This window comes from Argentina silus (assembly GCF_951799395.1).
Source record: "Argentina silus genome assembly, chromosome: 21".
NCBI lineage: Eukaryota > Metazoa > Chordata > Actinopteri > Argentiniformes > Argentinidae > Argentina > Argentina silus.
The window spans coordinates 4483423-4627601 of record NC_139675.1 but is presented as its reverse complement, the minus strand read 5'-3'; the positions used below and the strand labels follow the sequence as shown (position 1 = coordinate 4627601).

Sequence of the window (144179 nt, the reverse complement as noted above, 5' to 3'; positions counted from 1 at the left end):
ATTTTGTTTTGTGTGTGTACTGAACTACAGAATTACGACCAGAATGTATGGGTCCGGATAAGACATGGCCCGGGAAGTCAACCAAACTAAACATTTGTCAGTTTTCAGGTTTCAATTTTTATTTACATTATAGTTGTTTAGGTGCATGGCGACAGGAAACAATTAAACAAAACGGGGCACTCCCGTTTTTACTTGCGGAATCTGGTTTATTGCCTACTGACATTATGAATGAAGACACCGAGAGACAGCCTAAACAGTTTATCAATCCGATTCGTAAGCTCTTTTACCAATTGGGATGGCTACGTTTTTTTTTTTAATTATTTATTAGACGGCATTCAAATTCGGTTAGCCAACACATTATAAACGTTTTCGTTTTCGAAATTATGGTCAGACACACCTTCATCAATTTCCGATTTCCATCCGTTGGCTAATAAAACATGAAATAACATTTTTGGTAGATGGCATATCCCATATGAGCAAGGGTGTTATGCGAGATATTACGGCCCTATGGGCGTAAAGCCATAGCTTGTTTGAAGCATAATCCGTTCACGTTTGAAATCAGATTCAGTTCACTTAACATCATTTTGAAACGAACAATATTCACGGAGCAAATTAAGTCTAGACATAACAAACATTGAAAAGTCCTGTCATTTTCCTGACTGACTTCAGGCACAGGCCTCTAACACAATGATAGACAGTGATTGTCCTTTTTTTCAGACTTCGAAATGAGCAGATACACAGGCAATACAAACTCAGTATTCTCAACCTAATGAACCATTCAGATTTTACTATCACAAAAAAAAAAAAAAAAGAAGAAAGACTATATGACCATATTTCCAATAACCTTTAAAGAGGCATATGGGTTTTGGCCCTGAGTTGGAAGTGCGGTTTCGGTTTTTAGAACATCACCAACTTTGACATCTGCTTGACATTTGGACCTGAGGATGCATCGCGTGAGAGTAACACCAATAAAGACGCCAATCAACGTTTTAAAACTTGGGCAGAAATCATTATGGTGGTTCCATACCAAAATAATGAAAGGAGATGCATGCGGTGCCATTTCCCCTCTTTTCAACTGTGATGTCATGGATAGTATTGCAAAAATACCAGCTGTGTTTCTGATTATGGTAATGACTCCAGCATGATAACGTTTAGACCGTGATGGTCACTTCACCACAGTAAGACCAGTGGAAGTGTGGCGTCACCATATAGGCTAGCCCGGAAAAGTTTAAACATTTCCGAAATCCAACGTTTTTCTTACCCCTTGTCCTCTTTATCCTCGCCTACCACTATAGGCCCGGGTCTACTCATAGGGATGATCATAACGTGATGCTCTTACTAAACGTGCAGGCTACTAGCTGTTTTCGTATAGTTTCACTAGTCTATAGAAGATTGTTTTGATTTTTTTAAAATTATTATTATTATTATTTTTTAATACATAATACGTTTGACAACATCTACAGAGCTACATTCTGATTCTGGACATTTCACGTGATCCAATGAACACAAAAATGTTTAGCCTACCTAAATGTGTGACTGCGTTTAATAGGGCTATTTCAAACGGTATTGGGTTGTAGGCTACTTTAAACTGTTGTTTAATTTTGTCAGACATGATTCCACACAATTGTATCGTTATAAGCCTGTTATAATAAAATGCAAAATATACAAACATGATTATTACTAGCACATTATTATTATGATATTGATGATGATGATGATGATTATTATTATTATTATTATTATTATTATTATTCGTAGTTGTAAATAAAATCATCACTTTGATCGAGTTGATTTCTACCTGGAACACAGATTTCCTCCGCTTTCATCAGAAGTATGCGCCGGCGACAGCGAGGCAGCCTCGCTCTCCATAGGTTGTTTTGACAAACTGCAGAATTTGGAGAACGTAAGGACGTCATCAATCATGCCAAATTAAAGCCAACCTCGATGTCAACCACCCCGAACAAAATTATGTTACCTGTATAAACAATTTCAACTGATGGAAGGCCTGATTACTCATTAGCAACGGGGACAAAGGCAAAATAGCCAAAATAATGGACGGATAGATATGTACGTCAGATAACTGATTTGATCTGAATTTGTTACGGATAACCGTTTATTGTAATGATCAATAGGTGTGCTCTAATTCAGTGTTTTATAGCCTGGATATATTGAAATGCTGGTTATGTAGGATGGATGTAAAACATAATAAAGTCCGCTATGTGCGTCTTTACTATTATCTGTCCAATAAAACGTTTGCAAACATAGACAGTGAAACTGCACCTTTAAACTGCACAGGGTGTTTTCATCCGTTGCCGAAATTAACCAAACCGTTGAGATATGCACGGGTCATTCGCGTTGCAAATTATTTACTGAAGTCGATGTTTAGGCTACGCAAACGATGATTGTTTCAGCCTGCCTTATCAGAAACACACATGTGATTTGAAATGAAGGGTGAAATGAGATGGATGGTTGACCTTGTAGCACCGCATTCAAAGTAGAGTCAGATATTCCTATTGCACTTGATGAAATGGTGCATTTCATCCCAATTGGAATGATGCTTAACAGGGTGAATGTAATTGTGTGCAGGCATAATTGCAAAGGAATAATTTTGTTATGTAAAAACTAGCTTGGAGACTAACTTTATTAACTCACATACATGTGATAGTTTATGTTCTACAGTACCACCTTGACCTACACTGACAGAGTCTGCTACAGTGTGTGTATGTGTGTGTGTGTGTGTGTGTGTGTGCGCATTAGTTATGCCCTTGCGGTGCTAGAAAGGGTCGTAGCATGCGGGCTTGCATCACCCCTCCCGGACCTGTTAGTTCCTCCTCCCTCCCAAGCGCTCCGAGGGTCCTGCATCTCTCCGCTGAGTGCCCCTCTGATGCGCTCCCTTTTCATTTACAGCACATAAAACACACACTGCTACGGGTCAGAGGTCATGTTGTGATTTACTCCTGTCTTTCTCCTGACCGACCTACTCAAACTCTTGACTCATATAATATATATATATATATATACACACACACACGCACGCACGCACACACACACACACACACACACACTGAACACATTATTAGGAACACTATACTAATACTGGGTAGGGCCTCCCTTTGCTCTCAAAACAGCCTCAATTCTTCGTGCCATTGATTCCACAAGATGTTGGAAACATTCCTTTGAGATTCTGGTCCATGATGACATGATTGCATCACGCAATTCCTGCAGATTTTTCAGGTGCACTTTCAAGCTGTGAATCTCCCGTTCTACCACATCCCAAAGGTGTTCTATTGGATTCAGATCCGGTGACTGGGAAGGCCACTGAAGAACACTGAACTCATTGTCATGTTCATGAAATCAGTTTGAGACGACTTTTGCTTTGTGACATGGTGCATTATGATGCTGGAAGTAGAAGATGGGTAAATTGTGGTCATGAAGTGACCCTAACCCACCCTCCAAGACTTTGTAGTACATTTTTGGGGCTGTGTTTGCGAGGTTCAGGCTATAAACTATCTTTTTTTTAATAACAGGCTAAGATGTCACAATGACAACTGTTACCTGGCATGCCGGATATCATGTAAATCTTTCAATGTGAATTACCTCCAGTGTTTCAGACTGACAATATACGGGGAAATCCGTGAAGGTGCATTTGATAAATACAAAATACACCAGACATTTGGTGTTTGAAATACAGAATTTGGCCACACTTGACAATAATATGAGGAGTGGTAATTCAACAGTTTGGCGCATTAAGAGACTAGTGGAACAACACAACTCGCCACCTCAACAACGAGGAAAGTGTTTTCTCAAGAGTTTTATTTGTATACAATCTAGACATGATTTATTCCAGTGTTGTCATTTAGCAACCCTTGTGGGATGTAAAGGTTTGGTTTTTGCTAGTCTGTTTAAACGAAATCCTCCATGAAATCCTCTATATCACGGCTCCTATGCAAAAAAAAATGCAATACAGAAAACAAATGGAATTGAACAAACTCAGTAAATGTCAATTGCTGTTAAACTAAACTTCATTACCATTCCATAAATATTACAATAATTCTCACAATCATTTTAAATTCGTTATGGTAGTGAATCATGTCAGTGAGCAAAGACTCTGTTCTTTGCATGCAGTTTAGGTGCTCATTGTTTTCTGGTAACAAACATCATAGAAGTGCAAAAAGAGTCTACGTAATGAGGAAAAAACGGCTGTTAAAATACTTCAAAATAAAATTATATATGCTTATAAATCTCTATACTTAAATATATACATGATGTGCAAATAAAACAAACCAGGGTTTAATCAATTGTATGCAAACATTTCCAATGTTAGTTTTTCTTTATGTCTGTTTTTGTCATTTCAACCTATTGGCACTGTATGCAAAAACAAGACGATTAAAGACAGCGTACAGCCAAGTCGACGGAGAGAGACTTTCAAACAGTCCTCCAGATATGTCGGAGCTGAAATAGTGTGTTACTGAGGGGTTAAAAGAGACATGAGTCAGGACAGAAAAGCCTCCCCAGGTTAAAGTGCTTGCTTGGTATGCTGCATTCGAGTGCTCCTCTGAAATAGGAAACTCAGATTTCAGACATGGAACATTTCGGAGACATGGAGAGTTTCCCACTTGGAAGGATGACAGAATCACCCAATGAGGAGCGCTACGCAACATTATATGCAAAATGCGTGGTGGGAAGTTCAGAGTTCCCGGAGAGCACTCGAACGCACCATTAATCATCATGATCTCATAGTTGCGTTCTAACGGTCAAAGAAACAGGGGGAATATACAGTAAAAGGACAGTGGAGAGATTAGTGGCTTGCACACAGTGGCTAGTTGTTGTGGCAAACAGAATGAAGCCACTATAGACAAGGGGGGGGGGGGGGGAGAGATTGCAGTCAAAAGATAGATATCAACGTTAGACTGAAATATGATAGAGGTATTTGCCCAATATACCAAACACGGACGTACAAAAAACCAAAATCTAGTCCACAGGGTAGGGAAGAACAACATTCATATCTGTGGTGCCACTTCGATGCTCATATCAGTGCCTTTTTTTTTAAGGGGTAAAAAGTTGATAAACACAGTGAGAATAATGGAAATTAAATTCACAAACACAAACCTTCATTATCCAACTAAACTTTGGCCAAGGTGAAACTCACACTGGACAACGTCTGTCCCTGACTTTGATCATCTTTTTTTCCTTCAACAATTTTGTGCTGTATTATTAATAATGGAGATGCACGAGAGCTGTATATTTCGAAAGGAAAATTATTTGTCTAAATGTTGAACTAATGTCGGTTGTGCCTTCGGAATGCTTACTGATTCCAATTTCATCCATCCATGACACAAAGTCAGGGACATAGTCACAGTGGCGTTTGCGTCAGCCCATGTCATCATTGTTAGATTGTTCTCTTCTCCCCTCTTTAAAGTACTTCAAACAGAAAACAAACCCAAAACAACAACATTCATTTAAAAAAGCAAACCCGAATATTAATGCAAAACTCAAAAGTGAAGTAATTCACAGAACCTCCAAAAAGTGATAAGGTGAACCACAACTGATAACTGTCGCTGTGTAATACTCAGCTCTAGCTGATTTCATAGCCTATGTCGGACTTCTTCGATAGCATACGTTAGCTACACTTCTGCGTGGTTAAGCTGGTTGTCGTGGTTATGTCGTATGCTACTGGTGTGGATATACGCTAGCCTGTCTCGGGCCGCGCCCTGACGTGACTTCCTTCGGGGCGGGCCCGATCTCTACTCCTCAGCGCTACGACGGCTCGAGAGCCTCTCTCCCCTGCTACAGAAGCACCATCGCTGGCGGAGCCCCTGGTTAGAACGACCTGCGACACTTTTTGCCCCAAAAGTCTGTGTAAAATCCGTGTCAGTGCAGTCACTGGTACGTTTATTGCCCAGCCGCTCCCGTCTTGCATCGTGACCCCCCGCCGTGACCCCACGAGGCCGCTGGCTAAGCCGCCACGTGGCCGATGAGATAGATGTTGTCGTAGAGGTGGCCCACAAAGTCCTCGCTGATGTTGGCGGCGGCTCGGCGCGTGTTGCGTATGAACTCGCGCTTGGACATCTTGTTCTTGACGTGCGGGCTGGTCAGGTCGATGGAGAGGAGGATGAGGGAGTAACACAGCACATACACCGCATCTGGGGAGGGAGGAGGAGAGAGAGAGAGAGAGAGAGAGAGATGGAGAGCATGTTTAGCTTTATTTTAGCCTGTCCCTTTTTTTCTGGTTTGTCTTACGATGTCCGATTTGAAGGAGCTTAATGTATTTTCAATCATCCAGTGAAATCAATCAGAGCCAGAGAAAGAGAGAGAGAAAGAAAAAGGGAAAGAGAGAATGAGAGAGACAATTGGGACAGTAAGCTGTGTGGTTATTAGCCCTACAATACACTGGGGAGCGATAGCTTCAGAAAGAGAGAGACCGAGGAAAGGAAGAGAGGAGAGGAGAGGAGAGGAAGGAACAGAGGGTAAGATCAAGAGAGGGACCACAGGGGTCGAGAGTGACACAACAACAGCTAGAGGAAGTAGAGAGACTTGGAAGTGCATCTGCAACATTTTCACCCATCCTGAAGTGTGAATAACAGCCCCCCGAGACCAGAGGGAAGAGTTTGTCTCATTGGGAAACGTCTCTCTCCTCGTCTCACACATCGAGTGCATCAGCCCTGGCCCTGGTTCAGACTGAGAGAGTTCACACCCCGTAGAGAGCACATCTCCAACGCGGCGGCCAAGTTTAACCCCAAAAGTTTATAATAAATCAGCCTCTCTCCTTCAGGACCTCAGACGACGGACCGGCCAAGACCGGGCCAGATGTTGTTACGACGCCGCGCTCCGATTGGCTGGGGCATCGCCCTCCTCTCCTAACACTTTAAGCCCGTGGGGATTATTGGGGCTTTAGGGGCCAATGGCAGTGTTAGTACAGGGATTTCTCACACATTTGATTCTGCAACAAGGACAACTCGGTCAAGTGCGCTAGTTGGGCCGGCGGCAGGGCCTAGCGGAGATTACAGCTAGGCTGGCTAGCCCTGGTTTGGAAACAAATCAACAGACTCCAACCTTAAACAAATCAACAGACTCCAACCTTAAGCCAGTAGGATTTGTTTAGCATGGACGGAGAGCTGGGAGTCATTCAAGTGTGTCAGTAGCTGGCAGGTGGTTTCTATCCGACTCTGACAACAGGCCCAACAGACAGTCATACAATGGCTCGTCGACTCGGTTCATTTAAGGCTTGCTACCCGCAGTTTATAGAGCTACAGCGGTAGCTACCAATTCACCTACTTGTCCTGTCTGAGTTCAATCAGTCTGCAATCCCTGTTATTCCCATGGATTAACTCCATTAGGACTACAACTCCCTCCACTCATCCCTATTATTCCCATGGATTAACTCCATTAGGACTACAACTCCCTCCACTCATCCCGATTATTCCCATGGCTTAACTTCATTAGGACTACAACTCCCTCCACTCATGAGGTTTACTCAACTGAACTCCCAGCAAAACTTCGGCATCCACCTGAGTAATCTAAACAACCACAGAACTACAATTCCCTGCCCTCACCTGGGTTACCGATACACCCTGTAAAACTACCAACTTCCACTCAGCCAAGTTACCTGATCACCCCACATGAACCACAACTCCCAGCACTCAACGAGTCTCCCGGCAGAACTACAACTCCTCTTCTCATTTGACACACCTGAACACCCCAAAAGAACTACAACCCCCATCACTGACCTGGGCTGAGGCCCACCTCTCGGACCAGGGCGGGGTTGCAGGCGCAGAAGCGGTGGGAGAACTTGGTGATGAGGGTCTCCAGGTACTCGCCCCTCTCCTCAGGGGCATGGATGTGTCTGAAGAAGTCTCTCAGAGCGTTGGGAAGGAACTGGTTACTGAAATTGTGCAGGGTGACCAGCTCGTCCAACACGTCTCTCCTATGAAAAACACGCAGCAAACAACAGAAGCATGAATCTTCATCATCACAGAACCTCCTGTCATCATGGTCATCATCATGGTCACCACACTGTCATCATGGTCATCATCATTTGCACTGTGGTCTTCGTCATCATCATTATTACAACCATAATCATCGTAATCATTATTTGTTGGTCAGGGAAGTTAGAAACGTCATAAAATATTGTCCAATTCACTTTTTTCGTTAAACTAGTAAATCATTTGGATTCAGTGAGAGCTCCGGAGGACCGTACCTCTCGTCAAGGTAGACCCGCAACATCTTCCAGTTGAGCCTCCGTGTGTAGAAGATAAACTTGGCCAGCTCTACAGAGTGGTCGACCAGTATGCCTTTAGACATGAAGTAACTGATACCCTGTTAGCAGAGAGGGAACAGATAGAGAGGATTAGAGATGGAGGGAGAGGGAGAGGGAGAGAAGCCAGACCAGACACAGCTCCATCTCAGCCTAGCCCACAGCAGGCCTATCACATGTCTTCTAAGTGGCCAGGCAAAGTGCTGTTAATCCACCTAATGATACGAACCCAAAATGTCCCCTGATTCAGATCTATAGAACCAGGCTTTGACCTGACCTCTATGGCTGTGATGTCACTCTCAATCTATGTGGGAAGAGTAATGTGTGTGCTTTACCTCCTGTGAGTTAGAGTTGAACGTCAGGCTGCCTTCATCCAGCTGCATGTAGAGTCTCCTATAGGAGAACCCAAGGGGAAGCCTCCTATTGTAGATGGAACAGTGACCCCAAGTGGACTTACACAACCTAGGGCAGGAGAGAGAGAGGGAGAGAGAGAGAGAGAGAGAGAAAGAGAGAACTTCTAAAATATTTTAACTGGTAAAAAAATATTGTACATGTACATTGATAGTGTCTACATTGCTATTGTAGTTACAACTTTTACAACTTTTTGGAGCTTGCCTTATTAAAAAAAAATAAACTCAACTTTTAGAGACAATTAAAGAGTGAACCGAGTTATTTGTTTGAAAAAAACAATCTGCGTTTCACACAGCCTGGAACTATACCCTCTCCTGTCACCCCTACAACAGGAACAGCCCTAATTCCTGCCGTGGGTACTGTCTTCACCCCTCTCATGCCCTTGCTCACCCCTGCCACAGGTACTCATCGTGGCCCAGGTCCTGCCACACACAGGAGGCCAGGCAGAGGTCGGTGGCGTTCAGATACGACAGGATGGTGATGCTCAACTCGGGGGGCAGCATCTCCAGGTCGATGAAGCGCTGCCCATCCTTGCCCCCCCTGCGAGTCCGCAGCAGCTGGTAGATGTCGGCGCCCGGGCCCTGGCAGTGCTGGCCGCGGCGTGGGTGGGGGGGCAGGGGGTCGTCGGGGGACCCCATCCTCCGAGTGCCTAGACCACCACCGCCACCGTCCACATCGACACCATCGTCCCTGGAGAGGTAGTCACCATACTCTTCCTCCAGCTGCTGGCTCCTGGCCACCCGCCACAGAGCCTGACCCATCTGCAGATCTGAAGCCACACAGCAACACCAGACACAGTCAGTACACAGTCAACGCAGCATAAGCACAGCATACACACTGCGTACACACAGCATACACACAGCTCAGCACAGCACAGTCCACAACACATTTAGATATGCCAGTTTACTGTAGGCTAACACAGGAAGCAGGCTACACAGTTAACCTCACAGAGGAAATAAAAACTTTGCAGAAAAATACATCAAACAGTTGTTCAAGGCTGAGTGGTCAGGTTCTAAGTCCTGTTGTGAATGGGGAATTTCCAGCTCATCAGAATTGAACAGTAGTAACCAGACCATACATATGGGGCTACACAGTGTAGCTTTTTCCAATAAAAGGGCTAATTTCTATGTATCCTATTACAATGTGCTCCTCAAGCCATTCCCTGTTTACAAAACAATGCACAAAACAGACGTAGGTAAATCTCATTGAACTACCTTACTACTACATAAGTTTTTCTCAGCAACTGGATTAGGTCTGGCTACTTCCTGGTATTTAGTCAGTTGCATGACGGCAGCTGATGGGTATCTCTCTCGGAGTTAGGCTAGCCTCCTGAGTCATTGAATCAGGCTGTTTTTCACAAAACCATTACAGAAATTAGGATACCTCTGCCCTTTTGTACCGCCTCATCTTAGACACGCTAATAAAAACCAAAACAACTCAGTAATAGTGGCCTACGGGCAGGTAGACCTATGAGTCAGTCGTTGATCTGGTTGTTGTTGTCGTTCTTATTGTTGTTCTGCACAGTAGAACATTTAGAAATGGTCATGCATTAATCCTGACATCTCAATGACCGTGTAATCCCTTGCCCATGAATGGCAGCAACTTCTCAGATCCATTTATAGCGGTCTAAACCTTTACCTCATCAGACACAGCACAATCAAGGCTTAACCATTTAGCCCGGTTAAGGCCCGCTACTACCATGCTATGCTGACATGCTGTTCTCCATGTAAAAAAACAAAAAACAAACACTTAACAAACGAACAAACAGATTGCTGTGGTATTATTTGCCCAGGCAGTAGCCTTAATCCGCTAAGTGATACATGCATTAAACTCTCTGACTCCCCGGTGAGTCTGCTTCAGCGAATGAGTTGGGGGAGGGCTATTTTATAACACACCACTCTCTCTCTCTCTCTGTCTGTCTGTCTCTCTCTCTGACAGAATAATATAAGGACTCTAATCTACTGAACGTCTTGGAGAGGGCTCTCTCTCTCTCACCACTCTCTCTCTCTCTCTCCCTCCCTCTCTCTGACAGACTAATATGTAAGGACTCTAATCTACTGAACTCCCTTGTGTCCCTTGGGCATCGTCCCAATGTCACAGTCCCTGTCCCCCACAATCTTAATTCCAACCCACTTAACCACACGCAGGAATTCCTCACATGCTCTCAATAGCGTTTGCATGTGATATTAGCATGCTCGTCTCGACATCGCTGCGATGCTGTCACACTTGTTCTTCCACATTTCCTGACCGTGGAATTAAAGACTCTCAGCCCCGGTAGCAGGCTGGGAGATGCTTTTGAGGAGCACCTTTAAAAAGTTGTTTACTGTCAATATTTAGCCTGGATCAGGCTACTGTCGGTTATGTTCTTAAGAAGGTCTACGCTAGGCCACCTCTTGCTAAACTGTTTGCATGACTGGGCTTTAAGTGGCTTATTTATGTGAAATTGAGAACTGACTGGAGGTTTTAAACACAGATGTATAAATTGGGTTAGATGTTGAGTTATCGGATTCCTATGCAGTAATCTAGTGATAAGCAAAGCGTGTGAGAGTAGACTTACATACTGTGCTTTCCATTTCCAATAGGTGTTCATTTGTTTGTAATGGCTAAACAGTTGGAGCATACCCAAGTGAATACCCAAGAATAAGAGTGAAGTACAACAGTATTCTTTTCAAAGTGGCTACCAGAAATTAGGCTCATAGTGTGAACAGAATGTTGATTCATAGTAGGCCTAGCCCATGACAAATTGAGGATGAGGTCCTGTTCAAATTGTAGTACACAGGCCTACCATTTGAGATTGCTGTTAGTGTTTTACTGAATGTTCTTCCAATGTGCAGTCACGCAGACTGTGCTGAGTTCAGGCTGTTTCAGAAGAGTCTGTTTACAGTCAATTAACTGAAACAGCATGACAGATTCAGAGAGATCCTTGGGATTAGTTGGCCTGCCACTGACTAGCATGTGCCTCCCCTTCAAAAAAAAGTGCTTGCAGGAGCATTTGATTAGACATAAAAGTAAATAACAAATCAATGCAAACATCAAGATAGGGAGATGTGGACATGGGCTATGCATGTTGCATACAACAATGTATTGGTAAACAAAGAGGAATAATATTCTCTCTATAAACGAGGAGTTCTGAGTTATGCAATCAACTGTGAATATTTGGTTAATTTGATAAGCTGTCATATGATCCATGTCATGCTGTGCAAACGCACTCATTGCACTGCTGTAAACATCAAAATTGAAGTTCTGTGTGTCTGCTTGAAAATTATTTCACTTGATCAAGCTCGATTGACCTAAAGTTCTCGCCTTTCTTCAATATAATTGGTTTAACCCAGACTTCGACTATTCAAGCAGACCACCCATTGGTGAAAGCTGTTGTCATTCACAAACTATTGTTTGCTTGGTTTCGACCGATGCCCTGAACCAGCGCCACCTACCTGACTTTTATGAAATAATTCTACCGCCGCCGCGACGTACACTGTGTTCAGATCGTAAACAACTTCGCTGGGAATAGTTTTGGCTCTTCTATCGGTGACCAGATGCTCTCATCTCCGTCAATTGCAGGCCGAAAGCCTCTCGTTTCAACGCTGTTGAGGAGAAAAACTGCACACAATGCCAGAACAGCCCTAATCTCCCCCTATCGCTCAACGCAGGGCTTCCTCAACCCCGCCTGTCGCCCTCCTCCCTCTCTCTCTCCCTCTCTCTCTCACTGTTGTCCACTTTGACGTTTCTCATGTTATTGGTGGAAATGACGTGCATACATTTGAGTAAATGCGTGTGAATAATATCAATGGTACTTTCTACGAACCGCTCTAACGTTAGTTGAATGGTCTTTCTAGCTGATATTTCTCAGAATCGGAACCGTAATCACCGTTCAAATTAAGCAATTGACACGACCGTAAGTGTGACTTACCACCCTGTTTTTTGTTGCACTGGGTTCGGTGAAGGTGAAGCACTTTAGTCAAATCATTTAGTCAATATTTACGAATGATAGCGCATAGTATTTCGGGCCAATTCAAATTAAAGCAGGGCAGATGACACTTTCCCTGACAAATCTGAATTTAGCTAGCTATAGAAATTGTTTAAACAAGTTAAAGTGTAAGGTTAGAAAACGATGCGCTATGTAACGAATGTGCTGATATAAATCAACACAGTGTTTCCCCTTTATTTATGCCATGGTAACCAATCGCAGGCTCGCGGCAAATGAAGTTGTTTCAGCGGGCGACACAAACTGCAGAAATGTCCAGATAGGACTATACATCCTGAAAGGTATGACATTATTCATATATTGAATGGTTCAACTGCTGCTTGAGTGTGTGACTCAATGCAGGTTTGAGATCTTGTCTTGATAACCTAGCTTAGACCGTCATTTGTTTGAATCTCTCTTGCTAGCGCAATGATGTCGACTGGCGACTTGAAAGGATGTCTTCGCAAGCTTGATGCTCAACTCCGGGCGTTGAAGTACCCGAGGGAGGTCGACTACAACGGGTATGTGCCGTGTGTAGTGCGATGCCAAACTAAACACGTCAGTGTCAACTGAGCTGGAAGATGTGCCACAGCAGCAGTGCATTGTTGTAAATGCAGTTGGAGGGAACGGAGATTCATGGCATGTTGTGGTTCAGTAGATGGCCACACGGTGGCACTATATTCAGGCTCCTGCTTTACTTGCAATACAGTCTTCCCCTACTGTACCTTACCCTAACTGTATCTGCCCTCCTAACCTTATGGTTATGCCTAACCCCGACTCTTAATTAGGGTAAATGTCTCATGCATTTGCTGGTAACCTCAAAAGTAATTTGAGAACAGTTCCCCCCATATTCATTCACTCTGATAGGCTCTCTGAACAAGCCATGACAACATACCGTGTTGTCACCAGATATGTTGAGTCCAATCTTTAAGTTTTCAAATAAATCAGTGTCTGTGAGCAAGGTGGGCTGAGCAGATGGTAACAGTTTCTTTGCTTTGACTACTCCAAGTCCGAGCCTCCTTTCCGATGATGTCACGGTTCTTCTCTTTATCCAGGTGTTTGGGTCACCGGTTTCCATGGCATTGTAACAAGGTGCAGGCAGTCTAGCCATGCTATTTCAGTTCATAGTCACATATATTGCAAGTGTGAAAAAGTGTCGAACTTGTGATGAAATCGAAATGGCGGTTGATCAAAAGATTTAGGCATAGGCTTCATCATTGTCCAATAATCACACCATATTAGGGAACATCCATTCATTGCTGTTTTTGTCACATTCATTTTTAGTCTTCATTCATATAAATTGTGCATTTTATAGCATATCCCTGCATAATTTGCTTTAATAGGAATACAACATTTCACAAAATATGCCCTTACATGCTTAGGCTAGTTTTTTTTTGTTTGTTTTCTTTACAAAATGTAATATTCCTTTTTGATCTGTCCCTGCCTTGCTTGGAGTATAGTGAAACAGAATGTCACTCATCTAGTTAGTAAATAAACAGGCCTACCGGTATGTGGTAACAATTATGATGACATTTGTAGTTATAATTTGACCTTTGATCAAAGTCATGTTGGCAAATCCGAGTCCTGACACTAAACCAGGAGCTTACTTAGTCTGGTTAAAACTAATCTCCCAACTTCTTATTATAGACTCTACTCATCAGTCATTGTTTAGGATGTGTGCGCTACATAGACAAAACTTACTTTGTAGGCTAACTCAAGAAACAAAGCACTTTGGCTTTTAGACTTAGGCTAAACATCTGTATTCATCTAAACATCCAATTGGGCTGTAGCCATACTTCATGGTCTGTTTTCTTTTTGAAGTCCCGGCTGCGGAGGGTCGTCCCTAACTCTGCCTGAGCATAACTGTTTTGTAAACAGGCTTTACATTAACCAGCCGTGTGCCCCCCCTCTGTGAAAGGACCCAATTTGCGGATCAGATGAGCAGAGATGCTTTTTGAAGTCAGATGCGTCAAACACGACATGCTCGCGAGGGAAATGAGACTCACTTGGCTCCAAGACTGTAGTTATAGTGATGAAAGACTTCATCAGTTGGACTTAGGCCTAATTACAAGACCCAGCAGGTCGAGGCACAGCAGTTGGCTTCTCTTTCTCTATCCAGTGATGGATTTGATTACTTACTTAGGCCTCGAGTGTAGATCAAACTACAGGCAGTTTTTTTGAAAACTAAAGTATACTGTAAATAGTTTAGTTTGTATTTGTTTTTTAACCTTCCAAGTTGAGTATTAGGAGTGAGGAGGAGACTTCTATGAGTTTTTTTGTGACAAAATGCTAACAGTTAGCGGGTGGTGACAGAGGCAAGATAAATAGAACTAAAGTGTGGATTGAAGTCTGTCCGTAGACTGCTTTCAGGGCAAGGAAACACATTTCAATTTGTAATTTGGGCAAACTATCCCTTTAAGTCTCTAGGTTAGTCTCTTGGAGCTGAATGTTTTAGCAAGTGAGATCTTATGGCTGTTGGTAATGTCTGTTTTAAACCCTTAATGACAGTCATCTCTGGTCTTGGCCCTACTAAGCGTTTAAGAAACTCACCTCTGTGCTCTTTCCCCCAGCGTGGCCAGAGGAGACCCTGCAGCCTTCCTACCTGTGGTGAGCTTTGCCTTCATCTCCTACTCAGCACACCTGGCAGAACACCTGATGGGGTTCGGAGTGGAACTGACTGGGAAGAACGATCTACGTTTCATCGACAGCATTTATAAGGTAAACCACACTGGCACTCGTATAACATATGCCATTTAGCTGACGCTTTCATCCAAAGCGACTTACATTGCAACGAGTGCATACATTTCAGTATATATGGTCCCAGCAGGAATCAAACCCACAACCTAAGTGTTGCTAGCGCCATGCTCTACCAACTGAGCCAGAGAGGAACACGTACATATAATATGTACATATGCTTGGGATTAAGTAATGGCGCATAATGGCGAACATTTCAAACTTCTTACACTCATTTCAACCCAAATTGTATATATACAGTGCCCTGCATAAGTAATGGGACAGTGAAGCATTTTTTTCCCTTTGCTATGAGGTTTAAGTAGAGATTTTTTATTTTATTTAATGGTATTTGTGTACATATTGGTTTCACCATTCAGAAATTACACCACTGTGTATGCATAGTGCCCCTATTTCAGGGTACCCAAAAGTAATGGGACAGATCTATCAAATGTCCAAAATAAGCACTCATGTTTTAGTATTTGGTCGACAATCCTTTGCATGCAATAACTGCCTGAAGTCTGCGACCGATTGACCCCACCAGACACTGGGTGTCTTCTCTGGTGATGCTCTGCCAGGCCCGTACTGCAGCCATCTTCAGTTGTTGTTTGTTTTGAGGTATTTTTGCCTAAATTCTTATCAGGAAATGAAATGCATGTTCAATTGGATTGAAATCTAAAGGTTGACTTGGCCAGTCAAAGCCTTTCCACTTTTTGGCCCTGAAAAACTCCCTAGGTGCTATGGCAGTATGTTTTGGGTCATTGTCTTACTGTATGATGAAGCACCATCCAATGAGTTTGGAGGCATTTGCTTGAGCTTGAGCAGACATGATGTTTCTGTACACTTCAGAATACATTCTGCTGCTACCATTCTAGTGGCAGCTGTACGTTCCTCTTGCAAAGGCCTTTTTCCAGACCTCTGCAGGCTTTTTAGGTACGTTTTAGCAAACTCTAACCTGACCATCCTTTTTGAGGATAACTTGTGATTTGTGCCTTGCAGTGAAGCATCTGTAGTTTGGCTGGTGATGTGTTCTGTGGATTGTAGTCTCTGACACATTGAGGACTACCTCCTGGAGAGTGTTCCTGGTCTGTGGGGTTGGGGGTTTTCATAATTATGGTGAGCATTCTCATCCACTGTGAATGTCTTCTTTGGCCTACCAGCCTGTTTGTGATTTCTGAGCTCACCAGTGCTTTTTTTTCTTTTTAATGATGTTTCAAACTGTTGACAGTCACATCAGTTCATTGGAACGATGGAGGGAGGGAGGGATTAAGTCACTTCAGTTCCTTCCTGAAACGACTGAGGGAGGGAGGGAGGGGGAGAGAGAGAGAGGGATAGAAATGTCATCACAACCAGTAAAACTCCTCTTGAAAGAGACCAGCAGGATGTCCCCACACAGATTAAGGTTAGGTCACATGTGGGAATACTTTTTCTTGTGTTGCTCAAATAACCAAAAAAAATAATCTCAGTGAATCACAGAAACATGCCATTTATTCTTACTCACAGGTTATGGAATACTGGGAATTGTCTTGATATATGATATACTGGCAGTTGGGGCATTTCCCTTTGCTGTATTACAACTCACAGGTGCTCAGGTCAGGATGAAGGTAAAGATATTCTCAAGCAGTCAGGGAATATAATGACTTGTTCAAATGTAGCATGAATGGCGTGGCATTTCTGTCTCTTTGTTCAGTCTGTGTTAACCTGACTATAAAAACCAGAAGGTCATGTGGGGCCGTAGTATACAGATCTGTATTGCAGCTAAACACACACACACACAGACACAGACACACACACACAGACAGACACACAGACACACACACACACTTTTCTCTCTCCGGTGTGTTTCTGGCAACCATTCTTCTCCGTCCTTGAGCAATTACTCTCTCCTAAGGCTCGCACATGCCGCAGCGTACAGAAGAGAAACTCCTTCATGTCTTTCCAACTTCTCGTCTCGTCTCGTCTTGGCTTGGCTTGTCTCACGGTCCCCTCGTCATCTCCCGCTGTGAGACCAGCTGATCTGCAGAGACCCTCGTCCCGTGCGATGGAGCCCGATTGGCTGGAGCCCAAAAGGCTGATGCTCATTGGTTGAATATGGGAGACGGCGTGTCACAGGGGGAGCTTGCGGAGAGGAGACAAGCCATTTGCTCGGCGTTAAAGACAGTGTAACAGGAAGGCACTCATTTAGCTGTCCTGTCGTACCGCCTGGCCTGCCATCTTTCCCTTGAGTGATGTCACTGCCCATAGTTTGGAGTTGTCAGCGGATTGTTTTGATTATGTTTTGACCCCATTTTTTTTTCTTTTTTTTAAATTATGATTATTCTTACTGTTTCCACTCTTGTCTATTGAGAAAAGTACCTTGCCCCTGGATAAATTGGGAGCAGGAAAAAATATGGATTTGATGTCCATCCAAAGGGATGTTTTTAAATATCCCGGTAAAGGTTTTGTGAAAACTGTTGTGTTTTTGCTTATGTTGTGTGTGGGTTTAGATGGGGAAAGTAGGGACCATTGTACTTCATTGATTTTATAGAAGAGGAAACCTGCTCACTCAATGAAAGCATATACAACAATTGCTGCCTGCTGAATCCTCATAAGTAATCCATAGAAAATTAAAATGGACAGGATTTTTTTGTCTGATTAGTTAATACACGATAGGCATTTCCCTTTGTTGTATTGCAACTTGCAGGTCCTCAGGTCAGGATGAAGGTAAAGGTATTCTCAAGCAGCCAGGGAATGTAATGACTTGTTCAAATCTGCAAATGCATGTCCAATTGTTAGTAAGTGAACAGAACTTCAACCTGTTCTTTGCAGTGTTGCTGTCCATTTGTGTTTCCACGTTAACAGAAGAGCTGCAATGATTCATGTGATGCCTTCAGGTTCTGAGGGATCTCTTCCACTACAAGCCTTGCCTGACCAAGCAGCAATTCCTCCAGTTTGGCTTCGCTGAGAGAAAGATCTGCGTCCTCTGTGACATCATCGGCTTCGCCCTCCAAAAACACAAAGAACTCAACAAAGGCTGCAAGGTATGCCGGTTCCCCATAAACACAGTGTGATAATCTAAACAAACATGTTCTCTAGCTGCTTTGATGAGCCTAGATTGAATGGTGTTTAAACATCAAAGTATATCTCTTTCACAACGAGGGCAGACAAAATAGTAGACCAACTGTGTTTGATGTGTGCTTGATGTTGCTTGGCTTACTACTTTGACACAGGTTCACAGTATTGATTGATTGATAGATTTTTATTTGAGAGTAACACAAAATGCACACAGAGTACATGTCCCAGAGGAGAACACAAGGAAGTGTAAAACACTTGTTTCCGCTGTGGTCCTTGTTGGAATACATGCACAACAGATGCAAAATAAATACAAATAAAAACATCCTGTCAAAATAAAAACATCTTCTAAAAATAAAAACATCCTACAAAACAGCCCAACGTCCAACATCACACCAAAATAAATTAAAAAACAAACACTATTATACTGCAATCAACCTGCCTTATCTGTGTGTTGCAGCCAAAAACAAGACTTTTGAAATAGGGGGACAATGTATAAAAAGTGTTGTCATTTCTAAATGGTTAAACCAATATGTACCCAAATACCCTCAAATAAAAGCTGATAATCTGTACTTGATCCTCATAGATTCCAAATCCAAGCTTTTGGAGTATAGAGACAAAAAAATAAGAAATGCTTCACTGTCCCAATAATTACTCAGGGGGGGGCACTGTATGTGTTGCAGCCAAAAACAAGACCTCGTGTCCAGGCTTTACGTTCAGACTCTAGAAGTGAGGCTCTTCCACTCCAGTGTGACACAGTGAAGCCTGGAGACACGACCGTAAGTCCCTTTGGATATTGATACGATGTTAATATTGAAAATGCATATTGACAGATGTAAAACCTGTTTAATGTAAATCTGTTCAGAACTGCATTGACCTTGTCACAGAGGTCTCAGCAGATTCTTTGCATGGCTTTAGGAGCGTTTGACCTTGCTCTAATGTGAATCAGATATGACAGTCTATATATGACCCTGTACCCAGTTGTCGCTAAGCAGGCCTCTGGTGGAGAGACACATTGGGGGCACCCCCCCAGTCTCCTGGAGCACTCTCTCAGATGAACTAGAGTTACAGGAGGAGGAGGAGGAAGAGGAGGAAGGCTCAGGTTTGGAGGAGGTCCAGGCAATAGCACCCTCTGTCCGTCAGAATGTGAGAACCAACATGCAACACACATATACACACACACACACACACACACACACACACACACACAAACGCTCACTTGAGTGTATTTGACCCTCCAGGACCCGGTGGTAGAGGCGAGGCTGGTAGCGTTGGAGGCCCAGCTACGGCAGTGCCAGGCTGGGCTAGGGCGGCTCTCTGCCCTGGAGGACAGGCTGCAGCTCCTGGAGAAGGCCTCTGCAGGGACCATCACCATCGACCGGACCCAGTGGGAGAACCTGGAGAGCCGAGTGCTACTGCTGGAGACCAAACTGGCTCTGTCCACTACACAGGTGTGTGTGTGTGTGTGTGTGTGTGTGTGTGTGTGTGTGTGTGTGTGTGTGTGTGTGTGTGTGTGTGTGTGTGTGTGTGTGTGTGTGTAGGTGTGTGTAGGTGTGCGTGTGCGTGTGTGTGTGCGCGTGGCGCTGTCCACAGCACAGGTAGGAATCTCTCCACACATCATCTGTGTCTGGTCTGGAGCAGCTTAAGAGAAAGGACTGGACCTTGCCCAAAGAGAAGTAGAAGCAGGTGTGGAGGCGATGATGTCAGTGCATTCCAGGATTAAAAGCGTGTCTTTGTTTGATGGGACATCATCTCCGTTCAAGTATAGTTTGTCAAGGTCTCTCTTTTGTCTTTAGAAACATTCAACACTGGCCAACGGAGAAGAAAGGCATGATAGGACAGATGACATGACAGATAATTCAGTAACAGGTTAGTAATCTTCTACAGTGAAAACGGTGGGTTCAAACTATTTCTAGTATGTTCGTTTCAGCGTTGAGAGTATTGATGTGTTATATTGATAGAACACATGATATAAACTATTAGAGCAAGGGTTTCCAAATGTTTTTGTTTCACAACCTCAAATTGGATATCAATAATATCTTGTGACCTCAACAACTTGATTGTGGGCTAAGCCAACACATAATTAGAGTGTAAATATTAGTGTATTCTATCACCTAAAAGATAATTGGTTGGATATGAACCGCCAAAACACTGCAATATAGGCTCCAGGCGCAACACACAGACAATGTTTATCTTCATACAAAATGAAAATGTTGGTTTTATCAAATCATAGAGGGTAGTATCATTTTCTCACGGGACCCCAATTTGGGAACTGTTGTATTAAAGTAACTGAAACACGAAAAGATTCAATGAGATGTTTATTTTCCTAATTTCCTCCCTTGTGATGTTGCCACAGTAACAGAGTGGGGACCCAGCCCTTCAGAAAATCTCCACGGTAACTCTAGTACTGGATGTGACCACCCTGAGTCCTCCAGCACCACTGCCAGCTATCCCATTAACCCCTGCGTGGTAACTGGATCCCCAGAGGTGAGGGGCATATTTCCATAGCTTAGAAATAGCCTCCTCTCCTTTCCTCTCCCCTCCTCTTCTCTCCCCTCCTTTCTTCACCTCTCCCTTTCTTCTCCTCTCCTCTGCCCTCCTTTCCTCTTGATTAATATACACTCACCGGCCACTTTAGTAGGTACACCTTGCTAGTACTGGGTTGGACCCCCTTTTGTAGCCCATCTGCTTCAAGGTTCGACGTGTTGTGTGTTCAGAGATGGTCTTCTGCATACCTTGGTTGTAACGAGTGGTTATTTGAGTTACTGTTGCCTTTCTATCATCTCGAACCAGTCTGGCCATTCTCCTCTGACCTCTGGCATCAACAAGGCATTTTCGCCCAGAGAACTGCCGCTCACTGGATATTTTCTCTTTTTCAGACCATTCTCTGTAAACCCTAGAGATGGTTGTGCGTGAAAATCCCAGTAGATCAGCAGTTTCTGAAGTACTCAGACCAGCCCGTCTGGCACCAACAACCATGCTATGTTCAAAGTCTCTTAAATTACCTTTCTTCCCCATTCTGATGCTCGGTTTGAACTTCAACAGGTCGTCTTGACCATGTTTACATGCCTAAATGCATTGAGTTGCTGCCATGTGATTGGCTGATTAGATATTTGCGTTACCGAGCATTTGAAAAGGTGTACCTAATAAAGTGGCCGGTGAGTGTATATGTTTAATTTAATAATTGGTGATAAATTGTATCCAGTCAGTGCTGTCACCCAGCTGGTAGATGTGAGACAAGAAATGGAATCCATTTCATTCTAATGTCAGCATATTGTGTTTGTGTTACAAGACATTTCTTGTTACCTTTTTTCTTGATAGGAAAATCTAAAAGAGAGGTTGGAGAAGATAGCCAACATGTAAGTGGATGAACCACAATCTGTTGTTGTAATCTATTTACTGAGGCTTACTGCAACATTCCCAGTTTCAGAAATAACACGCACAGGATTTGTTTTCATTCTGGCGTCCTTCTTCTGTTATTGTTTTAGGATGAAAGACACATCCAGTCTTCTGAGAAGTATGGAACCCTCTATGTAAATTCACCCTGTTTTTATTCTGATTACTGGTTTAGTAAGTGAGTGACAAATAAAGATATTATCAGTACTTATTGACTGGCATGACATTTTTAACATGGTTGTTGTAGAATACGAAGCTACATTTGGAGACGCCTCAGTCTACAGTAAATTGCTGCTGTAACTTCCTGCTCGCTATGTGAAGTGAGGTTATGACCAACAGAGGGCGCTGTAGCACTAAATAAAGCTGTTGCAGCTCCATTTCATTTATGCTACATTGTCGCTGCCTAGTGGTCATTGTTGGTACTGGTATTCAGATAATCAAACTGCCCTTTCATGAAGGCATAAGAGAATAGTAAAAGAATGTAACCAATTTATGGTTGTGTGTACGTGCGTGCGCACGTCTGTGTGTGTGTGGGTGGGTGGGTGGGTAGGGGGGAGTTGGTGTGCACCTGCATGTGTGTGGCCTCATTAAGAAGTTCAAAACCCTGTAATGCCAACGGTGTGTACGACTATCCTCACGGAGCTAACATTGTTTGGAATTGGAGAGAGAGAGCAGTCAGAGTTGTTTGGCACTAAGCCACGTCTGTCTTCTTCTGACTGTATATCTGCTTCAGTAAACATTGGGTTCAAGTTAGTGTGTGTTAGTGTGTGACCCTCCATGCCAACTGTCCAAAGAGCAGTCGGGGAGATCTGGGCTGCTTGTCACAGTGCTAATAACCTTCCCATCGACACAGGTTTACGGTTGTAACTTCAGGGGCGAAGTCCCAGTAACCAGTGCAGTCAATAATATACATGACTGTGGCAAGTGTTATATCATCTGTTACCAATCCGTAGGCTTTACCGTAGCTTCAGGGGCTACGGTGGTGCGTTCACGAGCAGGAGACCCAGGTTCAAACCCAGTGAGGTTACACTCTCCCGTACTGTTGTTTTGTGTGTACTTGGAGGCGCGCTGCGAACTGGAAGGTGTCGGGGCAAATATCCATGCTGAATTATCATTCATAAAGGCTTCACTGCCCCCTGCCCGAGACAGCGAGTTGGAACAGAGCAAGCCTAACCCTCAGACCTTCTTCTCCGAGGAGGTGAACCGGGTCTTGTAGAAACGTGTCCAGATGTAGGCATTAGGATTCCAGAACACTGTTGTTGACTGGCAGTGTTACTGGAGGGCAATCGGAGAGATCAGGGCCAGAAACATGAGTAGCAGTAGGTCAGAGGTGATGTGGGTTGGAGGAGGTGTGTGTGTGTGTGTGTGTGTTTCGTGTGTGTGTTTCGTGTGTTTCTTGTTTGTTTGTGTGTGTGTGTGCGCACGCGTGCGTGTGTGTGTTTTGTGTTTGTGTGCCTCTGCATTCGGTCTGTGAGTATGTGTAAGTGTGTGTGGGTGTGTTTTGATGTGTGCGTGTTTGGATGTATATGTGTCTGACCTCGAAGTGGATTCCCGTAAGGACACCTCAGCAGGGAGTATACAGCCGGCGCAGGGGTTTCGTTATCGACACACAAAGTGGGCAGAACAGAACACATTCCTCCACGAGGCACAACAAAGAGTTCTCATTCCTTGTTAACAACCCCACATACATATAGCCCCGTACACACACACACACACACACACACACACACACACACACACACACACACACACACACAGCCCTCCCTGCCTAGCCTCATCAACTCCAAATGCAACATGAACCACTAGCAAACCCCCTCTCACTCGCATTAACCACAAACACACACACACACACAAACTCCCACCCACCTTGTCTGTGAAACTTGAGGTCGGTCAGACGTGGGCTTTGCAGATGTGGCTAAGCCGTGCAATATCCTTAATCGCTTCTTCCTTGCCGGTGTGTTTGCTCAAGATTGCACCCTGAACCGTTGCTTATTTGAACCGTCTTGTGTCTGCAGTGCAACTCCAGGAACAGAGGACACAATGAGAGCCGGTGTCGTTGTGATTGGAGTTGTGTGAACTGAACTCCTGCTTGAACCAACACATCTCTCCATGGTACTGTTTGGTTTCAGAGGGAGCAGCGTTACGTTTCAGTCTGAAGTAATTATCGTTAGCCACGGGGCTTTTGATGGGGGAGTGTCTTCGGCGCCGTGACTAACATACACTTTCACTAATGTCGATATTTATTCAATGAAGGGAAGAGCTCAAGGGTTAATGCATCTTCCATTGATTCAATCCCTTTTTTTTTTTTTTGTCAGTAATCGATTCTCTTCCACTAAGTAAAACTCAATCTTTCCGGTCGTTAAGTGGAATTTGCTTAGTTTGGCTCTCATAAGATCAACGACTCTTGCTTTTATGAACTTGACTAGTCTGTGAATTGGTTTGCTCTAACCTAAAGGAATTGCCAACTGCGTTTCACATAGTAACTTGTCATGCTCAGTTATTCAGTATTCCACAATGCTTAACAAATATTTACAATGTGAATTGTAAGTGTTGGAGGGGTTTCCAAATACAATTCTGGAATTGTGTAATCTTGCTACAACACATTTACTGTTAAGACCAACACCATATGCCACAAGTACATGTTTCAGCAGCTAATGCCATCCTTCCAATCTGTCTTTTTCTTTTGCCCTTTTTAACTCAAACCTCCTTCAGCTTCCCTCCATCAGAGCCTCCACTCGCTCTGCCCTAATAGAGCCAGGGTTATGATTCATGATGCAATTATGTGTCGCAAGACAGCTTGAGGCAGGGGATGTAAACTGGGAGATGGCTGGCTGTAATGATGAGAGAGAGAGAAAACTATGGGGGGAGAGCGAGAGAGAGAGAGATGGGGAAAGGGACAGAGAGACAGTGAGATTTTGTGTGAGAGAAATAGAAGGAGGCAAAGCAAGACAGGTAGAAAAGGAAAGGAGGAGGAGAAGGAGTTAATGTGTGATTAGCCTTGATTAGACACACGGCTCTGTCATTCCTCTACCTCCATCAATCACAGCAGCGTGGAGAAAACAGACAGAACGAGAGAAAGAAAGAGAGGGAATGAGGGATAATGTAAGAGAGAGCTGTGCTTGGCACATTCCGCTAGGCCCCTGTGTGTGTGTGTGTGTGTGTGTGTGTGTGTGTGTGTGTGTGTGTGTTAAACCCTGCCCCAGCCCAGTCGATATTAAAGTTCATTTTCACCCCTAATTAGCCGGACCTCAAGCGTGCCGATGAACTCTTTACCTTCCTGATTGGTTAGCCCCAGACATGACAGACACTGCCGATGCCTAAACCGCACCAGGCTAATTGAGCCGCGCTAGACTAATTGGTGTAATCAGTCATTTTAACGACCCCGGGTGAAGTTGACGGCAGTGTGTGGGACCAAGCCTAATGGTGGTAGTTTTGGTGAACCACGCCACCATGATGAGTAACCTTCCCTGACACTTGAAGACTTATGTTAGCACACTAAGCTAAAGCCTTGGCTAACTCTGCCGTGGCGCCTGCAGAGGACCCCCGCTCCAACCAAGTCTATCACACGGGCAGGATCAAATTAACTTCACAGCTGGACGGTTATCAGTACTATTAGAGGGATATGGTCCTTGAAATGGCACTCTGGCACATGCATGCGATGGTGCAGTTACTGTTGAAACCCCCATGAATTTCAACAGTAACCGTTATTATTTATGTCCGTGCTTTGGAGTTAAAGTGACTTTGATAGTTTTATCATCGAGGAAAACACGGTCATTGTTGCTTTGATTCACATTAAGATTTCATTATGTTGCCTAACATTCGTCTCCCAGCTGCATGCCGGAATTACCTTCGCCACCAGAGATGTTTTTCTAACACTCCAATTTAACTCGAGTCTATTTTGCCTCATTGTTTTGTTCCGAAAAGAATTTCCTCCTCTCTCTTGATTGCAAATCTACTCATTCCCCCACCCCTCTCAAAGCCAAGTTGTTATCTTTGGAAGGGGGCCAGAACCTCACCGCTTGCCAATCAAAACAGTTTTCAGGAGCCAATGGGAAGTCCTACAATAACATCTTATCATTGGTGGAGAGTACAGAGAGCGAGCTCTGGAGGCCACTCGGACACGGCGTTGAAAAATAAACACTCGGGCCTCGCACAGTGACTCTGATGAGGTGCTGACGAGGTCGCCGCCCGAACGGCAGACGCTGCTAATGACAGCAGTCACTGCAGAGCAGTCGAACCCGCACGGGTGAATAAGAGGCCCAATCACTTTGTTAATACTTTTCACTGAGGTAGTACTATCTGTGGGCTCAAAAGACTGTATAGAAGTCAATATGTGTATGATAACCTTGATACCTTTCTGAATAATACTGGGGGCCAGAGAGAGTGAGAGAGAGAGTGAGAGAGAGAGTGTGTGGGGTCCATCACATTTGGATTTTACAATGAGATACAGTGCAGTAGTGTATGACTAATTATCAAAACGTTAAACCCCACAACCTCTGATTTTGTCAACAGATTTGTGAGATACGCAGGACCTGCTGGACATGATAACCGGATACTTAGGAGCATTAAGTGAGCAAGTCCCCCATTGTCGAAAAAAAAACATTGCTTTTCTCACTGACTGCACAGAAACTATAAAGGGTCAGTGTTGTGTTCAAGCTTGCTACTTGGATAAAGGGTGTTTAGAGAAGAAATAACACAAGCCAACAGTATCAGGCCAAACAAGAGTTAGCCGAGTTTCTAGGACACTGAACCAACGTAATCCCTCTGTTTACATTGAAGATAACTCCACTCGCACAACTGTGGAGTTGGCAGGGAAGGAGACATTGTGCTGTTACTTTCCCACCATAGTGTGTAAAGAATATATGAAGTAACCCTTGTTCTTATCTTACATTGGGACCACCCCCGTCTAGAAACAATAACTGTTTTCACCGGTCAGTAACCACTGCAGAGGACATGCTTAGGTCATTCTAATGTTTCTATAAACATCTTGTTCAAATGGTTCCCCAAAAAAAACATTTGGGGGGGGGGAATTAATAGCTTGAAAGAAACTCTTTAATAAGAGAAAAATAGTGAATCTTTATTTTCGTTCTAAGAACTGTTCCATATTAATTTCTGAAGCAAAGTGTAGTGAAGCTTTAGATGTTAAGCATCTAGGGAAAGGACAAAAATAAACAAACATCTTTATGATAAACCTTTTTTTTTCCCTTTTTAAAAAAAAATCTTAGCCACTCCATACCATCATCCTTTGTATCCTACATTGAAACACAAAAGGAAATAAATCAGTGTCTGCTTTCTAAACTATGTTTATAAGATGTAAAAGATTTGATTCATCTGAATAGGGCTTAAGCAGTACGATTTGCTGACTTCCGACAAGGTCATTTGTGAGTGTAATTAATATCAGGTGTGTGTTTACTGCTCTCCATTTGGAGAAGGCTTATCCAGATTAATCTGGTCGACTGCATGCCGGAAATGGTGGCTGTAACTGTGGGATTGTAGATTTAAACACAGTGGCCGCAACCATGGGTATGTTGTCCAATTGTTTTGCTTTTGATGTTGTCTCTGCAGCTCTCAATGTTAAAGATAGAAAGAGAGGTGGGGGATGGGTGAAAGACTTGTGGCTCTGCGGTCAGACTGTTGCAATTCCCATTTGAAGTTAGAAATGTATGTGATGTTGAATAAGTAGATTGTTCAGAAGATCAAATGCCAAAACAAAGAGACTGGCAGGTGCTCTCAGAACTCAACTGCAACATGAATTCGAATCCTGTGACCAAGTTTTTACTATTGGTTATGATAACCAAGTGAGTTTGAAATGATGTTTAGATATAATGTACGAATAGGTGATGACAGAGCTCCTGAGGGTTAACGTGCCCCAGCGAGTGCAGGTCATCTACTAGAGCCCCCACTCTACCCCTCCCTTGAACCGGTGACCTCTTACAGATGAGGGAGAGTTCTTGGCTTAGCCACCACCGCCGCTTCCACATTCCTCATGCTTCTTTTTGCGTCATTGACATCAAGGTTTACCGAAGCATGTTCAAAAGCAAGTTCCGAGCCCAAGTTCCCTCCCTTTCTCTTTCGTCCCCTGACTACATGAGATTGTCTCACCGGTGTTTTTGTAGTGCTCTGACAGGTCTTTGACTGACAGGAGGTCTTTGACAGAATGTTCAGTCCGGCTAAATGTTGTGTGAGAAGCTGTGTGTAGAATTCACAAGAAAGCAGAAGCAAATGGTTCTTCTCTGCGACCCGCCTACGTATGCTTTTTCTTCACTTTACAGAAGTTCATCCCTCATGTCACTTTCGTGGAAAGAAGGTTTTGCCGGAGAGAGATATTATTAACTCTAGAGGAATGCATGCAGCAGATGGGAATCATCTTGAGGGCTGTCATTTCCATTTAAATTTGTGACATTTAGCAGATGCTTTTATCCAAAGCGACTTACAATAAGTACATTTGGCGAAAGTAAGTGAATCATCTATACCTCAGTCATCATAAGAGAAAACAAATCTATGCTAGGACCAGGGGCCATTGGCAGTCACAAAGCTAGAGGAAGGAAGGAAGGATTCCTTCCTTTTTACAGTAGAGGAACTGTACAGGGGGGTAGTGGGAGGTGAAGAGGTATTTAGGTCCTCTCGTGCCGTCACATTTCACACTAAGTATGCGCATATGCCTTCTTTTGATGATCCTTTGTGGCTCAGTTTTGGTCCCCTTTGGCTCAGTTATGGTCCTCTGTGGCTCAGTTGGTAGAGGATGGCGGTAACAACGCTTAGGTTGTGGGTTTGATTTCTTGCTCACTTTCTACAGCATATATACTGAAATGTATGCACTCACTGCAATGTGAGTCGCTTTGGATAAAGGCGTCAGCTAAATGGCTTATATTATTACATTATTTCAAAAAAAGCCACATGCACGGAGGCACTGAGATTCATAAACGACGTGTACGTCACGCACATGCAAGTTTTAAATTATGAATCAGACCCGTCTTAAATATATGCGCACGTGAACAAGCTTCACTGCTCCACCCGTTTAACCAAAAATGTAATATTTAGTTAAAGTTAGTTTCAACGGGACCTTGTAGACTTCACACACAAGTGTTAACCACATGACCACTGAGGTGTCAGCCATCTTCCCAAAAATGTGAGACCATGAACTCACTTTTTTTTTTAACCCTCTGAGTTCCCCAGCAGTGTTTGACCCCACTGCCACGCCTCTCCAGCCAATCACTCAGCCCCAACAATGGCCTTTGAAGAAGTTGTTGCCTTCACCAAACAAGTCATAGCAAGAAAGAATTGTTTTTATTTTGTTTGATTGGGTTTTAGATTTGAGTTTACATGAGTTGCCTTTTTATCTGTGGTTTTGGCTACAGGGATTTAGCCTGGGAGTTACATAAAAACCCTTGGCTGCTACCTGCTGTTTCACTCAAATGTGTTGTGAGATGATTGTACACAGTTTTACACAGTAGTGATGCATTGTCTCTGCTCTCTTGCAACGGTTGCTAGTCATGGTTCATACAACCTCCACTCACAGTCTAGGATTCAACTCCATATTCCAAAAGTCAGAACATAACTTGGTAGAAAAGGTTTTTGACTCTCCACCACTCACAATGTCTGGTGTAACTACATGTGCAGTAGTGAGTTGCTCTGGGGTTAGATTCCTGCTTTGTCTATAAGGTTGTGAAGAGTGACAAAGTCTGAGCCTCCGAATGTAAGGATTGTAGGTGGTAATCTGGGCACAGTCCTGGGGTCAGTTTTCTGAAAGCTTTGTAGCAAATGCAATACTTCATCAGGCCTACTCTCTCCTAGATCAGCGAAATTGTCAACTGTTTTAAGAACAGATGTAGCTGCTCCACAGTTATAGTTTTTCTTGATTGCTTGAGCACATTTCTTGAAACTGTATTAAACTTTTGAAAACAGTTAACACGTACCGCTTAATACAGTAGTTAACACATTTGCCAAAACACCACAACTTGTCACAAAAGCTAGTCTGTGCATCAAAACAGGGTTAGGGTTATCCTTTGTCATTGAATGAAAAGTTCAATCTACCATTCATTTCATAATGACACACTAAATAGAAACGATGACCATCAATATTCATCGCCGGTTGGACAATTGTCATTTGAAAACAAATGTGAAAAACAGTAAGAATTTCACTCAGCAGAAAAACGTTGTAGTTTATGGTAGTACTGCGCCTGTGACAGAGAATATGATTGCTTACTATAAATCTAAATCAAGTTCATCTCAAATATTCTGAATCAAGTAGGTAGGTAGTTACAACAACAAAAATGGTATTACTGTAGAACACAGTGCCAAACCATTTACAGCAATCTATTTTCTCCTGTATACTAGGTCACATATTACTGATAACCGATTTCAGACTGATTGTTAGTGGAACAATGAGATTACATGTATGAAGTAGAGATTAACTATAATGGGAGAAATAGCTATATGCTGTAATGGAAATAATTCTGTTTTGTTTGTCAACACTTACTCAATAGATTTTGTGTGAAAGCAATGAGAAATCACTAACTGTTTAGTTGAAAATTATGCGCTCATGTATGTTATTGCTGTGTGTATGTGACCTTCAGTTTCATGCAAATAGTTGAAGAAATAACCTTCTGCAAGGTTAAGTATTGCATGTTCCTGAGTAGCAGAGTTGGTGGCATTGGAAACATGCATTTTTTGGGAGCAGCTTGGCGCAATGGTACGGAACATGTTTTTCCCTCCAACCTGAACTGAAATAAAGACAAATCAGTGTTATAACTGTCTACTTGTAATTCTTATGGACTTTGTTTCACCATGTACTGGTCATTGCTACAACACCAGTGGATTTGAACCCTCTACCTTTTCTCTCTGATTATATCATCAACTTAGATGAAGTTAGTTGTTTAGCAATCAGATACGGTTGGATTTCAACCAGTGACCTTGTAGACTTGACATGCCCCATGAGCAGAAGGTACCTGGTTCAAATATTCATGCTTCTAAATGTCATGAAGAGATGTGTGTTTATTGTGAGCAGAAGGTAGCTGGTTAAAATTGCAGTCGTCATGTGACTGACCTTGTTTTTTTTTTTTTTTAAACCTGTCTGCAGATGAAGATGTCAAAATTACGAAGAGATGTGTGTTTATTGTGAGTGGCCCGGTGGTGCAATGGTAAAGGACATGCAATGGTAAAGGACATGCCCTGTAAGCAGAACGTTGCTGGTTCGAACCCAGCTGAGGCCATGGTTTGCTTTGGAAGGCAGGTACTTTGAGTCAAATTTCTCCTTAAATCCCTGTAAGTTATTTAAAAGGTTTTCGTCTGTTCTCTGTAACTGCTGGTGCAATGGTACCAGCAGTTGTCCTGTAAGTCCTTTACCAGAATGTTCCTGTAGTGGCAAAAGGTGACTTTTTTTTTTATTTTTTTTTTAAATTCCCTAAGTAATTTTCCAAAATTTCTTGTCTTTTCTCCATAACCGCTGCTGTACACTGTTCTGGGAGGGCGGGGGGGGTGACCCCTTAAATCACCCCCCACTTTTGTCCGAGCCTTGTCCGCCGATGGTTTCTGACACAGCGCTGGTCCGAGCCTTGTCCGCACCTGTTCCGAGTCTTGTCCGCACCTTCTGAAGTTCTGACCCTGCACCGATGTTCCGGTGAGCACGGCTCCTCTACCTTGCGATAGCAGCCACAGGGTCTTGCACATGTTCCAGAGCTGTGAGCAGGTCTTGAACCTGTAACCTCCTGATCTTGGAGGAGCGGTATTAACCGCTGAGCCACAACTCTTTCACACTTTACACACTTCGTTTGTTATATTTGACTTGAAGCTTTGAGAAAACACATTCAAAAGCAAACCTGGCTGTAGAGCCGTGAGCGGGTCTTGAACCTACAACCCCCTGATCTTAGGGCAAGGTGCTAACCGCTGAGCCATGACTCCTTCACACTTGACACACTTCATTTCTTATATTTGACTTGAAGGTTTGAGGAAACATATTCAAAAGCAAGTTCCAAACCAAGTCTTGAACCAGTGATGTCTTAAAGATGAGGCACAGTTATTTGCACAGAGCCGCCACCACCACAATTCTCTTGCATCCCTCTTAATCTTTGACATTGTTTGCAGACACATGTGCAAAAGCAATATAGTCATACTCCAGAACAGGTTTGAACCCTCAACCTTGTGTCAACAAGTTAAAGATCTTACTGAAGAGCCACAGCTACTTCATGTTGCTCATGCTTCAATTTATGTTTCAGATATTGAGAATTGATTCATAAGAGGAGGTCTGGTTCATGCTTTAGATTTAAAATACAGCTGTTGAGGTTAGGCTTTATGGGGAATAAATGTTAAACATCTCTATCTATAGGATGACATTCCTGTAGATTACTTCCTTCTACCTGGTCAGCGTTGTCTGAACTCAACCAATGGATTTTATGTGTTTGACAATCAAGAAAACAGATGTGTAAGTCATAATGAAACTATTCATTATCAGGTGTTTGCTTTCCTCCATTGCTCCCGACCTATCCAGATGAATCACATCTACTGCAACAATCACCGGGATAGAAACAGTTATCAGATCAAGCTATAACATTGAGTCTATGGGAAAGCCTCCAGTAGCTTACCGGAACATCGGTGCAGGGTCTGACTAGCGGTGTGTCACCACCATCAGAAGGTGTGGACAAGGCTCAGACCAGCGCTGTGGGGTGACTGTCACCAAGCTGCTCACAACAAATGCACATTTCCAATGCCACCGACTCTGCTACTCAGGAACATGCAATACTCACCCTTGCAGAAGCAAGACAGGAAGTTGCAGTTTTTCTCAATTTCTTCAACTATTTGGATGAAACTGAAGGTCACATATGCACAGCAATAATAGCACAAAAGTAAACAGCTAAACAGTCATTTCCCATTCAAGTTAACCACCTACAGTATATAAGACACAAATCTATTGAGTAAGTGTTGTCAACAAAGCTACTCTACTCCATACATGTAAACTCTCATTGTTCAACAGTTCAACTAACAATCAGTCTGAAATCACAAATGAAATAGCTCATAATAATAAAAGTAGTATAACATGTGGCCTGGCATATGGGAGAGAAGAGATAACTGTAAATGGGTTTTTTTGCCACTTTTTGTGTTCTACAGTAATGCCATTTTTGTTGTTGTAACTACCTGCTTGATCCTGAATATTTGAGATGAACTTGATTTATATTTATATTCATAGTTAACAATCATTTTGTCTGTAACAGGCAGTACTACCATAAACTATATCGTACAAAGTGATGCTGCTGAGTTGTTTTTGTTTTCAAATTAAAAGTTGTCCAACCTGCAATGAACATTGATGGTTAGAGTTACTATTTAGTGTGTCATTATGAAATGAATGGTGGATTGAACTTTTTATTAGATGGCAAAGGATACTGTTTTGATGTACTGATTAGCTTTTGTGACGTGTTCCAAATTGTAAGAGTTGTAGTGCATTTTGCAAAAGAAATGTGGTGTTTTGGTAAACATGTTAACAATTAAGGGGTGTGTGTTAACAGTTTTCAAAAGATGAATATTGTTTCAAGAAATGTGCTCAAGCGATTGAGGAAAACGATTAAAAGAGTTGACAATTAACAACTTTGCTGATCTAGGGGACAGTGGCCTGACATTTGGCAAAGCTTTCAGAAAACTGACCCCAGGACTGTACCCAGATTCAAACCTACAATCCTTACATTCAGAGGCACAGACTTTGTCACTCAACAGCACATAAACACCCTTCACAACCTTATACACACACCTTATCTTTAGTGGACATTGAGTGGTTGAGAGCCAAAAACCTTTTCTACCAAGTTATGTTCTGACTTTTGGTATACAGAGTTGAATCCTCGACTGTGAGTGGAGGTTGTTTGAACCGTGACTAGCAACCGCTGCGAGAGCAGAGGCAATGCATCACTTCTGTGTAAAACTCCACATACAACTACACTGTGTAAAATTATATCTCACAACATATTTGAGTGGAACAGCATGGAAGGAGGGTCAGAGGCAGGCAGCATTCAAGGGTTTGTATATAACTCCCAGGCCAAATCTCTGTAGCCAAAAAGACAGGTAAAAAGGGAGGCAAGTCATGTAAACTCAAATCTAAAACAAAATCAAACAAAACTAAAACAGTTCTTTCTTACTGTAACTTGTTTGGTGAAGGCAACAACTTCTTCCAAGGCATTGTAGGGGCTGACTGATTGATTGGCAATGAAATTCAGCTGGGCTCTAACAGGGGCTGGCTGGAGGGGCGTGGCAGTGGGGGTGGGTTGTAAGGGGGAGGGGAGGGGGTGTCATAATTCAAACACTCCTGGGGAGCTCAGAGGCTTATGACAGTGAGGTCATGTTCTCATATTTTTGGGAAGATGTCTGACACCTCAGTGGTCGTGTGGTTAAGGTCCCTGGTTGGTTGCTAAACACAACTAACTTTAACTAAAATAAAAAGACATTTTCTACTTACTAACAATCTTTTGTGGCATAATTGAACTGCTGTGGGATCTCAATTAAACACAGTTAAAACACAGAGCATGTGTGGTACACTACAAATCCCAAATAAAAAAAGTTTCGGTAACTTTATAATATGTCAAGAAAGTATATTGCTAAAACAGTGGGCAAACATACGACTCAAACAAACTCTGGAATATTTCAAAGGGTTAATGTGTGTGTGTCAGCAAAGTGCAGGCCAGTAAAATTATGTATTACTGAGTATATTAAGCTTTGAATATGGGAGAGAAAAAATACAGACGCCATAAAGGTTTATTAGGCATCGGCTCAGAGTCAAACTGAAGATTTATTGTCTTTGTTATTTCATATCAAGGTAAAAAGTATTTATGTTTCCAGTACAGTCACCACATGGCATTGTGTTCAGAAATCTGTCCTGATAATTTGAGAACAAACATTTTGCAAAATGTTTGTTCTCAAAAGATCAGGCACATTGCCACAGTGGTTAACGTACAGTGGAAACAAAGACATTTGACCTTGATATGAAATAATAAAGACAACAAAAGTGGCAAACTAAGTGTCAGTGGAGGCAGGTGGAGGTTGAAATCAGAGGACGGGCTCATTGTAATGCATGGAATGGACAGTAGGGTACAGTATTGCTTTTATCTATCCAATCCTCTTAAGTTTTTCATGTTTCATGAGTTGTGGTTCTCTGCAGATAACTGTGCGTGTGTGCTTCTGAGTGTACGTGTGTGTGTGTGTCTGAGTATCTGTGTGTGTGTGTGTGCAAGGCAGTGTGAGTGTCGTATGCTCTGTCTCCTGCTTCCAACTCCATCACTGTGAGGCAGAGTGCTGAGTCAGATTTCTCCACACTTCTTTAATATGTGTGCCATTTATCTGACGTTTTCATCCAAAGCGACTTACATTTCAGTATATATGGTCCCGGCAGGAATCAAACCCACAACCTAAGCGTTGTTAGCGCCATGCTCTACCAACGGAGCCACGGAGGACTCTTTCTTCTGAAGTATGCACTTATATGATTGGTCCAACCATGGGCTCTTACACCAATCCATTCCCACCTAAATACAGGTGAGGAAGTGCATACTTCAGGAGAAGGGTGGAGAAATGGGACGAATCAGTAAGTATAAGTAAATGTATCTCAACTCATCTGAGGCAATACTTTTGAGAAAAATAAATACATTCAACCAATAATTGAACCGTTGAACAACAAGTGCAAAAACCCCTTCAAGATACGCACCTGATACTGTATATGCACACCCTTTCACATGGAAACATGGAGCCAGAGTATTTCAAACCAACCTACAAAAGGGAACATTCTTTGAGCACCTTTGGATGGCTACGTTTGGTCTAGCAGGTTGTGAAATTCAGTTTGACTCTGAGCCAATGTCTAATGACATTTGTTCAAGGTGTGGTGTGTGTGACACGGCAAATAGCAAAAGGACACAGAAACCATATGAGGAAATGTCTTTCTATGAAACAAATCAGTGTCAATGACCCACACCGTACATGAAATACCTTACTTACTTGCACACTTTATCTCAACCAGACCCTGGTTACATAAAGCATCATCATCTTGTTCAAAGACGTCAAAGCCAGTTTCACATTCAAAATACACAACCAAACGCATCATCATTACATCACCAGTGTTTTCAGGAAAGGCTCAGCCAGTCCAAGGGATGACAGATGTGTGAACACAGCTGAGGTGTTGCTAATGATATGGTAGCAGCCATAAAGCTCACACCCAGGTTCTAGCTACTAGCTACTCTATCATTAGACCCGGCTTTGTACGCCCTGTCTTCTTCAAGGTGAAAATCAGTCAACAAAAGCTCCATTCCACTACAGTACCAGCTGAAACAGCAGTTATGTAACTAGGACGAAACTGGGAGGTTCTTATCGAGGGGGGTAATACACGGTATGGATTAGCGTGTCACACCCCCTTGTATGGTTTCCACACGTCAGTGGAGTGTTCCAGTCATCGGTGATCCTGTGTTGCAATGTTGTGTCAAACCACAGACATTTGACGTGGCTGTATACCATGGTGTAAAAATGCGGTTTCAGTAGACAAGTGGAGGGAAGAACCGGCTTCCCTTCAGTTCTCCTGTGTTGAAAGACGTCAAACTTGAATCGGAGCGGTTCTGCGTGATACGTGTGGTTGTAATGCATTGCCACTTATCATAAGCATGAATTACGTCATTATATTGTCTTGGAAATGATAACCATTTCCTCAATAATTATGCTAATTTGAAAAAAACTTCACCGTCACACAGGCAGAGACACTGTTCCGTTACTGTACGTCAATTAATAAGACACATGGATCAAAACAATGGTCTCATACAGCAGTACAAGTCATTAAGAAGCTGTAATGCATTTACCAGAGGTTTTTCAATCAGGCAGTTTGGGTGGTTTCACTTCCAGTAAGGCCTGAGGCGTGCCCTAAGTGCTCCATCTACTGTATGTCCATAGAACCTCCGGGAGGGCAGCCAGCCTGTCAACACAGACAGCAGATAATAGCAGAAGGGGGGGGTGGTGTGTGTGTGTGTGTGTGTGATCCAGATGTGCATTCCAGTCACACATACCTTCCAGGAAAACAAACAGCTCAGGGGAAAAAAACGTGTGTGTGTGTGTATGTTATAGTTTTATGTCTCACAGTTTCTCCATCCAAGCCTGTTCTACAGCATGGCGGACACTCCCCATGGCAACGTACTACAGCTGTCTGTGTCTCTGCAGCTCTTCATATAAGGTGCTGCTCATTTCAGTGAGGAGCTAACATACCTACAGTTCACAGTTGTGGAAAACAACGGAAAAAGGAGAGGAATTGGCCTTGATGTCATACTGCGTTTATTGCCTGACAAACTACATACAAACAATATTTCACACCTTCTACATTAATGAAGTAGAACGTAATTAAATCAGTAAAGTAATTAAATCATAAATAACTAATTTGGTTGGAATGTAAGTACAATTAAGTAAGTTACATAGACCTAGACTAGACATGTTGATGGCCTTGTCATTCAGATTATAATTCATTCATTCAGTACTGAGGTGTGTTACATACCTTTCTGTGGACTCTGGGAGCTCATGATAAATCTCAATAAATATGAGGAAAATAATATGCATGTTCATATAAAAAAAAAAAGAAAAAAGATTTATTCTAAAAACCCACACAATTATACACTGTACATACGTTATAATAAGTGACTTAATAACAGATTAGGCATCAAATCAACAACATTAGTTATCTGTACCTGTAGGAATTGGTCTCACTCAAACTAGTCAAATCAAACAGAGGATTTTACGAGGAGGATCCCCCACCCCCCACAAAATAACACCTTCCCGTCTCATGTACCCATATATTACTGGAATGTGTGTGTGTGTGTATTCCCTGTTTATTTCCCCTGAAGAACTGATTCTTTTGAGAGCCATCAAAAGGAGAGCCTACTGTACTTCCTGAGCGACTCCGCATCCTAACCTCTTTTTCTGTTCCGATGACCGGATGACAGAATTCTGACAGTATTCCCATAGAATTCCGACAGTGTTCCGGTGTTGCGCTCAGGCGGACAGGGGCTCGTAGGTGTGGAAGTGGATGCCTTTAGAGCAGGTGATCTTCATCACGGCCCCGTTGAGGCTGGTGTCGGTGATCATCCGCAGCATTCCCTCCGCGATCAGAGACGGCCTGGAGATACAGGAGAGAGGAGAGTAGGCATGAGACACGTCCTTTTTTTTTTTTTTTTACATTAGATTACATTTTTGACATTTAGCAGACGCTTTTAAAAGAGTAGATATGAGACCTGTTCTCATAATCATTAATAATAATAAAAACACTCCCACCTTCTGGGGCTTCTGCTTGCAAGAGCCATGCAGTTATACCTCCATCCGACTGCTAAACTATCCGATATTTTACCTTCACATTTCTGACATTTAGCAGACGCTTTTATCCGAAGTGAGTACATCTGTCTAAAGTAAGTGAATCGTCTGTCCGTCAGTCACCATAAGCAACAATCTATGCTAGGACCAGGTGCCATTGGCAGTCACAATGCTAGAAGGAAGGAAGGAAGGATTACTGTTATCAACTTGTTAACCCCAACACACCATCCCCCACTTGGGCCCAGTGAGATGAGCTAGCACACGGTGCACCTGGCATACACACACACACAATTCTCAAGTGCTCTATAAACAGAGTTCTAGTCCGAGGTCCAATCAGACGTTCCAGCGGTTAAAATCTGCCAACACACACACACACACAGACAGACAAACACACACACACACACACACACACACACACACAGACACACAGCATCCAAGGTCCTTTCTCTGGTATCTTTAACCTTGTACAGTTCTGTAGTGATGGTGTGGATGGGGAGTTTAAAAAGCAGAGTCTGATTAGGGAGGCTTTGCTACAGCGTCTATCAGGTACTCGACGTCCTGTCCTCGACTATGACGATACAATGTACATGCATGCGGCAGCCTCAGTCCCTCAAACCGCTAGGCTCAGCTCATCACTCTGCTCTGCTGTCCATTTCTAGTATATTTGGGAATCATTCACTTCGAAGGCCTCATCAATGGACTTTGTTTGTAGATAAAGCAGTTCCCATTTGACCTCACATGACTGCTTTCATGGCGACCCAGTGGTGATCAGACACGCTCCCGGAGCTCGCTACTCTGTCGCCCCACGGGTGTCCAGAGAATTAGGGAAAACCGCTTACAGCCGGGAGCTGTGCTCCTCAAACTTGGAACGATGTTCAGGGTGGACACTGAGGTTGGAACGCTGGGTCCCACACACACTTGGTCGTTTTAAAGTCCTTGGTTAAGAACCAGCTCACTGAGGCTCACTCTTTGATGAGTTATTGCGTGTGTTTTGTGTTTTACTGTGTTGTACATTCAAAGCGCTGTTTTGCAATCAAGCAACAAGGCACAAGAGGCCGTGCTTTATCCTGAACTAAGTCACAGCTGAAGGGCGTTGTTCGGCCCTAACAGAGGTCCCTGCGGTCAGAAATATAGTTCTCGCGATGACCACTGTTGTCAAGGTAACGCGGTAAACAAATCTAATCGTAATACAAGTGTTTGTACAGGATGTTACAATGCAATGTATGGTTAAACAGGTAACATGTGTCATAGCTGTTACTTCATCAGGAAATAAAGAACGGCTTCAAACGCCTCTGTGTGAATCATAATCCTTGTTTTGATCAAACCTTTGTATAATTGGATGTATATGTGGACAGGGAGGCACCTGTCAGAGAGACTTGGCCTCAGTGTGTTTTTCCTGGATAAATAAAGATAAGAAACTATTTGTAAAGTGGGGCAGAGGATCAAGATAACCAAAAAAAAAAAAGGACACAGGTTGAAGATTTCCACTCACTGAAGCACCCCGAACTTGTGCATGCTCCTCTTGAAGTCGTCCTTGAACTTGACGAACTTGCCCATGTTGTCCTCGTGCTCCACCGAGCGCAGGAGGGGCGTGTCCACAAAGGCGGGGCACAGAACGTTGATCCTCACGCCGTAGTCGCCCTGCTCGGCTGCATCCTGGGGAGGAGAGAGACAGACCAGACGTGTCCGGACACGGTCAAGAGTTATCGCCCAGGGGCGTGAGAGAGAGAGCTGTTCTAACACTGCAACTCCAGGGGTGTGTGTGTGTGTGTGTGTGTGTGTGTCTGACTGAGAGAACACTGTTCTAACACTACAGCAGGTGATAGTGTGCATAGCTTAACCACCGGGGGCCAGGAATGTGAAGAGACGCGCGTGTGTGTGTGTGTGTGTGTGTGTGTGTGTGTGTGTGTGTATCTGCTCACCGCCATAGCTCTGGAGAATCCAATAACCCCATGTTTCGTGGCTGTATACACTGGCTGATGGGGGGAATGAAGGAAAGCTGAAAAAGGCAAAAAGAAGAAATAAACATCAAACACACTAATCATGATTCATGAACAAAGCCCATATGGTCTAGATTTAGGATCAGGTGCTTCTCATCGACAGTGCTTATCAACAATGAAATCTCTCCAACTGAATCAATACCACATGAGCTGTTGCCTGTCCCAAGGCACTGTAGTTGTGTTTATTATTATTATTTATTTATTTATTATTATTCGCCACCGCCCACTAACTCGAAAACTTTATTAAAAGGATACATTGCCTTTTTTTCCACTAAAATAACAAAATGTTGTACTCAAACTTAAAATTCCTTCAATTTGTAACAGAGATTACAATTCTTATACTGTTTGCTTCACTGAACACACACACACACACACACCTCGTATGGCTACAGATTGGGAGGCTGTAACTTATTCTCTACGCTTCCGTCATGGAAAAAGGCAGAATCCTCCAAAAAGGCGGATTCCTCCCTGCGCTTAATTGAAACATAAGAAAGCTGCTGGCTGGCTGTCCAGGCTGTTTAAACCAGCCTCTCCACAACCATAAAAGTGAAGGAGAACTTCCTCCGAAACAATGGTCTCTCAACTTTACGATGCAATCCCACTTTCTTTTTACGACCACATAAAAACCTCATGTGGATCAATTGTTTGTTTTCCCTCTTTAAAAGGGATACAGACAGCAGGGGCGTGGGGTTAAGACAAACCTGCTGTACTGTAGAGGACGCAATTCGTAGCAGGTAGCAGACCTGACTCGGCCGAGCCATCTAATACAGTGCATGCTCAGAGTTAAAGACATAAACAAAACATCAGGCCCACTGACATTAAGATGAGGGATGGGTTTGGAGGAATGTTACCACTCTCAAATGAAAAGACAGAACTCTGGATGCAAGACCGAGAATGGGACATCAATGAGAGTTTTAAACATATTTTACATTTTTAGATTTTCTTTTTAGACATTCCTGTTGTTTGTAAACAGCCTTATATGTGTGTGTTATGTGGTAAGACAACTGCAGTAACCTCATGAGGCATCTACAGTATTAGTAACATTTTCAAGAATGAATGAGCATATATCATAAATGCATATATCCCCAAAAAATGGCTTCACAAATTACAGATGGTGTCTTTAAGAGCAACTGAAGAGTTGCAGCGTTTGCACAAGTGACTTCAACCTTCATTACAATTTCAACTAAAAAGAGGAACTTACAATAAGTCACGAACAGGAACGGGAACCATAAGCTGTAACCTATGGTATGTCACAAGGTAGCACATACCGTCATATACAACAGTAAAGAGCATCCATCCATTTTTAGGCTACTTCCCCCTTCAGCCAAACCAGCCATTCATAAGAGGAAACCGCCTCAAGCTGAGTGCTGATGGACACTTAGTGACATAGCACACTAATGCGCATACCATGTCATCGCAAGGTTCCCGGTTCGACCCTTGACACGTCTTGCACGTCATCCCTCCTCTCTCACCCTCTGCTGTCTCTATCCCAAATAAAGCAGAAATGTTCGAAAAAACATGTGTTTAAACTGAGTGCTGACACCATAACTCACCGACGCCACAGCTGAACTGTGAGTTTGACGGCTCCTTATGATGACATCATAAAGGTCATGACTGCAGTGAACCGGAGGCAAAGAACATGCAGAAGTCTGAACTGAACCCAATGTAGCTTAGACCGTGTCCTTGGGTGACCGTAAAAAGAGCTTTAAGAATGTACTGTCTGAGCGACGGTGTATATTTCAATCCGAAATTTCACCTGGCATTAGTCCAAAAAAAAAAACAGATGTTATTTTTGGTCTAATGGTAGCGTAGGCGTTTTGGGTTGCACAGTGGGAGACCCAGGTTCGATCCCCACAGGTTACATATCATCATCATCATTGAACTACAGGTACAGTAGTAGTCTCTGCAGATGGCATGACGGTTTGCATTCCTGGGGAGGGAAAGACAGTTATAGCTTTTGAAGAAGGGCCTTGTATTTAGACGTCTCCTTCCTACTGTAGTCTAGTAGACTATTACTACCGCAACTGACTTGTTTCTGTTGTTTACTTGTTTTTGTTGTTTAAGACTACTTCCTTTTGCCCCGAGCCTTCTGTGCTCTCAGCAGTGATTTACTGTAGTATAATTGCTGAGTGCTAGATTACCTCGAGTGTTTTAACTGGTGCATAACAAATAAAGTCTGGTGTGATGAATGATCCAAGTCTATAATTACACCTTCACAGCTTCTTGTGAGTTCTGGAATCACAATGAACATCAACAAAAACAACATCGAGCATCCGATGATTAATATTCCACACAAAGACAACCTGTACATACTGTGTGTGTATGCATGTGTGCTTATGAGGGCATGTACGAGATGAAGAGAGGGAGTGATTGTGAGTGTGTGTCTGTGTGTGTGATTGTGAGTGTGTGTGTGTGTGTGATTGTGAGTGAGTGTGTGTGTGTGTGCGTGCATGCGTGTCTCCAACCAGTGTCAATTTTAAGCCCGTCTCCTTTTTGCACACACTCATGAAGAGGGAACCAAAACACTGAGGTTCACTGTTCAACCAACCACGGCACTCTGCAAATCAGCCATCGCATAACAATGGAGGGAGGCACGTCTCTCTCATATCTCTGGTATCTCGTTAGCTACCCCGTCAGGTCTGTCCACCAACATTCTCAGGAAAGTGGATTACGCCACGAGGCAGAACAGGGCTGTCCAAACAGTGCCAGTTTACATGGAGGCTCGAGGCAGCTGCCATTCAAAGTGCTGGCAGCTTTTTTTTTAAGGTTGTAAACGGATCAAGCATCGTCTTGCCAACGGTAAAGAAAACAAACTGATGTCATGTCGCCCCGCTCGGTTTGGCTGTGGTTTTCTTTTTGTTCCTCCTATCTCTGTCTGCCTATCTCACGTTATGTGTCGCCATCGTGAGACGGCAATATCGTTCAGCATGTCTGTAAGTGTCTTGTTCTGCACGTCTGGGGAATGTCTTGTTTGAAGAAGCTATTTTCAGTCTTGTCTGAATGCAAAAGAAAACAAGTGTGACGCAATAGAATGTTATACTTCTGCACAGTAATATCTACCCAAATGTATTATGAATGTAGTTTATGCAATATTTGTACAACCTTTAGTCGGGGGGGGGGGGGGCATCTGAATAACAATTGGAATCTGAAACAGGTCACTTACAGTCAATGAGTACCAGAAAATAAGATCAGGAGAGAGAGAGATAGAGAGAGAGAACTCTCAACCTCTCCATGCAGATCTTAGAGATAAGAAAGGACAAAAGGAGAGGAAGAAAGACAAAGAGGGAGAAATATGAGCTGCAAGTGAGAGAGGCTGAAGATAAAAACAGCTGAGCGGGAGGGAGAGAGAGAGAGAGAGAGAGAGAGAGAGATTAACCTTTCCCCCCAGATGTTACTCAAACAAGAGTTCAGGCTGAGTTTCAAAACTCCAGGATCCAAAAACCTACATGGAAGGCTTCCAGCGCTTCGTTCAGCGAGTCAGAGGATCAGGGCCAGTGTACCAAACAACCTAATCTATGATCTACCACTGTCACAAACAAATATTACATAAAAAAAACTATTAATAATAACAGAGAGGTTGTCTGTGAATAGGTCTCTGAGCCAACAATATCATATGTCATACCCAAACTTGGCCAAGAGACACGACAATACAGACTGGTTAAAATTGTGTTTTCTTCTGATTTATGGCCCGTGGGAAATGTCTCGGCTCTCGTACAAGTTTGTGCAACAGTAATCAAGGTGACAGTTCTTCCTTTGCAGATGTTCTTTGAGGTAACATGGAGTAAACTGTGCTATTGTTTTCCATGCAAGCTTTTAAAAAGGCGGATGAGGGGGGGGGGGTTTATATTCAGTAGATAACGTAAATAAAATGTGTCCCAACAATGTCTCTTAAAATGTGAAATATTTAGAGAGAGAGAGCAAAAAAATAGGTACTGTACATACTGGCACCAAATAAGTGAAGTCACAATAATACAGTCTGTTTGAAAACTGTACCACCTAAGTCAAACACAAGCAGTAGTCCCAGCCTCTGTTGACATTTCCCCACATAGCTGAGATCCCTAACAGTACCATCATTTTCCTGAAGATCTTCAGAGACTACAATCTCTGTAGTCATGCAATGCAAAATCCATGGCAACAAGCACTAAATGTTCTCTGCTGTAATCACGAATGTCTCAAAACCAGTTTATTGATAATCTTTTGTCATCTGTAGTTGGTGGAGTACACTAGCATGTCCACATGCAGAGCAGAGGAACAGCTGAAGTACAGTATACTTTCACAAAAATAAAAGTATTAAAGAACCTTTGAGGAACCCCTGTTGGTGCTACTGTAGTGCAACTGTACTGTTGCACTACAATTGTTTATTGGGCCGGAAATGTCACCATGTGACTGTCTTCAACCACTGTCTGAGCCCAGTACACGGTCTCCCCATGCATACAGTATTGTGTTAGTTCACTGTGCACAAGTGTAGACAGATTTATATTAATATCAGTTTCCACATGAAGGTTTGGCAGAGACTTTTGGCTATATTTTGTTAATAGCAAAACATACCTAATATTGATAATCTGACTCCAATGTAATTACCACTATGTGCAAAGAATTGTTGAGTTTGTGCTGAATTAGTGCAAGAAAGGTCAAATAGAATGAATCAAATAAGGCTTTAATAATACTGTATACTTATATAACTATTACATAAGCGAATACTTAGAGAGAAAGATAGAGAGATGACCACTGGTCATTCAAACCAATGCTACTCACAACAGGACACAGGAAAGGAGAAAGAGCTTTTCCCTGACCTCTGCTTTTTTTTTTAAAAACACAGTAACCACAGTATTTAAAATTAGGAGCCGTTGATAAGGAGACCCAACCACAATTGATCTTACCACATCCAAACTGACGACATCACAGCTTTAACACCTCAAGACATTCCACAGAGCTCACAGCCATTTTCCTTCCGGGGGATGGTAAACTAAGGAGATTGGGGGCAGAATTTAAATTCTCCCCACGATACAAGAACCCTGGGTTCAACAGAAGGGGAAGCTTATATGAAAACAGACTTTGGGACACTTCACTGACTCACACAGCCAGTAGCAGCTGCTACAGTGTAGTACAGCATCAAAACCTCAAGTCTCCCAAATCCAACTGAGCTCTCATCAAATTGAACCCTCCCATGTCAGTTGAATGCTTTTACACAGGGGATCAAGATGAGTCAGCCAACCGCAGACACAGCCACTTGGACTTAAGTAATACAATACACCAGGGGAGGCTGGTGGAGGTTGTAATGCATGGAATGGAATTAGGAATGGTGTCATGGAATGGAATGGGGAATGGTGTCATGGAATGGTATCAAACGTTCCATGCATTATGATCAGCCCATTCTTACACCCAAGGAGAAAGATTGAAACGGAGAAGTTGTTGTTCATTTGGAGACTATACAAACCCTACTATGCAAACAACTGACTCACAGTGAAGACTTGCCTTGTTTGCTGTGAAAACACGTAATTCTAACCTGACAAGTGTTAATGTTCGCTTGACATTCCAGGATAGCAGCATTGGATTACATCCAAGTTGTTGTTTTCAGTTGTCTGAACACTTGCATAAGGCAGGTTTTTTCACAACTCATCCCTTTACAGTGGCACAAGTCCACTCCTGCTAAACACAGAATCTTAGGACCGTCACAAATGCATTCACTAAACTAGAGCTTTCATGGTAGCCAGAGAGTAAGTCCAATGTATATACACACACTGAACACTTTATTAGGAACACTATACTAATACTGGGTAGGGCCTCCCTTTGCTCTCAAAACAGCCGCAATTCAACGACTTTTGCTTTGTGACATGGTGTGTTATCATGCTGGAAGTAGTCATTAGAAGATGGGTAAATTGTGGCCAGGAAGGGATGCACATGGTCAGCAACAATACTCAAATAGGCTGTGGCATTCAAGCGATGATTGATTGGTATTAACGGGCCCAAAGTGTGCCAAGAAAACATTCCCCACACCATTACACCACCATGAGGTGGTGTACAGCTGTTCCTAATAAAGAGCGAGTGTAATTTCATATGAACCATCAAACTGCAACGCACTTAAAATGGGAGTTGGCGCTTCTCAGGAGCTGGCCGTACAGTGTCAGTGTTTTCGTATGTTTGAGAGGGTTTTAATGCATCTACTGTACATGAGGCTCACATGACGCAGGCTTACCTGCCATAGACGAGACGTTGATGATCACCCCTCCCTCCTTTCCATACTCTTTACTCATATGGTCCAGGGCCAAGTAGGTCCCCTTGATGACGGAGGTCTGTGGCAAGAGAGGGCTCTTTTGTTACAACACTCACAGTAGAACATCACGTACCATACAGCCAGTTAAACTTTGGATGTTATTCTCCATATCTGCGAGGTTAAGTTCAGATGAATCATTGTCACAAGTTAATGTGTGCCGCAAGTCCAGGCCATCCTGACTAATTTGTGTCCTTAATGGATTGTTTGGCCTTTTCTAGAATGTTAGAAGTAGTCAAGACTGTGATCAAATTATATTGGGCATGCATCTACATGTTAAAAAAAACAAAAAACATTGAAATGCTAAAATGTTACTAACAATATTTTCCACAAATGGAACTCTGTTCACCCCCAATTCGACCACTAATGACACATTGTTCTACAAACACTCTTTCACAGATTATATATATATATATTTTTTTTACCAGATTAACTTCAATGGTCTTCTCCCAGTCTTTCTCATTGTTGATCCCTGCATTGTTGATAACAATATCCAATTTCCCAAACTGCTCCACCGTGCTTTGGAAAGCATCTAAAACAGCAGAGGGAATGACACATTAAAGTTGATTCAATAGATTACAGTATATATCTAGCCTGCAACAAGAACAGGTCATCCTTGTTTATCTAAACAAACAAGTACTGGTTGTATATACCACAAAACCGTTGTGGTGGGCGTCATCACCTGTGATTCAGCTGTAAACATTCCACAAGGAAACCTTCAATTAAAACCCCCTGACACCGAGGTAGGAGCAACACGTTCAACGAGGTTGTAGAAGGTTACATTGATAAATCAGCAACTGACACACGTTCAGTCTTTCATCGTTAATGACGTGGGTTGAATGGACTCTCACAAGCGCAAACATTTGGTACGTCCAAGAACATTCCGAAGTCGTTACCTGCGGCATTTTGGAAATCATGTCAAAAGTAACTAATTCATTTTCAAACAATGAAACCCTGTTCCAGAGGTAATGTATCTTGAAATTCAGTGTGAGCGGAAATAATAGGGATCTGTAGACGGTTAATTTCCTGAGAATAAGTTTAGTCTACAACACCAGGGAAGTCGTGCAGTGTTGATAATAACAAAGTCACAATCACAAACAACTTTTTTTTATGTGAACTTATTACCTTGAAGTTTGCCTCTGTCAGTAACGTCACACTGTATGAAAATGCAGTTGCCATCTCCAAATTCTTCACTTAAAACTTTCTTGCAGTCCTCCCCAACAGCTTGATTCAAATCAACAAGTGCAACCTGAAGATGAAAATACGGAACATAAACAATGTGTTAGTCTTTGCTAGTTACAAAAATCATGTCCAAATATGAGCGCTTCTAGACTGGCGATCCATCTGACAGCGCAAACATTGGAGAGGATTGCAAGCGCAATGCGCAAAGTAACGACAACTTTATCGATACGCATTTGTGATAACTGTACACATGCACACTAACCTTCGCTTCGTTCTTCAGAAGGGATTCCGCTACGGCTCTACCGATCCCTTGCGCTCCACCGGTAACTAAAGCCACTTTTCCGCGTAGAGTCATCCTTGAATGCTCCCATCTACGACTCAACGTGCTTTACAATATGCTGGCTATTATATCAGTGAGCTAATCAGAAAGGGGGCGTGTGGTGTAACACTAAATAAACTCTGCGTAATTACTGCGTCTCGTCTTTCATTTGTCATACCTGACCTCCTACTAAGAAACTCTCTTGACGGCATGCAAGTGTGGCTTTGCAGTTTTCATATTCTGGTCTATTCCGTGTGTTGTTGATTTAATGCAATGCAATTGCTCAATCAAGCGCAACAGTCTTGAGTGGAATTAGTACAATAACACATTGCAGTCTTGTAAATACTGCAAATCGAAGATTTGGAGCACACAACGCCTGTAGATGAGCATATATAGTCTGCCAAGGGAACTGGAACTTTATGGCACAGGTGGTAGTGCACTCGCCCTGCAAGCACAAGCACTGCACCCTCAATGTCAACAGCGATAACAATGACTAAATAAAAACACAGTGCGCAAAATCATCATTTAAAAATGTAAGCGTTTTTTTTTTTAATCTTCTTTCCCCAAGAGGAGCTTTATTTGATTTATGAAAAGTATATACAGATGTACACGGCAGAAAGCATGTGTGTTCGCACCTCACCTCTTATTTTAAACAGCAGCATAACACTTCAACTTACAGGTCAAACACAAGTTCCAAAAATAAATACATCGATATTGACTTCAGTTCATGCAAAACATTTAATAACGTCATTTGTTTTTGTACAAAATAAATCATTTAAATACACTTGCAATAGAAATGTAAATTAAACTGGTTTTCATCCTTCACATTGTGTATAATCGTGTCAAATACTAATATGAAGAAGTGGTATTCAAATCTCTAGTACTATGAAAGCTTTTTTCACTTTAAGGAATGTGTGAGTATAGATATGTTTTACCAAAGCTTATGGCACAGCATCTCATCAGTAGTTTTCAAAGAGTGTAAAATTAAAAAATTAAAAAAAAAAAACCTTACCGAATATTATTATTATCGTTGAAAAACCACAGTCTTTAAGGAGAACCCTTCGATCAGTGAAGAAAGTCATATAGAAAAGGGAAATATTAGTTATATTGTACGTTTCATTGATATGCATAAATATGTTTTGTTTGTGCCCACACCAAGTCATAGTTGAAAGAAAAAAAAAGTAGGTTAATACTCACACGGACGTTTTGGGAGAAGTTATAGAGAGGAGAAAGTGTTGCTGAAGGAGAAACATCGTATCTGTATGCCATCGGGGTTGATAATACATGATGTACAGAAATCATTGGAAATATGTCCGGTGATAAACTATATGAACTTCTCAAGCAGGCTGTTGAAATAGGTCTGGAGCAGGATATTGATGGGAATAGCTTTCTGTCGTCACAACACTCCAAATCAAACCATCTATTTAAACCAATAAATTCATCTAATATCTATTATCTGGTCTATATCTTTATCTTGTTTATGTTATGTAATATCGTGTATAATCTCTCTCTCTCTCTCTATATATATATATATATATCTTTCCAAAAAATCGTAGAATCAATAGACCAGATCATTTCTCATCATCTGTTTAAACATAGCTTCATGTTTTCGCCATAATACAATCTTTACTAAATTCTTAATTTCTGTACATGCACCTAACCTCCCAACTAAATGACAATGTGAAATCCCTTGTGAAATCCCTCATGGCGATATGCTACATATCAAACCTATCCCTTTTGGTATTCTATTTTCCCTTTGTATTCTACTTTTTCTATTGTTCTCTATTTTCCCTTGTGTTCATTCACTTCCTAGTGCTGTACCTCCCGGCCTGACACTGTCAGCATGAGTCTGCGGGGGACTTGGCATAGATGATAGTTTCCAGCTGAGCTATTCATATCTGGCCCTGGTTTCAATTTATTCTAATTGCCGAACAGGGCAGAGTACAAACTTCATCATCACTGTGGAAATACCAAAATAATGAATCAGGGGAAAACATGTATTGTGTGTGTGTACGCATGTGTGTGCGTGTGTGTGCATGTGCGCATGCGTGCATGTGCATATGTGTGTGTGTGTAGTTAAGGAACCTTCCTGCTACTAGTGAGGTTCAAATGTGTCCAATGTCGTGTACCAGAGCATTATAAACATAGTGTATACAACCAGAGTCTGGGGGGAAATTCTACACAGGACGTCAGTGTACTGGAGGTTTTGTAACAACAAAGCAACAGGTGCTTTTCTACCAGTGGTGTATGGGAACACTACAGAGAACATTGGCAGTTAAGCTGTAAGACACAAGAGAGAGAGAATGTGTGCGTGCGTGTGTGTGTGTGTGTGTGTGTGTGTGTGTGTGCGTGTGCATGTGTGAAGTCTACCTCCATTTTTCACTGCACGTTTTCGTGGGGGGGAGGAAGCGAACTCGTCCGTACGTCAAAACTAGTCTCCATCCAGTTGCATAGTGAGCGTGGTGGCGTTGACTCCCGTGTGGTGGCCATGCGATGCGGTCTTACAACACGGCTGTTCACAGTACAGTTCGTCGCTGCACCACTGTCCATCCCCACCAGTGTTAAGTCTTCTCAATACTATGAATCTGACGTGTTTCTTGACAGGATTGTTTATGGACCGACATTGTAGTTGAACAAGCGAGCAGTTCCATAGTTGAAGAGGGGAAGAGGGGGGGGGGGGGTTACCTCTGCATCTGTGGACTGTTCTGTCCTGTTTTGTCCTCTGTCCTGTCCGTGTCCTTGCGCTCCCCTCATCCCCTCATCATCTCCTCCTCCTCCTCCTCCTCCTCCTCCTCTTCCTCCTCCTCCTCAGGGCTTGTGGACGTCCTCGTGTCTGAGGATCTTGTACAGGACCCAGTAGAAGATGTTGAAGAAGAGGAACGCCAGCGGGAAGCCGGCCCGCGACACCGTGTCGATCTTCTTGGCGCGGTCGATGAACAGCTTCCTCATCTCCTCGTGGGACTTGTTGGCCGAGCCGTTTCCTCCTCCCTTTCCTGCCGCAGCGGCGGGTGCCTGGGCAGCAGGTCCCGAGGCGCCCGGTGTGATCGTGGCGTTGTTGGCGTTCTTGGGCACGGCGCCGTCTTTGCTGCCCGTGGCGGTGAAGCTGAGACGGCCCTCTCTCACGTTGTCCTCCTACGGACGGGAAACGGTGAAGGAGAAGGAGTTAGGGTGTCAAAGGTCATATACACACACTCCCCACCCGAATGCCTTTATGCGTTCCAGGGAGGACATCACGACCTGGGTTTCATGACAACACCCACATGGCCTAAGCTTTGGCTGGCAGAGTTATGGTCAGGGGATAACTAATGGAGTCTGTGAATCTGTAAAACTGTTTTATTAACGGTGCTGTACACATCTTTTTCTGATTGATTGACTTCGATCAATATTACAGGGCTATGGATTGTGCTTGAGGGTCGAAGCTGCTCCTATGATAATGATCATTCAACTTCATCTAACAAGGGAAGATGCCAACAGCTGCTTTTCTTTTTGCCGTGTAACATTATCCTCAAATCACCTCACGTCAAACAACCACACACAGTCTCTCCAGCGTCAGCAGCAAGGACTGGATCTGTCGTCAGCCTGTTTAACCAGCAGTCTGTGAGGTAAGTCTAAGCTTGAACGGGGGGACAGAACCCTACTTCTCATCACCTCATCATTATCTGTTCCATCAGCATGTCTGTTGTTTTTATGGATATGACTCTGCTGGAAAACCAATTTCTCCCTCGGGGAGAATGAAGCTTCCTACTCAACGAAGATCCACACCCACCCACACAGAAAGACACAGATAGACAGACAGACAGACACACAAAATACTGCAGCCTCCCATTAATCTTTCTTCAATTCAGCAAATTACTTCTACTATGATGCAGTGTATATGCTTTATTAGACTTCATTTTACCTCTCCTCTGTCAAGCGGCTTCCTGGATTTTTTTGTCCTTCCTCTCTTTCTTACTGTCTGTCGTCTGTCTGCCTGTCTGTCTCTTTGTCCTTCTCTCTCTTATTATCTTTCTCCTTCACTCGTTTGGCTCTCTCTCTTTCTCTCTCTCTCTCATTCTCTTGCTCCCTCTCTCTTCCTTTCTTTCCCTGTCTCATTCTCTCTCTCCCTCATATCCCTTAGGGATGCTCAAATGCTTTTAACTTGGTGGGAAAAAAATTAATCTGTGTGGAACCGGGGCAGTCATGGGCCAAACCAAATGTCCTCCAAATGCTCCAACTGAACACGTCTGTTCATTCTTACGGCCTTTGACCTTTTCAGGCTGTCACCACTGTAGTTAGCCCCTGGCCTTTTCCCTTAAATGTCACGACTATGACAATATCCACTAAAACCTGGAAATTCTCTTTAAAAAGCCATCAACATGATGAATGAAGTGCCATTTCACCCGGCCAAAAGCACAAACAAAGGCTAATGCAGCAAGACTAACGTTTGGTTGAAATGCCCAATGATTTGATTTGAATTTCAATACATGGTTAAAAAATAAATAAACGCAGTCAAAATTGACAATAAACGATACATTGACTTCTCTGGAAATACATTTAAAATATTTTTTTTTGTTGCATTTGGAAAAGGAAAGAAAAATATACATCCACACCACCAGAAATGAGTAAGGATGAAACAGAATGGAAATAGTTCTGTCAAGACGCAAATCATTATGGCAATGAATAAAAGATGAGGACAAATGGATTGTCATTACTGAAACAAGGTAAGGCCCACAGTCAAGTAATTATTAAAACATGAAGGTGGAATTAAATGCACTAATTGAAATGTTATCATCTTACATTATTAATTACTGTATATTCATATACTGTATTTTTACATACAGTATAGTGTATTATCGTCAGGTTTGGTGGTCAGGAGAGAGAGACTGAACACAATATAGAGCTGATCCAAACTATACTATGGACTCATATTGTCTTTTCACATTAACCAGGACTCGTATTGTCTTTTCACATTAACCACAGTTTAACTGTGCTCGGGTCAGCTCAATAGTGTGAAAAGGGTATGGACAGACAGACTCATGGACTCATAAGGGTATGGACTCATATGCGTGTCTCTCGTTGTGAAACTGTCTGTTTTTTTTCCTCTATACTATGACAACATGCACAAGGGGAAAGGATGCAGAACTAGGTCACAATCTAGCACGCTCACACTCACAGTCTCTCACGCACGCACGCACACACACATCTCTACTAGTGTAGATATGGAGAGTGTATTAGCTGGCCTCTGGTGGTCTTTACCCTGTGTGTGGAACTGTAGATGTGGCCCATTGATCCGTACACGGGCTCTGTGCTTCTCATACCATTAACACGCCGTAAGGATTCGCCCAGCGCAACGGGATCAACAGAGCCTTCAGCGCTCTTTCATCAGAGCAGGAGCATGCAAACAAAAGGAAAGAAAAGAAAAGAAAGAAAGTAAAAGAATAAGCTAGTGGTTCTCAACCTTTTTTTTTTTTTTTTTTTTTTTTTGGGGGGGGGGGGGGGTGTTACTGCATGAACCCCCCCGCCCAATCACATTTTGCTCTGCTCAAAGTAACCCCCCCCTCATGTTTATTTTTTTCCAAAAGTATTCCTATGTTCTTATGTGAGTCTTCCTAAGTTCCCCCGGGTGGATAGGTCGGGTACCCCCAGGGGTACACAGAACCCCTGATTGAGAACCACTGAAAACAATGGTTGACAACTGTGCATCACTGGGCCACATTCAATTGAGAATGAGAATTGGGTAGAAAACATTGGGTAGAAAACATTCAACATTAGAACGAGGACACATGTACATGCCATGAGAAACAGACCAATGGCGTTAGCTCAAGTTAGCTAGCATGATGCTAACGTACACCACATGGATGGACTCAACCATCACAAGGAGAAGAGTTGTAAGCACTGCTTACTGCAGTGTTCATCTCCTTCCTGAACCTTTCACTGACCCTCCTCTGTTTTTCAGCGTGTTCTCTCATTCCCTCTCTATTTCCCGCCTTACTTTGATTGTTCTGGCCCGAGCCTCACAGTGGAAACCCAATGGACTCCTACCCCCCCGGACAGAGAGGGGGCAGCGATGCGGATATGTCCACATGCAATATTAATGACAGGAAGCCTAGGAGGGAATACTCTACAGGCACGGCTGTAGTGCTCAATGACCTTCATGGTACTTATCTGTGAAGTAAACATGTCGTGCTCAGCCAAAAAGACAGAAAGAGAGCCACACACTCTTCCTCCGATGCTAATTATATATATTGGACCAAATTGCTCCGATGCAAATGATTTATTCATGTGTGAGGAAGATTTTGCGGTGGTTTTTCTTTCTTTTAAGTTTCACCCACCAGCCTGCACCTCACCAAGCAATGGTGTGAGTTTCCTTGTTTTTTGGAGCACTGGAGCCTACGAGCCCCCGTTATGCTCGTCAGGTGGGTGTAGTGACAGAACGTGAACACCAGGTGGCATAATTGCATCTCCTGGGGGAAATTATGGGGCTTGTTTTGCCTCAGTTTGTTTGTCAGGGTCACAAAAGCCTGAATTTGGATTTTATATTTTTATTCTACCACCTCTGATTGGTCTGTCTGACTCCAAACATGCTAATGATTGGAATAAACTCAACTTTATTTAATACTTCAGAAGAACAATGCCACACATGTTCTCTATGCTCAGTTGATGGTGAATGGACAGATGGTTAAGGATAATGGCGTAGCTGTATCTGCTATCTGCCTTCATTAGGGTAAGTGTACCTATTAAGCCCACCAAAATCTAAGTTTAGACCTTTCTAACATATACTGCCCTAATTTTCGTAACAAAAAGTGGAGATAAAATGAACGATTAATCTCTCCGAACAACGGAGGGAGATGAAAGGAAAACATTCAAAACGGTTAGTTAATTTGATATAAGCAAACAATTGACGCTAACTGTGCAAAACCTGAACTACAGTTTGCATGAATTCAACAAATGAAAAAGCAGACGAAGCCTTTTAATCCTGGACGAGACTGCACGCCTGACATGGTTGCCTTCTGTGGTGTTCATGGGTCATTTCCCAACATTGTCATTGGCAAACTGCACTAATGTGAAGTTAAACCTGCCTCGGGCTGGGTCTAGTTTGAGACTTTACTTAGATCTAGAGTACAACATTTTAGCCGGAACCCGACGGGCCTGATTTTCTGAAAATTGGCTTCAGTTGCAGAAACATGCAGATGTTTATACACAGTTGGCCTCAAGGTTTGTTTATTTCAAATTATCTAACCATTTTTAAAGTTTTCTTTTAAAACCATCTCCTTCCATTGTTCGGCCTAGGAGCTTAAATTAAATCAGGACGTTTGAGAGATCGTCCCATTGAGTCATGTGACAGGTTGTTTCAGTGCTGTCCAGAAAAAGAATTGCAATTTGTGTTCCGTCCCATGTTTTTGAATAACCTCACACAGACCATCTGATTAATCCTTAATTATTTTAGTCAGGGACTCCATAGTCCAGCACTAAGTAATCAGAAGTTAAGCGTTTAAATTAAACTCTTGGAGTATAGAGCCAAAAGAAGAAAAAATGCTTCACTGTCCCAATAATTACGGAGGGAACTGTACCGCTCAGAGGAGTCAAGGCCATGGACAGGGCCAGATTGAGAGACCATGTGTAATTGGTGTTTTTAGTCTGAATCTTTCCGAAAGTCCAAAAGGTGAAAAACCCAATTAATTACTAAATCAAGGCCACTAATCCGCTCCTGCATCCTTCAAAGTCAGATTTCAGCCAGACATTCCCCGAGCACAGCTGTCCCCAAGAAACAGGCTGCCTCTTCATTAGGCTCTGTCTGAATGGCCTTCGATTGACAACTGAAGCCTTGCAACGAAAAACCAAATAATACTTCATGTACCATTTTTCCTTTTTTAGAAGATTCCTGATAAAAAAAAAAAAAAAAAAAAAAAATGTTTATTGCATCACTCAGAGTTCTAAAAAGACATGGAGTTGCACAGTACGTTGTGTATTTATAGTCTATAAACATCTGAATTGTTAATGATTCATCCTGACTACACTAGAACATTAAATATGGTCTTCATTGCAAGGATTCAGTTATTCCTCACTGTTCAGTTTCTGTGGGCTTTTTATTGCTGTTTATTACATAATCATTCTCCCCCCCCCCATGTAATAAAGTCCGAAAGTAACATTGTTATACCGGTCGATAATGTCTGCAGTTATTACGGTTGCATGTATGTATTTGCTCATGGTCATGTTTTTTTTCCAGAATCTAGAATGCTCTAGAATGTTCCGTACCTTAACCTTCTTTTTTGGCCGGCGGAATCTCAACAGTTCCTTGTGTTGCCTGGAGACGAAGTTGACGGCTGCATACTCGAGCAGGGCGGAGAAGACGAAGAGCAGACACACAGCCATCCAGATGTCTATGGCCTTCACGTAGGACACCTGAAGAACAGCGGCACAGAGAGGTAGAGAGTTATCTATGCATCATGTACATGGTCTCCCCATAGAGACCCATCAACCCAGATGTCTATGGCCTTCACGTAGGACACCTGGAGAACACCGGCACAGAGAGGTAGAGAGTTATCTATGCATCATGTACATGGTCTCCCCATAGAGACCCATCAACCCAGATGTCTATGGCCTTCACGTAGGACACCTGGAGAACACCGGCACAGAGAGGTAGAGAGTTATCTATGCATCATGTACATGGTCTCCCCATAGAGACCCATCAACCCAGGTGTCTATGGTTCAGCCCAAGGTCCAAAATGAGGACACATTCAATATGAGGAAAAAGAGTTTATGTTTTTAATTTTCCCAAGAACATTACCATGTATTCATGTATGGACCAGATCTGACGTAAACATTTATTCTTGCTGAATCCTTGATGAAGTTATGTAACGGAACATTGGATGTGTAATTCTTTAATGCATGCTGTACAAGCCACTAAGCCGGGCTCAGGAGTCAACATGAAAGAGCCACTGTCTTGGTCTTTCACTTGGCTGAATCCATCACCCCATCAGTGTGGGGACACACACACACACAAACAAAGGTACACATGAATGCACATATGGATGCAAACACACACTCAAGATCTACAACCCCCCCCCCCCCAAACCCACCCACATACAGTATGTGTCATTAACGATTTACAGGCCATGGAAGGACACAACCTGCTCTCCTTCATTTCCACTCCTGCTGCTTCTCTCTCTCTCACCTTGGGAAGGGAGGTCCTGGACCCCGAGCTCTGGGTGGTCATGGTGAGCACGGTGGTGATGCCCAGGGCCACTCTGGCGGGTGCGGCGTCCATGTTGATCCAGAAGGAGACCCAGGAGAGGATGACGATGAGGAGGCTGGGGATGTACATCTGGATCAGGTAGTAGCCCATCTGCCGCTCCAGGTGGAAACGCACCTCGATGCAGGTGAACTTCCCTGGATGGGGGAGAGGGGGGTCCGGGGGGGTCGGAAGAGGTGAGTATGCGTGCCGGTATTTTCTTTTGTTTGGCTTTTGCGTGTGTGTGATTGTGCACTCGATTGTTCCGTGCTACAGGAAGAGGTGAATCCCTGGATATGTACAGAGTGTTTCGTGTTATTATGTGATTAGGTGTTGCCGCGGCTTTGGACCTGTGTAAACACACTGTTGCCAAACAAGTAAGCTGGCACGCAGGCCAAACACACACACACACACACACACACACGCACACACCCACATGCACGTATGCACACACACACACACACACACACACACATGCGCACACCCACACACATACACACTCACAGGTACACACACATGCACGCAGGCCACACACACACACACACACACACAGTGTAAACACTGATACCACACAAGTTAGCATGTAAGCATGCACACAAGTAAGCACACACGCACACATATTTTTACATTTCACATTTATGGCATTTAGCAGGTGCCTTTATCCAAAGCGACTTACAACAAATACATTTGACTAAGTAAGTGAATCATCTATCCATCAGTCATCATAAGAAAAAGTAATCTATGCTTGGACCAGGAGCCATAGGCAGTCACAATGCTAGAAGAAGGAAAAATTACTTTAATTTTTTATTTTTTATTTTTTTTTTTCACACTACACACACACACACACAAAGACACACAGGGAGAACACTTCATAGTGAGGCATAGCTGCTCTCTCTGTGGTCTCCATCCATGCAGTCAGTCAGTGACCCCAGGTAAAAACATCAGTCACACTCAGCCTTTGATGGTCGAATCTCACCAGATCTCTCACACACACGCGCACACACACACACACACACACACACACCAGGATACAATGTAATGGTAGTAGTCACTCCGCCGAGGGCATGCTACAGTGGCTTATCCATACATGACAACCAATGTACTCAAACAAACATGTCTGCACTTAGTGCACTGAACCTTAAGTATAAAGTATGCTCCTATGTACTACCATGACTTATGCAGTATACTGTACTGTACACCCAGTACATTGTAATAAATGTCAAGCCAATACTCAAACATAGAGGCGCAATCATCATGTCACAATGAACAAACTCAATACATTTGAGTTCACCTGAAGGGTCGTCCAGACTGGATTGATCACGCTACAGACTGTACACATGTCTTTTTGATACTGAGCACTTGTGTTGAAAGAGAGAAGAAAGTGGAAGCTATTGAGCAAGACCAAACAAAGAACTGCAAAATCTAGAGGAAGTCTTCCCCCGCTGTGAGTGTGTTTGCTGCGAGACACAAAGTGACACTGATACGCTCTTTCAACAAAGTCCACCTTCTCCCTTTGAAAGCCGGGCACGAAAAAACACAGAGAGATGAAAGAGAAAGGAGGTCTGGAAACGGAGGGATGGAAAAGAGAGACAGAGGTGGCCGGAGGTGTGTGAGGTTGTCACGGCGGCTGTGTGTGTGTGTGTGTGTGTGTGTGTGTGTGTGTGTGTGTATCCCTCCGTTCAAGTCCTCAGAGCTTTCAAAACAAATTTGAACAGTGGCGATCTGTCCTGAAAGACAGGGTCGCTGCTCCCCGACTCGCTGGCCCCTCTGAGACGAGAGCTGAGGAAGAATCCACCACCGCAAACACAGAGACACAGATGCACTCACCTCACACACACACTCACAGATACACACACTCACCTCATACACACTCACAGATACACAAACACACACTCACCTCACACGCACAGATACACAAACACACACTCACCTCACACACACATTCACAGATACACACACATAGCCACAGATACACAAACACACACTTACCACACACACACACAGCCACAGACACACACACACAAACACTCACAGATACACACATGCACACTTTCCTGGGATTTGCAGGATGACTGAGCTGTCAGTATAAAAGCAGTGACCTGATGGATAGTTCCAGCTTCCCTAGAGACTAACCCAGGAGGGGGGAGGGGGAGGGGGGAGGGGGAGACCTAGGGGTGTGTGTCCTCGCCAGACTCACATTCGTATCCGTTTATTAGGACTTGATTCTCGTATCTGGATGATGCTCATGATCAGACAACCGGGAGAGGGATTTAAATGCTTAACATAGCATAGGGCTGTGCATTTCAAAGACTGTGTGTGCATGCATTATTGTGTGTGTGTGTGTGTGTGTGTGTGTGTGTGTGTGTGTGTGTGTGCGTGTGCGTGTGTGTGTGCATGCCTGCGTGCACATGTGTGCATGCATGCATGCTAGGTGTGTGTGTGTGGACCCTGACAGCACCTTGCACTCAGAGGGTATTACCTATAATGAGCTGTCAGTGGTGGCCCAGGGCGGACCATAGGGGAAGGCATTATGCCCGGGCTGCCTGGTAATACACACTATTTTAAGCAGCGTGGAGAAAAACAGATCTGATTGTATGTAGAGCGGATACACACTTCCCCTCATCTTTATTCAATTTCACATATTGTCCCTGGTCCTCATCCCAATCCATGGATGAGTGCAACTTTACCATCTGATGGGGGAGGGGGGGGGGGGGGGGAATTGCCTATGAAAGCTACCCAACTGATATCCATATTTTATAGATCCTATAAAAAACAAAGTGTTTTCTCTCAAAAGGTTCCTCTCGCTTGAGGAACAAGGGTGAGATTTCCTCGTCCATCTGTGATTCCAGGACTAACAGCCCAGGGGGCCATGGCCCAGAATACACCTCTCCAGCCCCATGAGTCACAGCTCTAACCCTGACACCACATGACATCTGCCCTCCAGCAAGTCAACCGCTGAATCTCCAACTCTCATTTCTCTCCCCTCCCTCTCTCCCTCTCGCCCGACACTTCCCCCTTCAACTCAGTACAATTATACTTATTCATCCCATCAGTGGCAATACAGAGATACAGGTCGTCTCGGCAGCATCGAATACCTCCCTCCCTCCCTTTGTCATCTCTCAAGCACACCTATCGTTTGCTTGAGTCTGTGTGGAGAGCCACACTTTTTGGACTAGTCCATTGGTTTCATTGTGCCAGGCACACTCAATCAAGCACAGATAAGTGCTGAATCCAGGTCTGCTTTTCAAGACAATAACGTTGTGGCCCACCGACATTGATCAGGGTTAACAGAGGTGTGTGACCAAGCTAAGGACCACTGATCTACATAAGGACTTGATAGGTGAAAGTGAAGTGGAGATCTATCCAGTATGTTTGTCTGTCAGTGGAAACATAAAAGGCCTGTATGTAAAACATTTCAATCACAAGATGGCTGGAATATTCCACTGTTCATCAGTAACCACTGTGGAGGTTGTCCACTCCTTGCATGTCATATTGTGTGTGTGTGTGGGGTGTGTGTGTGTATGTGTGTGTATGTCTGTGGGTGTGTGTGTGTGTGGGGTGTGTGTGTGTGTATGTCTGTGGGTGTGTGTGTGTGTGTGGGGGGGGTGTGTGTGTGTGTGTGGGGTGTGTGTGTGTGTTGGTGTGTGGTGTGTGTGTGTTGGTGTGTGGTGTGTGTGTTGGTATGTGTGTGTGTGTTTGGGGGGGGTGTTTGTGTACAGGCCAGAAAAGATGAAGTCACTGCAGCGTTAGCAAAGAACCATCATCTCCAATCACTCCCAGGTTTCTGTGATGGAAGAGAGGCACACACATACACACACAGACACAGACACACACACAGACACACGCACACACAGACACACACACAAACACGTACACACACGTGCACACACACACGTGCACACACACAGACACAGAGTGCAACAGGCCAGGAGGGGTAGACAGCAGCTTGGCATCGCAGCCCTTCCTCTACGTGGGAGGAAACGCCCCCATACTGTAGAGCAGCCATCCATTCACAAACAGCCCCCATTGCCTGTGTGTGTGTGTATCTGCCCTGCTGCCCAGACAAACACAAACTGGGAAGTGTTGCCAAGACAGGGTGAACTGGGATCCTGATTGGCTGGATCTGCTGCCCACGTCTCAGGTCGATGCCCCTGCGACCCCAGCATGGAGACCCCAGGGCCAGTGGGTTTGATTGACGGTACTGACATGGGAACCCAGGAACATCCTAGAGGACCGAAGGCCAAATCACATTAGTGTGTGAGCGGGTGTGTGCGTGTGTGCATATGTGTGTGTGTGCGCTGCATACAACCCCATCATATCATCCCCTAGCTCCTGATTGACAGCTCGTCCCTATAACACAATGACCAACAGGGAAAAGAGGGAGTGGGGTGGTGGGGGGGGGAGCGCTTAACATTGATTTATTGATCCCCTCTAGGTAAGTAAGCTATGGGGCTGCATGGACACTAAGTGGATCTCAACTCAAGCAGAAATGACTGACCCCTGGAGGGGGTCTGACAACAGATGGATGGAGAGGATACAGTCATGTATAGCGATGCCACGGATGTCTGGATTCTACCATGGGAATGTTCCTCATCAAGGGAAGGACCTTGACCCAGCCCATCACTGACCCAGCCCATCACTGACGCAGCTAATCAAGGTTTTGAAGGTCAGTTGATGAGTTCAATCAGGTGTGATACTGTAGAACAGTGGTTCCCAAACTTTTAACAGTCATGTACCCCCTGTCGGTTATTTTGAAGCCTAATTGATATTCTATGAACATTATCCCTTACATATTAGACATTGTGATAATATTATTCTGTTGGATAGGGTGCATGCATTTATTTTTGGTACTGAGACTGCAGTCGGCTATTCAACAGGACTGTTTGGGAAGGTAAATCACAGATTTATTTTGCGTACCCCCTAGATCGATCCGCGTACTTTGACAATAGTGGCTGTAGAACTAAACAAAAACCTGGAACCCCTGAGGCTCTCCAGGACCAGGATTGAGCATTACTGATAAAGATTGCGGATGTTAGACCAGTGGCTTTTTTTCTTAAAATATGGAACATATGCTCGAGTTGATGATTGTAGATATGGTTTTTATTCCTAATGATGGTACACTCCTGGCATTTCAGAAAGTAGGTCAATCAAAATCATAGCAGTCATATCCCATATTAAAGGGGGTTGTTTGTTTCGTATTTTCCCAGCAATTGTATCCTATCAGGGATAAAAACACTGTGGTCATTGTGGTGCAATTCAAGGTCTATCTAAAGCCCTCAGCTTTGTAGAAACAACCATTTCTGGCTCTGTTGAATTAGACTGACACATTTCAACAGGAGATTATCATCCTGCTGTCCCTGCTGCCTCAGTGTTAAACTGAGGGTGTGTGTGTGTGTGTCTCTGTGAGAAAGAGAGAGAGAGGAAGAGAGGAAAGAAAGATATTGTGACTAAATTTACCTGACCCTCAAAAACCTATTGTAATGGGGAATCCCGTCAGATATCACTCCATTAGTTGGAGCCAGTGCCAGAGCAATCTCATCACTAACATCTACTGTACTCTAAAAGGATTAAGATAGAGAGGGAGGGAGGGAAGGAGGGAGGGAGAGAGAGAGAGAGAGAGAGGGAGAGAGAATGGCAGTTGCTACAATATATGATTCTAAGACAGATATATAGGTCATTCACAACCATAACCAACACACTATACAGCTTCCGAGCACTCCCACAGTCCAGAGGCAAAGGCAACAACAACAACTATAAATAAATAAAGACAAAACAAACACTCAGGGATTTGTGACGTGCCCTCACAGCTTGTCATCCCAGTGTGACCTGCTTCCACTCTCCTGAAACCCAGCCTCCATCACCGTGAAAGATGATGGCATTATTGCCGTAGGTTGCATTATCATGTACTATGGTTTAATCCTCATTTCATGATGCGTTTGCGGCCGTCCCCAAAACACGCACGCACACACAGATGTGAAAACACACGCACACACACACACGCACACACACACACACGCACACGTCCTCTATATCTATATGTCCTCTTTACTTCCCTATTAGGCACTCCAGTTGTTTTTTACCCAGAGTGCAGTGGGAGCTCCAGGCCTATCTTCCAGATAGGACCAGCTGGGCGGTTTGTTTCGGAAAGAACATATAGTACAAGAATGACACAAGCAGTGAGCTTAGTTTACTGTATCAGCATACACTGCTGTGTGTGTGTGTGTGTGTGTGTGTGTGTCTAAGCACCCAGAACACACATACGATTACAAAATCCAGGTGTTCAAAGTTGAGAGTATTTTAGTTAGAAGTGCTCATTGGACTAAAACTGTGCAATCTCATCTATAAACATGTAAACACAGGTGTGTGTGTTTTATTTGTGTGTGTGTGTGTATTGTGTGTGTGTGTGTGTGTGTGTTTGCATTCCTGGGTGTGTGTGTGTGTGTGCCTGAGTGTGTGTGGATGTGTGTTTCTGCAGTGCACACAGACCACGACTCTCTATGAACAGACACACAGACAGGGCATCAATGGGGGGGGGGGGGGGGGCAGTGAGAGACATGTTATCATCAATGACTGCACAGACAGATGGACAGGGAACACACAGTACGTGCAGAGCTGTGTCCGAAGAGCAATTGCGGAGAATGACATCTGTCTAAACAGTTCCACAAAACATCGGATCGATTTAAACATGATCACATTCGTGGAAAATTCAAATATGTACTATGCATGACCCTCCAAGAGATAATGCCATATATATGTACCATATGTTCTTCTCCTGAACGAGACGTATCCTTTCCTTATTCAGACCCAGAGAAGCAAGGCTGCCCAGGCTTCTCCTTTTCCTACTGGCTCATGTGGCCACTGCATCGACTGGTAGAATCAATAGGTCTTTTGCAAGTGGGAATTGATTCAATTATAGGAAGACATTTTGGGAGATGGTCCACTCAAGGCTGTGTTGGACAGCCTGTACCCTCCAAGGGGTCGACCGCTGCGCCCCCCCCCCCCCCCCGAGCACTGCTCTCCAAAGGACCTCACGTCAATCAAGGACTCCATCAACATGGCTGTCTGTTACGGACCAGTACCTCTCCTTCTCTCCCTCTCTCTCTATCCACACATAAGACTGCCAGTTTCTAAATATAGAAGTGGAGCCAGGGAAAGAAGGCCTATTCTAGTCCTCCATTCATAAACACATGGTTCCAGAAAAGAACAGGCATATTGAGGAGGATACAATTATTGTCTCCAGATTACGAGACCAAAAATATTGTTAGAGTAATAAGTCTTTGGAATAAGGGACAGTAAATAATTAAGGGTTACAAAGAAACTGAAATCTGGGTCTTAGCAACCATATTTGGAAGGAGGTTTAGTCTAGGGACTGGAAGTGTACCAGTTTGCCACGGTTGCTCGAAGAAGAAGAAGAAGAAACAGCTAAAATACATGCCCTAGCAAAGGCATCTAGCACAAACAGATTTTAGCGCTATGGATTTCAGGATGAGCAAAGTCTAGTTTGTCAACCCTTCCAAACTTAGTTACATTTTTCAAAGAAAAAAAGAACTAAACTCCATTCTGCATTTTATTTCCCACACGACCGAGAGAGAGCTTTATTAAATTGGAATCTGTTGAACTTTGTGAGCTGAAGCAGCACTTATTGATATGTTTCGAGCTCCCTGTTGACATGGGAACCGCGGGAAGCCGTGCGCAGAGGAAGGTGATGCCTGCGCTGGGTACATAATTGAGCAAGAGAAAGGAGAGAGAACACGCTTTTATCATTTATCAAATGATCAGGTCTCTCTCTCTCACAACCCACCCACCCCCCCCACGCACTTAATTTATTTTCTCTGTTTCATTCAAGCAAACATAACCCTGATTAGCTCAGAGTCACGATGCGGACATGACAGCTCATGTAAAATGGAGGGCCGTCCGGCTACATTATTCAACACGCCCTCACACTTCCACCTTCACAGCACTTCGCCGGCTTGCATTAGGTCAAAAGCCCCATAATGGCCACACTTCTCCAAGCGTTGGTTCTGTGGCGAGGCAGAAACCTGCAGCTACTGCATGAACGTCAGGTCAAACCAAGTCTGAAAACAACACCTGCGTATCATGACTTACTGGTTGGAGATGGTGATACGCCTTTGGCTGATGGTGAGGGTGATGTGAGCCAACCGTGTTGAAATATGTATATATATATATATATGACACATCTTCTGTAAATGCACTGCACAAGTGCAACGCTGGGCCAAGTCAATAGAAGCACGTTCTGACATTTGTTGCTCTGTGATCTTCTGTTCCCTTTGAGCAGCACACACAACACCCAAGAGTGGACAGTGGTCCAGTTACAGTGGCTCAGTTAAGCAAGCGGCATTAATAACACAAAGATTTGACTTCCGCTGGTTGTCCGAAGTTACTTTGGATAAAAGCATCTGCTGAATGCCATAACCAGTATTATTATCATCATCATAGCATAGATTATAGAAGTTTATAATTCAAGTGTAACATCGAATTAAATTATTATATATTATTGAATATTGAATTATTATAATCCAAGTGCTTCTGTCACTTGTGCAGTTCTCTCCTACCTGTGTTGTAGTGCTTGGTGCAGTATCTCAGATCTGATTCGTCCTTGAGGATGAACTGTGGGAGGGTCAGCCCGTCGGCCACCTGGACTGGACCGTTCTCCTGCCACTCAAAGATCAGGTCGTTCATGGTGTATCCAACTGTAAGGAAGAAACCAAGGCCACGCAAATCAGAAGTCTTGACACAGGACTGGGTTTATTAAACAAGCTGCCATACATCAGTTGGACGTATCCTCAAAGATCTCTTTGTGTTGGGAAAGATGTCAATGAAAGGGACTAACACTGCCTCAAGGTTATGGGATGTTTATTTCAATGGACAGGAAATCAATGTAATTAATTTTGCTTCATCTTTGTTCGAAAGGAAACCCCAGAGAGCTCTGTGTGTGTGTGAGTGTGTGTGTGTGCGCGCACGCATGTTGGCATGTGTGAGAGAGAGAGAGAGAGAGAGAGTGTGTGTGTGTGTGTGCATTCATTCATGTACAGTGTGTGTCAATCAATGAGCGTGGATTACAAACAGTATGGTTGATCCACAACAACGGGCTTCTGATGCCCACATCACTGATGTCACAGATAACGCTCACGTGATGGATGAGAGAGGAGGAGGACAGGAACCTATTAGTGTGTTAATCGGATCAACTGGGCCCACATGACTCAGTCATACGGCATATGAAACATCGTGAATATGGATGTGAATATGTAAACGTGGAGCCTTGAAAGCATACATTATCACCAAAGTGCCACAGTCCTTTTGAAAAGGGTGCAGGCTTAAAAAGTATGACAAAAGGCGAAATCACTATTTCCTACTTGGACCATTTGTGTCCTCTATGGTGTTCGACAGTCTCTTGCTTGGGTTAAAAGTATCAAAAACAGGCAAGCTGTGCATCTTTGAATGCGAAAGCTATCCAATTTCCAGACCAAACATTTTAATCTAAAGATACCAAAATAGTACCAACAAGCTGCCCCAATCTAGTACTAAAGATTAAACAAAGAGATTAAAAATCATCATACAAAACAATAGTGAAAAGGCCACATCTGGATAAAGAGCCTTCTTCTTCAAAGCAATTTCTCCCCCTTTCTCTCTCTCTTTCTCTCTTTTTCTGTCCCCCTCTCTCTTCCCCTCTCTCTCTTTCTCTCGCGCTCTCTCTCCAGAGATGTTCCAGAATGCATTGCTCCAGCCCGGGGGAGAAGGGTGGGGAGGGGGGCGGAGGCAGTGCAGATGTTTGGGGGTAATATTTGGAGCTGAGTCAAAGCAGCCCTCTGCAGTGTGACTCAATGTGCCTGCACCATGACTCACCCTCAAATACGGTCACCCATGCCTATTGGTGGGGACTCTGCATGTCGCCACAGCCTCCAATGACAGTTTGCATTGGAGAGCCTTCATCATGTTCAAAAGTAATAAAATGCACAACCAACCTAGGTTCTAGGTGCAGCGGAGGAACACTTTGAATCAAACTGAGGAAAATGCCGGAGCCTTTCCTGTTACTCCCATGTAGCCTAAATCATGACCGTGCTTAATATGTTGTTCATTATTTTTCAAATATTGTATCCTACTGTCCATCAGACCATCGCAATCATTCATTACAGTTGATAAGATCGCATAATGACGCTAACAACCGCAAATAAACTCAAGTCATGGCAACAAAAACCGTAAATAATCGTCATCAATCTTCAATCTCCTTCTTCCAATCCTGAACGAATGCCATTATTAGGTTCTGAACATTGTCTTTGAACTGCAGATGCAAAATGGGGGTGGGGGGGGGGGGCGGAAGGGCTTGTTATTGTTGCCTAACAGTGGCACATAATAAAGCAGCGCGAAGCCTACAAATGAAGCCAAATTATTTCTCAAAGCTTTAAAGAGAGCCTGCACAACATCCCCAGGGCCGCGACTGCACTGGAAAGGAGATGGTTTGTGAACATGTATAAATAAATGATTCGCAGAGATGTAATTAGTCTGAATTTTTCTGGGTCTTTATAAAGCCGTGTCCGTTTGGTGCCGAGTCTGCATGTGCATGGGTACCTTCTACTGTACCACAGGGGTCACTTAATATGATTATTCATGTTAATAGCAATTAATCCACTACTCCCCTGCGTGAACATACTGTACTTAATTTTCGAAGACACGCTTTAATGAAGTGATATAAAAAGGGGATCATTTCTCTCCTCACTGGCAGTTATGGATTTAGATCAGTAGCTGTGGCTGAGCTGCCCACCGCCTCAGGTTGGACACCGCAGCTGCAGACCCATCTCCCACTTCCACCCTCTAGTAGTGCAGTCAATCAGACAGTTCTGACACAGTCCCGGCCCGGCGCGCGCCGCTGCACTTCCATGTAGAAATGTTTGTGTTCCCCGTGTGTCTCAATGTATTAGACAAACAATTGACAGTGACAGTACGTTGACGATATGTCAAAATAGTTTGTTTTTTTTCAAATATGTTTTTGGGGCATTTCTGCTTTATTGGGATAGAGATAGTAGAGATTGACAGGAAGGATGGATGGATGAGAGAGAAGAGGGATGACATGCAGGATATGTCGATGGCCGGAATCGAACCAGGGACCTTGCGATGATATGGTATGCGCCTTAGTGTGCTACGCCACTGAGCGCCCCTCAAAATAGGTTTTAATTAACTCACCAACCAACTCACCAACTAAGTTAGGAACTAACTAACTCACTCACTCACTACCCAACCACCTAACTAGCTACCTAACTCACTCACTAATTAACCAACTCGCTAATTAACCTCACCAAGCCAACCAACCAACCACCTAACTAACCAACCACCTAACTAACTAACTAACTAACTAATCAAGCCGCCACAGTGTCAGTTGAGTGCGGGACGCACGCAGCACAAGCTCTCCAACATCCAGCCCTGGCTGGCCCTCCCTGCTGGAGCTGCCTCTGAGGGAGCCGAGTGTGAGTGCTGGTGTTGTGACTGGAGGTACGGGGAGAGGACCAAAACACTCAGAGACAGAAGGACCCGGGGCTAAAAGCCTCCTCAGCTGCCACACGGCGATCGCCAGGGGAGGCGACGCGGATGAATTATTTCCGCCCGTTTGCAACTTTTACGGGACACGTCCGACTCCCCCTTGTCCACAAATCTTTAACGAGGTACACCGAGGCACTTACTGCACGTGGGAGAAGCAAAGGAGACGGGGAGAGAGAGGGGGAGAGAAACAGATGGGGAATAACATTGATGTAGATGTGGGACTTAATTGTGGGAGAAGTATGTGCGACTTAATTCAACCATCAAACACTCCCAGATGATTTGTAAGTGATATTCTCTTGCCGTGGACAGAACTGCGCAATGGGTTAATAAAGCACGTTTGGGATTGTCACTTCAGATTCTCAGATGTGACAGAAGCGTGGCTTTCAATGCAGCTGTGACGCTATTGAGGTTCTCTCTCTCTCTCTCTCTCAAGGACACACTGTGCTAAAGTTCCTTCAGAGTGAACCATATTATGTGACTACAGCAGATGTGTCCTTCATCATTGATGGCCTCAACTTAAAAGGCAGACGAGGACGTTTGCATAGAGATACGGACACAGAGATACGGACACAGTATTTCTCACGCTATTTCATTAGTTGTAACAAATATGTTATATTCTATGGTATAGTATTCTTCTCTTCTTTTTTTTTTTTAAAAAGCATGTTTTAGGGAATTTCTGCTTTATTGGGATAGAGACAGTAGAGATTGACAGGAAGGATGGGTGAGAGAGAGGAGGGATAACATGCAAGACGTGTCGAGGGTCGAAATTGAACCAGGAACCTTGGGATTATGTGGTATGTGTGCATTAGTGTGCTGCTTCATATTCTATGCTATAGTATTCTGTTGTATTCTGTTGTATTCTTCTGTGTATTCAGACCGCCTCATGGGGCAGGGTATCAACCAATGACCTACTGGCTGGAAGGAATCCATACTACAGGGCCATTGAGAAGGGAAGAGACACTATGTCCCTGGGAAATTAGGTCACAGAATGTTTCTGTGTGTGTGTGTGTGTGTGTGTGTGTGTGTGTGTGTGTGTGTGTGTGTGTGTGTGTGTGTGAGAGAGAGAGAGAGACTAGGGGAAGTACTGTGCCATCCACACTGGCATGACAGGGCATTACACCGCCAGGCAAAACCCCCTTGCTATCACAAAATGTCCTCCTTTTTTTACGTGTGTGTGTGTGTGTGTGTGTAAGGGAAATACTGTACCACCCACACTGGCATGACAGGGCGTTATACCTCCAGGTAAAACCCCCTTGCTATTACCATATCTCCTAACTGCTGTTGACCTCGTTGCCATCATGCCGACCTAGAAACAGCTTCATCAGATGAAAGAGCCGACCTGCTTATATGATCAATCTGAGGGCCTTATGTAACCGGCTGCTGTCAGTCCAAATGTCAACAAGTGGAGGATGTGGAGTAGCCATATACAGCACAAGGAGGGTTTGACCATAGAGATTTCAAAGCCTATTCCACATATTCCATCTCATGGTAGCCCAAGTTAGCACCACCTTGGTGATATTGACCAATAGTAGTTCATGGAATCATCAGATGTTTTAAACAATGCTAGCACACTTAACTGCTGGAACACAGGGCTTGAATCCAAATAGTTGTTGTGAGTGTATAAATGGTAAAAGGTGCCAATCTTGCACCATGTACTTTATATGTCAGTGGAGGCTGGTGAAGGTAAAAATCGGAGGACGGGCTCATTGTGATGCATGTAATGGAATGAGGAATGGTATAAAACATTGCTCATCCCATTGCACGCATTAAAATGAGCCCGTCCTCTGATTTCTGCCACCACCAGCCTCCCCTGGTATATGTATACGGTACGCCTACCGTGACGCCACCGAGCTGGAGAGGCACCTGCTCCGTCATCGAGGGACGATACCTACCCAGCTCCATCCTGGTCGGTTTCAGGACGCCGGACAGCGCTGGTCACGGGGCGGTGCTCAGCACCCGGGCCAGCGCCGCCCTCAAGCAGCTGGGCAAATGCACACCTGAGGCGCAGGAGACGGACGAGCTCCCAGGGCTTTATTAGCTGGCAGCAAACGCAGGAAAGCGAGAGCCGCCCACCCACGCCATCCAGGAGTGCCAGACTGCGGAGGCTCTCAGCCTACCATACCGACCATCCGAGAGAGACGGAACTCCCGGGACACCACAGCGTCCACCTCCCCCAGCCAGACGAGGGCGGACGGAACCCAGACAAGCGGAGCCCCAGCGAGACGTGGGCGGGTGAGACCCCCCAGGGGGGGAGCGAGACTGACCTCTGCCCTTTGTGTTTTCTACAGGCCACGAGACCGGGCCAGAGCAAGTGAGATCCAGGAAGAACATATGTTATTTTCTCCCCATTCCCCCTGCCCTGTCAAGGATCAACAACAATAAAATGTTCCCTTTATTATTTACTGTACCCCTCGAAGTGTGGTGACCCACAACGTTCATACATCTAGATAGGAGTGTAGCTAGCACGCCTAACTGCTGGAAACAGAGCTAGAATCCAAATACTCGTTGTGAATGGATAAATGGAATGGTAAAAGGTGCCAATGTTAAAGTTAGCAAGACTATGTACATGTACTGTGTGTGTTTACACAACTAGATATGGTTAGGGTCAGGGTTAGGGTTAGGGTCAGGGTCAGGGTTAGGGTCAGGGTTAGATAGGCATGCAGCTAGCCACAGTACTCACAGCTCTCTAGCTGCATGATACACGTCTGCACGTCCATGGGGAAGTTCTTCAGATCCATCGGACAGGAGAGGGTTAACGTCAATCTGGAGGAGAGAGTAAACAACAAGCAAACAAACAAACAAGACACAAGTCATTAATGTCACCACTGTACAGGGTAGTCATCACAGTTACTGCCATGCATCTCCATTAACCTACATTCACCCGTGGCGTGTCTGTACTTATCTATTTACAAGCACGTCAAGAGAATTGGACTGCTGTTCAGTGCTGGGTACCGTCAACTGGTGAAACATTAAGAGGAGGAACATAACTAGAGTGGCCTATGCGTGTGTCTACACCTCAGAGACTCTGCGGTTGTCTCAGTGAAGCTGAGTGGAGAGAGATGGAGGGGGGGAGAGAGAGAAGGGTGGGGAAGGGGAGGGAAGGGAAGGAGAGGGGAGGGAAGTAGAGGAGAAGATGAGGAACGAGGGGGGAAGGGGGGAGAGAAAAATGAGAAGAGGAGAGAAGTGAGCAGGCTGACAGCTGCACAGTAGACATGTTTTAATTACGTTCTCCTCACCCCTCCACCCCCTCCCAACACACCCTCAAGGCGTCGCGCTGAAGCCTGGGCCAAGCACGGATCCTCCTCCTCCTCCTCCTCCTCCTCCTCCTCCTCCTCCGTCGTCTCATATCTCTGCATCCCTCCATCACAACCTTTTACGGCCACATCGCAACCCTGACGCCATTAACTCAGTGGCCCCCTCCCCTCTACTGGGGCCATTATGTTGACGAGTCCAGATGAGAACTGTGGAGAGTGATTGATAGTGCAGGGGACCGTGTTTGTCAGTGTTAAATTGAATGTTTAGGGCCTGGGATAAGGGATGCCCGAGTTACGGGATATGATGTCAGCCTATGAGTTGATGATGTGATTTGTCATTTGATTGGACACACAGGGTTGATCTATTGTTGCGAGGGGCGGGGCACTTTATGGTGCTTTTGTGGTTTAGGCTGGAATTCAATCAAACCTGCATTGCGGTATCTATGCTATGCAGTACAGGAGCTCTTTTTCACAATGGTCTGATCACAGTAGGGTTTTGAGGTACTGTAAAGTACACACACACACACCTACCTTATGGAGTACAGGACGTTGCCATTCTTGAATATTCTCAGGAGCTTGTTATCTGTGGTGACCTCGTGGAAGTGGGCGCCTTTCTCGTTGGCGAAGAACAAGTCAGGTTTCCAGATGGAGTCCAACATGGAGGGGTCCAGGTCCAGAGAGTCGTCGGGGTACTCTGCGTACGCCAACCGGGGGTCGTTCCACTGCTGGCGGAGGAAGATGTTCACTCTGTAGTCCTGTGAGGGAGAAGGGGGGAGAGAGATATGGGGGGGGAGAGAGAGAGAGAGAGAGAACAAGATCAAGGTCTTCATACATGATCAGCTGCTGAACGAAAATCCAGTTTTTGTTTTGTTAATCAAAACAAAAATCACCGATTTGGGAATAGCTCCTTTGTAAGGGAACATTCATAAAGCAAAAAACACATTTCTACGCCAAGGAAATAATGAAGTATCATCTCTCTGCAAGCAATACCTCGCCAAGCTAGCATGAGGCTCAGAACATGTTCTATTTGGCGCGCGCGTTCACACACACACACACACACACACACACACACACACGCACACACACCTTATGGAGTACAGGACGTTGCATTGAGAAAGTCATGAAAGGCATCATGGGTTAAAACAACTAAACTGCTCTGGCGTGTAACCACGAACAAACACAGTAAACCAACACTCAAATACCCAAACAAATATGCCTCAAAGCCACAAGCTGCTCCGCTCAGCGTGTTGTCTGTCCAGCTTACAACTCGGAAGGAGCTTGAGAGAATAGCTATCGTCATCCCTACTTAGCAAGCGTGCTAATAGCAATTATACGCCATATGTTTCATGCCAGGAAATTTGGGTTGTATAAAGTAACACTAACATTGTTTCTCTTGGCAGCGGTGTGAGATGGCCTGGAGACGGAAGGCCAGACACGCTTGCTTTACCACGCTTTATGCAGCATATAGGGGAGACCGGGGACAACTGTAACAGGGGTCAACTGTAACACCCTGAAACTCACGAAGTACATGCACAAGCATACAAGGGTTCAATAAAAAAAAAAGCTTGCAATATTGACGAAATCGAACCAGCATGTCAGCATGTTCACGGGTGAAGCTGATGATGGGGGGGGCGCTTGGTGGCGTAACACACTAATGCGCATGCCACGTAATCGCAAGGTTCCTGGTTCGATTCCGACCCTCGACCTATCTTGCATGTCATCCCTCCTCTCTCTCTCCCATCCTTCCTGTCAATCTCTACTGTTTCTATCCCAATAAAGCAGAAATGCCCTAAAAACATATTAAAAAAATAAATAAAAAAAGCTGATGATGGATGACTGACAGGCAGAGCGTGGAACACAAATCCATCTCACTCGCCTACACTTTCATTACATTTACGGCACTTAGCGGACGCCTTTATCTAAAACGACTTACAGCAACTACAGAAAGTGAAGTAAGTGAATCATCTATCCATCAGTCATCATAAGAAAAAGTAATCTATTTCAGGACCAGGGGCTGTTGGCAGTCACAATGCTAGAAGAAGGAAACATTTTTTTTTAAATTTAATTTCCATGAAATAGATTAGATAATACCATCTAAAGACGGTGTGAAACTATTTCCCAGTGTTTTACATGACAGTGGAAGCAAGTTATTTATACCTAGTATTCACAAAAATTATAATAAAATTAGCCTCCTGGCATTACGACTGCCAATGGCCCCTGATGTGAGCGTTGATTACTTTGTCTTATGATGACTGTTGGATAGATGATGCACTTACTTAAACAAATGTATTGTTGTAAGTCGCTTTGGATAAAGGCGTCTGCTAAATGCCATAAATGTAAAATGTAAATGTAAACATTGTGCTGGATACGAAAGAAAGCCGTCAATGTTATTAGAACTGAGCACATATGACATTTTATTGCTTTAAGTGAAATTGACATTGGAAAAACATGAAATGAAAAAAAAAAAAAAAAAAAAAAAAAACTGGCAAAAGTTCAGAAAAGATGCCGCAAACATTTTTGGCAGCAGATATCACAAAAAACATAAAAAACCTGGAGGGTTCTGATTAAAGTTGTCAATGGAGCATTAGTGTGTGTCTATCTTGTCTCCTTCATTTAGTTTCAGTGGGTCTATTTGATGTTTTTTAAAAAGGTGTTACATTTGCCCTCTGGCTACTGTTAAAATTAAAATATAAAACATCAGACTTTTTGGATTCAAATCAAAAACTGTGATCCAAGTGTGAGAGACCTACACATTTAGGAATTATTAGTAGACAGATGCACGTTTTTGATATAAAAAAATGTCTGGTGTAGGTTGAATGGTGTGAGTAATTGCAAAAATGTTACAATTGTCCTCTTTCTCCCTTATATCTAAATGTTCATAAAGAAATCGAATGAAATCCAACTAAAAAATGTAATATGTTTTCCCCCAGCTGGGAATATGAGATATCTGATTACTTTCTGATATTTGCTCAGTTCCACCGGAGTGAAAAAGGGCAATTTAGTTTGATATATCTTAAAATAAGAATATGATGAAAATGTCACCTATTTGAAAAAATAAACACTTTTCATTAATATAACAGCAACACCTGCAGTGTCCTAGTGCATGTAGTGTTTGACAGGGCCCTCCTCCAACTTCCATAATGTTCAAATCACCATCAAACGTGCATACGGTCCCTGGGGCGGTCCCAGATGGGGACTTTATGGCCCCAGTGTGTGTGTGTGTGTGTGTGTGTGTGTGTGTGTCTCAACCTGTCTCTGTGGTGTCAGCTCTCTGAACATCAGCAGGCATCTACCGGGACCGTAGACTAGGCATTCTGATGACTGTAGAGGGGGAGGATGGCTGTGTGTGTGTGTGTGTGTGCCACACTAAAACCACAGTCGACTCCAACAGACAACCTGTCACTGCCACTCTCGCTTCCCTCTCTGCCACCCTCGCTTCCCTCTCTCTCCCTCTCTGCCACCCTCGCTTCCCTCTCTCTCCCTCTCTGCCACCCTCGCTTCCCTCTCTCTCCCTCTCCCTCTCTGCCACCCTCGCTTCCCTCTCTCTCCCTCTCCCTCTCTCTCCCTCCCTCTCTGACACAGACTGAATATGGCAACTCTGGTTCTTACATGTGGGACTTCATTCGTCATTAAACTGTCACTGGTGCCTGCAAAAAGGCCTGGGGATTGTGTCCCATTCAAACAGCATCATCCCTAAGAAATCTTTGATGGCAGACCCACATGAATGGAATAAGAGTATGCATTTAGGCTACATGTATGTCTATGGGCGGTCCCCTCACCCATCTGGAAAGGCTACAGTCCAGTAGTGGTGGTCTGCAGGCTCTCTGTATCGTGGGCCTCCTACCTTGGAAATCTCATCACGTTTACTTCAAAACCGACGAGGGGAGGCACGACTGAAGTGTTTGTTTCCTTGCCGTAAGAAAACCTGATTGATTTGCCATCCAGGTCAGTTTCTTTGCGTTTCAGATCGTGAACATTTGCCGGGTCATCCAGACTGTTGCTGTTGTTTGGCATGACAATGTACAGTTGTCTAACAGCACAAAGGCTGACCAGGCAAAATCAACATTATTTTATTGACTGAATGAATCACCAATGGATCATCAATACTATCATGTTTTGTTGAACCTCAGGACATTTTCTGGACACCAGTTTTGACTAAATACACCCCCTTTTATTAAAACGTATACTATTGAAGTTCTGATATGGACAGTTAATACTACCTCCACTAAGCAGAATAACCTCACCTATATAGGACCATAGTGTGATGTAATTCCCTACTCTCACAAAACCTTGATGATGGCTGACACACACACACAAAAGTACTTTTCCATGTATATGTTCTGCTCGGGAACACGGATAAATCACACAGGAGCGCACACGTGTTAAATTAGGCACGTGTAATCCTAAAACCTGGTAAACATGGCCGGACATGGCAGCAGCTGGAGCATGGACTCATTCTGGGGCTCTCTCCTGTTTCTGCATCACTGACTTTGATTCAGGTAAATGGGATGAAGGAGTTCAGATTGAGCTGTGTTGGCGAACATCTTCACAGCTTCAATGGGTATAGCAACATTGTCTGGGTGTTGTGTGGAAATATGCTGAAATGATCTCAAAGTAATTGCGTGTCTTCAGAGCATTTGAGATGATTTGGGCATTGCATTTCAAACATACTAACTTAGGGTCCATTGACTTGCATTGGGTTTTGGTTCAAATGCTAACAATTAGCTGTTAGTTACAGTGCCCAGATAAACAAAACCAAAAGGGTTGATTGAAGTTTGTCCTTGTCCATAGACTCATTTCAGGGTAAGGAACTAAATATGGGATTTTGTACTTTGGGTGATCTCTTTAACTCAAAGCAAGTGTATGAGTTAAAACAGTACTTGCAGTAACAACACAACTCTGTAGCATAATCCTGCAATTGAGTTTGTCACCTTCAAAATACCTTACCATAGCATGTGTGACGAAACAGGGTTTGAACTCGGGTCTCCCACATGTTAGACATGTGCCGTAGCCTGCTAAGCTAAAGCCTAATGGTTACTTGATGAGCTAATGCATGTTTTCAGGGTCTTCAAGTCAAGGTTACTGATTACGGACAGTGGTTGTAAACCATTTGTTGTACGTCGCTTTGGATAAAGGCGTCTACTAAATGCCATAAATGTAAATGTAAATCTCCACTACACATGGCTTGAAAGAAATGGAACCTTTTAGGCCCAGAACTGAATTGACAATTCATAATAGCCTCGTGCCTTTTTCCCACGTTGCTTTATGGTATGACAGGGAATTTAGTCAATGGTGATATAGAATATTCTTGAAAATCATCTGCCCATTTCATAACCCCCCCCACAAAAAAACCCCCAAACATGTCCAACCAAATGTTTAAGGCTGCATCGTAAGCTTAAGAGGGCACGTGTCGCGGTTGGGCACATAAGTCGAGGTCGCCTGAAATGACCTTTGACGTGAACCCGAGTTCAGTACTTCTCACCGGAACATGAAACCTTAAGCATGACACGGCAGAGGCAAACAAAGAGTGTTCAAACACACGCACATGTGGAGATAAGCCTGTGTGATGCATTGTGAAGTGATCACCACAGCTAAATATCCTCTCCGTAAAGTATATCCACTATTGGATTCCCCCACTGAGCTTTATCCGCAAATCTATCAAACTCTCCCTGGATAAGCTGCTGGGGATACACACGTGCACACCCACACACATGCTGTGTTATACCCTCACTCTCATATCACACACACACACACCATGTTTTTTTTCTATGAAGATCCATCTACTCTCACACTCTGACACCTTAAGACATTTTTCTCCCAGAAATAGACACTAACAATGTCACTGCTGTCTCTCTCATGACCGCTGCTGAAAACATTGAGAAGTACAGCTACAGTCATTAGTGTCAAGTCCCTTTCATTTGTGTTCATTACATACTTCCTGCTTCCCCATGTTACAAGCTAGGCCTGCCTGCCTGCCTGCCTGCCCACATTTGTGACCCAGACCCCAGACAGACAGACAGAGACACACACACACACACCCCAGTGACATGGTGTTTACATACAGCAGTGACAGCAGTTCAGTGCTCATGAAAAAGCGTGATCTCAGACATAAGAGGTTATAGTCTCGTCTGTTGGAGCCAGTCTACTTTCAAGTGGAATCAAACTGCGACATGAGTTACAACTCAATGCTCGTCGGGAAAAGTCTTACAAACAGAAATACATCAAGCTATGCGATGTATTTATAAGTTGCAACTGACTTTCTATTAACTTCTTTAGTTAACTTCCTACAGTTGAAGTGGAGATGAACTTCCTGTGAATTGAACCAACTGTCCCTCCTCTGCATCCATCACCCCAGGCGGCCCAGGCTTTCAGATGTTGCTTCTCAGTAATGTGGCTCTAATGCTCTTCTCCACCTCTGACCGAATAGGATTACACACACACACACGCGCATGCACACGCAGTCACGCACACAAAGACATAGACACACACAAGCACAAAGACACACACAGGCCACACACACACACACAATCCTGGGCGAGGTTACATCACCCCATGGGTTCTCTTGTATCAGGTCCTCTTTGCCGAGGACGAGGCTGAGGCCAGATGGTGGAGGGAGGCTGTCTGTCTGTCTGTGTCTCTCTCTCTCTCCCTCCCTCCATCCCTCCCCACAAAGTTGAGCCAAAGCCAACGGCGCCCCCGCCATCTCTTATGGATGGTGAATGCATACGCTGTAGGTACGACAGGTGAATACAAACCCCTCATACAGTAAGACAGCACCAACTGAAACACTTCAGCCCCACGCCATTTAAATCATTCACCCCATCTTTATGCCTAGCTTCACTGATCAAATTCCATTCCAGCGTACTGATTATATAACAGACGAGAGAGAGAGAGAGAGGTTTTCCTACAACGACCGCGGGTGCTTTGGTGTGTAAAGTACTCAGTAATTGCTGAATGATTTGTGAGTTGCCTGCCGGTTGGGTGTTTATACAGCAGCAGTGGGTCCTCACAGCGGAGGGGGCCTCATAGTGGAGGGAGCCTCACAGCGGAGGAGGCCTCACAGCGGAGGAGGGGGAGGCCTGTCTCTAGGGCTGTCGCAGTAAACACACCATCGCACCACGACGGTTGTGTCAAGCCACCCACGGGGGTAACAGTAAAATAGTAGCTTGCTAAAATACACTAAGAGAGTGTTTTGTTTCATATAAAATATAAAGTATATTTATTTCAGAAACAGTTATTTTTCCCATTAGCCGTCTCCTCTTTTCATGGTCCAGAAGCCCCGTGCCTAAACCTTTCATTCTATTTTTAAGTTGTGTTGTCATTGCTGTCTCATTTCTGTTAATGTTCCGCATTTAGCAATACACAGCTTTCATTTGTCTTCAATCTGTGTCATCTCCAAGTTAGGTCATAAAAAAACAACAAACTGCAGTTGTTCCACCGCAAAATCGCAGTGTTGAGCCAATCACACGACTGCAGGGGAAAGCTTGCCAAGCCCTACCTGTTCCGTCTGTGGTAATGACTTCAGAGAGTGTGTCTCTGCTCCCAGAGCCCATGACTTATTCAGGCCAGACCAGGAGAGGCAGGCAACAGGGCTTTCTGTGTGTGAGAGAGAACGTCTGTGTGTGTGTGTGTGTGAGAAAGAAAGAGTGAGAGAAAGTCTGTGTGTGTGTGTGTGTGAGAGAGAGTGAATGAGTGTGTCGAGTGACAAGAAGCCGTGTCAGTGCAAAGTATGTGCTGACAGTCTCACACAGACCAGCCATCCGTGTGTGTGTGTGTGTGTGTGTGTGTGTGTGTGTGTGTCCACGCACGCGCACACCATTGTGTCTGTGTCTGTCAGTGTTTCAAACCACTGCTGCAGGGGACCCTACAAGGCTTCTTCTTATTCCAACTGCCAACTAAACATCGAAACAAATCAGCCTCTCAATGGAGTCACGCTGACAGAACAAACCCTTATCTACAGTTTAGGAAGCGTTAACGTTAAAACAATGTTAACACAACAACAGGTAACTAACATTTCCATCAGGCTAATCATAACAGCAAACACCCCAAAAGAACAGTGTCTTATTCCGGGGCCATATTGTTCAGTTTCAGTTAAGTAACTTTGCTAATAGCTTAATGGAGCCTATTTAATTAATCAGGTTGTAAAGTAGTAGAATGACTCTTATATAACGAATCCCCCCCAGGAGCAAGGCAGAGAGATGTTAGCCCATGAAACATGGAGCGCTGATGTGTCCCTTGTCGACATTAGCAGTGAGACACACACACTATTTCGGACACACACACACACACACGCACACAAATACGCATGCATGCACTCTCTCTCACAAGCACGCACACACACATACACACTCACACTCTCTCTCCTTCTCTCTCTCACACACACACACACACACACACACACACACACACACACACACACACACACACACACACAAACTCAGCTTTCAACCCAGTCAACATTAGCGGTGAACTCCCCCCGCTCCTGAAGCCCCCTCGCTGACACTGCCCTGGGGGCTACGGGCCCTAATCCTGGACCTCCAATGATGCATGATACACATGCCAAATGCACACACAACACATTAACACACACACACACACACACACACACACACGTGATGTATGGAACGGCTATGGAAAAAAACCAGGAGGTATGACCAATATCCTTTCAAGGTCATGACCCCCCCGCCTACACTCAGCTTTAGTCAGCATTGAAACATGGCCACGTCATCGGTTTATCATGCAGAACATCATGGCGGGGTTCACACATAATTTCACGGGACAATGCGGCAATAACACAGCACCGTACATACCATTGTCGTCTCAGCGATGGAGCCAAAACTGTTGATGAAGATGTTGCATGACACGTTCACCGGAGGCCCTGGACAGAGGAACACGGTGTTAGGATTCATGTGAAGATGGACAGTTCCAGTTCCATACGTGTAGGTTAGTATATACATGTAGGTTAGTATATACTGTATATAAAGAAAGAGCATTATTTGCTATACTCCGTCCATGAAGTCTTCACTTCATTGTATCTTCACTTAAACCTTCAGTACATATTTGAAATGGTGGATCTGTATGGTGCATACAGTATAGGTATGTTCCTGATGCAATAGGATAGAGCATGTAGCCTATGGGCTTGTAGCTCGGAGGACGGGCAGTTATATACTGGACAATATCTGACCTACAGTACGTCCAATTCTTGACACATTGTGCCCTCCCTCCCCCGAAAATAACACACCACCACACGCGTCCTTTCACACAACCCATGGACCTGTATCCTCTCTACACTACCCTGACAAATCATGTGATTATCATCATCCCCATTCTAGAACCGTTTCTCATTCGAGATGATTGAGTTCCGAGGTCTGTTGGTGCTTCGTTGTTTGAGTGGCCCTGTGATGACACAATAGCGATGACACGGAATCACAGCGAGCCACCTGGAGCGGTGCGGTAGTCGCAAGTTAATAGCCCGATCACATGTGACAGTTGTTGCTTCTCTGTGAGCCTGTAACTGTCAGCAGTTGTGATCGATGATTCCTTTGGCTTATGACTCTGCCTTGTATGACCCTGTCAACGTCCATGGTGACACATTTCGGACAGGCAAATTTAGGCAGGAGAGTGGGAGTGTGTGTGTGTGTGTGTGAGAGAGAGAGAGAGGGAGATATTTTGTGTGTGTGTGTGTGCGCGAGAGAGAGAGGGAGAGATTTTGTCTGTTGTGTGTGTGTGTGTGTGCGTCTCTCGTGCGCCGCCTGAATGTTCCACTGACCACTGCTCCAAGTTTCCACTTTCATGCATGGATGCACACACAGTATGACACAACAACTGATTTACCACACATAGTAATATTACACACTAATGATAGACCTTCTTGGGCATATGGCTCAATCCTTGGCTCTATCACAATTATCTATGAATCATTCCTCTATGAATCTAATTTCAGCTGTTATTTTCCCAACCTGCACTGAAGCCAAATATCAGCAACAGTATATAAATATTACCTCAGACTACCATTGTGGTTTGTCACTGTTTTCACTAAACAGTCCAACTTTAGCAAGTACTTACCAAGCATTTAAAAGGAAATTATGTGGTGAAAATGGATACTTTCTGGTTTCAAGGCTGCATAAAATGATACAAGACAATGGACAACCTGGTCAAGACAACCTGACACAATTTGTCAGGTTACTGTCACTCTACCTTGTATAACAAGTAAATACCTGGTAAAGCACAACACCTTAACCCGTTTGTCAGGTGCCTTGTTTCAGAAAACAAGACTTGTTTCAGACTTGGGAGGGTGAATGGAACCGGTATTGTATGCCCCCAAACTGGCCTGTTATCTTAGCCGGCATTTTCTGCCCTGGGGGTTTTTGAGCCAAGGCTGGCAGCTATTAGCCCTGGCCACCACCGAACAAGGGCTCCGATGGGAGCACTTGGCTAAGTGGGAGAGCAACCACCTTCTTGTCACCCTTCCATTTTAGGATTTGGTTCGATTTAGTTGGGCCAACTGACTTTGGAATCAGGGGTGGGGGGGGGGGGGTGGGGGGGGGTGTAGGTGTGTGTACACAGCTTCTCTCTGTAAAATATTGTTCTTGAGTTACACTATTTCAGATATAATTCTCTGTTTGGTTGCCTTCAGTACAGTCGGGTCCGGTTCCCTGGACCCGTATTAAGCATATTCAAAAACAAAGAGTATCTTCAATGGAGATTCTCCATTGAAATTGAGACTAATTCAGAAGTTTTTGCCTGAGCTTTGTCCAGGAAATCGACCCTTGGTATCCAGAGATGGAAATCAATTGCTTGCTGATGAGAAGGCTCCTGCGTCATTCGGCCCGCTTTTGGCTTGTAACTCAGTCGCTTCGAGGTGGGGTCTAATTTTGGTTTAGAGACAGACTGTAAAAAAAAAAAAAAAAAGGCCTGTATGCTAATGCTCATTTCTGCAGCCCTTAGTCATTGCACAGTTCCTCACCTAGAAACCTAGCCTGCAATGTGACGTTCCCACGACAGGTTCATTTTTAGAGATGGACTGTACCTTTAAAATTGGGTCTGATTCTGGCGTCGTAGCCCGAAGTTCGTCCCATGAGTTTGTCAAGGAAGTCGGAAGGCGAGTTGATGTGAGGTACGACTTTCCCCCGGGTATTCTCCGGCTCCTTGGACGCCACCAGACTGAAAGAGACAAGAGGGAACACACGCGAGTGCACACACACACACAGACACAGACGCCATACGCACACACACAGGACACACACACACACACACACACGTTAGAGAACCGCCTGTGACAGTAACTAAGGTCCTTAATGGGACCCAGTAACAGTAATTCCTAGTGACATCGTAATGCATATTCAGGTCTTATTTTGTGGTGGAAAGTAGTTCAAGCCAGGGCAAATGTGGTTAGAGAGAGAGAGAGAGAGAGAGAGAGAGAGAGAGAGAGACAGAGGGGAAGAGAGAGAGAGAGAGAGAGAGAGAGAGAGAGAGACAGAGGGGAAGAGAGAGAGAGAGAGAGAGAGAGAGAGAGAGAGAGACAGAGGGGAAGAGAGAGAGAGAGAGAGAGAGAGAGAGAGAGAGACAGAGGGGAAGAGAGAGAGAGAGAGAGAGAGAGAGAGAGAGAGAGAGAGAGAGAGAGAGAGAGAGAGAGAGAGAGAGAGTTAGAGAGAGAGAGAGAGAGAGAGGGGATGTCATTAACATACTGTAGAGTGTGTTTGTTATAATTATAGTAAGCCTCTCAGGACTCTCCACTCCCAATATTACAGTACAATGGCTGCCAAAATCTTAATGGGCTTTTCCTCCATACCTCCTTCACCACAAACCTATCACTGCTCATTAAGTACTGTAGCTACGGCAGCAGAGCACAGTCACACCACTGGGTAAAAACAGAATATGCAGGCATTCCTACTTGACCTGCAATGACAAAAGAAAATTCAGTTGAAAACAATTCAAAATTATTTAACTGTGTGTTTGTATGTATATATATATATATATATATATATATATATATATATATATATATATATATATATATATATATATATATATATATATAGTGTGTGTCTGTATGTGTATGTGTGTATATGTATGTGCGTGTGTGTGTCTGTCTGTGTATGTTGTGTGTGTATATGTGTATATATGTGTGTGTATATGTGTGTGTATGATGTGTGTGTGTATGTCTGTGAGAGAGAGAGAGAGAGAGAGATTAGAGGTAGAGCAGTGTAACAGGGGATAATCTGTCCAGGGGTCATGTGGTGTAGGGCAGAGCGGTGAGCGAGATGAGCTGTGCCTCTTACAGTACAAGAGGCTCACCTCTCACCAGGACGTGTGTACAGCCGCACACAGGGGACTCTCTACACCTCCACACCAGGACGTGTGTACAGCCGCACACAGGGACTCTCTACACCTCCACACCAGGACGTGTGTACAGCCGCACACAGGGACTCTCTACACCTCCACACCAGGACGTGTGTACAGCCGCACACAGGGACTCTCTACACCTCCACACCAGGACGTGTGTACAGCCGCACACAGGGACTCTACACCTCCACACCAGGACGGAGGAGACCAGCACAGGTGTAATGTGGCTGACTTGATGAACGCCATGATGCGTGCCATTTCTCCAGCCTCCCTTCTTAAGTGTGCTTTTAAATCCACCTGACGAAGTGCACAACAGTGCACACTTAAGGAGAAGGGTGGAAAATTGGACACATCAACAGACGGCAGCAACAGAATACAGCAACAGACCTTAGCGACAGACCACAGCGGCAGACCTTAGCGACAGACCACAGCGACAGACCACAGCAACAGCCCGCTGCCAGTACGATGGCTGACCTCACTTCCAATAGGTGCAGGATTCTTATTCCAGAGGACACTTGGCAATACGGACAGTACATCAGTGTGCATAATTAAAACACTAAAACCAATTACAGTGAAACTAAAACCTCATGACTCTGTAATTAGAATGTAACAAGTGTCACAACAACAGTGTCGTAACAGTCATAGTCCTACTCCTGACCCCTGCCCAACCATAACCCTAAACGACAGCGAAAGTATAATGAATAATTACTTATAGCATTAACACTTGTAACATTACAGTAGTACTTAAACCACCAGTGACAATCACGAACACTGGACTTATACGGTGTGACTGGATACTTTGTATTTTCCACCCTGTCATTTCCTGAACTCAGATAAGGTGCTAGCTTTTCAGGAGACAGGTTAATTACCAATTAAGCCGATATGCATGCATCACTCCCTCCTCTTCCCCCTATCGTGTTTTAACATCCCGTCAGCCCAGTTTGACAGTTGCTGATAAGCACTTGGCAGAGGTTACTTTGTGTTGCCGTGGTTATACGGAGGGAATCGCGGAGTTTGATCACTGTTTGTGCTTTTGTGCGATCGTCTCGCAGTCTCCTGCTTCTTTGGTCCAAAGTCGTCACGTCTTTCCTTTCTTTTCCAGCCTGACGTTTTTCAAGCTCTGCAGCTGCCAACACTCGCACAGAGAAACTCCGAAATGAGACAGAGACTGTGTGTCTGTTCTGCTCGCTCCGGGCTAAACCAACAACAACACTGTCAGCAAAGTCTTCCCCAAAAATAGTTCAACCATGCTCGAAAGTTGTATAAGCATGTTCCTAAAGTGTCGAAAGAAAGCAAACATTTTTTCATCGCATGAACAGATTCCATAACTTCCTCTTTCTCAATTGGGGATTCGATCAAATAAATCTAAATGTACACATTCAGAAGGAGAGACAGGGAGTTGAGAGCGATGTGCAACACCCCTTCAAAAAAACTAAAAACCCAAAAAAGGAGAGAGAAAATAAGACAAAACATGAATTTCCAGAGGGGATTTTGTTCAAGTAGAACAACATCTGCCCCAGGCCAAGTATACAATATGAATTCAGATAAAGGAGAACGACAGTTGGAACGAACAAAATGTTGCCTGGGCTAATTAACAACAAACACATTCATATCAGGTTATGGCAGTTTGAATTTAAAAGTCTAATATCATTGTTTACCTATGTCCTCTCTCCAAGGAGCAGATGACATTGTCTACATGTACTATACACACATTGCACATCATATGCTGAAACATATTAATCATACCCAAGGCCCCAAACTTAGACTTCGACATCGACCTACTGTATGGCCCTGTACAGTTACAAGATTTGACTGGTCAAACAAGTCCTGAATTACACAGCTGTTACCAAAGCAGTCATTGCAGATAGGAAGGAAAGAAGGAAAGTAGGTAGGAAGGATGGGATGAAGGATGGAAGTAAGGAGAAAAGGAAGGGAGGGAGGGATGCATTTTCAAAGTATTCAAACATGGCCCCGGTCTCAGCTGATATGACAGGGTACATATAGTAACAGGGTAATATTAAAAAAATCATATAAACACCTCACATACAGCATAATATATGTGCAAACATTCATAGCGTCCCACAAGCCCGATACCGACATGTATCTAACAAGGCTCCTACAAGCGGAAGGTGACGTCATCGAACTGCCTCTACTGGCTAACAACAGGTCAAAGGTCAGCCAGAGTGATTAGGATTAACTCATACAGTGTGAGAGCTCAGGGCCTGACATGTGGCGGTATTACAACATTACCCACTCTGACTGTCCACACCGAGACCCAACCCAACCCGCCACCCCCCACCGCCCACCCCCACCGCCAGCCTCCCAGCCCCAGGCCAGCTTAGCTCAGCACAGATCAGCTTATCCGGGAAGTGTTCACACTCTTATCCCATAGGGGTATGAGTATGAGTTATCTGTATAGAGCTGGCTATTTTGGTCAGTTTATGCATTTTTCTAATTTTACATCCCCCCCCCCCAAACAAATAGGATAGCGTTATAGGATTGATACGGAGGCAACGTCTGAGATTATATCGGTTTCAGGGAGCTTCAGGCTCCAGTTCTCAACAGGCGACACGGAGGTCTGGAGGGTTTTCTTTTTCTCATTTGCATTTGATTGATCATTTAAAGTCTCTGCTTTGGCAGGGATGCCACACGCCAGTGGCCTGTTCAGGATTGCTGTGTCTCAATTGCCTAGCTTTTTCCTTGCGATGCTACGGGATCATTTGTATACATTTCAGCGTACGTTTCTAAGCGTAGCGCTAATGAGCAGAAACGGCTCCCCGTCGCATGCCCGCAGTGCCCGCATGCCCGCAGCGCAGTGCGTATGCATGTAGATCCCATGCAACCCAATGCCACTCGATACACAATGAACGTGAAATTCAACAGTACTGCTGCTTCAGAAGTTGGCGCTGATAAAGTAGGGATTCCGTGGCTGCATGAGGTAAAACAGTGGTTCAATTCATAGATTATATTCCATATTACACTATACATTGACCATCGAGACCCCCAAAAAGTGTAGACTCCTCTACATAGATAATAATGACAGTCAATATAAAAGCAAGTCCACACCTCAGGGAAAATGTTAAAATAATTGGGACGCAGTTCCATCATCTGCCCTATAGGCAGGAAGCAACACAACAAAGCAACGGAAGCAACGCCTCACCTCCATCTAAGATATTCCTCAATTTATGATGACACAAAGCTGCCTTTATTCAAGCTCTATCCCAAACGTAGCCCACAACTAGAGCATTGTAGTCCAACGTGTCACAACATGTATCACCGCTTGACTGCCCTTCAAGGGAGGTTGAGAGGTTCTCTTAGGAAGCAATGTGATATCTGACAAAACCTAGCCTCTTCTCTTTGAGAGGGAGAGGGAGAGAGAGACAGAGACAGCAACAAAAGTACACAAAGAAGTCCTGGGGGCTACCGACTGACCTCTATTAAACTCAACGTTCAAAACGTCAATGTCTGTGTCAACATTACAAAACCCGCCTCGGCATGGAATGAACATGAACAGGAAGAGTCTGCTCTCAGCAACATGACATTGTGTTTCTCCGAATAAAAAGGGAGCATTCAAACATTTCCATTTCCTGTCTTCTGGATATGCACCAGCAGTAATTCAGCAGTAAAAGTGGCTGTGGATTCTAATGGATGACTTATGCCAGGGAAAGTCATGCTTCAATGGCACAGGTGGCCAAGGGGCTGTCTGAGGAAAGAGTTGAACTGCATCCCCCCCACTCCAGCTCAGAGGCGACAGATTGATTGAAAAATCAGCAGCGTTGTGTCTACTCTGGGGGTCCGTGCTGAGAGTCCCATCCACGTACTGTATGATGCTGCGTATTGGCAGGTCCTCCAGAGAGCGCCAGTGCCAGAATGCCTCGCAGAGCTCCACATCAGAGTGACAGGGCCTCCCGGAGGAGCTGCGCGTCAGGTCCCTAGCTGAGCTCCATGACAGAGCTCATGCGTGCCAACTGACCATGGGCAAAGCTCTCTATCGAATATGTCCCCCCCCCCCCCCCCCTCCCTCATTACCCTCGCCCCAAGGCTGCCTACAACTCCCATCACCCCCAGAGTGGTCTTTTCCCCAAGGTTGCCATGTCCCTTTGTGTCCCCCCCCCCCCCCCCCCCCATCCCACCTCCCCCTCTCACCCCTCCCCTTGACCAACCTTTTCTCCTCAGTCTACAAAAACCCCTTCAGCTGCAGGGCAGATGGATGAGCCGGCGAGAGAGGGAGGGAGGGAGGGAGGGAGGTAGGGAGTGAGAGAGGTAGGGAGGGAGGGCGGGTGGGCGGGCAGTAGCTATGGTAACTCCTTCCCCACTGCACGCCGCTGGGGCGTCTGTGGTGACCAGCAGAGCGTGGCGGTCAAGGCAGACTTGCCGGGGCGGCAGACGTTCTTTTTGTGTAACGGATCGAAATGAGCTGAGACAGCGCTGTTTATGTTCCAGCTTGGAATCCTCTCGAACATTCTCGCTGGAGAGAGAGACAGAGACATCCCCAGTAAACTAAACAGCCACAGATTGGCCTAACATTAACTCTTCCAGCTCAGAGGATCTCAGTAATTTGGGAACAGCCCTGTGCTGTGATGCCCTTGTTTGTCATTAAAACCAGAAACTTCCAGTCTGCGGGCTACAGCATACTACCCCATCACTCCTTCCTTCCCTCCTTCCCGGGGAGGAAAAGGGAGGGCGGGGGAGGATCGGCTAAGTAAGATTAACCGAAAGCAACAGTGCTCAACCCAGCTGTGACAGAAAGAAGGGAGAGGAGAGGAGAGGAGAGGAAGAGAGGCGAGGGGAGGGGAGGAGAGAGGGGAAGAGAGGGGAGGGGAGGGGAAGGGAAGGGAGGATTGACGAGACAGATGTGCACTCTCACTCAGATATAAAGGTATGTACAGCAGCTTGGACCCCACACACACACACAAATGCATAGGCATGAATGACGCACGTGATAGCACTCAAACACCCACACACAAACACAGATAAGTACGCACAATTCCTATTACTGCACTGTACCAATCCTAAACCTCGAGAAGGAGGTCCTGCATGAATGAGAAGTGACACATTTGATGTGTGTAATTCTATGTTCAATTATTCATCGGCCCCTCGCCTTCCTGATGATTGCCGGCATTGTGTTCCTGCTAAATTGTGTGTGTGTGTGTATCAGAAAGCCTGGGGAAGTCCTTTGCGGAAAGCAGCTACGAAGGGGTGGAAAGCTGTTTAAAATGAGTGATGCCTCGCCTCACATCAACCCAATCAAATAATGTACCTTGCTTGGGCTGAATTACGGTTATCCTTTAGGTTTTTTTTTAAATCAATGTTCCTCAATGTTGAAAGCTAGCATGGGCAACAATTCTCTGCAAAATACCCGGTCGGAACAGACGACGCACATGACAACAAGCAAACATTCTATGTCCATGTGGGGGGGGGGGGTTATGGAATGTAACATCTAATGAAATTCCCATTACTCTGTCCAGTTCAATACAAGCCAGATTGGCTCATCCAAAATTGTCCAAAGGAGGCGTGAGAACAACGTGGTTTGGAGGTATGGCTACATGAGACTCATGTTAAAGTAATTATGACGGGGTGTCAGACAAGGCTGTGTCCTGGTACCATTGCATATCAACAGCACCATTCATGTGTACAGTACCAACCACAGCGACCGCCTGCTTCTCAACACATGAAAGCCTCAGCCTCTGCAAACACAAGGATGGTACCATTCCACACTCTGTTCCATGCATTACAATGAGCCCATCCTCCGATTTCTACCTCCACCAGCCTCCCCTGATATGTAACATCTACGTGCTTTGACAACAACACACGTCAGTTGCACTATCATTTGTCCTAGTTTTTCACGTCATAAACACGATGATACGTCATGGAAGTGTCACAATCTATAATTTGCGTTCAGTTTCAGCGTTGTCTTTCATTAAAAACCGACATACAGAGTGAATGGCGCTTAAAATGGTGTGTCTCCCCATGGACAAGCTCACAGAACGCCAATGAACAGAGAAATGCCTCAGTCCTTAGAGCGTGTGCAAGTCGTGGGCTCAGTCCCTGGAAGGGGACTACAAGCACACAGCATACATGCACTCACTGTACTGTAAGTGGCTGTGTCAGTCCCCTAAAGGGTCGGCTAAATGGTATTATTTAAGTCATTTTGACTGTATCAGTCTCTATATTAGAACATCATCCCAGTAACAACAAACACCAGGCTGTAAGAGACCCCCCCGACCGCAATCTCATTGGACTGTTATTGCCAGCAGGGGGAGTGCCCTCCTCCTACCACCCGCAGTTCAACTGCGCAAACACATTTCTGTCTCCCCGTGGTGAATACCGCTAACTTCTCTTGCTAGCTTCTACTGCTAGCTCCCCGTCAGTATGTCACTTTCTGTCTAGCTGACCAGGCCTATGCATGAGAGACTAGGACAAGGCTGCAAACTGCGATGGGCGTCCCCCTGTCCTCTGCCTCTCCGGGGCACAAGAGTGGCACAGGCTGGTCCTTGGGTAACCATAGGCTGGAATTAAGTCCTGATTCATCAGTGGAGTGATGGTGACAGGCTAGCTATCATGTCCTGCATCTAGTCTATTAAGGGGACAGCACAACAGACTATGTTACTGTGCAAAATGGTTACGCAGGAAAAGTCATGGTCGCAGTGCGTTTGTACTCTGAGCTGGGAGATGGCACCTTGCGTGAAGGTGTGAGTGTCACATGTAGTGACAGAGTGCTTGTGGGTGTGTCTGCTTAAGTTTGTGTGTGTGTGTGCGCATGCACGTTTGTGTGTGCCTGCTTGTTTGCCTGTGTGTGTGTGAGTGTGTGTGTGAGTGTGTGTGTGTGTGTGCAGGCATGTGTGCATGTGTGTCCCTGCGTGTGTGTCCTAATAAGCACAACTGTGATGCATATCTTACCACCTGCGAGACGGGAGCGGTACAGAATCCCAGCTCTCTGGTGTGGCACGGCACAGGTAAACAGGAGGGGTGTGGGTTGAACGGAGACAGCTACAGGTCACTGTCATTCTGTTGGGGTTCTTCCCGCCCTTCCTCCCTATGAGTCAGTTTGTTTGTTTCACACCTGTACAGGTGTGAAACAGGGACCGATACATTGTAACCCCGTCGCCAGCCAGAGGGGTGACCAAACAAACAGCGGCATTCCGAGCAATCAGCGGCGTTGCTTGGAAACCGTCCCTTTCACCTGTGAACTGATACCGCGGTGCCCGCTGATGTGTGCCAAAAATCGGATGAAACAACAGCGTCTGCTACCTGTCTGCTACATCTGCTGCCTATACCAGGCCACAAATGAATAATCGGCCTGGGTGAAAAAGTACTGTAGAATACTCGATTTAGCCTCTTGACCTCCTCAGTGGAACTAATGGAGTCAATGAAAGTAGCGAAATCAACTGCACCCCCAAGTATTTGAAAGTATTTTAAAAACATTTGAGAGCCCTGGCCATGTCAGAGTGTGAATATTGAATAGTGAATATTATCAATGAAGAAGAGATGGATTATGAGAGAGGGGACGAAAACCGTCTATAGGTCACATTCCAGTACATGGAGCGTGAAGGAGAAGAATACAACTAGATGAGCAGCCAAGCTTTTGAAAAACAAGGGAGGAAACAAAAAAGGCCAAAAATAAGGTTCTACTCTGGTGTTAGGGTCTCTCCCTCTCCCCCTCTCTCCCCCTTCTCTCCCTCCATGGAGAGATAGAGGGAAAGCTTTCTGTTTGATATGCATCTCTTTGTTGTCGTTCCCCTCCCTCCATCTCTGTCTGTTTTATATTCATCTCTCTATTGTATTTCCCCTCTCTCTCTCATTAATATTAATGTCTCTCTTCTTCTCTCCCCTATTTTTTCCTCCCTTACTTTTTTCCCCTCGTCCTCCCTCCACCATCATTCTCTTTTTAACTCTTCCTACCTCTATCACCCCTTTCACACAATCTCTCTCCCCCTCCCTCCCTCCCACCTCAAACCAAAAGCAAAAGGATGCACAACCAGAATGCATGCACTGTAGAATTAGTTTTCCTCTCAGCGACAAAAAATCCTTTGTTTTTTTTGCCTTTAATCCATGCCCATGCTCTCAAAATGTTCACATTTCATTATTTTAATGCGTGAGGGAGAATCCATCAATCCCAAGGCATGCCATCAGTGTTGTGATACTTACTGTCCACATGATGATGATGGTGATGGGGGGGGGGGGGGGGGGGGGGGAGGAAGGAAAGCGCATTAATTCACTAGTCCCTATGGGCCTACGAGCCGTGAATACTCTATCCAGCAAACAGGACACGCATGAAATGGATTGCAATCGCATACCCTGCGCGTGACGCATTCCCGCCTGTGAGTTCCTGTGTTGCTGGATGATGTTGCCATTTTGACGGATGACACCGTGTGTCGCCTGGTCTGCAGCTCTAGCCGGAGTTCTGGAACTGCTCAGAGTTCTGGAACTGCTCAGAGTTCCATCAGCCGCCGCTGGCTCCCCTGGCTGGTAGATGTCAGCCATCAGAAACGGCCCCATCACCACAGTGTCAGGTGGCATGTAAGAAAAATCTCTGGATGTCTCAAAGGAGACGTGTCCCTTAATGACACCTCGCCTGTCGTTAAATGCCGTGCGAGGGTAGGAGCCGACCGAAACGGGAAGCCAGCAGCACCCTGTCAACGTCCCCGACGCAGACCTGAAACAGCTGAATCGCTTCATTGGGTTCACAGCACAGCCTATGCGCGTGCGTGCGTGTGTGTGTGTGTGTGTATATGTACACTGTTTGCTGTACATTACAGGTAATTTGGCTAAAGTCAGACATATTGTCCAGACAGAGCTCATTAGCAAAGTCATTAAAATGGTGAAGTAGTCATGCAGGGCGAAGGGGGGGGGGGGGGGGGGGGGGGGGAGAGAGAGGATGTCACGGAGCGGAGAAAGAAAGAAAGCACATTTCATCTTGAATCAGGGGCAGGACTTCCCCGGGCAGGTTAGACAGGTGACATATGCAGGCCAAAGTGGGAGCCATATCCAGAGCTGTCTTTCCCATGCTCCCCTGTGTGTATGATGCATCACAAGGCGGCCATTTTGGAATGTGTATGAAGTGCAAAGCCGCTTCGACGGCAGTTCAACAGTACACCATCCTGGGCAGTGAGCTGTACTGCAAAGATACACAATAACAATGACATTTGTCATATTTATTGTTCGTATGTTGTAAGTTGTTCGTACGCTCATCAGGTTCCATTGAGATGCGGTTTAGAGATATAGTAAATGGTACAAAAAAAAAAACAAGCAGTTAAGCAATGCTCACAGCCAAAGACCAATATAACTAATACTATAGTCATTCTGTCAAACCACAGGAATACTAGAAGAAATGCCACTGTACAACTGTAGACATGTTGTCATGACACTGTTAACATAGTTGCATATAATGAAACGTAATATGTTCAACATCCTCAGCCCAGTTATGAAGATATAGTGTAAAATGTCATATCCGTAGTCACTTCTCCAAGGCTACAAGGACAGTGGATGGGGTGAGGGGAAGGGCAGGCTATGGGGAGGGGGGAGGGCAGGCTATCGGGAGAGGGTAGAGGGGAGGGTGCCCACGTGTTGTAGCACATGGCGGATACGGCTGGCTTTGTTTCGTCTTTGCACATTCCCCCCAAAAATATTGACGAGAAGGAAGACCGACTGTAAAAATGGAGCAGCAGGAGGGGCCGAGGCCATCGTGGAACAGATATATAAAGAAAGAAAGAAAGGCAAAGAGACAGGCTGGAGATTAAGAACACAAGGACGCTCTGTGGACATCATGCCCTGGGAGAGCCCAACAGTAACGAGAGAGGACGCCAGTGCAACTGAACATCCACAGCAGGCCTTCGTTCTGCAATTAAGAATGCCTCCCTTCTGTGACACATTCATTCCCTGTTTGGCGTTATGGCCCTGGACGCAGCGTGGGGAGGGCCCGATGTGGGGAAGACGTCGCATCCGACTATTGTTGTGTAACTTGATTTCTTCCCTCTCCCTCCCACCCACCCACCCCCGCACCCCACGCCCTCCCAGCCCCCCGCCCTCCCCGCCGCCCTCCCTTCTCTCATTCTCTGCACCAGAGACGAGTGACGACCAATAGAGTCAGTCAGAACGCAAACGTACATGAGAGTAAACCAGGAGGGAGGCTGGTGGAGGTAGAAATCGGAGGACGGGCTCAGTGTAGTGCATGGAATGGAATGAGGAATGGTACCAAATGTGTGCACAGGTAAACACACACACACAGACACAGACACACACAAACACACACACAGACAGACACACACACACAGACACAGACAGACACACTCCAGTCATCTCCGATACAAGACTGGTGCATGCTGTATGACGTGAGTAAAGAGGACAATACTGGAGGTGCAAAATAATAACAACAACAATAATAATAACAATAATAAAAATTTTAAAAAAACACAAAAGCATCATCATAATAGTCCCAGATGGATTGGACGCTGTGTCATTGATGTGATCAGTCACATTAAGAAACCAAACAGTCCTCTATGAGTCACAATACAGGGAGGCAGAGGGTCCCGTCACAAGAGAATGCATCCAAATCCTAATCCTACAAATTTCGGCAGCTGGCCTAGATTCAGGTGGCGGGATGGGCAGCATGGCCGCCTGTGCCTAAACAAACATCCCGCTCCTCTGCCCAGAAATCAGCTTGCGGGGCCAAGGTGTGAGGCGTGCCGCCTGCAAGTCATATAGCAGTCAGCGTCTGACCGTGTCCTGACGTCGGTCTTTGGCTGTGAATGTGACGAAATCCCCACAGAAGAACGCCAGTCAGAAGGAGGACACGCAGATGACATGAAAAACAGTAGCTATGCTCCAGTAAGGTCACGCTACAACCTTGATGAAACCAACGTCGTTGGTTGTTTTTGCAACGATTGTACGACCATGAACAAAAACAAGCAGAGGGGGATGTACAGAACTGAGGAAATGTACCGAGCCTGTCCCCCACTCAACCTCTTCATCGACCGCTTCCACAAACAACGGCCCTTTGGATGCAGATCCGACCACGACCACGACAACGTAACAGACCAGACTTTACCTCTCGTGTGCGCAGCGCTCTCAACAACTCAACTCCTTTTCATCCCCAGTCACTGTTGAAAGGTTAAGTGGGCTTTTCAAGCTCCTGTCTCTGTCTCCGTATCAGTGTCAATGTTCTGCTCCCTCTGTCCTCCTAATAAATAGAACTGCCATTCTCTGAGAAGAAAGGGGTGGCTGATAATGAGAATGATGCATGCCTTGGCCTTCGTCTTCTCTATGCCCGGGTCTTTGTCTGTGTCTGATAGACTGTGAATAAGTTGTGTATAGTCACACACACACACACACACACACACACACACAATCAGGTCCAATGTTTGGTAAGGTACAGAAAGGAGGTTTGTGCTGAAATTACAAAAAGTTGAGGTGCTGTCATTCGTATGTGTATCATGTGTGTGTGTGTGTGTGTGTGTGTGTGCGTGCGCGCGCATGTGCGTGCGTGTAGGGTTAGGTTGTATTTGTTACACCTACGGCATCTCCCGGAGGACAAACAGGGCAAAAAAGATGCCATCCTCCTCTTTTCTCTGCTTTCTCTCGGCTGCATAAGTCTGTCATTGAAATGTCGTGATTAACTTGTCTAGCGAGACGTTGAACAGGCTGTTAGAAAGGGGGCGTCCTTAATGGGAACATGGTGTTGATAAAGGCAGACACACCATAGTTGACCTCTTGAAGAAGGCCCATGAATCACCTGTCTGAAGGAAATCAATGTTTTGTTTGCAGGGCAGGCACACACACACACACACACACACAATACAACAGCACAGACAGACACAGCACACACACACACACACCTCTAGTGGAGATGCGTCTCCCTGGACATCGATACAACCACTGCCTCTTTGCCATTATCATCTCCAGTCATTTAACATCCCTTCCTCCTGGTAGCTTCACCACCACTCTCTCAGCCATAACAACACAGGTCTACTCCAGCCAGACTGATCATCCTGAACACTGGTAGCTTCACCACCGCTCTCTCAGCCATAACAACACAGGTCTAATCCAGCCAGACTGATCATCCTGAACACTGTTTGGGGTTAATGACTTGGCACTGTGACAAGTGTTGAGTTTGAGGCCTCTTTTGTTGTGAGAGACACAACATTCCTCTGCCTTGACTCTTGTATACTGGACAGATCCTTCATCTGTCTGTGTGTGTGTGTGTGTGTGTGTGTGTGTGTGTGTCCTCTCTGTAGAAGCCTAATCTAAGATCTAGCCCCTTCAGGCATTTACGTATATCAGTATCTCTAATCCATCAATCACTCTTGTCAATATTGTTTATGATTGCAAATAGTACATTTGTATTGGATCTTGGTGAACACAATGAATCTACATTACAAACTCAATTCATTATTTCCAGTGATATAATCCACGGGAACATTTCCTTCCGTAACATTATGTTTGAACAAAAATCATTACTGCGTAGCCTAGAGAAATTAAACCCCCAACAGCTGGGATATTACATTTCACGTTAATAAAATACCCCAGTGAAGACTGTGGGAAACGTAATTTTGTGTGTGGCAGCTCTCTCAAGAATAGGTTCTCTATTTGTAAGTCAAACCAGCTCACAGGAGTGCTTTGAGTCTTTAATAAACTGCATATAAAGTCATAAGGATACACAACACAAACCCCCCCCCCCCCACCCCCCTTTCTGCCTAGTCCATTTCCATTGTGATGCTGTAGTCTAGTCTAGTGTGCATTGGTCAAAGTGAAGACGGAAATAATACCCTCTGACGTCTACTGTAAAAAGTCATAAGGACACACAACCTCCCTCCTCCCCCCCCCCCCCCTAGTCTACTGTGATCACCAGGGGTTCTAAAGCATATCCTTCCGTTGTGTTCGTCTGTTCATTTTCTCATCCGACTGCAAAAGAAGCCGCTTGTATTTAAACCCCTCTCGGGTCCACACACACACACACACACACACACACACACACACACACACACACACACACACACACACACACACACACACTCCCTTGCCTTCACACACACACACACTCCCTTGCCTTCACACACACACACACTCCCTTGCCTTCACACACACACACCCCCTTGCCTTCACACACACACACCCCCTTGCCTTCACACACACACACCCCCTTGCCTTCACACACACACACACACACCCCCTTGCCTTCACACACACACACACACACACACTCCCTTGCCTTCACACACACACCCCCTTGCCTTCACACACACAAACACACACCATTTTCTTAACACACACACACAAACGCCTTTACTGTGCATGCCTGTCAAACACTCCATTACAGTAGAGCTGTTCAAGCTGCCTGTGCCAGCACCAACCAAGCTCCTCTCCTCCACCACGTTAATCGCCTGGATAAATCACACGTGGTTAAAGAGATATTAGCATGTATCGCACTAAGGCCGATTTAGATAGAGCTCGCTACTTAGAACCATATATGTTCTAGAGTCTAGGGGAAAATGTTATGTTAACAACAGAATTATGTGTGTTTTTTTTCCTCTCGCTTGTGTGAGACATTTTCTCCATATTTATCCTCCAGCAAGCCAATCAGAAATGCTCCTTGCCCGTATATATGCAGTACAGTGCTGAACACTGCATTAATCTCTATATATGAACAAAACAGGAATGTTCTTGTGGACAAAAATAAGCCGATGGGAAATGTGCTCTGTTTACATCAGAGGGAGAGAGAGAGAGAGGCACTTCATATCACCCAGCAAACTGAACACAAATACAGTCTGAGAAACAAACAGGCTTTGACGTTGCATTGTGGCAGTAAAACACCTCTTTCACTTTCCCTCTGCAGACGCCACGTCTTGCTCTGATGTGATTACCGTGACGACTGACAAAACAACAGCTTTCCACGGCGTTTGTCATCTTCCCTGGACTCAATGTGCTGTACTCAAGAGTGTCAGCCCATCCAACAAGGACGTCACCACCTGGGTCACTCTCGTCACTCACTCACTCACACGCACATTAAATACACATACACACACACACACAGTACACACACACACACACACACACACACAAAGTACACACAAACACATACATAACGTACACACAAACACACACACACAGTACACACAAAGTACACACACATAAAGTGCACACACACACACACACGCTGTGTCGGCACTTGGTTGTTGCTGTAACCCCAACGCCCCCATGAAGGATGCCAGTCTTGCCCTGCCGCATTGCATTTTACTGCATGAGGCTAGTGTGTGTGTGTGTTTGAATGTGTGACTGTGTATGTATTCGTTTCAATGTTTGACGGTGCAAGAGTGAATGTGTATATGCCAGAGGTGCCAGTCGCGATGCCCGCTGACACGGGGGTCTGGCCTTCACATGATGCCCCCTGCGTGCGTGTCAGAGTGTGTTATGGTATCTGTGGAGAATGGTGACAGGGTTGGCACCCCCGTGTCTCCAGCACCTCACTGGGGACAGGCCACCGCCACCGCCACCGCCACCTCAGCTGTTTGGGCTTGGGGTCACAGGGGAAAAGAGACGGTCACGTCAGGATTATATCGGGAATATAATCTGCCCTCCCCCCCCCCCCCCCCCTCCCCCTCCGTGCTCGCTGACCCCACTTCTGGTCATGCACTTACTGTACATGCAGATAAGTGACTAAGCAACACCCCCCCCCCCCCACCCCAAGCTTGAGTCTCTATTTTTAACATTGTCAGTATTGTCATGTATTTCTGTAAGAAATTGTGTAATTTCTGTCAGAGTCTGACAGGAGAACCTCTACTGTCCCTGTGTGGCATTGTTTACCGCTAACAGAGCCCAAGCAGACTGCCCCTGGTTGTCAAGGGTGACACAGAGGTCCACATGGGGAGGTCTGTTAGGTGTGCCATCACCCTTGGATTATGCTTGTTCTGTGACAGTGGCGTATGTGTGTGTGTGTCTGTGTTTGTGTGTGTGTCTCTGTATGTGTGTCTATGTGTGTGTGTGGCTCCAAGGCAGCCATGCCTGACCTTGCTTCTCTCTGGTGCACTCAGTCAACTCAATCTATTGAGCAAAGGGCAACACACACTCTCTCTCAGTTAGTTGACTACAGAAGAAACACAAGAAGTCATAACCAACTGTAAAACATACACTACATATCCAAAGAGTTAATTATCGCAGAATAAATTTAGAAATTCCTCGTACTATGTATATTCTGTATTGACAAAATGTGTTACAAACTTCCTCTTTACTGACAAAACAGTAGCAATCCGATTATGTTAAGAGTGCAATGTTTATTTCATGAAGCCAATGCTTCATAATCAAAGAAAATGAGGGAGAGTTTTGCATGAAGTTCTCATCGAAAAAATCCCAGTCAAGATTGATATGTGCATAACATTATTAGCCCAGGCAGGGAAATCACAGCCAGCTCTTTCTGCTGTAGATCCCCAATAGCTCAGAGATAAACTTAAATAAACATTTTTTAAGCAGCTTAGCAGGCCTAGGGCTTTCCCTCACAACTCGAGGCTCTGCAGAAGACATCCACACCACGAAGAAACAGAAAAAAGCCGCGGAGAACGACTTCAAGAAAGCTTGGGGGGGGGGGGGGCGGGGGGGGCGCATCCAACAAACGTTATCAATAATGCAACGCGTCGACTTTATCCTGCTGCCACTGTACACAGTGTCACAAAAGCCGACTGAAGTTGGAGAACAGAGCAGAGCGGCACGAACAGAAGCCAGAGCTAAAAACCTCTGGTTTCCCGCTCCCAGAGCCATTATTTAAAGATCCAGCTAGCTTGCGGCTAACGCCACCGACCCTCTATCTGCTAATGCAGTCAAAGGCTAATATAATGGATGTGTCCCTGAATGCCTGCAGAGACTGAAATCATGTAATGGGATTGTCCCGGAGCACACAAAGGAGTGGTGTGATAATGGGGAGGCGTACTGCCGGAGCATGGAAACTCTCAAGTCGGCGCCGCCAGGAGGGTAGGGTGCCGGCCGCGACCGGAACATTCCGCTCCAGTGAGCGGTCCTGTGGAGACGGGGGCACAGATGCGGGAAAACATCTGCCCGGGGAGCATGTAGGGGTGAGGAGGGGAAGAGGGAGGGTGAGACGGGGGGAGGGGGAGTATGTAGGGGAGAGGAGGGGTGATGAGGGGAAGAGGGAGAGGGGAAAGGGAGGGTGAGGAGCGGGGTTGTTTGTTGCTGTTGTCTCCTTATACTAGACTGATCTGAGATGCGTATGTGCTTTAGCCACTTCCTCCAGCCGTGTATGTTATGCCATACATGTAGGGTAACTAGGGGGGGTTACGGCACATTGAGATGGCCGCACAGAATTATATTCTACCACAAATATAAACACACCCACATGTACAGTGTACCCATGGGCTGAATAAAGTTATTTGAATTTGATGAGTTCAATGAGTTAGAGCTCAACTCCTCTGCCGTGTTCATGGGGGGGAAGTGTGGCATTTTGTTGTGGCTAACCGTAGCGATTTGGACCGTGAGTGTTCGATGCTGTCGCAGATCAAGTCATCTGTGCTGACCTCAATGTCAGAGCTCAGCGACCCTGTGACAGCCTTAGGGCTTTCTGACGCACACACGCAAGGCGCACATGCAGGCACGCACCCACACACACCCACACCCACAGTCAGCAGCCAGGCTCTCACAGTTGACTCAGGAAATCGTTCTGATACTCCTCTGCATGAGTGCTGATTAACAAGGGTTGCCAGGGTCATATGAGTCAGTGGATCAGTGTGGTCACATACACGACAACCAATAAGATAAGACAACACACACACACACACACACACACATCCCAAATGTGCGCACACAGACAAACAAACACACACACACACGGGTATGTGCGCACACACATGAATGCACACGCTCACATGAGGCACGACACATACTGTAGTAAACCTATTCATCCTCGTCCGATACCTAAACCTGGCTATTCCCAAATACACCACACTCTCTCTCCCCGTTGTGTCCTTGTCCCCAATCACAAGAGCCTGTGAATTTCATTCCCGCCACTCGATTGAGACACACAGTACGCACTGAGAGAATGACTTGCTTGAGTTACAGGGAAATGACTCCAATTCAGGATTCCCTAAGGGTGCCTTTGGCATTAAGCATTAAATCCAGCAAGGACAGTACACTAAGTGGGGTTAAATGTGTCCTCAGGGCCACCGTACTCACAACAATACAACACTGTCGGTCAAGCACTGTTAGAAGAGCTCATCCAAATCGTGACGTTCAAATCAGCTTGAGGACGGACGGACGATGGTGAAGCCAATGAGTCACCAACGAGTGGGTGGACCTGTTAGCCTCTCACAGGAGTAAGAACTTCAGATGTTACGCGGCCATTAAAATCTACAGTGCATTGTGTTTCTCCGTGGTCCCAGCAAGGACCCTTGTGAAACAATACAACCAGAGCCTGTATCCTGTGACAGATTTAACTCAATAGTCCATCCACCCATCACCTATCGAACATCCATCCATTAATCTATCCATCCATCCATCCATCAGTGAAATGATCCATGAACTGTGTCGGCCCGTCCGTCTGTCCATTCATCTATCCATCAAACCGTTCTTCCATCCCTCCACGCCATCAGCATTCCTCCACATAATCTGATCACCTTTTACATGAGCCATAGAACAACAACAACAACAACAACAACAACCCCAAATCCACTTTAAGGGAGACCATTACAATGTCTGCTGAGGGCCACAGATGGTAGCAAGCCCTGGGAGAGAGAGTGAGAAAGAGACGGAGAGAGAGAGAGAGAGAGAAAAACTGAAAAGGAGAGGGAGGGAGAGGGGCATCAGAAGAGAGATGGAGAGATGGTGTGGTTTGAGGGAAACAGAAAGAGGGCAGGGGGGTGAGAGAGAGAGAAAGAGTGAAGGAGACATGTGATAGCCCCTCTGGGTGTCCCAGCTCTGGGCAGTGTTCCAGGTTGAGGAGGTAGCAGCTCTCTCATGTGCTCCACAGTGTTAATTTCTGTTGCCCAGCAAGACCCTGGCAGGGCCCATAGTGTGTGTGTGTGTGTGTGTGTGTGTGTGTGTGTGTCCTGCTGACAGATGCCCAGCCTCCACCTGATGTGGGCATCTGTACCCAGGGACCACCTACAGGTTGTGACAGAGTTTGTGTGTGTGTGTGTGTGTGTGTGTGTGTGCGCCTGTGTGTGTGTATAGATGTGTGTGTATAGATGTGTGTAAGTGGGCTGCTGTGGGTGGCTGCTTAGGATGGCTGTGTGTGTGTGTGTGTGTGTGTGTGTATTTATAGATGTGTGTCTGGCTGCGTGTGTGTGTGGCCTGGAGGTTGGCACGACAATGCCCAGTGCTGCGTGGGAAGGCGTGCTGTTTACCTCAAAGATCACTGATAATCCTCTCAGAGCAGGCACAGAGGGAGCAGGACACGTTCACACACGGTAGAGGGAGGGGGGAGGGAGGGAGGGAGGGAGGGCAACACACGCTGTAGGACGCTGATAACATCCATGTCAGAGGATTTGGGCGCAATGTCTTTGTTCTGGTTTAATAACTGGCAGAGGAAGAGGACCATTTTGGCTGCATCTCAATAGTGTGATGTTTGGCTTCCTCTCCTCATCTCCTTCCCTCCATCCGGAATAATCTAATCAGACTTGGGTAGCTGAAAGAAAAATACCCAGAGAGCGACGGCCATGTTGCTTTCACCTGTTGTGTCTAGTAAGATTACAGATCTGTCTTTGTCCACAGTGCATCTCCAGGTTGAAATATTTGTGTTAAATTGACGCCGTCTGATTGAAACCAAGAGAGCAGATGCCTAGATATGATCATTGTAGGATTAGGGCCAAGGATTTTTTCCTCACCACATGACACGGAGGTTATCCTCGGTGAGTTCACATGGTAACACATATCATGCTTCAACATGTGCGACTGTTATCCCGGCAGGTTCAACAGGTTCATCCTTAAATTAGAGTGACCTCATCTCCAACACGCACCTCAACAAATGTGTCAAAGTGTGAAATGTAGGCAGTGAAAAAACGAGTAGCATCAGTGCTTTCTAAAAGTCCCTAGACACAAATTCTGAAAGCTGTCCGACGATATCGTCTCCGAAACCAGCTCCTCAAAACTGGCCTAATGGAGGGCATTCGACTTTGAAGCGAACTCTTGTTCTCAACAAAACCATAATGGAGCCCAGGAGACGCAGTAGAACAGAGTAGCATCGCAGGACACGACTAACCACTGAGCAGAGAGAAATGTGAGGCTATTGAAACGGTACCGTTCTTTGTCTGGTCTCGTCTTTGCCGGGGAAGTGGCTTTAAGTACAAGAGTGCTAAAACGTTGACTGTGTTCGACTGGCGCCTCTCACTGTGGTCGGGTAGGGCAGACCCACCCAGTCTCCAAATGAACACATTCTGGGGGATCCTTTCTGCAGACCAAAGAATACGTTCTGTGTGGACGTGTTATCAAGCTGTACTGGCAGGGAAATACGGAAGGCAGAACGCTGCATCAGGAGGTTGGTGAGGTAGGTGGAGGCATGAACCGCATGAGCCTCACAACCACGAATCATGCTTGGGACCTATTTCTTTTTGGTGCTAATTCTTGTTGCTTATGCTAATGCCTTCCCCTGACAATTTACCCTATCCTTAAAAACTCTAAGCCAATGCCTAATATTGCCTGACCGCCATGCAAGTCGTAACTCACCTAACTCTCAGTAACGTATCTTGTAATTCACATAACTCACGCAACGTATTTTTTGTTTTTGTCGTATCTTACAGCACCACATGTGGTCAACGCTGGTATAGCCAGATAATACCTTCACACAGAGCTATTCTTTGATGATCCCTCAGAACGTATTAATTTGGAGACTGTTGGGAAGACGGTCTGATAAGCAGACTAGTGAACTTCATGAAATGTCAGAAGGGGGGGGGGGGGGGGGGACGCCAAGGCAAGCAACCTCACCCAGTGCTAGCTAGCCCTCCCCCTTCCATCTTTCCTATGCACCTCAACCCTGTCCCATGTTGCATCTAGCAACAACATATCCTTCACATCCCTCTTCCCTATGCCACAACTAGGGAGCAAGGGAGCTGGGGGTGTAGGGAGGGATGGAGGGAGGGAGGGATGGAGGGTTACATGATCAAGTGGACACTCTTCTACTAACACTACATTACCGAAGAGGGCAACATCAATCTCCGCAAACAGCGTGCTCTGAGGCACTACCGGAAGAGACCGCAGACCAGGGACAAGCAAAGCTCCCCAACAACCCTATGGCTCTAATGAAGAAGAACTACAGTGATAAAGCCACACCACTCAACGGAGATAGATTAAGCATCAAGCCGGCCACAAAGTCCTAATTACCCATATAGCCCTCCTCTCGGAGCCAGCGTTGATGCCATAAGCCAAAAGCGAAAGTGGCGGCGGGGACATCGCAGCAGACTTTGCCATCAATAATGCAACGCCAGAGAGGACCTTCGGTATCACAGACAAATGAAACATGTATTATTCATCGCGTTATCAACCAATGGGGGTGCGGCACAAGGCGCTCAGATTGAGATTACTCATGTCACCGCAGAGCTTGAGTGGGACTGTGTGCTTTTCCGTCCGGCAATTTCATTACTTACTGTGAAGTTGCATTGTGCAGTGGAGGGACACAGAGGAAGCGGGGGAGAGAGGGAGGGGTGTGTGTGGTTGTATGAGACAAAGTAAGTGAGAGAAAGAGAGAGAGAGAGAGATGGCCTGAGAGAGGCAGCACTGCAAGTAAAGAGCATCCCACTTCCATGACTAAGACAATATGATACATCAGCGATGAGTGGGAAGAACTGTTTGCTGTGTAACACATTGGCAAGTCTGAGAAATGCCAATAGACATTGTCATATGACGTTGTGAGAATTGAAAAAAAACAGAAAACTGTTAAACTTCAACCAAAACTTGCATGCTAACATGTGGGCACACTACAGGCAATATTGGGGCCAGGCAGCCATACAGTAACACAAATTACATGCGCAGAAAACTCTCTGATTTATTTGTTCAATCAATCAGCAGCATAGCCAGGAATTAGTTCATATGTGGGCCTGTGGAAAATTGGGTGGGCCAGAACTGAAGCACTTAAACCAATAGGTCCTACCACTCTAAAACGCACATATAAATTGTCCAATTGAACGCATAGCCTAGACAACAGTCAATGTAACACCTGCCCACTGTCACAAAGAGCCGGCAGCACATAAACACGGCGGCATTTGGATGTTCGCATGGTGTCACACATTTTTGATGAATGGCATAACTATATATAACACACACACACACACACACACACTCACTGGCCACTTTATTAGGTACACCTTGCTAGTACCGAGTTGGACCCCCTTTTGCCTTCAGAACTGCCTTAATTCTATGTGGCATAGATTCAACAAGGTGCTGGAAATATTCCTCAGAGATTTTGGTCCATATTGACATGATAGCATCATTGCTGCAGATTTGTGCTGCACATCCATGATGCGAATCTCCCGTTCCAACACACCCCAAAAGTGCTCTATTGGATTGAGATCTGGTGACTGTGGAGGCCATTGGAGTACAGTGAACTCATTGTCATGTTAAAGAAACCAGTTTGAGATGATGTAAGCTTTCTGACATGGCGCGTTATCCTGCTGGAAGTAGCCATCAGAAGATGCACTGTGGTCATAAAGGGATGGACATGGTCAGCAACAATACTGTGGCATTTAAACGATGCTCAATTGGTACTAAGGGGCCCAAAGTGTGCCAAGAAAATATCCCCCACACCATTAGATATTTGCGTTAACAAGCAGTTGAACAGGTGTACATAATAAAGTGGCCGGTGAGTGTATATATATAATTAAGGTAGTTAGGTCTATGTATGCCACCAATCACAAGTAGTTACAGTGCCTCTAAGCTTCGGCACCATAACCACTCAATTCGACTGAGAACAGTTCTGACTTGGTTGGATTTGTGTCCGGATTTGGCCATTTCTGATACATTAGACAACATCCATAATTAGGTTTCATATCAAAACTCTGCCCACGGACCTATGCACCTGTATGGCCCGTTATCTGAAACTCTCAGATGTGCGCCCTGTTCCCGTGCGTAAAATTGTACCTGCGACCACTACCTGCACTTTGAAAACCAAATCCGACACCACTGGGACAATTTTCTCGAAACGTGGGTGAATGATGCGTCTTGGCATACGGATACGGCATTTACAAAATTAAAAAGGGGGTGGGGAGAGAGAACACAGTGTCTTGCCACAGCTAAGCCTTTAATATTTCACCGCTTCCAACACACTGCCACTCTAACATGATGTTACGTAACAAATGAGGATGGCTTGGCCGGGACATAATTGCACTCTAACAGTTGCTGCATTCCTCTGTAAAATACGTATCATGTTAAAGCAGAAACGCTGAAGCTGAACAATATGTTGAATATATTGTGGACAATATGTAATTATACATGTGTGTGTGTGTCTGTCATTGGATATGAGTTTTATTCTATTTCAGCATTAAAAACCGATTCCATGCATGTGTTCGATACAATTTCAGCTGTTCTACTTCACACAGAAAAAAAATATAAAAGTTCCCCTCATTAACCGTCTCAGCAGAGCGCTGATCAAATTGCAATTCAGTCAGGACACTCCAGTTATTGCATGACAACGGTAATACATTTAATGTTGGCGTAATAGGATGGCTCTGCTCTGTAGAGCTCCCTGCCTGGAGTTAAACGACCACAACATACAAGTATACAATATGGCAGGCGGCCCATGATATATCAACCACCCATAGGTAGCGACATGCAGAGAGACCGAGCCGGTGGAGGCTGGGGGTGATGGGTGGGACGACCACACAAACTTGCTCTCAAAGCCAGTACGACCAAGTCAAAACTGTTGAATGCTATGAAGGAGCGTAAACTTGGCTCATTTTAAGTATTTGTCCCTTGAACATGTGATGTTTTGCACACGTGTGAAGCAGCTGTCCTGTCCCCTGACGGACAGCTGCGCCGTTTGACTTAGAGTGCGCCGCCTGAACAAACGCTATGCTTCATTAGGGGAAACGGGGGTTTTATAGACAGCCTACACAGTTTACGGGTCAACATGTAATCCAGACAGATATGTTCACGAACGCTAAAGGGCGCGCATTACGCGCACTCTAATACCGTTGACTGATGTGTTGGGAAACGGCCAAAAATCGTCGAGAAAGGATCAGATATCCCACCATAAGCATATTTGCAGAAATAATACCTCATGCACAACTCTCTAAGAAGCTTTTCTGCTTGATTTTGGTCTGGGGTTTTTTTTCTTTCTGTAATGACAAAGTTGAGAGTTATAGGCTAGGATTGCTCTCCGCTTCCAGGTGTTTTGGCAGGAACATTAACTACTCAACATACAAAACCTTGGAACAAAACTCAAAGCCGCCATAGCGTGTGGGCTACAGTTCTTCGGCAACTTAAACAACTCTCTCATGAGCACATTAATTTCATCCTTACGGATTCTGTGCGCCCTTACCTTAATAACACAGCTATTTCCCACGTGAAGAATCCCCATACAGCTACAGAATGCAGCCTTTTCCGCGTCATCTCAAGACTTGAGTTGCACAGACATATACCCGGGAACGCCTCTGCCTATCTCCGGCACTCGGGAAATCTTGACTTCAGCACCCTGGACAGCGCTCCAGATGTTCTCGCCACAGTCCAATACGCGGCAAGCTCGCAGAGCACGGTAAACGCAGATACATAGCACTGTCGGAATTCCACATAATCTAGGCGTCTTCACCACACAATCAGTTTTAGCGCAACGGGATGAAAAAGCGGACACGGGACCTCACACATCGACTGCAAGTAGCGGCGGCGGTATTTCGGGAGAGCGCGCGGCAGCTGGAATGTTTCTTGACACATTCACAGACATCTCGACGGTGCTCAGGAGCGAGGGCATGGAAGGCCCGCCCCAGAAGCGCTGTGATTGACAGCGGCATCCTCCACTCCCCACCATAAATATGCATGAAATTAGACAACCCCTGAGATGGAATGTGTTCCATATAGTATATACAGAATTCCCAGAGGGGGAGTCAGTGCATATGCCCACCTGTGTTATCCTATCCACACAATGACAACACTGTTATTGTTTTACATGACAGTATGCATCATTTCATTAAGATACAGTAGATCCAATTTAACACCATAGGCTATGTAGAACATTTATAAAAGATGCCAGCTGGATGGATGTTGTGTACCGTTGTGTCACGCTGGGGGAGACGGTGTGGGCAGTGCCAGGGAGAACGCTAGAGACGGGCAATGTTTGCCGTAGGCAGTGTGTTCAGCACAGCTGGATGGAGAGGTGTACACACACACGCACATGTACACACGCACGCACATGTACACACACACGCACGCACATGTACGCACATGTACACACACACACGCACATGTACACACACGCACACGTACACACACGCACACGTACACACACGTGCGTGCATGCTTGCGCGTGTACAGTACATATTTATGCTTAGCCTTTGTGTGCGTGCATGCATGCACGCACACACACGCAGCTGGGATAACCCTATTCCAGTGTTCTGTTAGCGTGTTTTTTTTGTCAAACTGCTCTGGATTCAGTTGATAAGCGAGAGGCAATCATGCGTTCCAAGTTTCCCTCTGCCAGAAACAGCAGCACAGCACTCATTCAGTGAAAACATTTGCCTTCTCCCATAGCCATAGCTGGATATAGACCAGAGATATCGTCAACAATTCTTACTGTGTGTAATTTAGGAAATGGCTGTTCTCGGTTTCATGTGGAGAAGCGTAATATTTTAATGCATGTGTAAGTGACTGACTGACTCAACCCGGCTGACTAAGTATCAGGGATAATGATTTATGGATGTAGACAAGGTGATAAGGTGATGTTAAAGTGGGGTCGTGTGTGTGTGTGTGTGTGTGTGTGTTTGCGTGTGTGTGTAAGTGTGACACTCATACTGTTAGGTGATTCGATTGGGTTAAAGTGAAACGCTGCTTGAGAACTATTGTACATGATGCCATGCTTTTTGACAAAGTGCAAAAAAATAAAATAATCTGGCCCGTGTTAGAGCTCTAAAAATACCATCATCTGCGTAACTGATGACTTAAACCTCTACCAAGTCCTTCCAAGTGTTTGACACAAGAGCAGTAATGAATGTGAAAAATGTTGCACATCTTTCCTTGGCCCACTGATTGAACTCCATGCCAGTGACAGAATTGGCATTTCGCATAATTCTCTTCACTATTTCCGCCCCCCCCCCTCTCCCGACAAGGCATACAAATAGAAAAGAGCGGGCTCTGGAAATGAGCCAGATTTGTTTACCCCAATAAACTCTCAGTTTTCACAGTTTGTGACGTTCACTTTACCGTGGCCCATATCTCCCTAGAGTGCCGGGGCTGAGTCAAGCTGGCATATGCCAAGCTCTCAGAATTCATCAGGCCCCCTGGTTGTGTTTACGGCCGTGATTGCAAATACCCCTGAGATGCTACCACGTTGTCTGGCTCTGCTGCTGTTCTGACGCACGGCGCTGTGCTTATGGATGCCAGGGGTTCACCGCTGGGTCACTTCTCCCACAGTCGTTCCCAGTCGAGCCGAGAGTGTGTGTGTGTGTGTGTGGGCGGGGGGGGGTTGGGCGGGTGGAAGGGGTGTGTGGAAGGGCGTGGGGGTGAGAATGGAAGGGGGGGTAGGGGGGTTGGGTGGAAGGGGTGCGTGGGCGGGTGTGGGGGTGAGGATGGAACAGGGGGTGGGGGGGTTGGGAAGATGGAGAAGTGATGAGGGTGGAGAGAAGGTGGGGGGGGTGAGGGGACAGAGGGTTGGGTGGAAGGGGGGGAGGGAGGGGGCGGTGGAGTGGTGGGAGTTGAGAAGATGGAGGAGGAGAAGTGGGTGGGGGTGGGGAGAGGGAGAGAGTTGGGGTGGGGAGAAAAGGTGAGCGAGACGGTGAACAGTTAAGTGTGTGTGTGGGTGGGTGGGAGATGGATGAGAGTTTGGAGAGGGTGAGAGAGGGGGGGTAATAGATGATAATAGCATGGGCATACATACTGTAGTCAATTGCGGCTGTTCGCCCTCTTCTAAATGTCCCTCTCTTCCCAGTGAGGCAGCCATTCTGCATCGTCAGTGATCCGTGAGCGTGACTTATCGCTCTGTGTCCAGAAATAGATTGATATCCGAGCCACAGGCTCCCCATGACGTACTCAACATTTCAGCTTTGATGACGGAATGTAAATTTTTCTATTATATATTTTTCAAGGCGAGTGGAAACGCTTTCGTTGTTTTGTTTAGTTTTTTTTGACAGCCAGAAAGTAAGACAGAGACAGAGACAGACGGAGGAACAGCAGAATTAGAAAGTACTTCTAACGACGAGCGGGTTCAACCTGTCTGAGCAACCAGTCTTGTCTCCCATCCTCCAGGGAGAAGTGTGATCACTTGACGGGGTTTTTACGACAGAGAGGCCTCGTCCAAAAGCAATCCATCACACGTTATTCCCTCATGTACATCTAAAATCTTGGTTATCCAATATTTATGTGCAAGCCAAGGGTAAAGAGTTAGAGGGGTTGGTTCTAGACAGGAGCAGAGTCTTCCTGCAAAGCGTCAATCATACAGCATCAACCACGTTTCATCTCGCAGGCATTCCACGACGATGATGGCGTTTGCTTAACAGAATGGGATTTGGAGCAGATTATACCTAATTATGTCGAGCCTCGCTGGTTCGCTGAGATGACATGCTCGTGCATGGATAAACATATCTTCCCCGTCAAGACATCGAAGGTTATTAGGCAGGTGATGAATGACACTCGAACAGCAAACAACTTGCCGCCGCCCCCCCCTTCCCCCCCGTCCCCCCCCTTTTTTTTTTGAATGTAACACAGCCATGCAGCTAACAGGCAAGCAGCCAATCATGCTTCTATGTTTCTGCATATATTTGTGTCTGGAAGAAAGCCAAGCGTGACATAAAGCTGGAGTGGTTCCGTAGACAGTGATTACGGTTACTGTAATAACTGAGGGGGTGGGGGGGGGGGGAAGATGAATTACTCCATTATGGTTTTGTGACGAGGTGGTATAAATCACAAGGCCCGCGAGCTGCATGCTAAGAAGAGGTTTATTTGGAGGTGTCAGTGGAGCATGCTGTAGCAGGTCAGCAGCTCTCAAACCCCGGGCCTTTGGTGATAAATCCTCTTACTAACATCCAATAAACTCCAATGGGCCCATTTGAAGCGTCATTAGAATGTTATCTAGCTTCACAAGAACAGTTGTAATAGGATACGTACTGTAGGGTGAATGGCGGCATGAAATCAATGTACACTGGGTCCATGTCGACACAATATTGAGCATAAATTGTCTCTGTTAGTGTTGGTTAATGGTGTGGACCACCTGTAAATCGTATTACAAACATGCAATAGGCATGTCATAAACACATGTTGTTATAAATATGTCATATATTACAACCCCGTATTGTGAATGATGTTAAAAAACCCCGACTCTGACTCATCCAGAACACGACCAAAAACAAGTGGAACAAACTGACTCACATACCAGAAGACCTCTCTCTAAAACAACAAAATGTTCATTGTATCCTCCACAACCTTGTTCACAACAACATGGCCTCTTCACGGGCAAACACAATCCTCTCTCATGGTCCCTGTTGCAACAAGGACAAAGCACTGCAACGAAAAACCCCACCAACCCCCCCCCCCACACACAGTTTTGTGCCATCTTAAACACTCCGGGGTATGCTAATTCTGGGAGCTTCACAAGCACTGATTCATAAGCACGCAGTGCCAAAGGGCCGCGCAGCAACAGACCAAATGGGTCACACCAGCGACGGTTCAACCCCCCCGTTCTCCTCGTCGAGGATCCCCATCAGATGACCACAGACACAAACCAGGCCGTGATGGATCCAAACAAGCAATGAGGAACCCCTCCCCTCCCCCCCTCCTCCCATCGACTCATCAGGCAGGCTCCAACCATCTGGATGACTCTGCTGCTGTTAGCTATGGAGCCGTAGTATAGACGTAGAGCTAGTAACAACATGTATATATGCCGAAGATTGTACCGTTTCCTGTCATACTACAATAAAAGATCAAGACTTCTCTCCCTGATATTCGCGGTCCAGACTGTTCATTCAAAAACAGTGGAATCTCACAACACTATAGAGGGAGGCTGGGTTGGCGCTGCCTGTCTGGGACTGTTTTATCTCTCCACACCAATAAAAGCCCCAATCGTCAGCCTGTGCCTTTGGACAGCCGGGTGGGAATGGGAGGCTTGATTGGCTGCTATTGAGAGCCAGAGGGTGGCTGGGGAGAGATTGGAAGGAGAGAGAGAGAGAGAGAGAGAGAGAGAGAGTGAGAGACAGTGGGGGAGAGAGAAGAGGAGGGAGAGAGAGAGAGAGAGAGAGTGAGAGACAGTGGGAGAGAGAGAAGAGGAGAGAGAGAGAGAGTGAGAGAGAGAAGAGGAGAGAGAGAGAGAGAGAGAGAGAGAGAGAGAGAGAGAGAGAGAGAGATAGCTGGCAGGCTGGTAGAAGGGAACATATTGTGTGTAAGAGTAACTACCTTGAGGTAAACAAGGCCTACCATTTGCAGTTAAAAGCAGTAAGGCATCATCCGAAGTAACAAGGAATGTAGGCTTTCTTGTCATTGCCTTTCTGATTGGATTTTATTTCCATCAACTACGAGAACCCCATTTGATTTCTAATGGTTTCCAGATATCAATACGAGCAAAATATGACAAGACAGATGTCTGTGGCCAGTCATAACCAGAGAAGGCTTTGTATCTTTGTATATTTTTAACCTCCAAAACCTAGAAACCTGATATCCCTACACGTCATAAACCATTGGTTTCAACAGTTCATTTTAGGAGCCTGAAAAGATATTTTTAGATCCACCTCTGCCATTTCTATGCGGCGCTTTGCAGCCATGTGCTCTGGGAGCGGCAACGAGCCCCAACACACTGAATGGAACATCAACACTTTTGTTTCCGGTTGACAAAATCTTCCGTCACGCTTCGTTCAACAGAGCACGCCATCAAGGACGGCATCGGCCAGAATTCCTGAAAAACAGGAATCAACGACGGAGCCAATGGTGACTCATCTGCGGTCGGGCACTTCGAGAGAACACGTCATGCAGACCGAAGGGTGAAGATTAAATATATAATACGTTGTGATGCACTGGCATTAAGCAACATACTGTATTTAATTCAGCTCTCGTCGCCCCCTCTTTGATGTTGATTTTACCCTTATTATATCCATGTATCCATTATATCCTTTCTCCACTCTTTGGGTCTTGTAGAGAGACATTCATAGTTACATTATAGAACAAGCACATCTATCAGATTGTGCTAAGCTAACGGTCTGTCGAGAGACATTGGTATCTACATTATAGAACAAGCACATCTATCAGATTGTGCTAAGCTAACGGTCTGTCGAGAGACATTCGTAATTACATAAAGAATAAGCCCATCTGTCTGATTGTGGTATAGATGCATATTGCCCAGTCCTTGTGATAACTGCAGCTGTTCATGCACATGTTCAGGGCTCTGTAGGAATTAAGGAAGAAGAATTAATTTCAAATGTGGACATATGACTTTCAAAAGACGACACCATTACACATTCCCAGGGAGTTGATCTCGTGTGTGTGTGTGTGTGTCTGCATGCATGCACAGTACGAATGAGGGTATGTTAAGCATTAGCAGAAGATCTGTTTTAGTGCGTGTGTGCGCCTGCATGCACAGTGTACACGTGTGCCTGTGTCATTAACACAACAACTTCTATTCTCTGTAGCTACCGGGCCAAACTGATCCAGAACATAATCTATGTAACCTAAGTGTGCAAAGTCTTTCCCGTTTATTAACAATTAATGTTGTTATCAGTTAATTAGCCCTACCTAGAGAATAAGATGAAGGGTGACGCTAACAACATGAAGTTAAATAGCATTTCAGTGATGTCAAACTCCAAAATCAATGGGTCAATTTCGCCCGCAACTTAACAGTAGGGTTAAGTCACCAAACGGTGCTTCGTTTAATTCACCCTAATGGTGTCTGCGATAGAGCAGAATCAACCAGAGACTGCAGGTTTGTCAAGAGTTCATTGATCACCCCCCCCCTAGACCAGGGGTGCCCACACTTTTTCAGCTTGCGAGCTACTTTCAAAATGACCAGGTCAAAATGATCTACCTACATTAAAAAATGCTAAATATATATTACGAAATATATACATGCGAATGCATGGTGACACGTGACCCGTAGAAGAGAAGCGATCTCAGACTGGCCGCGTTGTACGTCAATCAAGTGGCGCACTCACACTGGCTCAATTGCCTCGTGCCGTGCTGAAGCACAAATGTCTGTCGTAATCGACGTATTGGGCACCCCTGCCCTAGGGTGACTATGCCAATCAAGCCCCATGCTAAATACAAATTCTAGTATGCCACTGTTAAACTGCCCACACACTGCCCACTGCTCCACTTTCATAGAACTATGGTATCAAACTCTGATCAAATAAACAAGGGATGAATTAAAAGTTTAGCAATAGATAAGGTATAATAATAATGACATCGAAAATGTCGGAAAAAACAATTACATTGAGTCACCAATCCGTGCTGTCACCCACACTGCTACTCCGACACAGGAAAGCCCCAATGAGGTCAGAAACATCTATAGTGAGGCCCTTCCCTATTTGATCAGGCTTTTGTCCGGCCGCCCTAATCTCCGTCTCTCTCTCTCATCTTCTCTGATCTGCATGCATTGGAGGTGCGGAAGTGGGGGACTTGACATGCAAACCAACAGGCCCAAACCAACAGGCTCAAACCAACAGGCTCAAACCAACAGGCCCAAACCCATGCGTGTTATTCAGGATTAGAATTCACACAAACACAGCCAACCTTTCCGGTGATGACTTATACAGATATAAGATAATACATTGGCTTAATGAATGGCATGAAAAATATCTGTATAATGGAAAGACCAGGACAGAATATATTCAGATATATTGGAGTAGTAGTTAGATTTCCTTGAACTAAATATGACCTCCTTTTTGAATCAATATGAATAATCTCTCTGTGATTATTAAATAGCTGCATTTATAGATCATAAATACAGTGTGGTCGTTTCTAAATGGGGAGACCAGCACATGCACAAATACCCTCAAATAAAAGCAGACAATCTATACTCTAACCTCAGAGTAATTGTTTGATTTCAAATTGAAATGTTTGGTGTACAGAGCCAAAAGAAGAAGAAATGCTTCACTGTCCCAATAATTACGCAGAGCACTGTATACAATATCTCCTGCATTAACCCTCCTCTAGTTTCTTGTCGAGATAAAAGAGAATGGCGGTCTGATAAGGCCTAATCTCTTATGCAAACATCCGGAAAATAATCTCCTCCTGTCAAGGAAGACAGAAATGGAATAGGAAATAGCTTTTCTGAATAGCAGGCAGTGGTGAAATAAAGCCAGATTGCGAGAACACTGTGGGGCTCTGGGAGCCTGTGGCAGCCTCCTGTAACAGTTCACACAGCGATCACACATTACCCCAGTTCGCTAGTTAGCTTATTAGCACATGCCAGTTGGACGAGACGGTCTGTTTTGGCTGTTTTTTGTTTTAAAAAAAAAGAAGTGATTTCTGGTAACAACAGAGTTTGTTCATTGACCCGAAAGGTTGTTTTTTTTGTTTACAAATCCATGAAAGAGATGATTTAGGCTCTACTCACTCTTCTTTAACATGTCGATTTCACAATGTGATGTCAGTGATATGGTTGAGGGGACGGATAATGGTGGGGGGGGGGTTGGGATGAACCCATGCAAGTCTTCCATCACCCTAATTGGACAGACACCTTGCCAGAAAATCAAAGAGGAGACATTTATTGGACAGGCAACATACCACTCAACTGACTGGTTAAAACTAGTTTCAGGGGAAGGGGCACTGAAAACGATGGATTCTGCTGATAAATTCAGAGACAAATATACATGTTGCCAGTGTTTTCAGCTGACAGCGGAAACTCCTAATTAGTAAGCCTACAATGATACTAATATGTCTGTACCAGCGGTAGCTGTAGGTACCGTGATGAATAATGTTCTACTAAAGAGGTTACAAGAGTTATGCCTCCTAGTGCATAATGATATTGCTATCATACTGCAGGTACCATTTTCATAATCGTCTTGACAGTGATAAAGAGCTTTATGGTGATGATAATGCGCTTCGCAAATGTGTTCGGAGTGGGGATGATGGTTTTAGCTAAACTGAGGCCAGCGGCTAAACCTGACTCAGGTAACGGGGGGCTGTTTCAGCAGCCGAATTAGCTGACCCGAAGTCAGTAGCTTATCCCGACTCTGACAGGACACGCGCGGGCTATACGCCTGAGGTCAGAGGTTAACGGGGACTGTGGCAGACACAGGGAGGGTCACGTAGCGATAATGCTGTAATAGCAGGCGAGAGGAGCCGTAACCGTGGCCAACCGTCAGTGGTGACAGTCGGTGTGGGTGGTGGTACAGTGCCATGGTGCTTGCTTTAGGGAGAGACAGATACCGCAGCTAAATTAAATATCTATCCCTCTTCTAGCTCCTCTCCCCCCCTAGGAGTTCATGTGTGGTGGGGGCAGGCTATGATGCGTGGAGGGGGGGGGGGGGGGGGGGGGGGGGGAGCAGGCTGGTGAGCCGGGGGTGAGGGGGCTTGGTTAAAAGCAGAGCTGCGGGGGGATCAATGCACCCTGGTGTGTCAGGATTACCGCTGGTGCATGGGGGGGGATGCGGGGAGAGTCAGAAGCCCCCCCCCCCCCTCATCAGTTCAAACCCAGTGCCCTGGAGCAGCGACTAAAGCTTTATCGCCACGAAAATGTCCCTTCCCCAGAAAGCATCCCTGGGTTAAAGTTTTCAGAGACAAGCCAAGCATACAGCGCTGACTTAAGATACACTCAGGCCTTCACCTACAGTAGTACCACCAACACCACCACGTGATAGGCAGGTCAGCCTGGCCGGGGTGAGAAGGTTTAACTTGTTTTTTTTGTTTTTTTTTGGGGGGGGGGGGGGGGGAATTATAATTTGTCTTGCGTAACAACATTATATAATAGTCGAGGACCCGAGACTGATTATGTAAAGGTCTTGGTATCCATCATTCATGGTGCTCCTGAAGCTTTCCCCCCCATCACTAATGAATCTCGCATGAATTAGAGATGACTCGCTGTAAAGCAGTAAAATATGCAGTACCCCTCCCAAGCAGATGTTGGGCAGTAATGGACCGGGCTTTTTTAAAGTATGCAAATGAGGGGGTTATTTATTGCATTGTGTGTCACAATAGAAAAATAATCAAATAAACATAAGAGTTTCTGGAAAGGGAGATCGATGCAGTGAATGAAGATTAAGCCACAGATCTTTCGCAATCTTTCCAAGACATGCATGGGTAAAGTAACAACATAATTAAAACTTTAAAAAATTATAACTTGTTGTTAAGCTACACTACTTGACACATTAATATTGTTTATAAACCTGATAGATAGGGGAGACCTGGGACAATTGTATTTTTTAATTTTTTAAATTAACTCTATTTCTCAGAGACCACAAAACCTAAGCCAGTAATTTTTTAATATCAGAAACTTACATTTGTCAACTAATTGTTTGTAAATGTGTGGACATTTTATCTGCTCATCTTATACTGCTGGAACAGAACACCAGGAGAGGCTGGTGGAGGTAGAAGACGGGCTCATGCATGGAATGGAATCACGTGTTTGATACCATTCCTAATTCCATTCCATGCATTACAATGAGCCTGTGTTCCGATACCTCCACCGATACCTCCACCGATACCTCCACCAGCCTCCAATGTAGCCCAACGCTGACACTGCAGTACAGTATGTGTACGCTTAAGACCAACAAGTGAACATACTTGGCTTGAATGGCAAAATAAATTCCGCGTGTACATGGTCAAAGAAAAAGAAAAGTGTTGTTTTAGCAAACAAAAACTTTGATCAAAGTGAATAATAAGCACTGAGGAGCAAGAGGGTGATCCAGCTTTGTCCCAATGAATAATAAATGGATGTGCTTTATTGTGCATCTTTTTATTGCCATTATAAAATTGTTTATTGGATTTGCACAAAATGAATAATTGATGTTTTTCCAATGGAGTGGTTTGATTTATTTTTGCAGTTTAATTTGTTTGGGGAAAGTAAAATAAAGCTGGGAACTCTAGTTTAAATGATTCAGTTGCAATAAATACAAAAGTTACTGTACACCAAGGAAATTATGGCTCCTTTGTTGGTAAAAGGCCCAAAGATTGACAGGTTGTGAGATACATGCTCTCCATAAATGTGCACTATACACTAAGCATAAACAATACTACATTTGTTAACAGTAAAAGTTATAAATGGTCACAAAATATAATGTTGTCAGACTGTGGGAGGGATAATGTACTGCTTCTTCTAGGGGTGAGAATTGATCACCATGGAGACTAACTAACAGTATCGAAAGTCAGGTGTGGGTAGTTATTTACAGACGCAAATGAAGCGGTTTTATTTCCCGGCACACAGTCTGCATGTTTACTTTAGTGTATACAGTGCAAGGCGGTAGAGACAGGTGCAAAAGGAATAGGATATGAAACTAAAAAAAGAAAATCTCCATGCAACTCTGCTTATCCGCAAAAATCACTGCGTTCAATAATCACTGCTCTCGTCTATGCGTGACACATGTACTCATTCGACGTGCGCTTTCATCTGGGGCTGGCTACATGCACAATGGTTAACGTATTCAAGTCTCCCCGCGCATCAAACACATGCCTCCCACATCAATCAGATTAGAAGACTGAAATATGCATTAGGTACTGTACCTCATTATATCCATCAAACCGTGTGTGTGAGAGAGGGAGAGAGAGAGAGGGAGAGGGGGGGGGGGCTGAAAGATAAATATGCATTAGGCACTGTACATTGTTATATCCATCAAACCGGGTGTGTGAGAGAGGGAGAGAGAGAGAGAGGGGGGGGGGGGAGGCTGAAAGATAAATATGCATTAGGCACTGTACATTGTTATATCCATCAAACCGGGTGTGTGTGTGTGCGCGTGTGTGACAGAGAGAGTGAGTGAGTGTGTGTGTGTGTGTGTGAGAGTGTGTGTGACAGAGAGTGTGTGTGTGCGTGACAGACAGAGAGAGTGAGTGAGAGAGAGAGAGAGTGTGTGTGTGTGTGTGACAGACAGAGAGAGTGAGTGAGAGAGAGAGAGAGTGTGTGTGTGTGAGTGTGTGTGACAGAGAGTGTGTGTGTGTGACAGACAGAGAGAGTGAGTGAGAGAGAGAGTGTGTGTGTGTGTGTGAGTGTGTGTGACAGAGAGTGTGTGTGTGTGACAGAGAGAACAAAAGAGTGGGAGTGAGGGAGAAGGAGAGGGAGAAGGAGAGGGAGAGGGAGAAGGAGAGGGAGAGGGAGAGGGAGAGACATAAGTTAATTGTGTGGCGTTATCATCGGGGCTGTGACAGTAAAGTAAGACATATAGAGCCATATGCTGTAGGGATATACAGTACAATAGGTTTCACAATCAAAAAGGCTGTATTTCAGACTGGGCTCGTAATTAGGTGTAGTATGCTGTAGTATACACTGAAGAGTATTTTCTGAAAAACAATACAGTGGACATTGTGAATAATCATGCTTTGAAATGTGCAACTTTGACATGCCCTACAGTTGAAAACCTTGACGCAAAAATCACCAATTCATACAATTCATATAATCATACAATTTCTGAAACCCTATTGGAGCCGTGTCAATTTAAATATATATGTGAGTATCAATAATTGAACATCCAAGCTCAATATCCATTTATCACAGTCCATGTAAGACACAGTTTAAAATTTAACTGAATTAAATATTCAAACCGAGTATATAGGCCAAACAACCGCTGACCTCCACTGCTGCCTGCAGTGACTGCGTCATTTCACTCCGTTCGAATGAATTCCGCCGTAATGGACACCACGATTAGTATTTACCACACATCCACCGTTAATCAAATGACACGATGCACAAGACAACGAGACTCATTTGTACAGTGTTCATGTTTAAAAGGCAGAGAAGTAAGCTCTAGCCAAGAATTGTAACCCAGGCTAGGAAAGTCCACTGTTGACATGACGGGCCAAGTGGGACTCATACACCCTCTAACCCGTGAAAGCCGTTCATTTGGGATGATCATACCAAGGTTCAGGTCTCCTTTCCATTCCGAAATAAATGTTTGCTTCAGTGCGTTCCCTTCCCATCACTCAAGGGGAGAATCCCAGCTTTGCCTGGATGTAAGATGGCGGCGAACATCAGGGCAATTCCGTTCCGTAATAAGCAAGGGACAGGGGAATTCTATCACCTCTAAATATCCCCTTCACCAAGTCAACAAATAACATCCCTTCGGCACAAAGGGTACCCCACAATGCACTGCAATTCATTCAATTCAGGGGGGGGCTCACTCGCAGAGATGGCATCAAAACGTCAAGGGCTCAATCGATAGGAGGGAGTAAGGGAAGGGGGTGTAGACATTTGTGATGAAAATGATCGTAAATATGAGTGGAAAGGACCCCACCACCTCAGGAAAGGCTACTCATCAGATTAGGTTGCTTATTTATTACCCCAGCCCCCCCAACCCCCCCCCCCTCATCGGAGGACCTAAGCACATTGTTTGTTGTATCTGTTTCATGATCAGTGAACCTCATCTGACAGGGTAATGGAGAGACTAACCCACGCAGTACCATTGGTCAATGAATGAGACGGGCCAATAACCTTTGGTCCAGACCCAGCTCAATGGTCCATGCAGGCCCACAGAGAGGTGACTTTAAGCCTGGAAAGCTCCAAGGTCCGCTCAACTGTGACTTCACTGCAAGCCTGGCCGAGCACGAGGGGTAACGCTGTTTAAACAAGGGACGTCTGCAACAACAACAAAAAGATAATAATAATAATGCTGTAGTCTCTTTTTTGGCCCGTCCACGGGCTGTCATTCACTACCCCTGATGGATGTAAAAGTCACTGCCTGGTGTAAGAAATAAGGTGGAAATCTGAACTCCCTCCAGTCTAAAGTTTAGACCAATACAATGCTTTGAAATCCACGAGGGCAGCAAACAAGGGGGAGGAGGACGGAGAATCAGAATTCAGCGACATTACTTCAGGAAATACCTGAGGGGAAGTAATAGAAGAATTGCAATAAGTTGTAACTTGAGACAGTAGGTCGGAGGTCATACAGTTGAAGCTGAGAGTTTTTTTTGTAATTTAACTTTTTTATTTTTTGTTTCATGGTTAATTTAGTGTGATTATGGACTGTAATGCTATGAATGTAGCTCTGTTCACTTATAATACAGAACGTTATTGTGAAGCATGTCATTTAAAGATATGGACGAGTACCGATTACAAATGCCCTGTTTTTGACCTCTGCTGCAAATGCATTAACTGTGAGCTTTTCTAGTGAGTGCAGGTTTTTTTCGTTCATAAACAAGCTCTGTTAACCCTGCACCTGAAGGAATGAATATCAAGTTGAGCACGCCATTCCCAAACCTTATCAAAGAAAAGTCGAACATTATAATCAAGGTTCTATTGGATCTGTAAATCCCGCCACATAAAGCTGAGGGATGTTATTGAAGAAATTTTACCAGTCTCAAATAGACAGAATCCTTTAGAGAGACAGAACCCTAACCATAGACAGAACCCTAACCGTAACCCCAACTCTGGATGCAAGGACCGACAATCGCAAATTACGAATTGTGGCTTTAAAATAGGGGCCATTTTATACAAGGCCGTTTGGGTTGTATAAAGCTGACGTCATGTCACTGTATGTTTATCTGATCATTTCTGTTGCAGTTTTGCTTTTCACTTTCCTTTATCTGTGTGCAAACAAACAGACGAAACAAATGCTGTAAGCTCAGAACGACAACAACAGGCTTACAGACCTCAACGGGATTTGACATCAAAGTAGGGATCCCGAAATGAAGTCACGCCATGCCAGAGGAAGCATGCATGACAACGGTGAGAGATGGGATTCGTGATCAGGTACGAGATTTAGATCATCTCCTGTTCGCTTATCCCAATTCACCATGTGTGTAAAAGCGAAAGGGGGCAACCTTGCTCCTGGGGGTTTTGACCTTTCTCATTTGGACCATTCTACTATTGACAGTGACAAGCCTTTTATAGTGCCTAACCTTCTATCTGGTACCCATGCATGTCTAAGCCCCCCCCCCCCATCCCCTCGAGCCCTTCAGCAGTTGAACAAATGAACACGGCCCTGTAGTTGGGGCCAGCGGACTGCTTTGTCACGACACGATAACAACGGTCCTCTCGAGAGATGCCGAGGGAAAACGCGGAGGTAGTTGTTTTGCATTTGTACTTGTGGTATGAGACTTTCTAAACAGAGAATAATACACGACAGGCTCAGCTATATACAGAGAGCGAGAGAGACAGCGAGAGAGAGAACCCTTGAGTATGAGAAGTGTTCTTTTCACTCTCACCTTGCTCCAGTCCGACTCTGCTCATCTTAGGGAGACAAATCCAATTTTCTGGGGCTTTTCAGATGAGCGACGCTCTCTCTCTCTCAATGGCACGTCTGTGGCGCCTCTGAAATGAAAGCATATGAAATTACTCCGGACATAGTAGACCAGTGTTCAGGCAAGTGAAGTGGCGTGCCCTTAACACACGGCTATTTAGATTCTCAGAGTCCAAATGCTGTCGTGTGAATAATGGAATCTACGGGAATGCCATTACAAGACAAGCCTCCCGGAGCTACACAGCCCGATAAACACACCTAGCTCATATCCTCCTAAATGCTTTGGGTAACAGCGTCTGCTACAGTACATGGCATACACTATAAAACACCATTGTGATAGAATGAATCCCATTCAAATACAATCCAGTCAACCCAGGATTACCAGTTTATTACTGTAGCTGAAGATCGGAATGGGGGGTACGATATGCAGAATGTGGTGTGGACAAGGTAGTCCACAGTGAGTCATAAGGGTATACTGTATCAACATAACGGGGAAAATGTTGAGACTGTTTGATATTACGGGCAAACAGTACAAGAACTCAACTATGATGACGTTCTCGTAAGGAAGAGCAAGTCTTCGATTAGAGACGGTCTTACCTGTCCAAGTCATCTTCAATCAAGCTCTTCCTTCACCCAACGGAAGAGAGGACGTCCAGAAAGGCTCTGGGGAAATGAGGCTGATTGCATTAGAGTCATTGGCCATTCCACTCACGCACGCGCGCACGCACACACACAAACATGCGCACACACACACACACAAACATGCGCGCACACACACACACAAACATGCACACACACACACACACACACACACACACACACACACACACACACACACACACACACACACACACACACACACACACACACACACACACACACACAGTGTTATGAAGAACATCCATTTGAGAAATGGCTTGGGACTCAGGCACTCACTGAAACACTTCCATTATCCCACCACAGGTCAGAGAAGATGGCTGGTGATAGCCCATTATCTCCATGACGACCGGCAGCAAAACAACTAGGGGGGACTACTTTTAGGGAATGAGTGGATCACTTTACCCAAGACATCAACACTCTTTCGTAATTCAAACACTAACCTCAGTCCTTGTATCCAACTCCCACTGTTGAAAGGATAAAGCAAGTTGCACTTCCTTGTCCTCAGAGTGCTATTCACAATGTTTGCCCATATTCAGTGTGAACTGCAAACGATTAACTCCATCTCTTTGCAGGTGATTTTCTCACCGGTTAATTGCCTGCTGGCACAGGTGGAAATGGTTATGTAGCTAATTGAAGCTGCGTTCAGCATGAGCACAATGTTGTGGAATGTTCTGAAAGGAATATATTGTGATGAACAGAACAGGCATGTAATAAAGCCAAGTCAATGGACTCTAAAATTAGCATGTTTAAAATGGAATGCCCAAATCATCTCAAAGTCACTTAAAACAAGTTATTGAGTCTTTTCCAAGAATTTACAATGATTTGGGCATGACATTTCAAACATGCTAATTTAGGCACCATTGACTTTCATTGGATTTTGGTGAATTCAATTAGTAGTTAGTGACAGTGCCCAGATAAACAGAAAGAAAGTGTCCAGACATATTTCAGGGTCAGGGGTGAACTTATTTGGGTGAACTATCCCTTTGACCTCTAAATTGTATTTCATGTGCTCTCACAGTGTTGAAATGGTTGTGTTACTGACTGGCAAAGTTGGCCAGTTACCATCATTCTCCATGTGAATGAATATGTGATTATATGAATGAATACGGCAGAAATACGGCAGAAACAGGGCCGGATTAAGACTGTCATAGGCCCCTGGGCTAATACTTCTTCTACAAATTTGATCTTCAAAGGCGGGAGTATTTCACCATTTCATGATTTATTTATTTATTTTTGTTCAGCCTCTTGGGCTCCCTGATCTCCCAAGACCCTAGGCTTCAGCCCCTAAAGCTGTGTGTTAATCCGAGCCTGGGCAAAAACACATCTTATGAGAGAGAAGAGAGAGAAGGGAGGGACGGAGAGAGAGAGAGAAGAGAGAGAGAGGGAGAAAGGGGAGAGAGAGAGAGAGGGAGAAAGGGGAGGGAGAGAGAGAGAGAGAGAGAGAGAGAGAAGCCTTTTCTTAATTATTAGGAGCACGACTTCTCACATCCTCTCCTTTGTTCTCTCCTTCCGACCGGGTAGAACTATGTTCCAGAGAGTTGTTGCCGATGCTAGCTTGTAACACTGTAGAAAATGGAAGTAAACATGAAGGAAAAAATAAATTCAGTTTTTTTAGGTATTTTTTATTGACATACGACGTGTGGCGAGGTATTTCAACAAGTTTACACCCCCTCTGTAGCTACTCTCTCTCCAATTGTCTGAACTAGGAAAGCCTGGTATGAACAAGGTTAACCATGCCCGCTAGACACTTCCATGTCCATCGCTCTAATGCACAACCAGCCTCGACCACTTGAGGCAGTCGTCCTTGACCGAGGCCCGGTTCCTCTGACATCACCCTACATGTCGGTGAGGGGGGAAACGCAGCATGTATGTGGTCATGGCTGGAGTGTTAACAAGCCTCAGGGCCCTGTCAGCACTGGGGCAACCGAAGGGGAGGAGAGGGAGACCGGAGAGCAGGGCATATCCTCCCCTGTGACATCACCATCTTGACTGACAGCGACACACACAGCAACACACTGAAGGAGAGGAGGGCTGTAGGGCTGGAAGTTCAAGGACTGGGCAGGGACACGGACCTGCAGACTTATGGAGGGGGCAGGTGCCAGCGGGAATCGAATCCACAACCTCAGCGTTGCTAGCGCCATGACAGAAATACAAGACTAAGAAATATCTTCCTGTCTCCTTGTCTCCTTTCCTAGTGTCCGTTACTTCATGCCTTCTTCCTGTCTCCTTGCCTCCTTTCCTAATCCCCTGTACCTCATGCCTTCTTCCTCTCTCCTTGCCTCCTTTCCTAGTACCCTTTACCTCATGTCCTCTTCCTGTCTCCTTGTCTCCTTTCCAAGTCTCCTTCAAGATGAAGCAATCGCTCAGCTATGTTGAGTCCATGTAACCACTGCTTCCTTCAGTGTTAGATCAGAGATCAGAGAGAGTGAAGGACATGAGGCCATTTGAGACTGTCGAGGCAGAGCCCACAAGATCTTATCACAACCGTGACACACATTGGGAACTGCTGAATGACAGGAAGGACCTGACGGACCCTATGCAATGAGATCATTATGAATCAGTTGATTAACATTATCTGCATGTATCTAATCTGGTAATTCATGGTTCATAATTTGTCATTATGGAACGTAATGATTAAATCCAACACTTGACAAATACATAAACATATGGTGGAATTGGATATGCATGCACCCATGTATGCACATGTACTCCCATACATTAATGCACACACACACACACACACACACACACCAAATATACACAAGCACACACACACACACACACACGGCAAATATACACAAGCAAACACACACACGCACAAACACATCACTGTCTTCATTACTGAAGACACTTGGCCAATCAATTAGCCAGGCTGCTGCCCTCACTTTCATTAGCCTGAGCAGAATGCCTACATTGCTTTCACACACACACACACACACACACACACACACGCACACGCACACGCACACACGCACGCACACGCACACGCACACACTAAAATGATAGATAGCTCTCGCTCTCTCTCTCTCTCACACACACAATATATATAGCTCACACCCAGTCTAAACCGCCAAAAGCTATCTAGTAGATCACAGCGTGTAATATTTATGATAGATGAATATCGGAGACACCCACAATACATTCCCCTGCCCCCCGCCCCCGCCCCCCCCCCACCGCCCCCACCACCCCCACAAGTGATAGAAAGCCATCACAGTAAGCCGCTGTAGCAAAACCTCTGACAGCATATCTTGGGGCGTGCTCTTTAACACTGTCATATTCCTCTGGCATTCCCCCACCCCCACCTCCACCCCCCACCCCCCACCCCCCACCTCCATGAACAGATTAACCAATTCACCATGGAACAAGGGGGGGGGGGGCGGAGAAGGGGAAAGTGGTGAAGTGCATACCAGCGCTTGTGTGAGACAGACAAGAGATTTTGTCAGCCAGGAGAAATGGGATTAGCAACCAACTGTGAGGTCTCAAGGGCTTTCTAGAGAGAGAGAGAGAGAGAGGGAGAGAGAGAGGGAGAGAGAGAGACGGGGATGCTATGTATGCTAACGAGGTACAGTAGGAGAGACATCGTGTGCATGCAATGTAGGTGAGCCGTGTTAGCAATGTACTCAAGGTCATACATCAGTTACATACATCCTACTATGAGTACGCTTGTGAATAATTTACGATTACAGTGGAATTACTTGACACTGCCTCATCAAGGTGTTCCTTCATGTGTATTTACTTTGATTCATGATTCCCTCCGAAGCAATTACAAATCCTCCGCAAATACTCCCTCCCCACTCCTCCGCCTGCTACCTGAGGTTGCCACGGTAATCTGGAGCTGTCAGGGCAATTTAGAGCAGTAGTGATCACCCCCATCACAGCAGCAGACACCATACACATCTCAAGCTGTCACCACGGGCAACACAATCAATCTACACCGGGACTGGAGGTCTGATCAGCTGTGAGAGAGAGGGAGAGGGGGCGGAGGGGAGAGGGGAGGGGAGGGGAGGGGAGGGACAGAAGGTGTAGGGGAGATGAGGCGTTAGGAGAAGGGAGAGAGGGAGAGGAGGAGGGGAGGGGGGGAGAGGAGGGACAGAAGGTGTAGGGGAGATGAGGGGTTAGGTGGAGGGAGAGAGGGAGAGGAGGAGGGGAGGGGGGGAGGGGGGGGAGGGGAGGGACAGAAGGTGTTGGGAAGATGAGGGGTTTGGAGAAGGGAGAGAGGGAGAGGAGGAGGAGGGGAGGGGGAGGAGAGGGGGAGAGGAGGGACAGAAGGTGGGAGAATGGGCAGGGGGGGTGGAGGGGGACAGACGAGAGGGACAGAAGGTATAGGTGAGATGAGGGGTTAAGAGAAGGGAGAGAGGGAGAGGGGGAGGAGGGGAGGGGGAGGGGAGGAACAGAAGGTGGGTGAATGGGGAGAGGGGGGGAGGTGGAGGGGGAGAGACAAGAGGGACAGAAGGTATAGGTGACATGAGGGGTTAGGAGAAGGGAGAGAGGGGGAGGAGACTATATAGAACCAGAGAGCTGGGGGGGATTGAAAAACGGCATGAGATTTTACTCATCATTTCAACCATAGTGAATGTGTGTGGTGTGTGTGTGTGTGTGTGTGTGTGTGTGTGTGTGTGTGTGTGTGTGTGTGTGTGTGTGTTCTAATCTGATCCCACAGAGAGTGACATGTGCAGGGGGCGAGGGAGTGACCAGACTCCTGATGACAAGCACAGACGCCTTGGGAGCGTTGAAAACAGGCGCACCAGAGAAGCGTGTCACATTTAATTCGGTCCCTCTTCCACCCTACTAAGCATGTTCCTTCAGGATGAGGATGGCTGCTGAAGATTGGGATTGACATCGCTCCTCACTCACCTTCCAGGCTCCTCTGGTTTAGGGATTACCTCATTCACCCACTGAGTGTGAGTAAAGGCCAAACAATCATGCAAATACCTGTGTGTGTGTGTGTGTGTGTGTGTGTGTGTGTGTGTGTGTGTGTGTGTGTGTGTGTGTGTGTGGGGGTAGTTGGGTGTGGGTATGTGTGTGTGTGTGTGTGTGTGTGTGTGTGTGTGGGGGGGTAGTTGGGTGTGGGTATGTGTGTGTGTGTGTGTGTGTATGTGTGTGTGTGTGTGTGTGTGTGTGTGTGTGTGTGTGTGTGTGTGTGTGTGTGTGTGTTGGGTGTGGGTATGTGTGTGTGTGTGTGTGTGTGTGTGGGTATGTGTGTGTGTGTGTGTGTGTGTGTGTGTGTGTGTGTGTGTGTGTGTGCGTGTATCTCAGGCAAAAATCGGAAGCCAAAAAGGCGCTTGTTGGGGCCGACCGTAGCAAATGAGAGAGACCGAGCGACTGCACGCAGCATTCTGTCACATGGTCTAGTGGGGTTCATTTGATCAACCATTATGGAGGAGCGAAGAGAGGGAGATGCGGGTGGGGGGGAGGGAGGGGGGGGGGGGGGGGTCCCCATCATTACCAGTGATCTATGGTTCAGCCCCAGGTGGCGTTGCCTCTCTACCTACAGCAGCTCTCCATGTGCTTTCATCCCTATTGATTTCCCCACAGTGCACACAGCCATACATCTCTCTGCTCTCCTCAGGACATGACAAATACTATAGCACATGTTTTCAGTCAAAGACCTGCCCTGTGGATTACGTTAATAGGTTTTGCACAGCGCTTTCGGTCCCACTCTATAGGAATGGTTCCATATTAAACAAAATGATCTGTGAAGGCACTAGGAATACTTTATAAAGGTGTGCTTACTTTAAATCAGAGCCACACTTTTCCAGGTGAGCAAAGATCGAAGGAGAACTCAAGCCCTCCAACTTGCGTCCTAAGTGCCCAAACACTCACCGCACATCGAAACGCACGGTCGTTGACATTCAAAATCGTGAACTTGACAACACAGTTAATGAGCAAAGTTGTTGTTGTGACCATCCATGACACAACGATTTCAAACATTACGAGGCCTGTTTAATTTGTCGTTTTTTTTAAAGGGTTACCAGGAGGCCATTGACTTTTCATCCATCTAGCACTAATCTGAGCTGACTGCCTGTGGCCTGCCGACCCATGGCAGAATGGAGTCTGTTTCATCTCAGCCCCCCTGTGACTGGGTAGTAAAGAGGTCAATGAACCCATCATGGAGTCGAAACAGGTGATATGTTGGGACATACACTCTCATGCACAGCTCCTGGGAATTGTACTGAAACTGTGAGTGTGTGTGTGTGTGTGTGTGTGTGTGTGTGTGTGTGCATATGTGTGTGTGTGTGCGCATATGTGTGTGTTTGTGTGTTTGTGTGTGCGCGCGTGTGTGTGTTTGTATGTGTGTGTGTGTGTGTGTGCGCATATGTGTGTGTGTGTGTGTGGCCGCATGTGTGTGTGCGTGTGTGTTTGTGTGCGCGTGTGTGCGTGTGTGTGTGTGCGTGCCTGCATACTGTAGTGTCACATGTCTTGTGAGATCCATTGAAACAACCTTCATAGAGGAGCCTGCCTGAAGAAGAGGGAGATGCAGGAACCAGAGAGGAAGAGTCCTGCTTGTAGTAGACTGTGTGAACGTGTTCAGGTCTAAACAACAAACCTAAGTACAGTGGAACCTCGAGATACGAATTTAATCCGTTCCGAGACTTCCTTCGTAAGTCAAAACATTCGTATCTCAAATAAAAAAAAAGGGTTCGTGTGCAGGCGGCTGCCAGTTCTCGCGCGCGGCTGCCACTTCTCGCGAAAAAAAAGGATTTGTATCTCAAATTTTCATTCGTATCTTGGAGCACAAATTCTACAAAATTTCAATTCGTAACTCAAAACATTTGTATATTGGGGCATTCGTATCTCGAGGTTCCACTGTATGTGCAAGTAGCTGTGCTCCTAAAATGTCAAGTGAACAGCCTTGGCACCGTTGCTCTGAACAGAGTCTGAACAGGGAGGTACGGTATTCAGGCCAGCAGGTCCAACAAAACAACTACGTCTGCGTCAAGTTCAGGACTTCACAGGAGTAGTCGACTGATACGGCCCAATTAAAGATGCATACCATGCTAGTAAAAGATTCAATGTACTTGATATCATGACAGACCGAGCCAGGAGTTCAGGGAGGCTATTCATAGAATCAGGAACGATACACAAGGACGGAAGAACAGAAGAACATCAGGGGAGGCTGGTGGAGGTAGAAATCGGAGGACATGGCTCATTGTAATGCATGGAATGGAATGAGGAATGTGTTTGATTCCTCATTCCATTCCATTCCATGCATTACAATGAGGCACTATGATCTCAAACGCATCGACGTGAGCTCAATCTGAATTTAAATCAGATGAAAATGAAAATCATGTGCTGAAGGTTGTAATATGAAATGAATGTTCTGTATTCCACACCGTTTTGGCACGTGTAATAGCTGATCTGTATCAAACCAAATCAGACTTCCTTTATGTACCGTAGCACACGCCATGCACAGATGCACTCAAGTGCGCTTTGCAGGAAGATTTCATTTAAACAGAAGTAGAAAATATATTCGTCCGTATCCAAACGTGCATGATCAGTGAGATAACTGAGATAACAATGAGATATCAGTGAGATATCAGTGAGATAACAGTGAGATAACAATGAAATAACAATGAAATATCAGTGAGATATCAGTGAGATAACTGAGATAACAATGAAATATCAGTGAGATACCAGTGAGATAACAGTGAGACAACTGAGATAACAATGAAATATCAGTGAGATATCAGTGAGATAACTGAGATAACAATGAAATATCAGTGAGATACCAGTGAGATAACAGTGAGACAACTGAGATAACAATGAAATATCAGTGGGATAACAATGAAATATCAGTGAGATATCAGTGAGATAACAATGAAATAACAATGAAATAACAATGAAATATCAGTGAGATATCAGTGAGATAACTGAGATAACAATGAAATATCAGTGAGATACCAGTGAGATAACAGTGAGATAACTGAGATAACAATGAAATATCGGTGGGATAACAATGAAATATCAGTGAGATATCAGTGAGATAACAATGAAATAACAATGAAATAACAATGAAATATCAGTGAGATAACAATGAAATAACAATGAAATAACAATGAAATATCAGTGAGATATCAGTGAGACATCAGTGAGACATCAGTGAGATAACAGTGATACATCAGTGAGATCTAGAGGAGCGTCTTGTGCCAAGGTGCCAGATAAGCACAGACAACTCTTTTGTTTATAATTGACGAGCCCTGAGACAACGCCATGTCTCACAAACTCAGCCTGAAATTCAACTTGTTCCATAAAAAAGGAGACAATTTACGGTCTTTGTGACCTGTGAATAGAAAATCTGCAGCCAAATTGGGAATTGGGTTGTGAAATGAATGTTTGACAACTGGGCAAATTTGCCAATTTTCGATGGGAGCGTTCAACAACCATGATGTTATTTATAATAAATGAAAGCACGTATTTTTAGCCCCCCTCTCTGTCTTTGGTTATTCAAGGCGCTTGCATAATAAATGGCGAGTCTTGATCTTTTTAAAAATTCAGACCGTCGATGTAAGATGCATTTAAACCCCGAATTCACATGCGATTTCCAACGAGGCGTCCCGCCAGGGACTGATGACTTGACACCGAGGACACGTCAACAACGGGCTTCGGCCTTGCTAGCTTCCTGTGCGCAGGAAAGTGACACGGAAACAAAGCTCTTAAAAAGCCTAGCAGCCTCCGGGGAAGGCTGTGAGGCTTTCTCTTCCTCTTCCGATTTCTACCACCACCAGCCTCTCCTGAACAGCCTGTGAGAGTAGAAAGTATCGTAGAAAGACTCTGACACACACTCAGACACCAACGTTATCCTCAGATGGCATTAGAATGCAGTATAAGCTAAACAGCTTGGAGTATAAAATCCCCTGACACACACACACTCACACACACACACACACACACACACTAAGATTCAAGTTACTCTCAGATGGCGAAGACGAATGTTGACTATTGGTTGGCTACTGCCTCTGTGTGAACTCACTGGGGATGCTGAACAAATACCGCCATTATGCATGTTCTATAGAGCTGTTGCGTTGACATGGTTATGTGCATTTCATGAATCAACACATGCAGTATGTGATGATCTAAGTTGTCTTTTCATTTGCCCTTGAAAAACACTTTCTTCGCAACCTGCAAGAGATTTCACACAGAGATGATTATTGCATCATTACATCATCGTCCTTTTTAAACCCAGAATCCTCCCACCTGCCTTTTGTCCTCGTTTAACGTGTTTTGTCTGTTTGTCATTTCACATTAGGAAACGAAGGAACGAAGTTGACATCACAGCTCGCGAAGAGAAGCGAGCGAAGGAGAATGCTTCCTCGCCCCCGAGAGGCCTCGTGTACGGTTTCCATGGATATACACACACACACACACACACACACACACACACACACACACACACACACACACACACACACACACACACACACACCCCGTTCTGTGAAAACAAATTGTCTTGATTGAAAACGATTTATACATGCCATGTTTCCTTTTTAACGAACAGGTTTACTTCAGGCCAGAATCACTTATGAAACCTGTCAGTGTCTCACGGTGGAGCAAACACGCACGGTATTGGTTCCCCTCCGTCTGATGAGCTGATAGGCTCCTTTAACTGGATCACTTGGAGGCGGTGAGCAGCCGTTGGTCCAATCAGCCCCGTCGGAATCTTATTTTCTCATCCTCTAAATGAACATATCCTGTTTCTTTCGGCGAGCAACAATTGGAGATTGTTGCGCAGCATTGAGACAACGGGTCGATCAGAGAGCGCTGTGTGGTCACGCTGTCTTTGCGCAATCAAGACGTCAGACTGAGAGAATTGTAGCCGGGGACAACGAGACCTAGAAGCGCCCCTAAAAGAACACTAACAATCAACGTCCAGAACGTACACAAATTCACCCTGAATGTTTGATGCCTGGATGGCATCGTGACGATATAAACCTTGGCCTGCAGTACATCCCAGATAGTCAGTGTATTGTCCTGGCTACATTGTTAATTGGGTCAGCCCTGCTACTCCGCCGCCGGGCTTTGAACCTAATGAACACCACTCATTAGGCCGGCCCCGGGACCAATCTCTGGCGGCCCTGCCAGCCCGGGTGTTCTACTAATGGCCGACTGGCCGGTCAATGGAGCCTGAAAGAGGGAGACGACCCATCCGCACGGATTACTGACTACAGCATTTCATACCTCAGCACGGAGACAAGCCGAGCCTATTACACACTTCTGGGAGTGGATCTAATGTCCAATCGGATGTCGTCTTGGGGGGCAGCCAATAAGGCGTGTTCCTATAAGTGGGGCTTGCTTGGTGTCTAGACTGGCATTTTAAATGACCACAGTGCAGCGAGGTGCTGGTCTGTAACAGCTGGGGATTTGACTGTGTTATTCCAAAGGAATCAGAGAGTGGATAACACCCAAAAAAGGGAGAATTTAAACCTTAATTTTAACCTAAGAGAGGTTGATGTAAGCGTTGAATGTGACTAGTGCACTGAAAGCTGTGTAAAAGTGTGTGTGTGTGTGTGTGTGTGTGTGTGTGTGTGTGTGTTCTGGCTATCTGTCTGTTCTCTCAGCATATATCCCCCGACTCCTTAGGCAGGTGGTGCGGTTTATATCTGGTGTGTGTGTGTGTGTGTGTGTGTGTGTGTGAGAGAGTGTGTGTGTGAAGTGTGTGTGTGTGTGTGTGTGAAGTGTGTGTGTGTGTGTGTGTGTGTGTGTAGTTCTGTCCATCCGTCCATCCGCCTTTACTGTACTTGTCATTCCTCCCACCACTGCACTTCTTCCTTAAATACAACTGAGACATCCTCATCCCCCCCAGAGGGGCTGCAACTCTCCCTCCTACCCCTCTACTTCTCACCTCTTTAGATTTTTCCTCACTCCTCTCCCTCTCCTGTTCCCCCGGGGCCCGGAGGCCGACAGTGAGCCTGATAAAGGATGGATATGAATGGGAGGGTGCTGCCCTCTCTTCCTACTGGCGAGACAAATGCCCGGTAAAATTGGTCGCTAACAGGTCCCGAGGGTTCCATTGTCTTTGCCTGCATCAGTTGAATGTTTCATTTGCCGTCGTGCTTGGAGATTAAAGCACTTTTATAGTACGTTATTCTCAATTCAAAGCTTGTTATTTGGTCGTTAATCATCGGATATAGGCTGGTGTTTTGCCCCAGGAGGTGGACGCCAGACGGGTCGTGACCGAAAGCGAAATTCAACACAACATAGCGTCACTTTTTCTTTTTCCTTTAGCCCGTTGCAGTCAACGTACTCCCGGTAATATTGCTTTTAGCATTTCATCTGAGCTGCCTCCTTGAGGGAGTCTGTATTGATGTATGAGTTAGGATAACACTGTAATCGGCTTTCTGCTCTCGAATGGACTCTGTCGCATCAGAGGTCACTGTTACCGCGGAGCCTCCCGCCATTCTCCATGGCGATAACCTGACATCATAATGGCGTCGGACAAGATGTCACATTTAAGCCTTATTGCGCTGTCAATCATGTCCTGAGCCACTCCCAGGGCCACGATGCTGTGGAGTTATTTTCCCACGCATCTCTCCGAAAAATTGGGTACTTTTCAAAAACCACATGGTACAAAACCTGTTAGGGTAACATTTGTCGTCTAAAGTAATTTAGCCTCTAGAATTATAGTCTCTGATATTTGTCAGTCACAACACTTCCAAAGGATCCGTGAAAATCCAATACAGATGGTGCGTGGCTGTGAAAATTATGAAATGTAGACGATTTGGACACCAGGGGGGGATTTCCCCTTAGTCACCATTCAGGGAGTTTGCTGTCAGCTTCTGTCAGCTCACTATGGCTGATATTATTACTTCAACAGAGCCAGAACCATGGCCGAGTGGGTGGAAACAGCATGTCTGTGTGTCTGTAAACATTTCTTAACAAGAGCAGCACATGATCGGTACAGCGCCAAACCACTAGGGTGATTTAAAAAGCATTGTGGAAGGCAACAACCAATATGGCGGTGATCCGAAGTGGCAGTTTGACTCTAGCGACGCTTCTCACCGCACTTGGGCTCACGCGCTTGGTGATGCGGAATAATCTAGGCCGCTTTAAAAGACTATTCGTTCAAATGCTCCACTGCTCTGAAGTTCTGACGTGCGACATGAAAAAGTTTGACGCGCTCGTCAGAAATGTACCATTCTTTCCCCTTTTTGTTTGTTCGGTGGCTTTCAAACGCAAACCCTGAAGTCAGACGATTCATTCATCCTGCTGTTTCAGTGAACTGCTGCTCTGAAGTACATTTTTCCGAATTCTGAAGTACATTTTTCCGAATTCTGAAGTACATTTTTTCGACTATAAAAACCAACAGCTGGTTTCAGGGGACACCAAAGCAGCATGAACATATTGTATCAGTACCAAATTCCAGTCAGGAATGAAAAACCAACCAACCGATAAACAAGTCATCAATAAAACACGAAACAAACAAGAAAACAACGCATCACAAACTGAGATTTTCCTCCCTTCGCACAAGCTCCTGTATGGCAGCCAACGACACATGAACACACCAGGAGTGAGAAGGATGAGAGACAGAGAGATGCCTAATGATCTCCACACAGCTTTTTAGCTCAGCAGCTCCTGCAGCAGGAGACTCCCCTAGAGAACACTCCACCGCCCCAGCGACTCCCACCCCCACCCCAGCCTCCCAACCCCCCCCCCCCCGCTCACGATCATGCACGCCCACTCCAACACGGAGGCACGGTGTGGCGTGATAGAATACCTTTCTCTAGTGTGGAGGAGGGTTATTGAGAGAGCCGTAAAGAAAGCAAGTAATTTGGTTATCGGAATTCATAAGGTCGCTAGAAAGAAGAGAGAGAGAGAGAGAGAGAGAGAGAGAGAGAGAAAGATAAGAGAGAGATGAGAGAGGGAGAGAGAAGAGAGATGAGAGAGAGAGAAAGATAAGAGAGAGATGAGAGAGGGAGAGAGAAGAGAGATGAGATGAGAGAGAGAGAGTGAGAGAGATAAGAGAGAGAGAGTGAGACAAAATATGCAGGTGCCATGCGTAAGTAGAAGTGGAAGTAGACCTCCTTTCCCAGACTGATGGATGGATGAGTGTGAAGGTGCGTCATAGAATGGACAGGTCGCATCAAACACACGCAAGTCAGGTCATTTATGGTACATAGATCACATGATGCACATATGTTGTGTTACTGTATCATAGAGGACGGGATCTCATGTGAGCATGGACATGAAAGAATACGCAATACTCATTTAAAATTATTTTTTAGATGCATATGTATAGATATACACTCACCGAACACTTTATTAGAAACACCTGTACACCTTCTCATGGTGGAGGTGGTGGAGCACCTGTACACCTTCTCATGGTGGAGGTGGTGGAGCACCTGTACACCTTCTCATGGTGGAGGTGGTGTAATGGTGTGGGGAATGTTTTATTCACACACTTTGGGCACTATTTTATTGTACACTTGTATTATGATTTCACTTTTAAAACGAGATGAAATGGATAAAACACGTTCTAGTGAACGCTCTACCAAATATATATATATATTAAACACGCTTAAACACGGTGGGGAAATTCCAGTTATATTTATGTATATACACTCACTGAACACTTTATTAGAAACACCTGTACACCTTCTCATGGTGGAAGTGGTGGAATGTTGTGGGGAATGTTTTCTTGGCACACTTTGGGCCCGTTAATACCAATCAATCATGGCTTGAATGCCACAGCCTGTTTGAGTATTTTTGCTGACCATGTGCATCACTTCATAGCCACAATTTACCCATCTCCTAATGGCTACTTCCAGCATGATAACACACCATGTCACAAAGCAAAAGTCGTCTCAAACTGGTTTCATGAACATGACAATGAGTTCAGTGTTCTTCAGTGGCCTTCCCAGTCACCGGATCTGAATCCAACAACTTTGGGATGTGGTAGAACGGGAGATTCACAGCTTGAAAGTGCACCTGAAAAATCTGCAGGAATTGCGTGATGCAATGATGTCATCATGGACCAGAATCTCAAAGGAATGTTTCAACATCTTGTTGAATCAATGCTACGAAGAATTGAGGCTGTGTTGAGAGCAAAGGGAGGCCCTACCCAGTATTAGTATAGTGTTCCTAATAAAGTGTTCAGTGAGTGTATATATTATATACATACATATATGCGTATGCATATAATATAGTAAATACATGGAAGACACACAGTTGGATGTAACATAAAGGTATATCTCAGGGGTATATTTCAGGGGTATATCTCAGGGGTATATGTTAGGGGTATATCTCAGGGGTATATTTCAGGAGTATATCTCAGGGGTATATTTTAGGGGTATATCTCAGGGGTATATCTCAGAGATAGGAAGTAAACCGTAGGTGGATTTTGTTGAGCAAAATCCACCTTGACATTCAACGTATGACTAGAATGAGCCATAGCCATTAATCACGCACTGATCTGTCCACGTGGGAAGATTAACGATGCGTGGGGCCATAATTCATATTTCACAAAGTGTTTAGGATTGAAATCCCTGCTGAGAGACGGTCTGCTGCTCCGACGCAGATACCTCATCCTCTTCTCTGCATGGCAGATTATTTGATGAATGTCTTAATCCGCCTTTCATAAATAGAGATACCATTGTAATTACTCCCCCGTTGGTGACAAGGTAACTAGTTTATGAAAAGCAACGGATGCGCTTTCAAGTAGAAGGGAGGCGAGGAATGACTTGATTTCTAAAATGGAGGGAAACTATGGGACTCGTGTGGTATTGTTGACTTGTCTCTCCCTGCTATTGTATGTCAGCACCAGTTTTTCACCCCCCACCCCCTCTCTCTCTCTCTCTCTCACTCACTCTCTCTCTCTCACTCTCTCTCTCTCACTCTCTCTCTCTCACTCACTCTCTCTCTCTCACTCTCTCTCTCTCACTCTCTCTCTCTCACTCTCTCTCTCTCACTCACTCACTCTCTCTCACTCACTCTCTCTCTCACTCACTCTCTCTCACTCACTCTCTCTCACTCTCACACTCCTGCACACCCACACACACACCAACAACCAAAAGCATAAGACTCTTCACAGCCTGCTCCATGAGTAATTTAGTTCATGGCCTTGGTAACACAGCTCTTGCATTTGCAGGGATGCACTTTTCACACGTGACTTTCATACATCTCTCTCAATACATGACACGGGTACAAGATGAGAAGCTGTGTCGTACACACAAAGGTAATTTGGAACAAAACAAAGTCAAGCTCCATCTCTCATTTCCGAGGCGGAGTCGGATTAGAAGACGAGGGGAACGGAATGAGCTGAGAAAAGTAGATTATTTTTGGGAGAAACTCTCACTCAGTGCTCTTGTGTTCATGAAAAATATCACAGCCAAGTCCCCCTGCTGTTCTCTGTCAGTCTCTCTCTATTGAGACAGCACTCTGATCTCTGAGTAGGCCATCCTTGGGGTCTCTCCCTGCTGTACCCTATCTCTGTACCCTCTCTGTGGAGACACACGGTGTTTGTGGCAGGGCCTGCTGTGCTTGGAACGGCACAGAGAGACTTCAACCCTCAGGAGACTAGGCAGGGGCGGGGGGGCAGGGTGGGGGTGGATGTGGGGAGGGGGAGTAGACCTCTCACTGACTCCCTTTCAGAAAACCGGCTGTGTCATGCTAACGTTGGTACACAGGGCCCGCTCGGGTGAGCCACTGATTCGCGGAGACACGCTTGTCAAAACCCTGCACCCGGATTCACTTTCCTGTGAACTCTCATCGGTTGGGAGTCACGCGAAGGAGACTAGAGTCGGAGAGCCTAGCTACTGCTGCATTTTTTCACTGAACCATATTTGGGAAAAACAACAGGGGGGGGGGGGGGGGGGGGGGGCGGGGAAGGAGAAAAAAAGTACTGTGTTACAAAGGCCATGAACTAAATTACTCATGGAGCAGACTGTGAAGAGTCTTGTGTTTTTGATTGTGTGTGTGTGGGTGTGTGTGAGAGATGTACTGTGTAGCGAGTCTCGACGAAGACCCAGTTTGGGTCGAAACGGTGTCCTTATAAACTACACAGTTAGGGAGCAGCAACCGGTGTGCGGATCTCTCTCATTCCTACATTCACTAATAGTGGTTGGGCTGAGAGTGGAGGATCCGTCTTAACAGAGGCACTGGAGGGGGAGGGAGGGAAGAAAGAAAGGAGAGGGGGATGGATGGATGGATGGCGACTGGGTAGTGGGAGGGAGGGAGTGGTAGGAGACTGATGGAGGGATAGAGAGGGAGGGACAGATGGAGAGAGGGAGGTAGGGCAAGGGGGACAGATGAAGATGGGGAGAAGATTAAGGAGACTGGGTCATGGGCAGGTGGAAGGATGGAGAGGGAGGGAGGGAGGGAGAGGAGGGATAGAGTGGGAGATAGAGAGGCAGGGAGGGGGGGAAGAATGGAGAAGGAGGGAGGGAGGGAAGGAGGGAGAGGGGATGGAAAGTGAAGAAGACTGGGTGGGTGATGTTGAAGACATGAAAACATGACTGATCTCCATGGTGATTAAGGCCCTGGGCCAACACCACACTTAAAAAATTAAAAAATTAAAATCTCAATTCAAAAAACCTAAAATTACTGGTGACTTCAATTAAGAGGTTGATTAATACATTAATACGTTGATTAATACATAAACCTTTTTAGTAAATGATTAATTTAAGTCTTCTGTTGTTAACATACTAAATGTATTCATATGGCTAGGGGGGTTATTTCCATTTTTGTATCCCATGATGACAGACCTTGCTCTACTTATGTCCCACAGTGTGCCACAGCAACATTGGGATCAATCATGGGAGGCTAGTGGAGGTAGAAATCGGAGGACGGGCTCATTGTGTGTAATGCATGGAATGGAATGAGGAATGGTATCAAACACACAGTTTCCTCATTCCATTCCATGCATTACAATTCACCGTCCATTCATTTCTACCTCCACCAGCCTCCACTGGGATCAATACATGGTCAATACACATGGTCTTCTGATTGCTTTGGTTGTCCCAAGGGGTGCATTAAACAGCCATGCTGGCGTGATAGAGGACAATCTGTATGACCTCTGTGTCACCAACATGACATGCTCTATACACACCAGCTTTGACATCAATTCACTCATTTTCTTATTTATTAGGTTCCCAGAGCGCCTTAAAAAAATCAGCATGATCATAGAGAGGCAAGGGGTTAGCTAGCGATTGTCGTGGTTCACAATTAGACTAGAAGTCTCTGGTGTCCCAAAGCCTCCAGTGTGTGTTAACCTGTGCTCTACAGCGCGATTAACAAGCTCTCTGGGCGGGGGTTGAACTTCTAAGCGTTGAATGCTAGCGTTCCCATGTCACTACGAATTTGTTGGCGGTTGGATTACCCTCACCAAGGGCATTCCTAGGCAACACAACGCTCCGAACGGGAGTTCAGATTCACGATTCATGGGGAGGAAAACGCACGTTCCCATGGTGAGGGAGGAACGTCTCCATGTCAGTAACAATGGCAAACAACCAGGTACACTGCTGCCTCTCCCCCGAGAGCGGCCCTTTTCATATGGTTGACGAGAAATCAAAAGGCTCTGAAAGCGACTGTCCTTCGTGGTCTATTCAGAGGGAATTTTCATCTCAGTCACATACAGACAGGAGATGAAGGACATCAGACATCAGACAGAGCTGTTAACTGATATCTATCGGTGCTCCTTTTCTAAAGGCCCCTTGACAACTGAACATGTCATACCATAAAAGAAACAATCGGCCGATAGATTGAAATTCCATGTCTGATCTTGGGTTTATCTGACATTATTACACCGAGTACCGGATCAAATCACACCTTCAATAGAGGCTCTCCAGTGAAAATGCTTTACAGACTTATAGACTAGGCTCAATCTAGGTCTGAGAAACCAGTCCATCATCCATGACAGCCAGCGCAGGAACCTCCAATTCTCCTAATACTGTACGTAACTTACTGTAAATCAACTCACTGTCTGATGTAAATCTACCCACACAAACAACACGTCAACTCCATGCAACACACAGTCAGTCACTCCCAATGCTTTATGCTCCACAAACATCCATACAGATTCTAATGGAATCGCTCTCTCAGAAAAAGCCACTGGTCTGATAATAACTTCAACAGTCACCCAGGATCAATCTCAAGTGGAGGAAAAAGTGAACCACTCTCTGTGTTATCGAGGCAGGGAAAGAATGCGAATCCACTCGGGATACATATTTAATAAGTCATGTCACACTTGTGACTCATACTGTAGGAGATAAATATGGAAGGGTACTTTCCACATTCCGCACCGCTTACATCTGGGGATTCAACTGGCCATCATCTTGGGGGGGGGGGGGGGGGGTGACACGTGACACGTGACGGGCTTGACTGATGCAGTACACTAGCCCGGGGAGGCTGGTGGAGGTTGGAATCAGAGGACGGGTTCATTGTGATGCATGGAACGGAATGAGAAATAGTATTCCTTATTCCATTCCATGCATTCCAAACACTACCTCCACCAGCCTGACCTGACGCTACCCCAGCTGTATGTGTCACAGCTGACCCCATGAGCCTGTACACGGATTTAGATTAATATCAGTTTCCACATTTTAGGTTTGGCAGAGACTTTTAAATACATTTTGTTCATAGCAAAACATGTCTAATATTGATAATCTGACTCCAATGTAATTATCACTGTGTGCAAAGAATTGTTGAGCTGAATTAGTGCAAGAAAGGTCAAATAGAATGAATCAAATGAGGCTTTAATAATACTGTATAATTATACAACTATTACAAGGCGAATACTTCATAGAGAAATGTTACATCCTAATAGAGAGAGAGACAGAGAGAGAACCACTGGTGGTTCAAAACAACAATGCTACTCACAACATGATGATAACCTCACAACAGGACACAGGAAAAGAGAAAGAGCTTTTCCCTGACCTCTGCTTTTTATATCACCCTAAAAAGGACAGTATTTAAATTAGGAGACCCAACCACAATCGATCTTACCACATCCAAACTGATGACATCTCAGCTTTCACACCTCAAGACACTCCACAGAACTCACAGCCATTTTCCTCCCGGGGGATGGTAAACTTAAGAAGATTGGGGCAGAATTGAAATTCTGCCACCATAAGCCTGATCCAAGACAAGCAGTCAATCCAACCGCGGGTAAGTGTCCTGAAACCTTTGTAGCACTAAGATCATCGTTCTTCCAAAGACTACAATGGGTTTAATTTGACTGACGGAGCTTTAGGGAAGCTGGGCCATGATTTCCCCAATCTGCATGAGAAAAAAAACAACAAGAACGATACAAAAAAAAAGCCTGTTCTGACGATGCACGGGTACCACTGTGTTGTCAGCAAGCCCAGCAGAGTCAACTACAACAACAGCGGGCCATGGCATCTACATCCCACAACCAACTGTTTGCGATTCACAGCAGGAAACAAATAAACAGACATTTCGCAGGCTGGGAGGCCCCCCCCCCCCCTCTCTCTCTCTCTCTCTTTGTCTTTGATCACGGATACCCCTTTAATTCAGTTATTTCAGTGTGTGATGATAATAATAACCTGTAAAGAAATATGGCAGGGGAGAGTGGTGCCTCCACCAGCCTCCCCTGCCATATTTATTTACAGGTTATTGTTATACGGTGAGCTTACTTTAATTTTGGGTCGAAATAATGTACAGTATGATAGACATGGCATAAGGGATAACCAATGTTATAAGCTATAATATTCTGAAGAATTATGGATGCACGTACAGTACAGTCAATGGTAATATTGTTATATTGTTCAATGAAGTATTACAGTGAATGATATATTGACAATATTGTTCATGCAAGTAGGTTACATTCAAGACAATTGTTGAGATATTTTCATGGTTTTGTTGCTGTTGTTGTTGAGATATATTCATGCTATTGTTGTTTTGTTGCTTTACGAGATGTCCTGTATTCATACATTAGTTGTTCAAATGAGTAATACAACAAAAAAACAACAACCTGCTGATATGCTTTCAAGTCAAATAAAAAGGTCCAGCCTGGTATCCATGGAGAAAGCTGTTGCCTGAAAGTACATCAAAACATGGCGGAAGAAGGAAAGTGGCATGCTCCCGAAATAAAAAAGGGCACATAAAAAGCATTGCTAAGATTTTTGCTCCGAGGTGTTTTAAAACAATGTCCATAGAACGGACAGGCTTTCAGCCGCCATTCGTAAGACTGCGCAGAAGTTCACCAAAAAAAAAAAAAATACATTTTAATGGCAAATGACAAGACATGAATCACCAACTCTACAGGCGATACTGTCTGACTAGCGCAGTGGGACTGAACCATCTCACCAACCCTCCCCTCCGTACAAATACTGTGTGTGTCTCTCTGTCTCTGTGTGTGTGTGTGTGTGTGTGTGTGTGTGTGTGTGTTTCTCTCTGTGTCTGTGTGTGTGTGTGTGTATGAATGTGTGTGTGTGTGTGTGTGTGTGTGTGTAAAAAGTCATTGTGCGATGTTATTTACATGTGGCTGATACAAAGACAGTGATTGTTTGATCTTCCATTGTGAATGGTGATCCATGCCTGCCTCTCTCAGCCCAGAACTCCTATTTACAGTTGAATTAGATCCTATTGTTGGTATTTAAGGACAAGAACAATTTGTTTACTACAGTTTCTTTATTTTGTATGTTTCTGAATGGGGAGAATTTGACCTTCCCCCGATATGGCAAATGGCTATGAGCTCTCTGAGGTGTCAAACTGAATTCTGATTGGTCTCCCTTGGTCTTCTTGCAAAACAGCTCCTTTAATTTAAATACTATATATAGTCTATATAACAGGGGCAAAGGGATACATTCGTTCTCTCTTTCCTGTGTCCTGTTGTGGGGTTCTCATCATCTTGTGAGTAGCATTGTTTTGAATGACCAGTGGTTCTCTCTC

At 45.0% G+C, this 144179-nt stretch overlaps 4 protein-coding genes across 9 annotated transcripts; 1 reads left to right on the top strand and 3 right to left on the bottom strand.

Moving 5' to 3' along the window:
* Positions 1 to 3792: 3792 nt before the first annotated feature.
* Positions 3793 to 12338, bottom strand: fbxo8 (F-box protein 8). 3 transcript variants are annotated; one of them, XM_083693325.1, is made up of 6 exons: positions 12100 to 12338; positions 9056 to 9434; positions 8590 to 8716; positions 8198 to 8316; positions 7728 to 7924; positions 3793 to 6143 (listed from the first exon to the last, which is right to left on the bottom strand). In XM_083693325.1, the coding sequence occupies exons 2-6, from the start codon at positions 9424 to 9426 to the stop codon at positions 5956 to 5958; spliced, it is 1002 nt and encodes a 333-aa protein (XP_083549451.1). In that variant the 5' UTR covers positions 9427 to 9434; positions 12100 to 12338; the 3' UTR covers positions 3793 to 5955. The 3 variants fall into 3 exon arrangements, with proteins under 3 accessions (XP_083549451.1, XP_083549452.1, XP_083549450.1); XM_083693326.1 differs by having other exon boundaries at positions 9056 to 9426; XM_083693324.1 differs by lacking the exon at positions 12100 to 12338 and adding an exon at positions 11223 to 11993.
* A 512-nt stretch (positions 12339 to 12850) lies between these two features.
* cep44 (centrosomal protein 44) lies at positions 12851 to 22013 on the top strand. Of its 4 annotated transcripts, none has more exons than XM_083693321.1 (11): positions 12851 to 12931; positions 13055 to 13150; positions 15200 to 15347; positions 18233 to 18379; positions 19070 to 19189; positions 19392 to 19556; positions 19652 to 19861; positions 20207 to 20279; positions 20773 to 20897; positions 21732 to 21769; positions 21899 to 22013. In XM_083693321.1, the coding sequence occupies exons 2-11, from the start codon at positions 13059 to 13061 to the stop codon at positions 21945 to 21947; spliced, it is 1167 nt and encodes a 388-aa protein (XP_083549447.1). In that variant the 5' UTR covers positions 12851 to 12931; positions 13055 to 13058; the 3' UTR covers positions 21948 to 22013. The 4 variants fall into 4 exon arrangements, with proteins under 4 accessions (XP_083549447.1, XP_083549446.1, XP_083549448.1 ...); XM_083693320.1 differs by having other exon boundaries at positions 20767 to 20897; XM_083693322.1 differs by having other exon boundaries at positions 12859 to 12931; positions 19094 to 19189; positions 20767 to 20897.
* Positions 22014 to 37059: 15046 nt separating this feature from the next.
* On the bottom strand, positions 37060 to 48045 carry hpgd (15-hydroxyprostaglandin dehydrogenase). Its single transcript, XM_083693328.1, has 7 exons — positions 47824 to 48045; positions 47505 to 47628; positions 46805 to 46911; positions 46305 to 46401; positions 40031 to 40107; positions 39601 to 39764; positions 37060 to 37917 (listed from the first exon to the last, which is right to left on the bottom strand). Exons 1-7 carry the CDS (start codon positions 47914 to 47916, stop codon positions 37794 to 37796), a joined length of 786 nt encoding a protein of 261 aa, XP_083549454.1. The 5' UTR covers positions 47917 to 48045; the 3' UTR covers positions 37060 to 37793.
* Positions 48046 to 48497: 452 nt separating this feature from the next.
* On the bottom strand, positions 48498 to 107778 carry glra3 (glycine receptor, alpha 3; the record flags this gene model as incomplete). The annotated part of the gene is made up of 9 exons (XM_083693319.1): positions 48498 to 51012; positions 56116 to 56262; positions 57035 to 57249; positions 65665 to 65802; positions 71325 to 71407; positions 72430 to 72653; positions 80709 to 80776; positions 82928 to 83061; positions 107708 to 107778. The coding sequence occupies 9 exons, from the start codon at positions 107776 to 107778 to the stop codon at positions 50689 to 50691; spliced, it is 1404 nt and encodes a 467-aa protein (XP_083549445.1). The 3' UTR covers positions 48498 to 50688.
* Between the last annotated feature and the right edge of the window lie 36401 nt (positions 107779 to 144179).

Bases quoted from the DNA above. Each gene is read 5' to 3' on its own strand.
- fbxo8 (XM_083693324.1), bottom strand. The intron at 8,317-8,589 runs GTAAAGCACACA...CTCTGCTAACAG, and splicing joins TCAACTCTAACTCACAGGAG to GGTATCAGTTACTTCATGTC. The intron at 6,144-7,727 runs GTCAGTGATGGG...CTCCCTCCCCAG, and splicing joins AGAGGTGGGCCTCAGCCCAG to ATGCGGTGTATGTGCTGTGT.
- cep44 (XM_083693320.1), top strand. From the start codon at position 13,059: ATGATGTCGACTGGCGACTTGAAAGGATGTCTTCGCAAGCTTGATGCT. The intron at 13,151-15,199 runs GTATGTGCCGTG...TCTTTCCCCCAG, and splicing joins AGGGAGGTCGACTACAACGG to CGTGGCCAGAGGAGACCCTG. The intron at 19,557-19,651 runs GTGAGAACCAAC...TTGACCCTCCAG, and splicing joins CACCCTCTGTCCGTCAGAAT to GACCCGGTGGTAGAGGCGAG.
- hpgd (XM_083693328.1), bottom strand. From the start codon at position 47,916: ATGACTCTACGCGGAAAAGTGGCTTTAGTTACCGGTGGAGCGCAAGGG. The intron at 46,402-46,804 runs GTAAAAAAAATA...CTCTTGCCACAG, and splicing joins AGACCATTGAAGTTAATCTG to ACCTCCGTCATCAAGGGGAC. The intron at 37,918-39,600 runs GTGAGTGGAAAT...CTGTATCTCCAG, and splicing joins CACAAGTTCGGGGTGCTTCA to GCCGTCTCTGATCGCGGAGG.